General features: G+C 38.4%; 2 protein-coding genes across 4 annotated transcripts; one reads left to right on the top strand and one right to left on the bottom strand.

Annotated features, from left to right (window-relative positions):
• Positions 1-33,771: 33,771 nt before the first annotated feature.
• Positions 33,772-38,601, bottom strand: LOC140526339 (uncharacterized). Of its 2 annotated transcripts, XR_011974322.1 has the most exons (3): positions 36,461-36,549; positions 35,108-35,161; positions 33,772-34,059 (listed from the first exon to the last, which is right to left on the bottom strand). XR_011974322.1 is itself a non-coding variant. In XM_072642475.1 (2 exons), the coding sequence occupies exons 1-2, from the start codon at positions 37,030-37,032 to the stop codon at positions 33,885-33,887; spliced, it is 747 nt and encodes a 248-aa protein (XP_072498576.1). In that variant the 5' UTR covers positions 37,033-38,601; the 3' UTR covers positions 33,772-33,884. The 2 variants fall into 2 exon arrangements, 1 of the variants encoding a protein (XP_072498576.1); XM_072642475.1 differs by lacking the exon at positions 35,108-35,161 and having other exon boundaries at positions 36,461-38,601.
• GCLC (glutamate-cysteine ligase catalytic subunit) lies at positions 35,557-108,813 on the top strand. Of its 2 annotated transcripts, none has more exons than XM_072642474.1 (16): positions 35,557-36,066; positions 72,418-72,530; positions 73,841-74,023; positions 79,598-79,711; positions 83,777-83,835; positions 84,014-84,147; positions 94,291-94,365; positions 94,945-95,061; positions 96,542-96,680; positions 99,233-99,345; positions 100,416-100,508; positions 101,222-101,326; positions 103,908-104,007; positions 104,086-104,189; positions 104,279-104,399; positions 106,983-108,813. In XM_072642474.1, the coding sequence occupies exons 1-16, from the start codon at positions 35,917-35,919 to the stop codon at positions 107,192-107,194; spliced, it is 1,932 nt and encodes a 643-aa protein (XP_072498575.1). In that variant the 5' UTR covers positions 35,557-35,916; the 3' UTR covers positions 107,195-108,813. The 2 variants fall into 2 exon arrangements, with proteins under 2 accessions (XP_072498575.1, XP_072498574.1); XM_072642473.1 differs by having other exon boundaries at positions 35,812-36,066; positions 103,908-103,989.
• Positions 108,814-144,179: the final 35,366 nt, after the last annotated feature.

The raw sequence follows: 144,179 nt of genomic DNA, 5'->3' as shown, positions 1-144,179 counted from the left end.
AGCTGAAAGTCTTATGGCATCTTCTAAATGGGCCTGCAAAAGATACATTTTTCAGCCCTACATTTTTTTAAAAATTGACCATTTATTAGGGCACAGATATTTTGAAAACAAATGAAAAAAGGCAGAAATAGTAAATACATCCTTTCAGAACACAATGCAATAAAAAATAGTCATTGGTTCAAAGATCACAAGCAAAAGACATATAGACAAATGGACACTTAACAATGAAATTCCAAATAATGAGCATACCAAAGAACAAATTATAAAAACATCTAATAGTTATGTGAAAGAAAATTATAATGATGATACAACATAAGATGAGATGCAACTAATGCAGTTTTCAGGGGGAAAATCATATCCTACAAACATACATTAATAAAACAGAAAAAGAGAAGATTAATGAACTGAATATTCACTTAAAAAAACTAGAAAGTCAGCAAATAAACAAACTTAAGATTCAGGGATAAAGTACCCACACCTCCTAGAACCCCATGCTCCTGGGGCCCTTCCCTCTCTTTGATTGGAGAGTGTGGAAGTTGGCTTTGTATCAAGTTTCTCTGATAAGAGGTTGATATCCAAACAATTAACAAATAGTTATTAAACTAATAGTCATTCCCCAATAACTAAGCAGTAAAAGGAAATAAGCACAGTTCTCAAAAGAGTTGAGAAGAATTGAGAACCATGTGAAAGAATGCTCCAAATAACTAATAATAAAAGAAATGCAAATCAAAACAACCTTGAGACTTCACCTCACCCTGCAAATCGGCAAAGATGACAAAATGGCAATAGTCAATAATGAAGGGATTGTGAACTAGTAGGTATTGTTAGTAGAGATGTGCATTAGTACATTTTGGAACGCTATTTGGAATTATACAAACAATACAAAAACAATTATGACTATAGTATACATATCCTATGACTTAGAGATTCCATGACTGGGCTCATACTTCAAAGAATACTTTGATTAGAAAAAACAAGTCCCCATCTATACCAAAATATTTGTAGCAGCACTTTTCTGTGATGACAAAGAATTGGAAACAAAGTAGATGCTCATCAACTGGGGAATGGCTACCCAAATTGTGATACATGAATATAATTGAATCTTATTGTGGTGTAAGAAATGATGGATGTGATGACTATAGAGAAGCATAGAAAGATCTACATGAACTGATGCAAAATGAAGCAAGCAGATCCAAAAAACAATATATAAAATTAATTCTCTACGTTGAATGTGATTATCAGGTTTTCCTTGGGTCTTCTTTAGCCTAAGCAAACCCAATACTTTCAAGCTTTCTTCATAAGAGCTATTTTCCATCATATGGGTGACTCCTTTTTTCATCTGCAGTTTTTCCATCTCCATTTTAAAGTATGCTAGGAGTCTAATGAAATTACAGATTTAAAAGACCCTGATTTTATCTAGCACAACCGGCATCTGAAAAAGAATCCCTCCAAAACATCCCTGAGAAGTGATCATCAGCCACTACAGGAAGAGTTCCATTGTCGGGGAACCCACGATCTGAGAAAACAACCCATTAGACTTTTAAAGAACTCTAATTGTTAAGAAATTCTTAAGAGACTGGAACTTACATTTATCTGCCTCTCAACAGGTTTGCGAATGTTAATTAATTAGAAGTAACTGCTCTTTTTCATGTATCACTATTCAATTGTCAGGATTTCTAAGTAATAATCAGACTTTCTTCTCTGTTCTTTGAAATGCAAATGAGGTGATTAGCCTCTGATCACAAATCTTCAATTCCTCTTTATCAGGAAAACTTTAGCAACACAATTCTGAATGGAATAACCACTGTGGTAATCAAAAGTAGAAGAATTACTTTCTTTCTTCTAGGCGACATACTCCATTAAATACAACCCAGCACTCAATCTGAATCGACAATCCTCACATTTAACTTTTACTAAGCTATAACTCCCAATTCTTTTTCCCTGTAATTAAAACTTGCTAGTTATTTTAACAAACATTCCCATCCAATAAGTATTTCTTAATCTGGTTTTGTTCAAGGCACTGGGAACACAAAGACAAAGCAAAACAAAATAATAATAATATTGATAGTTTCAATCTCTCCTAGAAAGGAGGTTGTGCTAGGGGAATACAAGATGTAAATAAATACAAGCTAATATGTAGGGAGATCAGGAAAAGCCTTCTGCAGAAGGTAACCCCTGAGTTGAACACTGAAGAAAATTAAGGATTCTCAGAGGGGAAGATGCAAAAGGAGAGCATTCTAAGAATGTAGGATGGTCAATGTCTATACACTAAAGGAGAAAATGGAATACTGAATTACTAATAGACAGTAATAACACTAAGAGAGAGAAGGTCATCCAAGCTAGAATGTAGAGTGCATAAAGGAAAGTAATATGAATTAAACCTGGGAAGGCATGTTACAAGAAGATTGTAAGTGACTTTAAATGTCAAGCCAATTGTATATTTGTTGTTGTTCAGTCATTTCAATCATGTCTAACTTTTCTTGACCCCATCTGGAATTTTCGTGGCAAAGATCCTTGGCAAGGTTTGCCATTTCCTTCTCTAGTTCATTTTACAGTTGAGGAAACTAAGGCAAATAGGGTTAAGTGACTTGCCCAGGAGTCAAACAGCTAGTAAGTGTCTGAGACTGGATTCGAACTCACAAAAATATCTTTTTGACTCCAAGAGCTACTGAATACCTTGAGCAGAAGTGACATGATTGGACTCATACTTTCAGGAAGATTGGCACCTATATAGGAGATAAATTAGAAAGAAGACAAGCTGGAATCTGATAATTCAGCTAGAAGGCTATTGTAATAATCCAGACAAGGGATGATGAGTACCTGGGGTCTACATTTTTTTTCTCTTTGCATGTGTGTGTGTGTGTGTGTGTGTGTGTGTGTGTGTGTGTGTGTGTGCCTTGTTAGTTATTACCCAATTTGGACTTGCAATAACAACTAACTGGAAAACAATTCTGTTGAAATATTTCAATGTAAGAGAGATATCCATTCATACACAAGCAAGGAAACGTCAGTCAATAAGTATGTATTAAAAACCTACTACAGCCAGATACTGTGCTAAGTGTGGGGAATATAAAAAGAAGTAAAAAAGACAGTCCTTGCCTTCAAGAAGCTCACAATCTAATGGGGGAGCCAAAAAAAAAAGCAAATAAATATGTATAAATAAAAAAATAACCAAGGAAACCAAGGAAAGATAGAGGGAAATGTGAAAGCAAAGCACCCCAACATACATAGGAGGGTCTGCTATCACAGGTTCTTAGACCTGCATTTCTAAAAGTAAAGCAACTTGAGGGGTCAACAATCACTTTAATCAAGCACATGTATCATTCACTTGGTTCAGGGGAAAAAGTCATCACCCTGAACTTCAGAAAAAGTACAGAGTGTTGACCTGAAAACTTGGTTAGAGAAAAGGCAACATGGCTAAATGCATACATTTTATGATTTAATTAATTAATCAATTCCCCATAAAGAAAACAGTTACATAGCGCTATGAAGTCAGAGGTGACTCTGACTATCTAGTACAGAAATCATCTGTCTTAAGTACATTTTGCCATGAGAAAGAAACTCTCCTAATTAAGCAAATCATAAATTCAGTAAGACAGGACAATTAACAAAGCAATGTTAGTCAGGCCTTGAGATTCCAAGCTGGGTAAGCATATGTCTCGGTGATAAAGAAAGAAACCCCACCACTAGTAAGTGGCAGGCTTCCTCCCTTAAACAGATAATTGACATAGGAAAGGGTAAACAATGTTCAATAGAAATTATGATCTAAGATGTCTATATTTTCTTTATCATTAATACGCCATAACATAGTATATGTCTATAGATCAAAGGAAAGTCCCATTATTCATAACATAATATGTGTCTATAGATAATAAGATTCATCAAAGGAAAGTCTTATTATTCAAGATATAGTGTCTTAGGTTAAAGGTCTCCTTAAGGAGCGTAGAGTCAGCCTTGGCTGGCTTTTGCTGACATAGGAAGAGGAACTCTCTGAGTTTACTTCAGAGAGAACAAAGAGATTATTCCAAAATTTTATATTAAACATTATCAAGAGAAATCAAAGTCAACAGACAGGGCTTCCAGTTGCCTGACCATAAACAATACATACATCACACATCAACAGACTGATGCAACTGATACATACATACATACATAGTTACCAGAGAGAAAAGCAGCAACATCTGGGTTTTCAAAGTGGGAGAGGGGGAGCTCTTTAGCCACTACCCAGAGTCTCCTCTGGCTACACAAACACTTCCAATGAGTACTTTCCAAAGTAAAACCTCACTTCAGAGTATTTATACATTTTTCAGAGTCAGAGGGCATAACAACCCTTGAGAATCAGTGCCTCATTAGAAAATTAACAAAAAGTGTGGGCTTCCCCTAATCAAGCTTCCCTTAATGGGCAGGCCTATCAATGGATGGGGAAGATCTTTAATTCTGAAAATTACCATTGCAGTAAAGAACTATAATTGAGCATTTGAGAAAGACTTCCTTTAGAAAGTGGAATTTGAGGTAGAACTTGAAGGAAGTCAGAGAGGTAGAAAGCATAGCATTCTAGGTATGGGGGACAGTCAGACAGAACACCCAGAACAGAGAGATAGAGTGTCTTGTTTGTGGAACAACAAGAAGGCCAGCATGACTGGCTGAAAGAGTATGTGCTGGGAAGTAAAACTTAAGAAAACTGGAAAGGTAAAGAGAGTGGAGGGCTTTGATCACCAAATAGAAGATTTTGTATTTGATACTGGAGGTGATAGAGAGCCTCTGGAGTTGCAAACCTGGGGGACTGAAAGGATGGTGGTGAGCTTGATAGTAAATAGTGAAATTTGGGAGGGTTTAAGGACAAAGGCAATGAGTTTGGTTTGGGATTTGTTGAGTTTAAGATGTCTACTGCCAAGACCATTAGTTCTGATATATTCTGCCCTACCTCAGCCAATAGAATATAAGCTCGTTGATAATAGAGGCATCTCTAGTTGTGATCTCACCAGGGTTAAACCTAGAGGGCAAATAAATCTTAGATTTCCTACATGGTGCACTATTGTCATATCTCAGTATCACAAGTACTTGAACTTTCAACATGACCGTTCCATTCTTAGTTCATGCTCAAGTTGGTTTAAACCAATACCCCAATGCTGCTTCTTACTTATAATTGAATGTACTTGTGGGTTTTGTTCCATGCACACCAAAAATTATATATCAAGTGTAGGGCGGAAAGGGGTGAATTCTTTATTAGTAGCATGTTAATTAATTGAAATTATGCCATATTTAGTATAACATTAACATGTCTCACAAATCAATAAATTAAGGTAAATAATTAAGATAAAATAATTAAGGTAATAGTATTGTCATCCTACACTTAAATTTTCCATAATGAAAAGGCTGAATATAAAATGTGATGAAAAATATCCTTTCTGAGCACAAAGATAACTTTAGTAAATAATATTCAAATAGGTTGGGTTATTTGGTAGGGTTTGGAGTTTTGCTTTTCAAAAAAAGGCTATTCATTTCTAAACATAAGTTGCAAATAGCTTAGAGAATAATTTTCATTAGTAATAAGATAATATTTCACAGCCAAGGGGGAAAGAGAATAGTTTCATTTTTCTGTTAAAGAGTTTACTAGGTATTAAATGAGGTCATCCTTTCATACTGCCAAGCTTCATTTTATTCTCCACAAAAAAATTCTGTCGAGTCTTGTAGCAAATGCAAATGACCTATTGTACTTGTCACAAAATATTTTTGAGTTGTGCAAGCATGCTTTGGAAATGAGAACACATTCTTCAAACCAAAGAAACTTCATTTTAAAAAAACTGACTCAGTTGTTAAGTCTTGAGACGTCTTGTTAGCATATATTTAGCATTAGTTCATTAAATATCACTTATTTTGTAGGTCTGGGGAAGAAAATAATCCCACACAAACCAAGAATAATCTCATCTAAAATCTAGGAAATCATTCCAATTAAATCTAGATAGTGTTAGACAATGATTCATTATTAAACTTGAGGTAAAGCATATATGAGTTAGTTGTATGGCTATAAGTCAAGGAAACACCACAGTGTCCTAGGAATTAAAATTGGTCATCATCCAAATGGCAATGGGGAGACCAGTGATAAGTATAAACATACTTCTGGTAAAATTATGACTTATGGAAGAACCATAGCAAATTCATGCACATACAACAATAATAAATGCAGTATCTTCTCACTATATAAGACACACATATATGCATGCGCACATGTATGTGGAGCAAATCAGTTAACTCTTTTTAACATCAATTTGCAAATATATCAATAGTCAAACAAATTATATATCTTCGTCAAATTTTGACAGAAGACATTTTTGTCTCCTAAAGTCTATGGAAAACAATATTGTAGTTCCTAGAGGTTTAAATTACTCAGAATTACAGTACTGTGATGAGGAAATTGAGGAAATAATACATTAGTTAAAATTCTGGGCAGCTACATGGCACAGTGGATAGAGGACTGGGCTTAGAATTAGGAAGACTAATCTTCAAGAATTCAAATCTGACCTCAAACACTTACTAGCTAGGTGGTGCAATGGATAGAGCACCAGTACAGAAGTCAGGAAGACCTGAGTTTAAATCTCACCTCAGACATTTGACACTCACTAACTGTGTGACCTTGGGCAACTCACTTAACCTTTAGTTCCTCATCTATAAAATAAGCTGGAGAAATAAATAGCAAACCACTCCAGTATCTTTGCCAAGAAAACTCTAAATGGAGTCACAAAGAGTCAGACATAAAGGACTCGACAGCAACATAAGATTCTAGAATCGGAACCGATCAATCATTCAGTCAACAAGAGTTTCACATGAATACCATGTACTGGACATTGTGCTAAGCACTAATATATAAATCCAAAAATGAGACAGTTCTATTTTCAAGGACCTTACATTCTACTGTGATATAGAGAATGCAAACTAATGACCTAGTCCTAATAAAGACACGTGGTTTGGTCTGATCGCTTATTCCTGTCAGTTCATTTCAACAAATATTTATTAATCAAATGAGACAACATAGGTGAAGGACTTTGCAAACCATAAAGCATTATATAAATGTTGATGATGATGATGATGATGATGATGATGATGATGATGATGATGATGATGACGGTGGTGGTGGTGGTAATGATCTTGAAGATGTGGTGGACAGGGCTTTGGGGTCATAAAGACCAAAAACTACAATGGTGTTGGTCCTAAATGAGCTACATTACTGGAAGAAACTATAGGAATCAAGATCAGTAAATACAAAATATATGCAAAGTTAAATACAAATTAATTTTGGGGAGGGGAAAACACTAAAAACAGGCGGAAATAGGAAATCATCTGCCTCCAGGGAAGTATGAGAAATTGCAGATGGATGGAAAGAAAGAGACCAGGAGTGTGCTAGAAGAATTAGCAGAGCCACTCTAGTTCTATATCACTGCCATAGCTACCTTTATTGTTCTATTGGGTAGCTGTTAAATTTCAAATAGCATCTTGTCCAGATCCAGTAGCAAGTTCTGCAGATCAGTAATAAATTATCTAGAACAGAAGCATTTTCCCACCATGTATTTCCTTCACTCATGTCCTCATCCATTGCTTCACTGTGGTACAGATGTGACACTTTGGTACCAACAGAGTACAAATTCTGGGAGGAGCCTGATCAAGCTGAAAAGACTTTTAAAATATTAATTTAATTTATTTGCTTTACCAATCTATTTAATTTTTTATCAACTGACAAAAATCTATTATCTTTTCCTCCCAATTTCATTCCACATTGGAAAACAAAAATAAAAGTTGCAACAAATATGCATCAAGATAAATGAATTCACATATTGGTCATGTCCCATTCTTCACCCTGAGTCTATCCCGTTTTTGTCACAAAGTGAGTCATGCACTTCATCATTAGTTCTCTGGAATTATGTGATTTATCATCACAGTTCATGAGCACTTAAGTCTTTCAAAGTTATTTGTCTTTATAATATTGTTATTGTAGAAATTATTTTCCTGGTTCTATCTACTTCGCTCTGTATCAGTTCATGTAAGTCTTTCCATGTTTCTCTGAAATAATCCCTTTCATCATTTCTTACAACACAATAGTATTACATTATAGTGACATTATAATATGTTCAACCATTCCTCAACTGAGAGATACTCCCTTAGCTTCCTGTTCTTTGCCACCATAAAAAAGGTTGCCATAAATATTTTTTTATGCTTATAGATCCTTTTTCCCTTAGAAAGACATTTAGTACAGATCTGGTGGCAGTTTAAAGAGGTTATCCCCACCATAAGGTTACCTGTGAGGTAACAAGCATTTTTATTTTTTCTTGTAATTTATTTTTAATTAGCAAGTATTTGTTTTTATCTCCCTCCCACCTTCTTCCAATTTAAAAGAAAAAAAAAAGAAACCTTTTAACAAATAGACAAAACAAATCCCCACACTGTGCAAATCCAAAAATGTGTCTCATTCTGCACCCTGAGTCCATCATCTGTAGGGAGGTGGGTAGCACCTTCTTCGTCAATCCTCTAAAATCATGGTTGAGAATGACATTGATCAGAGACCTTAAGGTTCTCAAAGTGTAACAAGTTTTTTTCCAAATACAGCAGTTGATGAAAATAGCGAATGAGAAATGAAGATGCTACATCCATCAAAAAGCGCTTACTAAGCACCTACTATGTGTCAGAACCTATGCTAGGGAGGTTGTTAAACCAATTTGTCCATAGAAGTTCCAAATCCTTTATATGTTGATAAAGAAAGGTTTCCTATGGAGAAGGAAATTTTCTTTAACAATGTGTTCTGTAAATGTTTTTTAGATTTGTTAAGCTTATTCACATAGATCCTTTTTTTTCCCCAAATGGCCTTATCTTTCTTTGATCTTGGCTTTTCATCTCCCCCAATCTTGTCAAATTCAATACCTGTACTCAAGCCTCATACCTCATTCCTTTTGAGAAGTCACCTTGAATTTCCTCTATGCCCCAGCTCTTCATTCTGAAGCCTCACTCCAGTCTTGAAATTCACACAGTGGCAGAACCCTCCACTTCCATGCCACCAGCTCCCTCTGAATGTACAGCTCCTTCTGCACCCTCCATGCCACATTCTTCTCTAGGCTGTCCTCCAGACTTTCTCTGCCATTGTCCCCTCTGCTTTTTCAGCTTCCATTATTGCCTTCCCCATAGAAAGCAAGCTCCTTGAGGTCAGAGACTATCTTTCCATTTGCATTCAGTTTGTATTCTCAGACCTTAGCACAGTGCCTGGCACACAGGAGGGGCTTGATAAACACATGTTGACTGACTGACATTTCTTACCTTCCCCACATTAACCCTTGCAAAGCAGGAGTTTACTAAGCTTGTCTGGCTTCCAGACTAATTCAGTTCTCTGCAGCTGTTCCTGGCATCAGGAGAGCAACGCTAGAGAGCATCAGTCAGAAAACAACGTGACCAGCTGTGCCAAATGTTATTCTTGGATTCTGTTGCAACTACCAAGAACAGGATGAAGTAAGAGATGATGGTGGACATGCCCTGCAGCAAGCATTTGTGGTTGAACCAAATTATTTGAAGCTGCCCTGGTATAGTATTGTTCTTGTCACTCAGGCACTTTGCTCTATTCTGGGGGAAGAGTGAGGGGGTAGTGAGTGGGGAAAGAAGACAAAAAAGTTTGACCCTAGCTGTGGAGGCAGAAGGCTGCATGCTTACTTCTCACCTGCAGTTCTGTGAAGCCTCCATAACCCAAAACTGTATACCACCCAAAATAGTTTCACAGCAGTCATACATAAGCTACTAGTCCTGATACCAGATAAACCAGTGGTTTTTACCTTGCTGACCCCTTCAACTTAGTATCTCCAGTGGTAATGAACTATCTGAGATATGCCAACTTTTATATTATGCTTTATGATATATATACAATTCCTCTACTCCTACTATGGCATGTTCCTCTCCTATGAAAGATTGGGGCATTAGAATAATCCATAAATTAACCCACAGGAAGAAGTATTTGCTTTTCAGTTTGCCCTATCTCAATGGAGTTGATCCTCACATGTTGTATTTTTTTTTCATAAAGCTGGTTCTCTGATGAATTTGCAACCTCTCTCTTTTTGATTGCAACTTATCTGTACTTGCCCCATCCTGTGTGACTCTTGCCCATGCCCTCCCATAAGTTTTGACACAGGGAGTCCACCCAACATGCTGGATGTTTTCCTCATTTTATCTTGATATTGAGAGAATACCAATAGATCATTCAGGCTATGTATATATTATCCCTAGTTCTAGTTATGTGACAGTCTAGTGTAGTGGAGAGAGCCCTGTCTCTGCCATGGGATGACAAATGCTACCTTTGATGCTTACTACCACGAGACCTTAGGCATGTCAGTTAACTTCCCTGAGACTCAGTTTTCTCATCTGTGAAATGAAGCAGTTTGCCTGCATGGCCTCTGAGTTCCTTTCTAGATCTTTGATCCTTTGACTAGTCTATCTTCTTTTTTTTTGATCATACACATGTAGGGAAGTTAACCAACCTTAACCAACCACCCCACCACCACCTTCATCCAGAAGACCCAGAATATAATCATTGAAAGTAAAGAGCAGATAATGAGATTTTAAACTAACTGTGAAAAGGAAGCCACTCCTAGTGATCTTTTTATAAAGTATGAACAAGGTCCTTGCCCTATTTAAAATGGGAGGCTGGCTAATGGCAGGTGATAATGAATGGAGAGGTTCCTGGATCACTTTTAAAAGATATTTAAACATATCATGGAATTCAAAGTTGGACAGAATCTCATTGCTTATCTAGTCCAACCCATACATGAAAGGAATCTTCACTATGCCATATTGGTCACTGTTTAAGAGTAAAATCCAATTAGACAAGGCTGGGAGCAGTCTGTGATCTTTGCACTTATACCAAAGTGCATTGGAAGAAAATATTTCTTCACCTCTCCCTTGACATCTAGGAGCAGAGCTACATATCTACTTGGATATGCCCTATCTAGCAGTTGAGATTTCACCATCTCAAGAGTTTGGGTTCCAATGGAGGAAACAGAGAAGCATCCTTCAGACAGACACAGACATAGAGAGGCAGTGAATTGAGGGAGGAAACAGTTTCAGGGAGATCTCTCACAACAAAGATAAGAAAGGATCTTGGATTCAGGGAAGAACTAGACCTGGCAATTTAGAGTCTTACTGAGGAGAGGAGCAGAGCCTGGGATCCCAGCTAAACAAGAGACCTCTAAGAAATTCTGTATTCAGGAGGGAACTACTGATGATTCCACAAAGAAAGGATACCAGTTACTATTCTACTCAACTTAGGCCCCCTCTCTCTATGGATTCTGTATTTGTGGAAGAGTGCAGCTCAGGTTTATGCAAATAATTTTTTTGTAGCTACAGTTATTATTATGCAACAGCTAATTGTGTCTACTGGTTGACTGAAAAGATGAAGCTGTCCAATGGGAATTCATGAGCTAACCTACCAGGTACACTGGAACTTGTGGGAATAGCTATTGTCATCTCGGGACCCAAACCATGAATGTGAGTAGGCAAGTAGATTGCATAGTAGAGAAGACTCTGAACCTAAAAGTCAGGAAGACCTGATGTTAAATTTGACCCCCAATACTTACTTGCCTTGGGCAAGTCACCTAAATCTGTCTTCCTCAGTTTCCTCAATTGTAAAATGTGGATAATAATGACACCTCCCTCCCAGGGTACTCTGAGGAGTAAATGAATACTTGTAAAGCACTTAGTATAGTGCTGACGTATAGTAGGTACTATATAAATGCTAGCTACTATAATTTTATTATAAGGAGTATCCTAGGAGGGGGTGCTGCACACTCCCTTAATGATATCCTTTTAACCCTCTTCTCTTTATATCCTCTAGTGTTTTATATGTAGTACAGAAGTCCAATATTTTATGGTTTTTTCTCTTATCCTTCAAATCTTTTCAAATTTAATTCTGTAGAGAATGCAGCATTCTATGATTCCCTGAAAAACATCATAAAAGTACTGACATTTTTATCTGTTCCATATAGATTCAGAGTGCTGCTTTATTGATGATATTATTAACAATAAACATAAAAACAATTTGAGATTCAATTAGTATTACCACACTACTTCACACTTATATTGCATTCTGTGCTTTTCAAAGTTCTTTCACATCCATTATTTCATTTTTATTGTTAGAGAAACTGATTTTCATGGAGGTTAAATGACTTGCCCAGAATCATGGGGCTAAAATTAGTCTTCTGACATTAAGTTCAATATGAGTTATATATTTGTATAATTGAATTATTAATAACTCACACATATAATGCTTTAAGGTTTGCAAAATGCTTTATTCATAACTCTGAAAAATAATATTGTACAAGAGTACTGGAGTCAGAAGATCCACTTACAAATTCAATTTACCACTCCTGTGATCCTACAATCATTTGATTAATCTCTTGGGTTCTCTATCTCCTCATTTATAAAATGAAAGGATCAGACTAATTCTCTTTAAGATCCATTCAGATTCAAATCATATGAATTACTTAGCATGAGTATTATTATTCTCTTTTTACTGATGAGAAAATTGAGGTTGGAGAGATTTTTTTTATTGACTCACCCAAGGTCACAGAACTATTAAATGTTAGGGACCTACATCTTTTTACTAGATCACAGTGCTTTCAGGAATTCAATAAATACAAATTAATTTTGTTTTATTTTTGCTCTTTCCTCATATTCTAAATGTTTCACTTCTATTTGGTCTAATAATTGTCATTCTTACTGAACATTAAATCTTAAAAAAAAAAAAAAACGTTTAGAGATAAGCCTAACACCAGAGCCCTGTCAGTTCATGTTCAATACTGGGATGAAATGAAGGATTTGAAAGTCATTGCACAGTTTTAAAAAGGGCATTTACTTTGCCCTAAAATAGCAAGGATATACAAATGTATACAGTGACACTTAGCCCCTTCCAATCTCCATATAGAAATATGTCTCGTCAGCAGGGCAGGATATAGTGACTAGAGTGGTCTTCAGAAATCTAGGAAGCTATGAGCAGAGATCAATTAAGTCTCACAGACAGTTTTGTTGGCCTTTAGGGAAAATTAGTCCCTATTTCAGGAAAAATGGGAAACCCTAGTCTTACCATAGTACCCATTATTTTATGCAATAACAATTTCTTTTGCTTTGTTTTTAGTTTCCGTGCACTAAGCTTTCTTTGATACATGAGCTCATGAGTGCCAGTATTTCATCCACTGGTGAAGCTTACAACTCACTTAAACTCTTCTTACATGGTTTCTGTTGTCTAGCCATAAGCTCTCCACAGGAGGTTCACCCAACGTACTTGAGACCTTTTTCTGGTTCTTTCATTATCTTGGGTATACCAGTGAAGTACTATGATTATCTAACTATTGTTTCCCATTGTTGCTATAAGATCTGCTCACTTTCCTTCCTGTTGCTACATATTTTTCATTATATATACATTTATCTTTTACATCACCTCTCATCCACAAATCATTGTTTGTATCATGCCACATTCCACCAAATCTTGCCATTGTCCTCTGGGTTGGTGGTAATTTTCATTTCCCTGGCCTCTTGGTGTTCCATAAAGTATACGGTCACACAGCATTAAAAAGATGTGCTTTTGCGGAAACAAGCATAACCTAATAATTATTAAAAGACCCGTGCTTTCATTACTCATGTAACCACATGTTAACTAAATTTAGCAGTGAAACAATTTTTAACAGCTATGTTCAATGAAGTCAAATTTTTGTAGAATTACATTAGCTGTCTTTTTTCCCATTAAATAAACTTCCTTATAATTATCTGGATATAAAAAAATGCCAAAACTGTAGGTATTTAAACTCAACATGACCAGAACAGAAGTTTTCATTACTCATAAATTCCTTTCTCTTTTGAACTTCTCTATTTCCGTTGAAAGCATCACTATTTTTCTAGTCTCTCAAGTTTATAACCTAAAAAACCAATCTTATTGGGTCATAGATCTCGTCTAACCACTTTATTTTGCAGATGAGTAAACTGAGGCCCAAGGAGGTTAAATGATTTTTTCCAAAGCTCCACAGGCAGCCTTAGAGGCAGTATTTAAACCCAGGTACTCTGACTCTAGAACTAGTGCTCTTTCCTGCGTGTCATACTGTCTCTCTGGAAACTATTCTTAACTCTTTGCTCTCCCTCACTATTAAAATCAATAGTCAGGTCTTGGTGATTCTACCTTCACAACATGGCATCATCTTCTCTGAACTCACATGAGTCAGTGCTCTAGGTCAGTACCTCATTACCTCTTGCCTGAACTGCGACAATAGTATTCTAATTGGTTTTTCTTCGCAAACTTCTCCCTTCTCTAATCCATCTTCCATTCAAATGTCAAACTGAGATTTCTAAAGGAGAGTGCACACCATGAGATTCTCCTGCTTCAAAAATTCTAGTGGTTCATTATAGTCTCCAGGATAAAATGCAAACTCCTCTGTTTGCCATTTAAAGCCCTTGAAATTGTGACTCCAGCCTGTTGTTGTTCATTTTTTTTCATTTGTGACCCTATTTAGGGTTTTCTTGGCAAAGATACTGGAATGAATTGCCAGTTCCTTCTCCACTCATTTTATAGGCAAGGAAACTGAGGCAAACAGAATGAAGTGACTTGTCCAGGGTCACATAACTATTAGTAAATTCTGAGGCCAGATTTGAACTCAGAAAGATGTCTTCCATCCAAAGTACCACCTAGCTACTAAGACTATAGCATTATTATAATCTCCTTCATGCATTCTGAGGTTCAGCCAAAAAAGCCTATCTGCTGTTTTTCCATATCACTTACCATCTCCCATCTCCATGCCCTTATACAAGCGATTCCCCAAGACTGGAAGGTGGCCAAAAGAGCCTCTGAAAAAGTTGTTATGAAACACTTTCTCAATGCTTACTTTAGGAGCACATATACAAAAACTGGAATGATATCGAGAAGATTATAAGGATAACACTCAAATTTTTAAATGTTCCATATTTTCTTTAAAATGCTCAAGAACTATGTTCACCACAAAGACCAATCACGAGTCCAGAGGACCAATGATGCAGTATGCTATTTGCCTAACCTTAATTAAGAATAAGACATATATCTGGGGTATATAGACAATATGGGAACTTGTTTTGTTTGACTAGGCACATTTATTATAAAGGTTTTAGCAGGGGGTAAGAATGGGGAGAGAAAGAGGAGATAGATTTTTTGTTCATTGAAAAAATAAAATTAAATCTATGGACAAAAAAGAAACATTCACTCTTCTCCTCCTCAGATGATTTCCAGTACTAAATTCTGTTAATTTAATTATATCTAAATAGAGAGGACCTCAAAGGAGAGGTTGTTGAGTGATAGTTGTATTGGGAGGGGCTGGAAGTGGCAATGGGTAGTAAGAAGTATGTTGACTCTCCCTGGATGTGGGTGGAGGAGAGGCAAGAAATGAAACTACAACTGATATTAAAAAGGATGGCCAGTAATACGGTTCTTTTCTGAGGGATGCTAAGTCTCTGACAGTGCTAAGAGTTAGAAGAATAATGAAAGAAAGAGGTCTAAGATGAAGGAAAATTTAAGATAGAATGGTAATTTCAGAGAGCAAAGGGAAAGGGAAGGGAAAATTAAATTGAGACATGAGGACAAGGTAAAGGAAGGGAGGAAGTTGATGGGAATGAGACAATGAGGAGTGGTGGTACAGAAGGGAGGGACTCATACTCTACAGGAGTCCTGTGAATAGCAGCTAGGTGGTATAGTGGATAGAGTACCAGGCCTGAGTTTAAATCATGCCTCAGATACTTATTAGCTGTGTGACCCTGGTCAAGACACAATCTCTGCCTCAGTTTCCTCATTTATAAAAAAGGGGATTAAACTACCTTCCAAGGATACTATGAGAATCAAATGAGATAATAATTATGAAGTGTTCATCACAGTGCCTGGCACATAGTGTTATATAAACGTTATCTATTATTACTATCATTATCATTTTTAAAAAATTAATGATATGGTTGTAAATCATGGAATATTACATTATCCAAAGAAGCAAAATCATGAGTTACCTAAAGAATAAGGGAGAGAAGTGTGGTAGGCATAAGTAGGCTATAGCACATTACGAATATGATAAGAGTCATTCCAGACTCACAGTTACTATACTGGTTCCGGCTAACCACATGGAAGTTTTGTGGGTCCTCAGATTTTAAAGTTACACATGCACAGTTTTTGATAAAGCAGACTGGAAAGAAGGAGTGGGGGACTACATCAGCTGAGTAGCAAAAGCAGTGAGTTACATGGAGCAAATACCAACTTAAAAAGAGGTACCATATTTGACCCAGATCCAGGGTTATTTCCTAATGTTCCTTCTAGATACAAATCAATGATCTTAAGATCATCAACTGGTATCATCATACCAGTTGAGGTCTACTAAATGAAAATATGCCAGAGTTTTACAATTTTCTATAGCAGGTCAGATCTTCAAAAAACTGACTGAAAGGCACAGCAAATACAAGCTTCAACAATGTTTACATTTCCTTGATTACAAAATGTTATTTGACTCAGTGGATCAAAATGAAACCTTATAGATGGTTTCCAACATGGCATCTCCCATGCATATTTTTAAATCATACTATAGGGACTTCTAGATCATGTGAGCAACAAAATGAAGTACTAGATATTTTCTCTGATTGCCACAATCTATTAAACCTCTCCAAAACAGAAATTATGCACCAAAGATAAAGCAACTTCCATTGTTTAGTTGTTTCTAAATTCTGGGACACTTAGAATCCAAAAAAAAAAAATTTTTAAAAATGCAAACCCATGACTGACTCTGAGCTCACTCAGCATCCCCTCCCCATCTCCCATGCTACCAGCATCAATATTGTGTCAGTAAACCCAAGAACAAAATACAGACTTACAATAAAATCTACTCTCATACCCTGGTCCCTGCTCTCTCCTTCCAGTGCCATGGAGATCCTGACTCCAGTCTACAGAAATTTCCCCTGGCTTCTAGACTCTAGTTCTTGATTTCCCAAAACTTGAAAGTAGTTTGGTATCCAGTGTTAACTATATTTCCAAAGGCTTAGAAGAAAAGTTCATAAAAATTCTCTTTAATGGAGTTTTGATGATACCCATTCTCATGTCACTCACATCATGACTAAACAGGAAAGCCTGCTAAGGTCTACAACCCCATAGCACCAGCATTACAAAATTATGAATGGCCAGTGCCAGGCTAGAGACCTAAGGAATAGAGGGAGTGGAACAGGACACTAGAATAGGACACAATATGTAGGGAGGGGAAGAATGGGGAAGAATGAATCATGAATTGGCCAGGAGAGGGGAGGAGGCAGAAATCCAGCCCTGAGGAAAACTACAACTGGAGGGAGGGAGTCAGAAAGTGAGCAATGGGGGAAAATAAGGGAGTAGAAAAAAAAGTGAAATTACCAAAGATTTTAAGAAGAAGAAAACCTGAAGGTCTTATAAGGCAGATGAGTAAACACGGAAAACAGTAACAGTAGTAGGAAATATGACCTCCTTTATCAGGTATGAACAAGTACCGGAAAACTAAGGAAAACTATCCAACATTTGATGAGATAGAGGACCCTGTGGAATTTAAGGAAAACATGAAACCATGAAATCATATTATAAGAGCTCAGGCTTAGATAAAGCTTTAAAGTTTTCAACCAGCTTTACATAGATAATCTCCTTGTATTTTTAAAAGCACAACTTTCTTTGTACCTTTAATAGTAAAAAAACAAACAAACAAACAAAAAACAATAAAGCAATTAACAAGGCAAAATTAAAAGCAGAGAGATTAAAGGTGGACCTCAGGAAAAAGAAGAGATATTTAGAAGAGAGTAAGCTTGTAGTGACAGGAAGTAAGCAAAAAAATCATGACATGCTTTTTCATTATAGTATGATTATTCAAACGGGGAAAAAACGTCAAACATGAATATTAAACATTTTGGATTTTCCTCCAGCCTGCTCCAAATCAAACATGCTCAGTCTAGAACACATGAAAAGCTTTATATTCAAATAATCATACCCTGGATTTAGTAGTCTCAGACTTCAAGTACTGGTTTATGTCCTTAGCACTGGCAGAAAAAAAAAGCACACATAAGAGAATAATTGTCATGGAGAGGATCAGCCAAAATATCTCCTTTTATTTTTTTGAGGGTAAAGGAAACTTTAGATGTATAATTTTGACAAATGAACTGCATGTTGTTCTTTGAGCCTGCAAAAGTAATAATTTGTAGAAACGCAGGTGCCTAAGAGTTATATCTGCAGGGGAAAAGTACTCCCCTCCCACACACCAACTTGCAGGGGCCCAGCTAACCCTATCCTGTGGCAGACAACCAAGAGTCATGGTTCCAGTCTAGCACTAGCAATAATAATTATCATTCCCATTTATACGATGCTTTAAGTTTTACAAAGCATTTTCCACAACAAGTCTGTGAGACAGATAATATAATCTTTCCATTTTACAGATGAGGAAACTGAGACTGAGCAGACAGTTAGGTAAGTATTAGAGCTGAACTTATCATCTAACTCCATATCCCTGGGCCTAAAGTTGGAAAAACCTGCTGTGTTCAGATCTGGCCTCAGACTAGCTGTGTGATCCTAAGAAAGTCATTTCACTTCTGTTTGCCTCAGTTTATTCAACTGTAAAATGAAGATAATAAAAAAGTACCTGCACCATAGGGTTATTGTGAGGATCAAATGAGATTAAATTTTTTAAAGTGCTTAGTACAATTTCTGGCACATGGTAGATACTTTATAAATGCTAGCAATTATTACTAGAAGTATAATTTCTAATTAACAAAGTGGACACTGATCTGGAGATAGCTGGCTGTAGTGAAGATTTCAAATACATGGCAACATGGAATCAAAAAGTTTTTTTCTCTCCATCATTGGAAGGGTTTAGGTACATAAAATTGTGAGTCCAACCCAGTACATTTTCTATGATAGTGTCATGGAGGGACATTTTCCTAAAAAGCATGCCCTCTAAGCTAAGCTCAGAGCACTATCAGTCAAGGCAAAACAAAATAAAACAAAAACAGGAAAAACTAGATTGTTCCTAGAGTCATAAATCTAGAACTGAAAGGGATTTCAGAGATTAGTGCCACCCCCTTATTACACAGATAGGGAAACTGAGGCCTAAAGGGGTGATTTATCTTGCCTAAAGTCAATAGGAAACATTCTCTTTCAGCCTGGTACAACAGGACAAACATTCAACTGGGGTCAGTAGACCTGGGTTTTAATCAGAACTCTACCAGTCACTAACTGTGTGATCTTGGGTAAATCACTTTGGGACCACAGTTTCCTAACTGAAAACTGAGCGGATGGGATTAAACTGTCACTAAGGTCCTTTATAAATAATATTTGGTATAGATACCACAATGAAGAAGGCAAGAAAGGGTGTGATTTCATTTTAACAGAATCCCATCAAAATAGATTTTTTAAAAAATGTTCTAGTAATAAAAGGATTTATTTTACTTATCTGTAAAATTGAATTATGTAAATTAGATATTTTTCCTTTACCTGCTAATGACAGAAAAATGTAATGTTAATGGGGGCAAAATTTTAGAAGCTGTACTTGTGATATGAATTTTACACAGATACTTAGAAACACCAGATTTTTTTTCAAAGGCATACTTTAGATAAGGTAGATTATAGTCACTTCTTTTTCCTTCTTTTTCTATTTATATTCTTTAAAACTTTTAAAGTTTGTTATCTGACCCTTAAAAATTACTTCCCTTTCTAAGTTTGGTTATTACTTTATCAAACTAATCTCAGTTGGTTCTAGTTATATATGCATGGCTTACTACAGTATTTTAATCAAGTTGGTCCAAAATGTAAAGCCATCAGCAAGGAATTTTCCTATTGTTTATTATATATAATGAAAATAAAAACAGATTACTTGTCCATAATTTGGATAATTTTTAGTTTTAATTACAAATCCCTCACTTTCAAAATCCTTCACATTTTTAAGTACAATCTCTTTAAATCCTGAATTTTTCCTAATTACATACACAGTGCAATGTCACTGACCTTTCCCATGACAATGTAAGCAATGAAATATCTCATGATCATGGAAACATCTCGTATTCACTTGCTAAATTTTCCCTTTATTTTCCTGGAATGAGGGAAAGGACCTTTGTTGTGTACTGAGTCTGAGCCATCGCTGTACAAAGAATTTTTTTTCCCTGTTTTTTTTATTTTTCAACTCTAATACATTCAAATATTTGATTCTTTAAGCAGTGAAAGGCAAATCACAGCTGCAATAATTTAGAGGGTGATAATACTGAACAGAGAGCACTAAAAATAATAATACTTTATTCAAAGTGGTTTGACTTTTTTGTTATGGTTTTTCTCTTAAAATGCATCTTGATAAGGAATCCCTTTTAAAAGACATATTTTATCAGGTGTCTTGGAGCTAGAGTAGCTCTTAGGGTCATCTCCTCTCTCAAAGTTGCCAACAGTGATGGTGATGATATCTAACTTATGTGGCGTGACTTAAGCTTTGCAAGGCACTTGTCATGTCTTATTTGACTGTCTCAACAATTCTGCACTAAAGGTGCTGTTATTATTCCCATTTAAAGATGAAAATAAGGCAGCTAAGTGGTGCAGTAGATAGAGTGCCTGGCCTGGAATCAAGATACTCTCTCTTTTCCAGCCTCAGACACTTACTATCTGTGTGCCTCTGGACAAGTCACTTAACTGTGCTTGCCTCAATATCTTCACCTGCAAAATGAGGTGGAAAAGGAAATGGCAAACCACTCCAGTATCTTTGTCAAGAAAACCCCAAATAGGGTCACGAAGAGTAAGACACAATTGAACAAAAAAAGACAAGCATACTGAGGCAGAGAAAGGCTAAGTGATTTGCCCTGGGTCACGCAACTAGGAAATACTTGAGGTAGGAGCCAACCTTAGGTTATCCTGATTTCAAATAATTCCAACTCTCATAGTTACTTCTAGGTCTATCTTTTTGTTTTTGTAAAAGAATCATCCTCCACTTCTGTATTATCTTCATTTTACTGTGCTCAACGTTCATCATTCTGTAATAAATAAAAATGTTATTTCATATCGTATAAATGTCTAAAACAGATAACATCAATATGGACAAAAAATGTTCCCAAATTTAATTCATTAAGCAATTATTAAGCACCTACCAGGCACTGGGCAAAGATAAAAAGGAAAACAGTCCCTGTCCTTAATGGCACTCACCTTCTACTAGAGAGAAACAAATATGTACAGATAGAATTATTGCAAACCAACAATTCCAAAGATATCGCTGATAAAGAGACTCTGGAATTGTGGATAATCCAGTCCCAATGTCTCTTGTACAGAGGGCTATCTATTTTAAGTCTCCACCAAGAGAAATTTTACAACCTCCCTTAGTAGCCTATTTCAGTATTTGATAACCTTTAGTTAGAATAATCAATCAATTAGTAAACATTAAGGATCCACTATGTGTGAGGCACTGTAGTTAGTAAATTCATTTTTAGATGATATAACTTAGCTGGGCATGGCAGCACCTGGACATATAATCCCTGCTCCTGGTGGGGGCTAAGGCGGGTAGATCACTTGATTTGGGGAGTTCTAGACTATTAAAGGTTATTTGGGGCGTTCCGGGTTATAAAAGGGCTAAAGCCAATCAGTATCTGAACCAATATCATGATTTCCCTAGAAGCAGAGTTGCCTAAGTAGGGGTGAACTGACCCATGTCTGAAAAAAAGAACAGGTTAAATTTTCTGTGCTTATCTATATTGGACTTGGGAGTGGCCATTGTATTTCTGGGGAGATCCAGCCTGAAACATCCAAACAAACAAAAACTTTACATTTGTCTAACATTTCAGGCATTCCAAAAGCATATGAATATATGTTATTTCCATGGAAACTCACAAAATTCTTCGAAGTAGGTAGGGAAGTTATTATTTATTTCCATTTTACAGAGACACCGAAATAGAGTTGAAGCTGCAAGAGTCATACAACTACTTAAGGACAGATGAAGTGACAGAATCCTAGTCTGCTATCAGTTAGAACAATGCTTCCTCCAGGCTCATCATAATCCTTCTCACTTAAATAATGGTAATGATAATTAATAATCACTAACATTTATACAGTACTTAAAGGCTTACAAAGCACTTTATGTATATTACTGAATTTGGTAACCATTCTCTCAACGCATGAAAAAATCCAGAGCTGGAAGGGATTTTAAGCATTATCTGATCCAAATCCTCGGTTTTACAGGTGAGAAAACTAAAAACCAGAAAAGTTTGGTGATTTGGCCAAGGTCAAATAGGTAGAAATTTGAACCCATGTCTCCACTCTTTTCTCTAGATTCTACAAATGCAGCTTTGAATTTTTTTTATTACAGAATCCATTTTTCTTCTTTTGTCCTTGGGTAAAGAATACTGACAGTATAGCTGAGGATAAGATGTTAGAATCTCCCCCTCTTCCCCTCTATTAGGGGGTCTCTACCTGCCCTGGTTCCAGGCACTCAGACTTAGTTAAGCTCAGGGTGAAGCTTGACCTATGAAGAGAGAAGCATCCCTTGATGCTCTAGGGTTTTCCCTAAAAAAAGGCAGGGGGTCGGGGAAGAAAGGTACTCAAAGTACAATACAAATCAGGTATAGGACAGCTATTTATTTCCTCCTCACAAAAGAAAGATTTGTGTTGGACTGAGTCAACACCATCATCCTGATGAAATGAAACTTTGTTTTGCTGCCCTAAAATCAGATCAATTTTCCTCCTGTACTAGTCTTTTAAGACCAAGTAACTCATGTGTAATTAATGCTAAGAAAGTTACTAAACTCTCTGTACTCTTTCACTCAGAGATTCTAGGGTTAGGGAAATATCCTTGAGAGGTTAAATGTAGAAAGAAAGGTCCCATATCTATCAAAATATTGTATAGCAATACTTTATAGCAAACAATTAGAAACAAAATAGATGCCCACAGATCAGGAAATAGTTTTAAAAAAAGTTGATGTATGAAAGCAATGGAATATTGAATGAATATGAGGAATTCAGAGAAGCATGGGAAGACTTATGTGAATTGATGCACACTCAGGAAAACACTATATACAATGACTATAGGAAAATACGTGTAAAGATCAAACCAAACCAAACCACAACAAAAAACAAACCCTGTACATTTTAACTGTCATGATCAACCTTGACCCTGAAGAAAAGAGAAGTAAATACATTATCCTTTATTTCTTTTCAGAGTCGGGGGGTGGGAGAGGTGGAGGGGAACATTGGGTGTGGACCATTGCAGATACTGTCAGATTTAAGGTGATGTGCTAGTTAATTTGGCCAAATGGTTTTTATTGGTTTTCTGTTTCTCTTATTTTTTATTACTATAAATGACTCTCTGGGTACAGAAAGGGAAAGGGACATATTTGGAAATGAAGATGATGTGAATTTTTTTTACAAAAGCGATAAAACTTTTCCAAAATAGTGTAAGACATTTTTAGAAGAAATTATTTAAGTTGAAATTACTTTTTTAAAACACTGGGCCTGCAATGAAACATTTAAGCACTCCCATATCACTTAGGGGGCATTATGATGTTATGGATAGAGCACTGGACTTGTAGTGAGGAAGAGCTAAATTTAAACCCTACCTCAGACATTTACTTTGGACCTTGGGACAAGTTACTTAACCTTATATTCTCTCTGTCTCAGACCCTTCATATATAAATTAATTGGGTGGGATTCATGGTCTTTAGGTACCTTGCAACTCTAAATCTACAATCCTGTAGAGTACAATTTAATTTATTTGAGTACAATTTACTTTATTGTTTTAACTGAGTGCAATTTAATTGAGTACAATTCCCACTTTGAGAGCCATAGTGGATGTAGAAGAAAGGGAAGGAAAAAAAATTGACTCAAGTCATCAAATATTTGCTAGGAGATACCAAGACTATTCCCCTGGAGGCTTATGCATAAAATTAAAAAAAAAAAAGGTTCTCCACTTCAAGCCTAGAGAAGGAAGTTTAGCTAGTGCTGTAGTATGAGCCTTAAAGTCCCTGAAGGTGTAATAGTTGGACTGCCTTCATGACTGAGCTACTAGCAAAGTAGAAATTACACATTTTAAGATCACAGATTAAGGATTGGAACGGATGCTAGAGGCCATCTGGTCCAACTCTCTCATTTGGAATGAAGTTAAATAACTTAAATAAACAACTTATTTAACTTTTAAAAAGGTCACACAGGTATTCAGTGACAGCCAGAAATGGAACTTAAGTCCTCTAACTACACACCAGCTTGTTTTTTCCATTTCATCATCCTATAAGGGAACAGACTACTAGTGCACTGTTATTAAAACTTTGTTAAGAAAAGGTACTATGATATAATGGAGAAAAAATTGACTGGCTTCCCCTCTGGCAGACGTAGGTTCAAATCCCAGGTCTGACACTTACTTTTGAACCTTAGGCAAATCAATTCATTTCTCTTCCTTTCAGTTTCCTCATCTGTCAAATAAAAGTAATAATTCCTTCACTATCTACCATGTTGTGAAAAAAGAGCTCTGTAACCCTTCTGTATGATGTAGATGTAAATTGTTTGATGTTTTGCTGTTGAGTTGTTTTAGTCCTGTTCAACTCTTCACAACTCCATTTTAGGGTTTTCTTGGCAGATAGTAGAGGGGTTTGCCACTTCCTTCTCCAGCTTATTTTACAGATGACAAGCTGAGGCAAACAAGGTTTAGTGAGTTGCCCAGGGTCACACAGCTAGAGGCCACATTTGAACTCAAAACTTCTTGACTCCAGGCCTGACTCTCTAGTCACTTTGACACCAAACTGCAAATTCTTTGACTACTGTCCCTTAAATAAAAAGGATAACTAACCTGCTGCTGAACTCAGAAGAACTGAAATCTTGATCTCAGAAAATATGAGATACTTCTCCCTTCCAGGTGGCATAATGGATAGAGTACTGGTCCTGTAATCAACATCTGAGTTCAAATCATATCTCAGACATTTCCTAGCTGTTTGAATATGGACAAGTCACTTTAATTTGTTTGCCTCAGTTTCCTCGCTGTAAAGTGGGGATAATCACAATACCTGTCTCCCAGGGCTGTTATGGGGACCAAAAGAGATAATAATTGTATTATGGCACAAAGTAAGCAGCATATAAATATTAGCTAGCATAACTGTTTAGTAATTGCCTATTCCCTTTCATGTCCATTGTGGCTTAGATTCAAGGAGATTTTTAATGATTTAAAATTTACAACACATTTTAAAACCTAAGAGGTAAAACAGAGAGATCGTGTGTGTGTTCATCCTTCATTTCCGAAGAAGACCACACCATCAGAGAAATAATGACATCACTTGCACTTGACTTTGTTTTTTGAGTGAGGGAGGGCTGTGCAGGTCACCAGCCTCACTTGTCCTCCAGAGTCATCTGAATCCAGATATTCATCAGGATAACTGGAGATGACCCAGGATGAGGCAATTGGGATTAAGTGACTCGCCCAAGGTCACACAGCTAGCGAGTGTCAAGTGTCTGAGATGACATTTGAATTCAGGTCCTCCTGACTCCTGCACCTGTGCTCTATCCACTGCAGCATTTAGCTGCCCTGAAAACAGAGAGATTAAGATAATGATTAACTATGCACGTTTAAAAAATCTTTAGAAACCAAGATACTGACTTCGCTTTTCACGTTTTTAGAACCTGGACTTCCCCAAGCAAGACCACCCAACACAGTACAAACACCTTTAACTTTTAGAGGTAATTGTGATTAGCACTTTCTCACATTTCAGCATCTAAGAATGATTTAAGGCTGAGTCAATAGTCCACGGGTGGAGTACTATCTTATCTAGAATGCTATTAACATACCAAAGAAACCTAACTGAGATGAGGAGGAAGGAGAGGAAGTAGATTTTAGGAAAGGATGGAGAAATAGATGTGCAACTTTGAAAAGGTAAACAGTTTCCTAAAGAACTAGGTCCCTAGGATCACAGTTTACAGATCAGTACTTGGATTTCACATTATTAGGACCTAATTGCCAAGGTTGTTGTGAGACTCAAATGAGACAATGTATGTAAAGTGCTTTGTAAACTTAAACCATTTTATGAATGTTGGTTATTATTATTGTTGTTACACACAATGTGTGATATTTTTTAAAAAATCAGAACAACTAGATAACACTTATCTTCTCCAGGTTTCAGACTATTGGGTATTAGGGCAATCTTAACTTCCTATATCAGTTGTTCTCAATTTTCCCTTCTAAGGGAATAATTCCTCCTTCACAGTTCTCTCAAGTCACAGTCTCAAAGATCTGAAGCATTCTTTAGGACATAGGGGCATCTAGATAGTGCAGTGGATGATAACAGTACCTATCTCCTAGGATTTATTAGCAAAAGCATTTTATGCTTGAGGAAAATGAGAGAAAGAGAGGTTGACTATACAGTTGGTAAGCGTCTGAGGCTGGATTGTGACTCCAAGTATTATTTTATCTACTGCACCACCTAGTTGCCCCCAGGTGCTAAAGAAGGTGGAATGCTTCAGATCTTTCTCTCAGTCCGTGACTTGAGCAGGAAATAGATTAGCCTCTCAGAAAGCAAGGTTTGGAAAAAGTGATATAGGAAATGCTAATAATAGCACCTATATGCCAGGATAGGGGCAGCTAGGTAGCCCAGTGGATAAAGTAGCAGAGCTAGAGTCCAGAAAAACTCATCTTCCTGAGTTCCAATCTAGCTTCAGACACTTACTACCTGTGTGATCCTGGCTAAGTCACTTAACTCTGTTTGCCTCAGTTTCCTCATCTGTCAAAAGAGCTGGAGAGGGAAAAGGGAAAGAACTCTAGTCTCTTTGCCAAGAAAACACCACTCAACAATAACAAAAACCTCCCAGGATGGCCATGAGGATCAAATAATTGTAAAGGCCTTAGCACAGTGCCTGGCACGCAGCAGGCTATGAACATGGTATTACATGTGTACTGATAAGCCCAAGCCTTCCCCAACCCCTCTCCATCCTAGTGCCTTCTCTCTGTTCTTTCCTATTGGTCTCGTATGAGGTATGTTGACCTGCACGCTGTCTCCACAGTCAGACCTTGGGACTGTCCTTCGTTCTCAGAGGACCATGACATCATGATGATGACGTGACTCGGGGCTGACTCGGATTGGAGGGGGGAGGGCTGTGCAAGGGCACCAACCTCACCTTCTTCTCCCGAGCCCTCTGGGTCCAGGGGCAGCATGCTGTAGGACCACTAGACCATGAGCTCCTGGAAGCAGCGCCTGGCACATAGTAGGCACTTAAACACTGATGGAATGGAGCTGATCGATACGCCCAGCTCCTTTACCTGAACGTTACCTGCCTATCTCGGGGAGGCATGCACCCTTCAACGACTTCTTCAGCCTTGGTGCCAAGGGACTGGCACCCTTTAATCTGAGGAAGGTGACCCCTCTCCACGACATGCACTGAGCTCGGACCCCCCAGACTTCCAGAAAATACAGCTATCCCACATTCTGCAAATGCACCTTTTAAGGGGGGGGAGGAGGTGTATTTATTGAAGTCCCGCCTTCGAGGGGGTCGGCTGCCCACCCCAGCTTCGGGGGAAGGCTGGGGGAGGGGGAGGAGGGGAAAGAGGAGAGGAGGGGGAGGAGGAGAGGAGGGGGAGGAGGAGAGGAGGGGGAGGAGGGGGAGGAGGAGAGGAGGGGGAGGAGGAGATGACCGACAGCGCTGGGGGGCCTGGGAGCCTGGTGCCACCTCGGGGTAGGGGAGGTGGCGGCGGCGGACTTCGCTCCCGGGGCAGGAACCTCCAGCGCCGCACTCGCACCCCCGGCTGCCAGGAGAAAGTGCTGAGTCACTGGGAGAGGGGGAGAAGGGGGAGCGGCCTGGGAAGGAGGCGGAGCTTCGGGACAGTCACATGCTACTCTCTGGATAACAACAACCGGCAGAGCATGGAGCGCCGGCTTCCGACTTGCGACCAAAACCTGTTCCCTGAGCATGCTCAGCTCGGCTGCCGGAGGCTCCTGGCGGAGCTCAGCGCCGCGTTCCAGTGAGCCGGGTTTTAGCGGTGGCCAAAGAGGGAGGAAGACTGGGCGGGAGGAGCGGGGCGGGGCTCGGGGCCCGGCTCCCTTGCAGTCTTCTCCCAGGTTCGGAGGTGGTGGCTCGGGCTTGGGCTGTGTAGTCCTGGTTCATTCCATTCAAGGAAAGGATGGTGCTTGGACCCAGAGGGTTTTTAGATGGAGAGAGGAATAGGAAACTTGGAAAACCATCCTTGATGGAGGAGAATAGAAGAGCACAGGCTGTAATGATTTTTAATTTTTTAAAAATACTTCCCATGTGACTTTTGAGCCAGTCTGCCTCATTTTCCTTACCTGTTAACTGGAGACAATCAATCAATAAGCATCTATCGAGCTCCTAGTCTCTGCTAGGAAACTCGCTAGGCACTGAGAATGATATCACCTTCATAAGGACAAAATGTGCGTAAAGTCCTTTGTAAGCCTTAGTATTTAGGTGTTCCAAAATTCTGAGTGAGTTTTGGAACATCCATTAAGAAACTGAAGCTACTTTAATAGTTTTGTGCAATAAAACTGCTCAAAGACTTTTGGAACACCGAAATAGTAAGATTGGCAAAAGGGAAAGCGCTAGAAATGAGGGAGATGAGAAAAGTCTTCATGTGGAAGGTAAAATTTTAGCTGAGATTTCAAGAAAGTTTTGAGCTTATTAAATAATTTAAGCTTCTGAAGTTTAAAACTGCGCCAGGAATTTTAGAACACTCCGTATGAATGAATGTAGGACTATTATTATTGTATCTTTTTAGAAATTATTAAAAATATTCTGCAGTCTGTAGAGTTCTCTGGATCTCAGTTTCCTGGTCTGTAAAATGAAAGGGTTGAATTAGATCCAATACTTTTCATCAATCTCCCTTTAAATTCTTCTGCCTTTCCAAAAACAATAAGGTAGGTTGGATTAACAAGTGCTTCCACTACTTTCTCCATCACTTTGCAAAGTGGCAGGTGCCCCTGAGAGACACCTCCAGGCATAGACTCATATGGTTAAGATTTAGATTTAAAGCTGGAATGAAGTCTGGAATTGATCTAGCCCACCGGCTTCTTTTACAAAATATGAGGAGGCAGGCTGAAGGTAATACAGGTGGTAAAACCTACGGAATTTGGGGAATTTGCACCTCCTAGGGGCTTCATAAAGTGAGGCCAGAGTGCTGGTAAGCACTCTTTAAAAGTCCAGTAAGAGAAGTAGAAGGTATCACCATTCTCCTAGTCATCCAGGCAAGAAACCTTGGTGTCATCCTTAACTCTTCACTTGCTTATCCCCATATCTAACCAGCTGCCAAGTTCTGTTGCTTCCACCTTTGTAACCTCTCTCCTATCTGAAGCCTCCTCTCCCCTGACAGAGCCACCACCCTGCTGCATGCCCTCATCGCTTGCTAGTTGGTCATCCTGCCTCAAGTCTCTCCCTACTTCAGTCCATCTTCCACCCAGCCATCCAACTGATTTTCCTAAAGTGCAGGTCTGGCCCTGCCACTCCTCTCCCCCCCAACCCTCCCCTGTCAAAAACTCCAGTGGCTTCCCATTACCTTTCGGATGAAATGTAAAATCCTTTCTTAAGCCTTTCACAACATAGCCTTTCGTACCTTTCCAGTCTTCTTAACATCTTACTTTCCTATACATATTCTGCAATCCAGTGGCTGGCCTCATTGCTGTTCCAAACACAAGATCCTCCATCTCCTGACTGTAATTTTCACTAACTGGTTCCCCCCCACCTGTAATTATATTCTCATCATCTCTATCTCATGCCTTCCAGGTCTTTCAAATTCCAGCTGATATCCTATAGGAAGTCTTAATGCTGGCACCTTCCCTCTGTTGCATATCTCCAATTTATCATGATATAAGTATATGTGGCATAAGTATATATGATATAAACATTTGTGATTTAAATACATATGTGTGTATGTATGTATATATCTTGTTTGAAAACAGTTGTTTTCATATCTGTGAGTTCTTTCAGAACAAGGATAAGTTTTCACTTTTCACACAGTGCCACACACATAGTAGGCTTTTAATAAATGCCCACTGAATAGACTTGACTAGAAAAATAGTGGTGGGTGTTGTAGCCCAAAAAAGAAAATCAAAAAGAGGTGGAGAACCAACTGCAAAATTGATCAATGAAAAATCAATAGTGACAGTCAATGCTTCAGGGTTGCCTTTTTCTTCCCCCCATTGACTAACCAAGCTGCTGAAACCCAGAAAACCAAAGGAGGCATTAGAAGATACGCATGTAAAGGAAATGAACATAATGACTAATGTACATAATGCTTACAAGAATGCCAGTGAAAAGTAATTTTAATGCCCAGCCTTGGTCCTAGAGAACAAATAATGGAACATTCTTGCCTTCTTTCTACAGAGAAGTTGAGGACTAGGGGACATAGTATCATACACTATTAGATAGGTCATGGAATCAATTAATTTGTGCTTAATTGTTTTTCTCTGTTACAAGAGAGAACTCAGGCCATGGGATGGGGAAGTGTATCCAGAAATAAATGCTATACAAACAAAAAGACACAAATAAAATATTTTTAAATAAAAATTTTAAAATTTTCAGTTTCAAATTTTCTCCCTCCATCTCTCCCCCACTCATGGAGAAGGCAAAAAATACAGTTATATATATGAAGCCACCAAAACATACTTCCACATTAGCTGTGTTGCAGGGGATGGTGGGAAGAAAGCAAGAAAAAATAAAAGAAAATATGCTTCAATATGCACTCAGAGTTCATCAATTTTCCCTTTGGAGATAGATAGCATTTTTCATCATGAGTCCTTTGGGATTATCATGGATCATTATATTCATCAGAGTAGCTAGCTAGGTCTTTCACAGTTGATCATCATTACAATATTGCCATGCAATATCCTCCTGGTTCTGCTCACTTCATTTTACATCAGCTCTTTATATGTTTTCTCGGGTTTTTCTGAGGCTATCCCCCTCATCATTTCTTATAGCACAAAAGAATTCCATAACAATCATATACCATGACTTGTTCAGCCATTGCCCAATTGATGGGCATCCCGTAAGTTTCAATTTCTTTGCTATGGCAAACAAAAAGAAGGACTTTATTTTTGCATACCTGAGTCCTTTTCCTTTTTCTTTGATATCTGAGGTACAGACTGAGTAGTGGTATTATTGGATCACAAAATAAAAATAATTTTCTAAAAGACAAAACATATAATAAAGTTTCTGGCTGCTAGCTGGCTCAGTTTTAAGATTCTGTTTCTGAGTCTAACAGGGTATTGGTGGTGGTGGTGGTGGTGGTGAGCCTGTGCAAGTCATGTCTTGTCATATCATGTCATGGGGACTTAACTCTTCTTACCAAAGGAGGGGTTGGAGGAAGAAGGTCAACAGATGGAGGGAGGACCTATTCTTTGGGCTTGGATAGGGGCCTTATCATTCATTCCTTCACTGGATAAATATTTATTAAGCTCCTCCTTTGTCCAGAGTACTGGGTTGGCTCTGGGAGAAATAAAAAGTTTAGATAAGGTACAATTCAGTCCCTTCAATGACAGTCTGTAGATAACTACAATACACAACATTCCTGGGATGATTCATTAGAAAATTGCAAAATAAACGATATACAGGAATTGTGGGGGTTAGAATGTCATCTCTCCACTACATCTTGTTTACTTTGAGTTCTGGGTCCTATAAAAGCTTAAAATTAACCTCTTGAGCCCCATTTTCCTCATCTGTAAAAATATTTTTAACAATATTAAAAAAACAATTTCCATACTTCATAGGACTACTTTGAGGAGAAAATAGAGTTTATGTATTTGAGAGTATTTTGAAAAGCATAAAGTGCTAAATAAATGTAATGTATAATATAAAATATAAGTGATAATATAAATATAATACATAAAATACAGAAATATATGGAGAACTTTCTCCACCAATCCAACGTACTTAATAGTTTCCTAAGGTATAAATAGATTAAGGGATTTTTTCCTGTATTGAAATTCAGTGTCAGAGGTAGAATTTGAATCCATTTTTTTCTTAGGTTAAGTGTACTTTACCAACCACTATACCACACCACCTCTCCAGTGGCAAAGAACAAAAATTAAAATCATCACTGTCATAGTTGCCCCACCCCTTTTCTTCCATCACCAGATACTCTCTAGGGGAGTAATATTATGCATGCCTACTGGCATGCATGAATGAAAAATAAAGCAAAATTTGGACTTTAGACATTCTGGTCATGAGTAGAATTGGAAATTGAGGGAGTGGTTATCAATCTGGGAATAGGTAAACAAGTTATGGTATATGAATTTGATGTAATATTATTGTGCTATAAAAACTAAAGGGGATGGTTTCAGAAAAACCTGGGAAGATTAGTATGAATTGGAGTGAGGTGGGTGAAACCAAGAGAACAATTGATACAATAGCGATATTCCAAAGACAAACAACTGGGAAAAACTTAAGAACTCTGATCAACACAGGGGTCAGTCATGATTCTAGCGGACTCATGATGAACCATGCTACCCACTTCTAGACAGAGAAATGATGGATTCAAATTGTAGATTGAGATATATTTTGGGGGAGGCATAGTCAATGTGGGAATTTGTTTTGCTTTACATATTTGCCATAGGGATTTTGTTTTTATTGGTTTCTCAATGGGGAGGAGAGAAGGCAGATTTTCATTGATTGAAAAAAACAAATTTAATTTTTTTTAAAGAAAATGTCTCTTATTAATTCATTCAACAAATATTTATGGATTGCCCAGTATGTGGCTAGAATTGTACAAGATGTTCTAGGGGATACAAAAATATATATATCAGTTACTATTCACTCTATATTCTCCTTGACCCTAAACAAGAGAAGGCAAGGTGGGATAATTGTGCTCCCACCATGTGTTTTATATTGTGGTTATTGTGTGTATTATTTTCTTGCTTCATCTACCTGAGGCTTTGACCATTTACAATAACACATGCAATTTGAGTTATCACAAAATAAACGCTTGTCCTCCAAGGAGAGTGAAGTTTTCTGGTGCTAAAAATATGAACTCTCCTGAAAATTTAAAAAAAAAAAAAGCAAACAAACATATCCTTGTTGCAACTTTTTCCCTATGTAAGTAAGTTTTATATAGATAATAATAGTTTAAACTCTAGAGGGTCCACAGGGTCTAGGGGCTACATAATTTTATATAGAACTAGACAGAGAGAACTGACCCTCTTTATAAATGCACCAAACTAGAATAAGCTGATAACATAAACAGGAATTGGTAGCATTCTTTTGGAACAAAGGACTGCACGTATAGTCATCAATCACTCTACAGAATTCCCTCCCAATTTTCCCCATCCTCCAACCCTCCTTGGTGAAGGGGTTGATCTAAGCAGCCTTGCCCTAAAGTAGCCACAACACTCACCAGTTAGGGAACAATTTAAAATTCTCACCATGAGTTACTCTAAACATTTATCATCTTTGGATGAATGATTGATTACCTTTCAAGGAACCTAAGTATGAGTATAGCACCCTGGTCAGGGAGAGAAAAAGAACTGAGTTCAAATCCTACCTCAAATATTTACTAGCTAGGTAACCTTGGGCAAGTCACTTTATTTCCATCAGTTTATGTAAATATTGGGGCAGAGTCTTTGCCCTCTATGATGCTACCAGTGATGGTAGCAGTGGAATCTCTTCATGGTGGAGAGGATGCTGGTGTGATGCAAAAAAGGAGATATCAAATTTAGTCCATGTCACCAAAAGGTTGTAATATGAAGAATGTTTTAAAATAAGGGGGCACAGGTGAATATTACTGGGCCACAAAGAAATGATAAAGATGGAAAATTCAGAGAAGCATGGGAAGACTTATTTGAATTTATTTGCACAGTGAAGCAAGAAAACAATATATACGATAATATAAAAGAATACCAACAAAAAAAAGAAACTGAGCTCTAAGTAATTTTAATTATTAACTTTGGCTCTGGAGAAGAGGAGATAAGGTACCGCTTTCCCTTCTTTGCAGAGGTGGGGGAATGTAGATGTGAAACATTATATAATATAGTCGGACTTGGTTGATGTGTTGGTTAGGTTTGCCAGTCCTTTTTTTCCTTTCTTTTTTATTCTTTGTTACAAGAGGTGAGTCTCTGGGGAGGGAAGAGGAAAACATACTAGAAAATAAAGACAATATAAAATGACCATATTAAAATTCATATGAGGTGTAGTAATACTTCTTTCTTCAATGGGTTTATGATTTTAATTGGACAGATTCCCCCAGTGTGAAGATGGCAACTCACCCTTACCTTTTCATCCTGTGTAATTTTTGTCCATGTCCTCCTGGAAATATTCCATAGAGGGTACTTATATCTTTATAACACTATAAGCTTTACAAAGAACACTGGCTCTGAAGGTAAAGGAGCTGAGCTCAAATCTAGCTTTGCTCTGCACTTTCTTTGTATTCCTTAACAAGTCTCAACCTCCCTGTACATGTGTTCTCATTTGTAAAATTAAATGGTTGGTCTAGAGGGCTTCTGAGGTCTCTTCCACACCCAGATCTATGATCCTACAAACTTCTTGCATAAAATAATCTTCTGGCAATTTTTTTTTTTTTAGCAACTTAACTAATCTTTTCCTCTAGCCCTCCGTGTCTGATGGAAAGATAAGGAGACTACAATAAGGAGCATGGGTTCTAGGCTCAAGTTCTGCCACTCACTAGCACTCTAACTTTGGACAAGTTGCTTAAGTGCTCTTGGGGGAATGCCTTTCTCCCCCCCCCCATTTTGACATAGATAATATTGATTCGCATAGCACCCACTTCCCAGGGTTGTTATGAAGACAAAATAAGTTAATATTTGTAAACAGTTTTGCAAACCTTAAAGTAAATGTCTGTTATTATTATTGCAGTACACATGTTCACAACCATCTACAGTGTGGTAGAAAGACTGCTGAAGTCTAAGTTAGGTAGTGTCATATCCTGGTTCTTCCACCACCTACGCAACCTTAGCTACCTATGTGAATTCAGCTCCCTGGGCTTCAGTTTTCTCATTTGTAAAAATGTTGAGAAAAGATGAATTAGATGGTGGAACTGAGAAATAATTTGGGGCAGCTAGATGGCCCAATAGCACCCCAAAGTGCAGAGTTCAAATCCAGCCTCCAACATTTATTAGCTGGGTAACCCTGGGCAAGCCACTTAACTGTTGTTTGCCTCAGTTTCCTTTTCTGCAAAATGAGGGTAGCTCCCAGGATTATCTGGAAGATAAAATGAGATAATATTTGTAAAGAGCCTGGCCCATAGTACATGTTATATAAATGTTGGCTAGGATTATTACATCACAAAGCTGTGATCTGAACTCAGGTCTCCCAACTCCAGGTTGAGTGCAATTCTCACTATACTTCAAACCTTCTGGGTTTGTTTTTTGTTTCCTTTCCAGTAAATAAGGATGTTCCTAAATTGGGTTTATTTAGAGAGATGGCATATCATTGTTCCCTGGGAGAACCCCTCCCACTCCCATCCATTCCCTAACCAAACCTCAGGTCCTCTTTTTGAAGTCAGTTTCAGGCCCCGCCCCCTCATAAGCCCCACCCCTTCTCCTCCTCCCGCCCCCACCCTCCCGCCGCCTTTAAAACCCGGAGCCTCGGATTCCGCACCGGGGCTTTCATTCCTGCTGGGCTGGGGTACTGGGCATGCTCCGCGGCGCCGCAGGTTTGGGTCACAAGTAGGAAGCGGCTTGTGCACGACAACCGGCAAAGGGGAGAGGCTGCTGTTCGCAGCCGCCGACGTCGGGGCGCGGGACGGCTCGGAGCGACCGTGGCGGGAGGAGGACGCGGGCGAGGCGCACGGAAGCCGGCGGGGAAAGAGAAGGAAGGAGGGCGGCATCGTGCGCCGGAGCCTCCCGCGTCCCTCCCGCGGGCGGCCGGACGCCGGGGGCCGGAGCCGCGGAGCCCCGGAGCGCGGAGCGGAGCAGCAGCCCCAGCGTCCGGGCGGCCGCAGCCCGGGAGCGGCCATGGGGCTGCTGTCCCAGGGCTCGCCGCTGAGCTGGGAAGAGACCAAGCGCCACGCGGACCATGTGCGGCGGCACGGCATCCTGCAGTTCCTGCACATCTACCACGCCGTCAAGGAGCGGCACAAAGACGTGCTCAAGTGGGGCGACGAGGTGAGAGGGGGGGGGGGGGCACTCACCTTCGGCCCGCCCCGCGGCACCCGGCCTAAGACCCCCTCCCTGTGCCGGCCCGCGCCCCGAGCATTGATTAAGTGCCTACTGTATGCCTAGCCCCGCGCTGGACGCTGGGGGGGAGGGACGCACCGGCCGGCCCTGAAGGGCACTCAGGGAGGGTGGAGAAGCCTCTGCCCCCCTGCCCTTTCCTCCTTTGTGCCGTGGGAGGGCATCCCCGAGGGTGTCCCCGTGGGGCCGGGCATCCTCCGCAGGGTGCTCGCGTGGCCTGTGGCACTTCAGCCTCCTTCGTGCGTGGTGAGCTGGGTGCGGTGGTGTGGGGGGAGACACACAGACAGACACACAGACAGACAGAGAGGGGACGTGGGGGGCGTACCTCCACACCCTGCGCTGCTCCCCCTGGGCAGAGGTCAGGTGGGCCAGGTGATGAACTTGTGAGTGCGCCCCTCTCGTGACGTGTGCCTCCAGGAGCTGGCTGTCCTCCCTGCCCCCCCAGAGACCAGTGCGACACGTGGGGCCTGACAGGGACAAGGTGTGGAGCCCAGGAAAGGGCCCCCAAGGTTCCTCGGCGCCCTGACTTGTGACCCCGAGGCTGTCTCTGGGCCACCGAGCGAACCCGGCGCTCCTTCCCCTTGCCTGGAGCGTGCGCAAGGCTAGCTGCCCTGGAGGGCATTTGGGGATGAAAGAAAAGGCTGGGCGCCTAGGACGGTGCTGCTGGAGGGGGGCTGTGGGGCAGGGGCGGGCAGACTGCGCTGACCCTGAGAAAAGCCGGGCTCCGGTCCTCCCACCTCTGACGCCGAATTTCAGTCCGGGGAAAAGCTCCCTGTTTGTTGGTTTACCGTGTTTGTCTGCTAATGGAAACCCGGGTAACGCCAGCTTCAGCTTTGTGGGAAGGGAGGAGGAAGAAACCCTAAGAAAGGCTCCTCTTTTAAGATAGATATGACGCATGACTTGGTTTTTCTGGAAAAGGGGGGCATTTCTGTTACCTACCTTCAACTTTTAAGGCTCATGTATAGTGAGTTGAGTGCACTTTCTGAGCAGAAATAATATTTCTCTGTTAATATCAAGGGTTCTACCAGTTCATATTATAATGCCACTTATAATAGGAATGGACATTCATATATATGTATATATACATAATGTATAATGGGACATTTGGGAACTAACTTGGCCGTTCTTAGAAACTTGTTTGAGTTCATCAGTCACTTAACTATCAGAAGGGAATCACTTTCCTAACACTGGGAACTTGTTTGCCTTTCTCCTTGAATTGTAAAATGTTCAAATTCGGGTTTGGAATTGAAGCTATGACTTGGAGCTGCACCACTTGAAGTAAACTCTTTAGTTTTTTGCTTTTTAACAACCAAATGATGAAACCTGATTTTATTAGTCTATTTGAAATGAAGCCTAGAGTCTCCAAAAAAAAAAAAAAGCCTCTTTTGGTTTACCCTTTGGGGATTTTTTTTTTAATGCTAATGTTGCCTAGCTCATATTGAAAAGATGATTTGGAATTCCTCCTGCATCAATAATCTCTTGTAACTACTGTTTCTGACTAAACCAAAAGATGGCCACTTGTAAGCATTTGATGCCCCCACCTACCCCAACTGTGTAAAATTGGCCATTGTTGGTCAATTTGCTGTAAATCTATAGCAGTTTTATTCTTGAGAAATTTGATGTTTTTATCTCTTCTTTCTGCTGTGAAGCTGAAGATAAAATATACTAAAGTAAACAACATAGTTGTTTGCTCCCTCTTATGTGATGCTCCTGAACTGGAGTCTTTGAGAGATTACTGTGGAAAAACTAATCTCATTTTTTTTTGCATTGGGGGTGGGGGAGAGATTCAGTGTTGGAGTCATTTGAAGTACTTATAGGAGCTTTAAAAAATGAGAAATGTCAGCTGTTGATAAATATTAGAATATAGACAATACATACAAGCCAAACCTACACTAAATTATAAATTTCTAGACTTTTTCAAAAATACCCGACTCCTTTTCCCCAGTGATACCAGTTTTGGAAAAAAAAAATAAGGGTACTGCAGATGGACTTGCAAATTGTTAATTTCAAATAGTCTCTGTAGTGTTTAGTCATCAAAGAAAAAAACCATTAGATTTATGATCTTTTACAAGAAATATCTACTCTGGCCATTTGACATTATCATTTCCCTTCCTTCCCTTTACCGTCCCACCCCACCCCAGTACTTTTTCCATTAACAAACCAATTTCCTTAGAGTGGTATGCTTAGAAAAGAATGTAAATAACTTCTTGGGGGGTTGGGGGGAGTCTTTGTTTTAATTTAATGGACTTCTTTACTCTTTGCCAAAAATGTAGCATTGTTTCAGTCTGTTTCAAAATGGTATATTTGACTGTGGACTTTCAGAATTGGAAATATAATCCAACTCCCACCCTACATCTTCTATAAGTTTTCCCTCAAACAAGGAGGGAAACTCTCTGAAGACCTTCAGTTATAAGGAGCACATCTCCAAGTTAGGAAACTTATTTGAGATGAAATAAACCTTCTGTCATTTCTTTACCCATTGGTCCTAGTTTTTCTTGGGAGTCGAACAGAATTAGTCTAGTCTGCTTTCTTCCTTCCTTCCTCCTTCCCTCCCTTCCTTCCTTTTTTCCTTCCTTCCTTCCTTCCTTTCTTCCTTCCTTCCTTCCTTCCTTCCTTCCTTCCTCCCTTCCTCCCTTCCTCCCTCCCTTCCTCCCTTCCTCCCTCCCTTCCTTCCTTCCCTCCGACACAACCCTTCAAGCCTTGATCTTGCTCTCTGCATCTTTTGCTTTCCCTTCCCTAATTTTAACGTCTCAGTTTATTCAGCCATTCCTCATATGACCTGGTTTTCAGACCCTCTTATCTTCTCGGTTGCCCTCTTCTGGCTGTACTTCTTCCAGTTTGTCAATATTTATAGAGTGCAGTGCCTGGAATTGTATGCACCGTTTCAGATGTTTTCATCAATTCTGCTCTGCTCATGGGACTCTACTCCCCTTCTGGGCATTTTATTACGGAGTATACCCAAAGTCCATGTGCAGTTAAAAATATTCTATAAATTTTTTAAAATCTCTCAAATGCAGTTAAGGTCATTGATTTAAGTTTTTTAGATGAATAAATAAGTGGATTTTTTCTTTTAAAAAAATTTTTTCCTGAAAATGTTACTTTATGAAGCTAAATAACTTTAATGATAGAAGAAAAAGTGTATTTTAGTTAACTGAGTTAGTCTATAACAGTGTTACAACTGTTTAACAGCCTGTTAAAAACTAAAATATACTTATCAAAACCTTGCTCTTTGAATGAACTTTGTACAAGAATTTTTGGTGTGATCAGTGCCAAGCAGAGGATGACTTCAGAATATGTTCAATATAATTTAATATTTTCAGCTGCACATGGATTTTATGCAACCTCATACTGTATCTGTTAATTCACATTGCTCTTAGTCAACTCCCAAGTCCTTCTCTGCTACAACCCAGTTAGGGCATAGTCCTTCGTTTTCCTACCCTTTGTTCTACTTGTACAGTTGAATTTTTGAAGCTCAGTGATTGAGGCCTTGAGGGTGCAGCAGTTGGGGGGGTGGGGAGAGCGAGTGCATGAGCAGGTGCTGGACCTGGAGTTCAGAGGACTGAAGTTCAAATCCTATCTCAGACACTTATCTGTTTGATCCTGGGCAAGTCACTTACCTCTGTCAGCCTCAGTTTTCTCATGATAATAGCACCCATCTCCCATGCTTACTTTGAGGATCCAGTGAGATAAACTTATTAAGAATTTTTCAAACCTTAAAGTTCAATATATACTAGCTATTATTATCCTTCTTAAATTTTATTATGTTAAAATGAATTTATGTCCAATATGCAACACTGTCAAGACCTTATTAGATTCTTAGTCTCTCATTCTGTATACTGGTAATCAGTCCCAGTCTGTGCCGTTTGCCAATTTGATAAGCATACCAGGAAGATACATCTTCTTCCCCCTTTTTCCTTTTAAATCTAGATGGGAAATACTCCATTTTCACAGTAGCTAATGATTACTCTTCCTTTCAACTCTGTTACATGCTGCCCTTGATCTGTATAATGGAAACACTTCACTGTCTATTCATGGAATACTTTAATCATATCTGTTCTTCTTTGATTATAAATTGTAGGGAAAGTGTCATAAGGTGAATATAATTCTCTCTGGCAGTAGCAACAAGCAAGAAGGCATCACTTAGACAGTTTCTGATGGAGGTAAACATTGTTAAATTATCAGGAAGCATCCTACCTTGGAAAGAACACTCAATTTGGAGTCAGGTAATCTGAACTTGAACCCAGCCTCTGCGTCTCACTTCCTTGACCCTTGGTGTTTTTATCTGTAAAATGGAAAAATTATGTTATCAGAGGTTTTTAGCCTGGAGCCCATGAACATGTGGCACAGGATAGAGCACGAGCTTTGAATCAGGAAGTCCTATCTTCATGAGATCAGATCAAGCCCCAGGTATACTTACTAGGTGTGTGACCCGGGGCTAGTCACTTAACCTGGTTTGCCTTAGTTCCTCATCCATAAAATGAGCTGGAGAAGAAAATGGCAAACCACTCCAGTATTTTTGCCAAGAAAACCCCAAATAAGATGATGAAGAATTGGACACAACCGAACGTTTTGATAATTGTATTTCAATATAATTGACTTCCTTTGTGATCTTATGTATTTAATTTTATGCATTTTAAAGCATCATTCTAAGAAGTCCATGACACAAAGTTCTAAATCTTGTGATTATGTGCTTTGTCCATATTTATATTGCCAAGTTAAACAAGAAAGCTTTTTATTCCTAGATAAGGTGATTTTTGTAGAAAAAGAGAAATATTTCAAAGGTAGCATAGAAATTGAGGATTTGGGCAGTCATTCAGTTTTAAAAATTCGGAGTTCAGTCATATGCTTAATTGGGAGGAGCTACTGTTGGGAAGGAAGGAGAAATGAGGTTGGTGAGATAAATAGAAGGCTGGTGCAGTGTTGGGGGAGATAGAGGGAATCTTTGAAGGGCAGATGGGAAGTGTTCGGTGTTGATATGTTCAGCAGACTCTACGTGAAAAGACAATTTCTACTGCATTTTTTTCTTTAATTGTGTCTACAAGACCATAAAATCATAAGTAAAAATGAACATTAATATGATCAACCACTTAGGTAGAAGGGAGACCTGCATAGCTTCCACTTGTTGTATCATCAAGACAAAACACAGAATTTAATCTTCTGAACATATTATAGGTGATGATTATTGAATGTCTGATGTAACCAGAGTACATTGTTTTTAGAATCCACACTCAGTGATAATTGGTTATTAGCAATTGCGTATTTTAAAAGATGATATTCAGGCAGCCTCCAACTTAAAAATGGGTTTTATAAGTCAGGGGTTTTGCCACCTTTTCTTTTGGAACTGGGGATTTATTTTCCCATAGTATCCATATTATAAATAAGGGTCAGGTTCCCAGAGCAACATATAAAAGCCTTATTAACCGGAATATTCCCCTAAAAGTTGACAAATCTGGATATATTTGACTAGAACAATGTAAACTTCTTGAAGACTTACATTGTTCTAGTCAGATATATCCAGTCTGTATTTTTTTTGGTCTTTGTATGCCTATCACCCTACACATGGTAGCTGCTTTAAAAAATGTTTGTTCATTCAACCGCTTGGCCCTTTCATTTGCTAGCCAGAGGACTTTGGACAAGTTAACCTTTGACCTTTTCCCGAACCTCTACTTTGGAGGTGATAGTAGTAGTTAGGAATGATAATGATGATGATAAGTAATATTTATATAACACTTACCATATGCCGGTTGCTTTACAATTATTGTTTCATTTGAGCCTCACAACAATCCTGCAAGGTTGGTGCTGTTGTTATCCCTATTTTACAGGGAAACAGAAGCAAACAAAGGTTAAATTACTTGCCCAGGGTCACACATCTAGTAAGTGTCTGAGGCTAGATTTGAATTCAGGTCTTCCTGGCTTCAGGCCTGCCACTCTATCCAGTATCTACTTGCCTGCCTTTTCTTGAGGATAAGAAGAAATGATGTAAAGAAAAGAACTCTTAAAGTAATATCCAAATCTGAGGTATTATAGTTTGTTAACAAGTATGCTTTTGATAATTTAACATTAATTAATAATAATTATGTTATTGCTAATTGTCAACAAACCTCTGTGGAGGGTGCATTGGGCTTATATTTGGGAAGACCTGGATTTGAATCTTGTCTATGATACTTACAAAGCCATGTGACTCTGGGCAAGTCACTTAACTTTCCTGTCTCAGTTTCCTTATCTGTAAAATGGGGATGATAATACCTCAGGTGTGTGGTGTGACTCCTAATGAACACAAGTGCTTTGTTAAACTTTAAACTGAGATATAAATGCTTGGTATTATTATAACAAATAACAGTTTCTGTGAGGGAATATGTTTATTTTTGAAGCCAGGATGCCAGAACATCCCCTTTTTCCTCCATGTCACTTGGAAAGGATATGACTTATTTCCCAGCTGAGATTTTAAAACTATTTTAATGGAAACCTTTTAAAATACTTTGTCCATTGTCTTTTATTGATGTTCATAAAGATGACTCTGTTATATTTTTACTGTACATATATGTGTGTAGGGGGCATACATACATATGGGTGTATGTATTTATATAGAACATAATTCTGTGTTTTTCCTTTTGAGTTTTTCTGTCTCTGGTGCTGTCAAGATGACAAGATGCTGTTTTCACTGGTGTCATTATACTGATTTCTAAAGTCCCCCTATTTCTCCTCCCTTCTTTAAAAACCCATTTCTGAAATCACAGAATGACAGAATTTAAGTTGGAAGGGACCAGAGAGGCAAAGAATTCCATATTGCGACATGCCTGACAAGTGTTCTGGTCTCTGCTTGAGGACATCCAGTGAAAGGGGAGCCCACAGCTCTTAATTATCAGGAGGACTTTGGTGACATCAAGCCTGCATGCATCTTTACAGCATTCACTAATTGTTCCTGGTTTTGCCTTCTAGGGCCACATAGCCTGCTCAGTCCTTTTACATGAAAACCCTTCAAATATTAGAATTCTGTTTGTCCTATATATGGCTTACTTGGTATGTATCCATTATTCATTTGCATTTTATCTTCCCCGTTAGCTCCTTTAGGGCGAGGTCTGTCTTTTTCCTCTTTTTGTGCTCAGGACAGTACTTGGCATATGGTAGAAGTTCAATAAATGTTGCTTAATGTATTGATGAAGTTATCATGCTATTTCCTCCACTTTTCCTCTTCTGGATCTTTAATCCAGGCTTAATAAATACCCCTTCTTCCTCATTCTTGGGCTTAAGACCCTTTACCGTTCTGATTGCCCTCATCCAGACGGTCTCCTTGTCCATTTTAAATTCTGGCCCTTGCCCCGAGGCAAAACACTATAGAGCTGTGCCTCTGACAGTATAATTAAATATCACATTTATTGCTGTATCATAGCTTAGAGTTTACTAAAACCTGGAGCTCTTCAGACTAATTGCTTTCTAGCTATGTTTCCACCCTTTGTACTTAGGAAGATGACTTTTTTGATCTTAAGACCTCATTATTGTTAATCTTTTTTTCATTTTATTAGATTTAGCCTGGCATTATAACTTGTCAGTAATTTTTTGGATCTTGACTTGATCTTCCAGTGTGTTAGACAGTCCCTTCTAGCTTTGTTTTTTTTGCACTTTGATTAAAAAAACCTTTACCCAAATCACTGACAAAAGTGCCACACTTTGGGCCAAGCACAGATTCCATGGGGCATTCCACTAGAGATCTCCTTCCAAGCCAACATGGAACTACTGATAACTTTGCATTTGATCACCCAACAAATTCCACATTCATCTAATAGGAATTTTTATTTAGAGCAGTGGTATCAAACTCAAATAGAAATGGAGGCCGTTAAAACCTCCATAAAGATCTCTGTGGACTGTATATTGACTTAGAAAACCAGATATTAACATTGTCTGTGTTCTATTGTTTTTTTATTTAATTTGTTACATATTTTCCAATTATATTTTTATCTGGTTTGGGAGTGTTATCATGTTTGACACCTCTGATTTAGGCTGCATTTCTATGCTTTTTTTTTCTCTCATAAAAACAGAATGAGTTCCTTTGCCAAATTCTTAGTTAAAATTTGGTAAGCTATGCCTTATAGAGATAGATGTAGCAATGGACCTAGAGTCAGTGAGCCCTGAATTTAAATGTGACCTCAGATACTTACTAGGTTTGTGACTACCAGGGGTAATCGTTTAACCTTTTGTCTCACTTAGTTTCATGCATAAAAGCAAGGATAATGATAATACCTACTTTCCAGGACTGTTGAAAGGATCAGATGTGATAACCCCTTTGTAAAGTGCTTTGCAAACCTTAAAGCATTGACTATAATTATTATTAATCATTTTAAAAAAATTTCTTGCTCATTTCATCCATGGTCATAGTTTTTTTTTTTGGTAGAAAAAAACCTCCAGTATAAAAATAGAGCAGCTCTGCCTTCTCTTTGTTGTCCTTTTTGATCCTCCTCTTTCCACTAATATATCTTTTTTAAAAATCTTTTTTGCTGTACTTAGCTTTTCTCAGCAGCCTCAGCTGATTCTGAACTTTAGCACTTTGGACAGTTTTCTTAAAAAGGACTGTGCCGTGCTTTTATATTCACCCTCTGTTTGGAAGCCTTTGCTACACATACCTTTTTTTTTATTTAATCTCGAGTTGATTGGACAGTCTTTGGTTCCTGAGCATCTTCAGTCAATTCCAGTTTATATTCATCAGTGTTCTTTTATATCTCCAGCATTGCATTCTTGTGCTTTCTATTCTTCCTGTGCTGATTTTTTTGGGGGAGGGGAGGCAGAATTGTAGCCCTGTCTACCTTTTCTTCTGAACTCTTTGACAGATGTTTTTCCCAAATAAAAAGTACGTGTGAAATTCTGCTTAGGTTTCCTTTTCTTCTCTGTTACAGATTCTTAAGTGAGCTAATCACTTTTACCTTAGCAGCATGCTCATAGCTATAAGTGAGAATCAGATTCAGATTAGGATTTCTTTGTCATCCACATTTATTAAGTAACTGCTGTGTGCCTGGTGGGGTCATAAAGAGCCTGACCTGAGTGAATAATAGTATATGTGCCTGTTACTGTGCTGAGTCCTGGGAATACAGAAAACAAGGAAAAAGACAGTTCTTCAAGGAGTTTACTTTAAGGTACCCATATGGGACTGTGGTAAAGAAAGAATCCCTAAGGGTAGTAGTGATGTGCACAGAGAAATGCCAGAGTAAATATGACTGGCCTGGGTACTTCCTTTAAAATAGAGGCTATGGGAGGAACTGACCATTCAGACAAAAGGACCCCAAGAGCACAAAGATCTAACAAGGTGAGATGTGTGGTTTCTCCTTGTTCTTGAAGAGCACCATGACATTGCTTTTGATTTGAATGAGGGAGGGCTGTGCAAGGTGACCAGCCTCACCTCTCCAGAACCATCTGGGTCTAGTGGCCGGATACTCTTTTCATCGGAATGATTGGAGATGGCTCAGGATGTAGTAGGAGACTATGGCCCTTTTAAGCTAAGGTCTTTTCAGATTTTCATTTTGAGTGAAACAATGCCCGTTCGGTGGGGTAGACCTCTTTAAGAAGTGAGTCAAGGGATGGCCCCTTTAATATTGGTGCCAAATACCAAAGCAGTTTTCGTACACATGCACACACACACATACACACACACACACACACACACACACACACACACACACACATATCTTTTTGTCTTTTCTAGAAAGTCTAAAGACATTTTTGGATTGGCTTTTAATCAGTATGACTACACAGGGACACTTAACTTTTCTAAACTGCACTTTTCTCATTTGTATAATTGGAAGGATGGCATTTTTATTACCTGTGGCACCCAGTTGTTTTAGAGAAAGCCCTAAGGTAATGTGAGTTGGCTGTTACTTTCCCTAGGCAAAACATAAGGAGAATAGGTGCTTTGCTATGATGCCAAAATGTTCTACTCCCACATTGTGTTTTACTGAAAAGAAGCTAATATCCGGAAAGGAGAACTTGTAGAAATTTCATAACTTAAAGTGTCTGTTTATAGTTTTGTTATATGGAATAAGAGGTGACCTGTCCAGAAAGAGCTGGGTTTGAGTCCTGCCTGTGATATATACTGGCTATGTGAGCCTCTTAGTGCTGTAGACAACTCTAACTTTGTAAGGTAACAGAGAAATAGTAAAGAGGAGTTCCTTAAATGAGAATTCTTATGCCAGTGAAGTCACAGGTCCACTCTGTCCCTCTAGAGCAGTGGTTCCTAACTTTTTTGTTCCATAATCCCCTTTCAGCAATATCATTATGTTATAAACCCCCAGTGTAATTTAATATACTACTCATAATATCCTTTAGGTTTGTTGATTAAATGCTTACAATAAGTCCAGTAATGACTTTGCATAGGAAAGGTCCAAATTAAAATTTGTATAATTATAAAATATAAAATTATATTCTATCTATAATTACTGAAACTCCAAATATAAAATTATATAATAATTAGAAGTATTTTATGTGGGACATTCTATAAGAACTAAAAGTAATCCAACAAGACCTCCGTATGCTTATATTATCTGCAAGATTGCATATTAAATTTTTTTCTTTTGCAAATTTTGTTGAATATAAATAACATTTTAATGAAATAAGTTATATCTGGGAAGATGCTTAACAAAGACAATGGTCATATATACAAACTTAATTTCAGTGTTGAACATTTTTATTTGAACAGAGTTTTACAATATTTGGCTCAATACCAGAGAAACAGTCTTAAATCTGGTTCTGCATTGAGTTTATTTCTGTATCTTGATTTAAAGCAAGGATAAAGTGAAAATGCTTGCCCACACAAATATGTGTTGTAAAGTGGTAGGACAGTTTTACAAATTTTCTTCCAATGATATGAAAGAATCTCTAAAGATGTAATATTCTTCTCTTTATCAGCTAACATACCAGCTACACTCTTGTAGAAACTGCTGAACGAATGACTGATATTGCAGACTAGTTCATTTGAAAATCTACCAGGTAGAAGAATAGTAATATAAGCAGAGGGATGTTTAAAACAGACAATCCTGCAGTGAGAAGCAGTATAAGGTTTATTTCTCCAGAACATTTGTGATTGTCTTAGGGTGGCTTTTAATGTGCATGCCTAGTAATCATGTTTTGTCAAGTTGCCCGACATTGGTGTTGCTAGAATAAAAAGGTTCGTAGCAGCTTGATTATGTGATTACACAATTGATGAGGTATAATTAAAGGTAACAGGGGAGCGAGGGAACCACTCCGGTACAGCATACAGAACACAAATGTGGGTTTTGCCGGAATGTTCTAAGAAATAAGCGCTTTTTAAGCTTGTGATGTCATATTCCTTGAAACATAATTTCAATATGTGAAAATATTGACTGGGCCTCTATTATGGAGGACTTGATTATGATGGGCTTTAAATACATCTTTAGAAATTCAGACATATCATTGGTGACCGTTAGACATTAATGAAAGCGCTGAAAGATTTGTCTGATCTGGTTGAAATTGACAGAATTATTAGCAAGGTGCCAAAGACATTTCTATTTACTCTATGAAGGTTTGATCGCAAATGTTCTTTACTTCCAAAACCTGGATGATAAGGAAGTTAAGTATTTTGTATAATTCTGTGTACCTAAGTCAGGATTAGTGGAATTCATGAGCAGAAAGACTTGGGACTGTGAGAAGTTATGCAATATCATGGTTTGGCCTAATGGCAGGGAGACAGCTAGCAGAGGGCTCGCTGTTTATTAATAAATAGTTCAGAAGTTACAAAAGGTCTCCCAAAGAAAACTGAAGACAAAATGCCAGCTTACATTTTTGTAGCACTTTGTGGTTTACAAAGGTAGTTTTCTCAGAACAACATTTTGAGATTGGTGGAATATTACCCCATTTTACAATAGAGAGTAATAATCACAAAGATTGTTTACCTTGATAATAAGTGGCCAAGAGTGCCAGGATTTAAACCTGGATTTTCACATGTTCTTCCTGCTCTCTTAGAGGAATTTAATTTTTTTGGCACATTAATCTGTCCGCTGATGTATTAGAATGTCCAGTGGACAACCAGATCAAGTCAACAAGTATTTATTAATCGCTTGCTTTGTGCTAAGTGTTGGGGACAAAGAGAAAGGGGAAGGGAGACCCTAGTCCCAGCTGTCAAGGAGTGCATCTCCCCTCAAATGTTTATAAGTTGCCATCCTCATCTTTTTTAAAGGTGGAAGTCGTTGGATAAAATAGTATTCATTTGAGCAAAATTCGCATGAGCGCCAACTTGTCTATAATACATCCCTTGGTTTAAGGAATGGGTTTCTATTAAATTGACCAAATGCTACATATGGAATTTTCCAAATTGTTTAACACAAACATGCTGTATTATGGGTGCTGTGATCATGGAGATTATTTAGCCTTCCAGAGTGCTATTCAAAGAAAGAGAAGAAAGGGAGGAACCTGGTATGCCCCTTCTGAGTAAGGAAGAGAATAAGCCTAAAAATTACCTAATTGTGAAATTCTTTTTTTGAGAGGTACTTACTTAACCTAGCAATAATACCTCCATTAATCTGGCCACACAATTCAGAAACATAATAAAGGAAACAAAATGTGCTGAGCAAAGGAAGATGTCACAAAGTCCCTGCCCTGGAAGCTCATTTACTTTAGTCATAGGAGAGAATTCTGTTTAGTTTCATACCAGACCTGTTTACTTTTCTTTCCCACAGTTCTAATCAGCTTTATTGGTGGGTTTATTAAAACCTCAGCAAATTAGGGACGGGAGTACAGCACAACCCTATAGGGCTGGTACTAGAGTATGGCAGGCAGGAAGGAGCTGGGCTCTACAGAAGGCAGTTCTTAGCCTGAGGAAAGGCATCTGAGTTTTCACCTGCAGAGGAAGAAACAGAACTCTTAGGAGTCTTGGAAGGAACCGCAGAGTCCATCTGGTTTAATCTGTATCTACATTCCCCCAAATGGCCATCCAGACATCACTGGAAGACTCCGGGGATAAAAGGACCTCACTACTTTCTGAGGCAGTTCATTCTACTTTTAGGGGAAAATTGTAACCCACCAGAGGTTTTCTTCTTACTTTGAGCCCCGATATATCAAATTTCTGGCCTTTATCTTATGAAAGGCATTCCAGGACACTTCCTGATATATTTCACTTTCAAATTAGGTTATTTACAAAGACTAAATGAATACCCTATGAAGCAAAAGAGAAGTTTTGTGAGAGCAAACACTTTGGTTGTTCTGAGCCTTCAGCAGAGGACATTCTGAATAGGTCACACACACACGCACACACACACTTTTAAAAAAACATTCTATGTGCTATGGTTGGAAATATACATCTTCCACTCATTGTTACATCTGCCCTTCAGGAACTAAGCAGACCAAAGTTCATTAGTCCTTGTTTTCTACCTGTCAGCCCTCCAAATACTTGAAGACTATAACCTCTGTCTTATCAGTCAGTAAACCTGTAATAAGTGTCTATTATGTACTAGGCACTATGCTAAGCTCTACAGATACAAAAACAAGCAAAAGACAACCCCTGCCATCAATGATTTTGCAATCTAATGTGCAAATAAATGTGTACAGCTATGTACAGGATAAGTAAGAAATAATTAACAGAGGGAAGGCCCTAAAATTAAGAGGGATTGGAGACTACCTGTAAAGGTTAGGAGTTTGGTTTAAAGGAAAGCCAGGGAAGTGGATGGGAGAAGCTGAGGGAGGGAGAGCATTCTGTGCACGAGGGACAGCCAGTGAAAATGCCAAGAGATGAGTGCCTTGTTCCTGGAACAGCAAGGTCATTGGACCCCATGTCTTCTCTAAGCATATACTTCTTTCTTCAAGACCATCTTTGCATTGTCTTTTTCCCAGTTCTCTCACCAAAGCTGATACAGTTAGAAAGTGATAGTAGTTTAGAATCTTATATCATAAAGGATAAATAGCCCTACACATATCCAGAGCAGAACTTCAAAGGGCTTTATTACAGTATAATAGTATAATGACTGACGGCATAATTGTGACCTGAGTCTAAAAACTAAGTTTTTGTGTTTGGGAAAGTGTGAAATGTTTTTTAGAAAGATTTCCAACCATACCAGTTACAATTAAAAAAAACAAAACACCTCTAAAAAATTCAGTTAACCAGAATGTCCAGTGCTGAGGGCTTAGGCTACCCAAGGGTGTTTGCTACAACAAAAACCTCTCTTTTGGTTCACAGGCTTTCTATCTTTGCCAAATTTATTTGGCAGAATACAAAGTGAAACTTAACAAGGGTTGCCGTGGAACCTTCTTTCACGGAGTTGTAGGCCAAGAATAAGATGGATGAGGTTAGTGGTAATCTGTTTATATGAACATGATAACCATGTTTGCAGTACTAAAAGACTCAGCAAGCCATGCAAATTCTGTGTGTTGCATTGAGTTTATTATGGTGTAACATTTTAATACAGGAACTGAAGGCCTAGGAAAGCTGAACTTTGCACATAGAAGAGCTTATTGATTAATAGCTGTGACGTTAATAATAAAAAGCTTGATTTTTTCCCCTTCTTATTTATCTTTTAAAAAAACAAACTCCAGTAATCCTTGCCCATCATGTTCTTAGTCATTTCTATTGTTTGTAATTGTAAGATTAAACCATAAGATTAAAAGGGGTCTGAAGGAGTCATCTGAGTGCCTTTGTTTCCCATTCTTTGGATTCCAAACACTGGCTTTGTGAAAATAGATAGGACTGAGAGTCCTTCAAAATCTAATCAACTTCCAATGGATTCATTCACGCAGCTCCATATGTATATATTGCCTAGCAAACTTTTCTGACATGTCTAATCAGTCTTAACTCCTCTCTCCTTCCCTCATTAACACTATGACAGCACCTCCTTTATCCTTTTGACCTCCAGCAACTTCAGCCCATCTGAACACAGCTCAGCCAGCAAGAACTCCTGAAAGGTCTGAACAGACAAACTAGATGTTACAGAGCTCATGTAATTACACAGGAGAGAAGCACTCATTAGACTTGCCCGTAGTAATAGCATGTAGTCTCACTCAGGTTGAGGACCTGAGGGGTTATCTCTGATTTCTAAATCCATGACAAATTAGAAGGAGCAGTTAGGGAGTAGACAGAAGAAACTAAACTACAAGAAGAGGCACAAAACTTTAAAAAAGACACACAGACATCTAACAGATTGGAGTCATTTAATGTTGTTGTTCTTTCTTTCGGTTGTGTCTGACTCTTCATGCCCCTACTGGGGGTTTCCTTGGCAGAGATGTGGGGGTAGTTGGCCTTTTCTCCTCCAGCTCATTTTATAGATGAAGAACCGGGTTAAGTGACTTGCCCAGGGTTACACAGTAAGTGTCTGAGGCCAGATTTGAACTCAGGAAAATGAATCTTCCTGACTTGAGGCCTGGCACACTACCCACTACCCCACTCATTTAACCTAGGGGTAATCAACCATAGACCCTCAGTAAATCCTGAGGATATCACTATATTTCATATTTGTATCTGATGTTGGAAATGAATAATAAGTCATTAAAAAGAGATTACATTGCATTCTGAAAGTATTGCTTAAGGTGGAGAAACAACTTAACTCGTTTTTCTAAAACTTTATCTGAAGTAGAGTTTTTTTGTGTTGATTTATGTATTGAGGTTTAAGGAAGGGTTACATTTCAGTTACTTAGAAAATTGCCTTACCTACGTGACTCAGTAATCTCTGAGTCTGCTATTTCAGGGGAGGGAGAAAAAGGAAGACAAGTCAAGTATTGGTGTTTCTGGGATAGTTCAGCTCTGTAGTCATATGATGTTAAGGCAGATCTTGGAGACCATCGAGTCCCAGACTTCCTCCCCTCAGACAGGAGGGAAAATTGAGGCCAAAAGAAGTTGATTGACTTGATCCAGATAATGCTTCTACGGAGAAAGAGGAATGGAATGGAGCCCGTAAGTCTTACTGAGATCCCATCCCCACAGCGATGGGAATGACCCCAGGTTGTCCAAGATAAGATCGATGGAGTTCAATTGAGGTAGGCCCTACCAAGCCAGAAAGGCTTTCCAGTATGTTTGGACCCAAGGCTACTCTAAGTGAAAGGAGGGAAGACAGCAACAGACTAGCCACCAGGAGACTGTTTTTGCCAAAGGTAACTCTTGGAAACTCTTCACAAAAGCCTGGAAAGCTTTTGTTCTGTCTTGGTGGGTGGAGGAGAGTACCCACATTGAAATAATAGCTTTTTGAAAGTTTTGAAAAAAAATACTCATTAGGATATGGAGGGAGGAGAAGATGTCATTATAATTGAAATATCATCTGGACTTTGGACCGGAAGGAAAGAAGGAATTGAGCATTTGTTAAGCACTTCTGTGCAGGCTTTTGTAAGCCGATTAAAGCAAAAAGATAACCCCTGCCCTCAAGAAGTTTACATTTTAGGGAAGAAGGCTACACTTACAAGGGAACTGAAAAGGTAAATGGGGAAATGATGAAAGTGATAGTGATGAAGTCTGGGGAGTGTTTGAAGTCTACAGGTGGCCAGCCTGAGCCTCCACAGAATGGAAGTCCTAGTCAAGAACTTGCCAATGGGTAGAGGGGGTGGATGTGGCAGAGGAATGTTCCAGGAGGAGAAAACCTCAGAGCATAGTTAGATGTACCAGGACAAGGAGACCCCAGGTGCCAAGGAATTCTAGGATTAGGTAGCAGCTAAGGTAGAGTTTTGAAGTCTGGAAAGCTAAGAACAGAGCGTGGAAGGGGAAAATGCTGGATTTGGAGTCGAAGTACCTGGTTTCTGCCTCTAGCCAGGTGACCCTGGGAGATTTACATAACCTCAGCCTCTACTGTAAAATGGGGAGGGGAAAGGGTTGGGTTAGACTAGAATTACCTAGTCACTTATCTGCATTCCTATCTCATATTCCCTCTTTTCCTAGTGGCTCATTAAATCAATTATAGTGCTACAAAAAACAGGTGCCAGGAGAATCTGAATGGTAGGTAAGGGTTAACGTTTCCAAAGAGATTGTGAAGTATCCAAAGGGGATGAGTATAATTCTAGATATCCAGCTTTTATAATTGGAAAGTGCAATTTCTGGATCTTAAAAAATCAAACATAGAACTTGAAGTTTTATTACCTCATTGATGCCCCTTCTTTAACAGTCCTTTTCTGGCAAAATACTGGGGGATGTTAATCCCAACACTGAGCATGCTCCATAAACTTTTCTTGGTCAGCAGACCCACTTGAATAATCTGACTGACCTGCCTTGACATTATTAATCTGATGTTGGCAAGCAAGCCCTGGGGAAAGAGCCTTGCATTTTTTGCAAATGTGGATGAGGCTTTTAAATAAAAATCTAGTTGATATCACTTGATGGTTATGCAGTGTTTGTAAAAACTCATTCTCTGGTTGGGATTACAGCTTTTTCAGCCAGTAGTTTTCATTCATCCCTTTGAGCTTGGGATCCAGCAGGATGACGTTTACTTCAGATGGTGTAGGAAGGGGGCTTCAAATCATATCTCTTACTTTGGACAAAACTGAATTGCTCTAAAGAGGATTCTCTGTTAGTGCATTCATTTTAGTTGGATGTTTAACATTAATTCTGTTTTCTGTGTATTTTAAGTGAAATTGAGAGGTACTTTTAAAGATAGGTGGCAAAGTGGATAGAATGACTTCTATTCCTGTGTTCAAATGTGGCCTCAGACCACTTACTGGTTTTGTGACCCTGGGCAAGTCATTTAACCTTGTTTGCCTCAGTTCCTTTTCTGAAAAATGAGCTGTAAAAGGAAATGGCAAACCGCTTCATTATCTTTGCCCAAATGGAGTCAGAAAGAGTCAGACATGACTGAGATGACTTAACAACAACAAAAACAGTTGGCTTAAGGATGCTGTGCTTGGCGAATGCTAAATTCTTGGAGGTTCTATTTTACCTGATTCAAACCTGGTATAGCCTTTTTTCCAGGCAAATAGTTCTTCCTTATAACTTGGGTCATGCTATTTGTAGTAATCCATAATGATATAAAAGATAATACAAAATCCAATTAATCCAGGAGCTCAAGGTCAGCCTTGTATTGGAAAAAAACTTCCTATCAGCCGTCTAGTGCATACATTTTGTGATGCACTGTTTTTCAAAGAAGGCATCTCAGTGCATTCCTAGATGCACTACATATGCCCACACCTTGTACTGTTCCTACAGAAGATTAAATATCCATTCAGTGAATAAAAGAGCCAGATCATTAGTTCTGCTTTTTAAAATGATCAGTTTACATAATTAGGGTGCATTTTAATTTTTTGTTTGCTGCATTCAAATGCTAGGTATCTTTAGCTTTACAAACATTAAGAAATCATCTCATTTGTTTTGCGTAAATAGAAAAGTATTGCTAATTTATAGTATTTTATGACAAGAAATCAATAAATCTGTTTTATTAATAAAATAAAAATCACTTAGCAAACTGAAGTTTATGGAAGCTTTGTATAGTGTCCATTTCAAAGTTGACCCCTGGGATGCTTTAATTTCTGGGGCCACATTCTTTTTTGGAACTGAATGAATAGCAGCCACACCTGCTTATTATCAAACCAGAATCTTCTCTACAACTTTCATTCATTGATCTTATCTCTTAATGAGATTTCTTAATGTCCTAGCTCTATAACTGGAGGAAACCTTAGAGACTTTGTTCCTTAAAGCTAAAGCTGTGGAAGCAAAGGACTAGAGAGTCAGGTAAAGTGACTTGTAACATAAGGGATAGCCTGGATTCAAACTCTGGGGCTCTTGACTCCAAATCCAGTTTTCTTTTGGCCACCTAAAACAGGTAATTGATTTCAGTGTCCTTTATGACCTGTCTTCTCTAAAAAGGCACTGATTTCTTTGAATTTCAGTTTTCTCTCTCCATTTAAAGATCTAGTTCATGTTTTTCTACAGTGGAAAGCCCCTAGGGCCTTTCCTCTTTGGTAATATGTATTCATATTCTATTGGAAACTTAACTCATTTCTGAATGGTTATGGCTACAAAAACTGTCATCAACTGCCTCTCTTCATTTTCTACAAATGAGGTTGTTCCTCATTTTGCCCTCAGCGACCAAGAAAACCCAGTCTAATCCCCTTTACACATGTCAGCTTTCCCACTTCCTCTTCTCAGCAGATATAGGTGTCTGAGTGGGGATTTCTTTACACTCCTCTTTCACCCCTCCCCCCATTAGCCATATCCTGATTCACTACCCCTTTCTATACCTCCACTCCTCCCCCACCCCAGTCACCTGATACCGAGGCTACCATTTCAAATGTCTCCCATTTCTACCGTCTTGTTACTCATCACCTACTCTCTGAATAAGGATCCCCCTACCCATTCACCTTGGAAGCCTCAGTCCTCACATCCTTAAAGCCCATGTTCCACAGCCCCTAATATGCCTCTTTAAAGAGCCTATTGGTCTATAAGGAGGGAGAATAATTCCCTAGTACTGCATGTGATGGGAAAAAAGGAGGGGAGATGGGAAGAAGAATGGACATGTTTGTTACCCTTTCTGTAAGGACTCCCTTTTTAATGTCTGTTCTTAAGAATTTGTACCCCTTCTGGAAATGGATGACTTCAGTAAAGGTTCCCTTCAGACATAGCTACTTGATTTTTGATGCCAGAAATAAATAGACCAGGGATAAGGTACTTAAGACCAAATAATTGTGCCATCTCTTCCTCCTCTAAAATTTCTTCGAGTCCTGTGTACATCTCTTGCTTATTTTTTGTTTTTAGCTTGCCTTTCTCCTTGAACGTTTAATGGCCGCATCTTTAAAAAGATATGTGGAAAGACACATAACTCAAGTACTGATTAGCCTTAAGTACTGTATTTTTTGTCTAACCTTTGTGTTATTCCCATCATACAAACTTTGATATGAAGTTTAAATAAGGTGATGTCTGTAAAACACTTTTAAAATGATATATGAAAGTTATTGAGTTTTTAAATTTTTTTCTAGTATCTCCATTGGGTGGGTAGGGGGACCACTTCATAGATCTCCTTTACTGTTTCTGACAAATCTTACAGTTATTCGGTGAGTATATGTTAGGTCTCATTGAAGCAATGCAATAGAGTAGAAAGGGCTCTGGATTTTGAATAAAAAGACCTGGGTTTGAATCTTGATTATTGGGCAATAAGACCTTGGTTCCTTTTCCATAAAGTCAGGTGAGTTGGTTAGATGACTTCCTCTCCACTCTAATACCCTGTGATCCTATGTTTCTGCCATCTTGACTTTCCATTAAGGGTCATTTTTCTGTAGAAACAATGAGTAGCTAGATATTCAAGATGTGCTATGTGTTAAATAGACTCCTGAGAACCAGAGTGGAACCTGAGCACTATCAGTAACTAAGTTACTCTTAGTAACATTTCTCTGGAAAGATACTCTTCAGGGTACTAAAAAGCCGACCTACAGTCAACATTTTGGATTATAAATTGAGGTATACTACCTTGAATGCATCATAAAGTAGAAAGAACACTTGGATCTAGAGTCAAGAGGTTCCTGTCCCACCCACTTTACTTTCTTGGACATCCTTCATCTCTTGAAATGAGAGGATTGAATTAGATCACCTTAGATCTCTTCCAGATCTTTTATCTGTAATATAAAATTTATTGTTAGCTCAGTACTTCCCCAGCTGTTTCTCTACTATTAACAATTGTAAGCTGATCAGAGTATTCTTAAACTAAGTACATTCAGGACATACAGAGATTTATGAGTCCTGGTTAGCACAATTGTGAGATTCATCGCAGCACGTTAATACAGCATTCCTAGTAAGTGGCGGAAGTTTTAGAAAAAAAAAATGGACCCCCCCAGGAATGTAATTGTCTGATAATTACAACTTAAGGCTTAAAAGGTGCTTTCCTCATAACAGCCATGAAGTAATTCTAGTATATACTGAGAGATTAGTTGTCCTGCCTTGATGGTCAGTTACCTACTATACTATATTTTAGAGCCAAGATTTAGATTGAAATATCCTGACTTCGAGCTCAGCACTTGTCCTAGTAGGATATAATGTTTACATCTAGTGGTTCTAAAAAAAAATAGTTCGAGGAAAATAAATTCCATCAATCTACCTAGAAAAATTACATTTTCTTTTGTATCTGGGATTAGAGCCCCTGCTTTGAAAGAGCATTTGTAGCTAGTTTCTCCCCTACCAGAGCAGTACTGTCTTGATAATCTTAGCTACGCTGGACTTGGGTACATCAATGAAAGTGAGTTACTTTCTGATAAATTTAAATTGGTATGTAAAATATAACATCATTGACCATAGAGATTGTACTGTAATGAATATCCAGTTTCATTTCTAGATTAGGACTCCTTAGGGTTCTTGAAGCCACTTTAAGGTAAGTTGTGGCTGCCTTTTTTTCCTCTTGTTCAATTTTTTTCCTTCAGCATTTTTAGTTAGGCTTTTATTTTTCAATAATCTAGGCATCTAAAAATATTTTAACATTTTTCCCCTCAATATTTGAGCTCATATATTAAAACATTGTGTGTGTGTGTATGTGTGTGAGTGTGTGTGTGTGTGAGAGAGAGGATTTCAAATCATAAAACTTGTTGATCTAAATTTCACAGAATTTTTTTTAGAATTGTCAGGATTCAAGATCTCCTCTCTGCCTTTTCAGCATTAGGAAACTGAGACCTTGAAAGGTGAGGACTTACCCAAAGGCACTTGCTTACTTAGTAGCAGAGTTGGGACTTAGAAGCCTGTTCTCCCAGTATTCTTTCACTAAATAAACTGCTGAAAAATCTTAAAACAATTTTTTTTTGTTTTTATGTGTGTTATGGAATTAATAATCAACATACATTTCAGCGTGTGAAGAACAAAAGAGGAATTTATATGAAACTGAGAATTTCTATAATGTGCAGCTTGTTTTTTAATGTATTAAATTTAACAGTAGTCCCAAAGTGACCTTGTGCCTTCCATGCTTTATCGAGCCTCTTTTTTTTGCGTTTTTATCACATACCACTAATACACTCCCAAAATAGAAGGCCTCTCTTTATAATCGAGAAAAATCCATCAAAATATTGACCATGACCTGAAAATGAATGTTTCCTTCTGTACCTCTAGCCTGTCCCATCTCTCCCAGGAGGTGGGAGGCAGGCTTATCAGCAGTCTTCTGACATCATAGGATCATGCAGCAGGGAGAAATATAATTCATCAAAGCAAACATATATATCAATCCAGGCTGACTCCATATGCAGTGGTCCACACCTAAGTCCCCCACCTCTGCCACAGAGGGAGAGAGGTACTTTTTCTCATTTCTTTTTTGGGGCCAAGATGGATTATTTGTAATTATACATTGTTAAGAAGTAAAATACCACAGACCAATCTGTTCTGTCACCTAACTGTCTCAAACTAATTAGACTGGGGCACATATTTAGTTCTGAAACATTATTATGAATAATAATACCTCACATTTATATAGTGCTTTCAGATTTGCAGAACACTGCAAAAGTAGGTCAGGTTGGTCCTTACAACACCCATGCTGGAACTGAGGGAGGCAAAGGTTAAGTGACTTGCTCAGGGTTACACAGCTAGTCTGGTATCAGATTTATACTCAGGTATTCTTGACTCTGGGAATGAGCTCTCTATCCACTATACCACCTAGCTGGCAGCAGCTGATTTGAGGGAGGATGGGGTAGCATATCCTTATGATAAAGAGAGGTTGTAGAAGATGGGCTATGATATTGAAAATTAGTAATTTTGATATGTACATTCAGAACTTAGTTGGTGAAACATGATTGTAACTTGAAATATAAGGAAGAAATATTATTAAAAGACTAATACAATGGAGTCTAGGTTTTCACTTTCTGGACTTCCATTTCCTCACCCTTAAAATAAAAGAATTGGATTCTGTGATCTCCAAGACTCCTTTACAACTCTTAAATCTTACAAACATATATATTTTTAAAATCTTATATATAAATATGATTACCAGGCAAAACAATTCTAGGGTGAATCCATTGATATATTGGTTTGCTTTAAAAAATGTAAAAAAAAAATCCAAGTTCATATCACATCTCTAAACTTGGTACAGTGACTGGTAAGAGCCCTGAATTTGGAGTTTGGATTTTCTGCTCTGCCACTTATTACTGAAAAATGACTGAACAATTGCTACTTATTGCATGAGACTGATCATGTGGCTTTACTTTTCTGATCTATACAAGGAAGGGGATGGACTAGACCTTTTTAGCTCAAATTCTATGATCTAAAGACTCAATGTACAAGCTGTAATAGCTGCTCAAGAGAGGATTTTCTTTAAGGTTCTTTTGAAAGGCTGTGGAAAATTTTGGAGTCAGCATCTGGGATGGGTTTTTTCAATCTTATATTAGCTAATCATTGGGGAAAAATTAATTTGAGGTAGAGTTCTGTGACTAAACCACTCCATTTATGTCACTTTGTATATTCTCATTGTCTTGCATACATAAAGTATGCAAGACTTATTATGCAAGCCTTATTTTGTTCAGTCATGGCCAGCTCTTCACAATCCTGTAATGGAGTTTTCTTGGTAAGGATAATGAAACAGTTTGCCTTGTCCTTCACCAATAGGTTAGGCAAACAGGTTAAGTGACTTACCCAGGGTCACACTAGTGAGTATCTGAGGTTGGATTTAAACATGAGTCCTTTTGACTCCAGGCCCAGTGCTCCATCCACTTAGCTGCCTCCAAGCTGGCATATAGAAGTTGTTTATTTTTTTAAAATGCTTATTGATGTATTAAATCCTAAGATTGATTGAACTTATTTTTCTCTTTGAGGACAAAAAACCGTTTACTTTGGCTTATTTTAATTCACCAATTTGTTAAATCAAGGACATAACACTGTATTTCAAGTTCATCTGAATACCAATATTCCAAAAATAGCCCTTTGCTGTGAATCCTGCTCCAAGTGCCCTCCTGGTGAAGGTGGTGGGTGATGCCTATTATTTGAGTTGGCAGAACTAGGGGGGAGGGAGGTGGCAAAATGGCAGAGTACAAGCAGGGACCTGCTTGACCTCTCCCCTCCAAGCCCCTCAAAATACCTATAAAAATGACTCTAAACAAATTCTAGATCAGCAGAAGCCACAAAATGACAGAATGAAACATATTTCTTGCCCAAGATAATCTGAAATGCCGACAGGAAGGACCTATTGTGCTGGGTTTGAGCAGACCATAGCCAAGACTGGAACCAGCCTCAGGGTGCTGAATCGCTGACTGCTGTAGCGGGTTTCAGACTTCTCAACTCACAAACACCAAAGACAGCTTCAAAGGTCATTGGGAAAGCTCTCTCATCTGGGTAAGAGAGGACCATGATCTGGCTCCAGCCACAAAGTGTCTGCTGCTTCTGAAGTTCCTAGAGCTTTCAGTCAACAGATAGTAGGGGAATCAAGGGGCCAATTTGAGCCCCAGTCCTGGGGCTAGGAGGAGTGGGCTGATGTGTTGCAGCTGGTGACAGCTGTGGAGACGGAATCCTGCTTTTGCAGTTCCAGGGTAGAAAAGAGTACTTGTGACCAGAGCACAGGCCAGGACAGTAGTCCACACCTCTCCCTTGATTATACCCCTTTGGAGGAACTGAGAACTTACAGATCGCTAGAGATATCTCTGAAAACAACTGCACAAAACCCCTGAAACTTGGGGTAGTACACCCTCTACTTAACAAAGAGCTCAAAAATCAAGTAATTGTCTGGGAAAATGTCAAAACGGAGAAAAAAAAGACTGTAGAAGATACTTTTCTTGGTGAAAAGGTATTTTCTTACATCCTTGGGGATGAGGAAGATCAAAGCATGTATAACCAGAGGAAGACAGCAGGGCCCTATATTCAAAGCCTCCAAGAAAAGTATGAAATGGTCTCAGGCCTTGGAAGAGCTCAGAAACGATTGTGAAAATCAAGTAAGAGAAGTAGAGGAAAAAATTGGGAAGAGAAATGAGGGTGATGCAAGAAAATCATGAAAAACAAGTCAATAGCTTGCTAAAGGAAACCCCTCAAAAAATACTAAAGAAAATAGTACCTTTAAAAATAGCCGAATCCAGACGGCAGAAGAGATCCAAAAGGCCAATGAGAAGAATGCCTTAAAAAGCAAAATTGACCAGATGGAAAAGGAGGCCCAAAAGCTCACTGGAGAAAATAATTCCTTAAAAATTAGAATGGAGCAAGGGGAAGCTAATAACTTTATGAGAAATCAAGAAATTATAAAAGAAAAATCTAAAGAATGGAAAAAGGGAAAACAATGTGAAATATCTCACTGGAAAAACAACTGACCTGGAAAATAGATTCTGGAGAGATAATGTAAAAGTTGTTGGTGCACCTGAAAACCTGATCTAAAAAAGACCCTAGACATTATCTTTCAAGAAATTATCAAAGAAAACTGACCTGATATTCTAGAACCAGAGGGTAAAAGAGAAATGTAAAGAATCCACTGATCACCTCTTGAAAGAGATCCCAAAAGGAAAATTCCTAGGAATTTTGTAGCCAAATTCCAGAGTTTCCAGGTCAAGGAGAAAATATTCTAAGCAACCAGGAAGAAACAATTCAAGTATTGTGGAATCACAATCAAGATAACACAGGATTTAGCAGCTTCTTAAGCTAAGGGAGTATAATCCTTCAGGGGAAAAAATGGAATTTCAACGAAATAGAGGACGTCCAAACATTCTTGTTGAAAAGATCAGAACTAAATAGAAAATTTGACTTTAAAATACAAGAATCAAGAGAAACATGAAAAGATAAATAGGAAAGCAAAACCTTAAGGGACCCAGTAAAGTTGAACTGTTAACATTCCTACATGGAAAAATGATATTTGTAACTCATGAGACCTTTCTCAGTATTAGGGTAGTTGGAGGAAAGATTAGATAGATGGATGGATGGATGGTACAGAGTGAGTTGAATATGAAAGGATGATATCTAAAAAATAAGGGGTGAGAGGGGAATATATTGGGAGAAGGAAAAAGGGAGAGATAGAATGGGGTAAATTATCTCACATAAAAGGGGCAAGAAGAAGGTTTCACAGTGGAGGGGAAGAGGGGAGAAGGTAAGAGGGAATAAGTGAACTTTACTCTCATCGGATTTGGTTTAAGGAGGGAATAATATGCATACTCAATTGAGAATCTTACCCTAGCAGACAGTAAGAGGGAAGGGCACACTCTTTAGAAAAGGGTTAGGGTCAAAGGAGAAAATAGATAAGTGGGAGGCAGGATAGGTTGGAGGAAAATATAGTTAGTCTTTCACAACGTGAAGTGTTTTGTGTAACTACACACGTATAACCTATGTTGAATTGCTTGCCTTCCCAGTGAGGGTGGGTGGGAAGGGAAGAAAGAGAATTTAGAACTCAAAATCTTGTGGAAATGAATATTAAAAACTAAAAATAAATAAAACTATAAAAAAAAAGAACTGGTAGAATTTCAGTAAGCAAAGGAACTGGTGAGGGAAGAAACTTATTCCAGTAACTACTTAAAAATGCTCCCATACAAGATAATAAATTCCTTGAGGACAAGAATTAACTTGCTTTTCATATTTTTGGTTTCAGTGCCATGTATATGTATGTATGTATATGTGTGTGTATTGCATACATATACAAATGTGCACACACACAGTGTTCTATAAAGGGGAGCGGAAACAGTATGAACAAAGGTGCAGAGGTAGGAAATCAAGATACTTTTCAGGGAACAGGAAGTAGACCAGTGGCTAAAGTATAAGGGAGTAATGGGAGAAGTTTGGGAAAATACGTTTAAAAAAATTAATCTGGTCCCCTCAGAGATGAATGAGGATAAAGAGTCTATGAGCAGGAAAATAATGTTTGGGAATCGTCTTTGTTTTAAGGTGTTAAGGGCCTGACCTGAGGATAATAGGAATATCGGAGAAGACAAGGCTTATACTTCTGATTGCTTTTCAGCTTTATAGAGAAACTAAAGTCTTTACTCCCTATGGTATGTTTTCACCCTTGTGAAAATGATTTGAGATAAGGAAATCCTGTATTGTATGTTATGCCATTACTAGATCTTCCGTGAGCTCTAGACCCTCTGAAAGGGGGTTTCTCCTGTATTGGTCTGATAATGGAAAACAGTGTGTATTCAATTAATTTATAGTGTGCAATATTCCAGGCATCTTTGATTCCTTTGGTATAGGTATTCCTTCTCAATATGCAAATTACAGCTCCTCTGCAGGTTAATAAAAAGTATTTGGGATTTGTTGTAGCTTTAAAAAAAAACAAAACCAAAAAATGCCTTTATCACCCGGTAGCCACCTGACCTCTTGGAATTTAGGTAGGCTTATCCTTGGCAGGCAGACACATAAGGAAGGCAGACACATACAGTTTTCCCTTGGGCGCATGCTTGGGGCATTCTGCTTTGGTAGAACATGCCAAGGCATTACTAGCATAGCCCTCTTTTTTTCATGGCCCCCTTCATAACAAGTCTGTGAAATTGGATGGTGCAGCAAAAAAGAATTGGATTCATAGAGCCTGGATTAGAATCCTGGTTCTTCCTGGCATGTGTCACTTGGCTTTTCTGGGCCTCAGTTTTCTGATCTGCAAAACGAGGACATTGAACTAGCTGACCTCTGAGGACCCTTCAGCTTCAGATGTGTGAGGGTGAAATTTCAATCTTGAATAGTTGAATGATGAGCTGTCTTGAACTTCATCCTGAATTCAGCAAGCATATTTTTAGCGTCTGCTGAATCCCCAACACCCTTCTAGGCACTATGATCCTTAATTTAAAAGCATAGTTTAAACTTAATCATATTGGCTGGTTTTATAGTGAGGATGAAGTTCTCCATGCTTGTCCAGGCATGCATTTAATTACTTTAGCTGTACTGTATGTCCAGATTTCTGCTCCCAGCAACAGTATAATATGAGAAGCAAAGCAGGATATGAAACGGTTTTGTATTTGCTTAGTGTCTTTTAATCCTAACAGCATATCTCTGGGGTTTATTTAAACCCCTCCCTCATTAAAGCAAAAACCTAGTCAGGTTTTCTCGGGTTGCATATGATATTACATAGATAATGTATCAAATATGATGGTTCCACTTGAAGAAAAAAAGTGAAGTTGAGACTGAGCTCTTAAAATGTCTCAGGATGGCTGTAACATAACCTAAATACTAGGGATACTGTTTTGGAGAGGGATGAGGGATTAAGGTAATTTCTGCCCCACCCCTTTACAGGTGAACTGTGTGTTCCAGAAATTGTAATGTTTGTTTAACTTTTTTTCTGTTGTAAAGCAGGGTTCTGCGGGTTCCAGGAAGGGTTATTAGGAGATGAAAAAATGAGATTAAAAATATAAAGCATTTAATGAAAAAATTAAAGGGAGAACTTTTTTTTTGGTCCTTGAAAGAAAGGTAATGGGAAACTTAAATGTTTGTAGCAAGCTTGTGACTTTTTTGTGTCTGAAGTGGGCTGGACCCAGAATAACCTTTTGCCTTCAAGAGTTTACATCATAAAGGAGTAGAAGTGAAAAAAATATCCTCATCAGCCCTGGAGTTTTGAAGAATTTAATATTTATTTTGGTAGAAGAAATACATCATACTAATAGTACCTGTCCTGTACTCTCTGATCTAGTCTTGTTGTGCAGAAGCAGCAACTGAGGTTCAGAGTAGTGGGATGACTTGCCTAAAATCACATAGTTAGTAGGTGTCCTAGCTGAGCCTCAAACCCAGCTTTTTTAGACTCCTAAGACCAGTGTCCTTGAGAAGGCACGATGATCTGAGGAAGTCAAGTAAGAGATGCCTCTCAGACTGAAGAATCAGGGAAAGTACCACAAAAGGACATTACACTCCCAACTTGGTTGTTGGAAGCTAAAGATTTCAACACTCAAAAAATAGGAGGAATGGAGATAGTCTTGTCTGTTATGGAGATACATGTAAACAAGAAAGGGCACAGTGAGATTAGGGAACTGGGAGAATGGTCCAGTTTGGCAGGAGGACAGACAAGTATAATAAAATAATGATGGAATGTTTGATTAGAGCCAGGTTTTGGAGGATTTGGAACAACAAACTGAATTTGTGTTTTATTTGGTAGGGGATAGAAAGTTATTCATTGTTTTCTGAGCTGAGGAGTGATCAGATCTATGCATTAAGGAAATGACCTTTAACAGCAGTGTGAATGATAGATTGACAAAGAGAGACTGGATTCTAGAAGACGAACTTGGAGGTAAGGGATGCTAAACGAGGGTGGTAACAGTGAGAGAATCTTCCAAGCATTTATTATTTTTCAATTTATTAAGGACCTACTGTGCTCTAGGTGCCAAGAATATAAAAACACGTGAAACTTTTATTCTCCTCAAGAAACTAATTCAAGAGAAAACATACCTATATAGATCTATACAAGGTCACCTTGGAGGGCATTGTCCAAGGTACCAGGAAGAAGTCTTATGCTGAAGAAATTCTTGAGCTGTGTCTTGAAGGAAGCCAAGATTTCCAAGAGGCAGAGGTGGGGAGGGGAGAGGGGACAGGCATAGGGGATGACCAGTGTAAAGGCACCAAGATGGATGGAGGAGATGTCATGGAAGGAGCATCGAGTAAATCAGTATAGCAAAATGACAGAGTTCCTGAAAGGGAATAATGTGTAGGAAGCTGGAAAGTTAGGCTGTGGAAAGCTTTAAATGCCACACAAAGGAATTTATATGTCTGATCCTAAAGGAAATGAAAAGGAAGGAAAGAAAGATCTAAGAAGTAAGAAAAAGCAGGATTTGTGATTGGTTGAATGTGGTAGGTGAAATGGGGCTCAGTAGGAAGAATCAAGGGTGACTTAAAGTTTTAAATCTGGCTTATCAGGAAAGTGATTAGTGCCACATTGGTAGAGAATGAGGAAGTTAGGATGAGGAGCAGTTTTTGAAAGGCACCCAAGTTCTGTTTTGAACATGTTGAGTTTAAGGTATCGGTGGAAGCTCCAAGTGGAGTCCAGTTTACAGCTAGAAGTAAAAGCACAAAGTATCGAATGGGGAAAGGACAGAAGGTAGTAACTATCCCAAAGTATCTAAAAATTTGTCATGGAATAAAGGGTTTAGGATTACACTTCTTTTTGGTGCCAGAGGTCAGAACCAGGGGCAATGAGTAGAAATTGCTAAGAAGCAGACTTAGATGGTAGGAACCCTTCCTAACAATTAGAGTTGTCCAGAAGTAGAATGGACTGGTTCCTTATTAGAGGTCTTCAGGCAGGGGCTAGATGGCCACATATCAGAGTGTTGTACTGAGGATTCCTTTTACGAATAAGATGGATGCTCAGATCTTTTCCAACTCTGAAATTCTGCAGTGATGTGGTGTATAGATTTGAGTAACTTGAAGATTTAGAATCCACTCTAATCCACCAACCCCACAGTCAAGGCATGAGTGAAATCCGTTGTAAGCCAAGCTGAGCCCTTGCAGAGAAGCTTTGGAATAGCCACTTTGAACAATGTGATGAGAGGGAAGGAGGATAGTAAGAGGCCATCCAGTGATAACATAGTGGCAATTAATTCACTAGTGGGAAGTAATGAGTTAGGGAAAGGTGCTTCCATTGGGATGACTGGGATGGCTGACTAGTTCTGATAGATATATAGATGCTTCTGTCATTTGATTCCATTTCTGACTATAGAACACCTTTATAATTTTGATGTTTAGAGATAGGCCTGATGTCTACTTTGTAGGGCTACTAGACCTTAGTAGATTTAGTTGTTTAGGAGAATACCAGTACTCTCTTCTTCCCCAGCCCCGACCCCCAGATAACAAGCATTTGTTTTCTCTCCTGCCAAGCAAGACCTTTGTAGTAAATATGCCTAGTCAAGCAAAACAAATTCTCACATTGGCCATAACCAAAAATATTTGTCTCATTCTGTACCTTAAGTTTATCTCTTCACAGAGAAATGATGTGTAGCATGTATCACTAATTCCCTGGGATCATGGTAGTTCATTGAAGTTATCAAAGTCCTTAAGTCTTTCAGATTTGTTTGCTTTTACGGTATTGTTGTCATTGTATAAATTGTTCCTCCGGTTCTGCTCACTTTACTTTGTATCAGTTCATACAGGTCTTTCTCTGAAACCATCCCTTTCTTCATTTCAATGGTATTCTATTACATTCATAGGCCATGATTTGTTTAGCCATTACCCAGTTGATAGACACACCCATCTTTTCCAATTCTTTGTCACTACAAAAATAACTGCTATAAATATTTATACATGTGTGTTTTTCTTCTTTGCTCCCTTTGTGGTATTAGCAAATACCAATACCCTGCTGTTATAACATAGCCTTAAGTCATGAAAGGATACTGCAGTTTCCAAGTAATTAAAATTAAAAATCCTATCAAAGGCAATGGAGAAATCTTTGATGGGCATTGAGACAATGAAATATGGTATAGATAAAGTTACAAAGGAGTGGTGAAATAAAGGTTGACATCAAAGATTCATATGAATGAAAGAGGTGGACTGGCAAGAGTGAGGGACAAATCTTGGCAAAACTGTGTATTCTCCATTGATATCCTTACGTCAAGAGAAATCAGCTCCACCTTCCCTCCTTCTCCTCATCACACAGAATGGGCTGGAGAGAACCATCCCATCCATGAGGTCATTTGATTATTGGGGCTACTGATTTGGTTTTATTGAATTAACAAAGAGCCATCTTTTTAAAGGTCTTCTGCTGTGTGATTCCCTTTCATTGGTTGTTCCTTCTGTACTTCAGTTTCTCTTTGTCTACTCAGCTAATGCCAAGGTAAATTAAGTTTAGAAATCTAATGCCTTAGAGGAAGACTCTTAGTTACAAAGGACCTCTTTGTTTTAGAGGATCTTCTTTGGAGGAGAAATTGTTTTAGGTCTGCCTTTTACTGTTAATACTCGAATTTTTTGTGGGGATTTCTTTTTTTAATTGGTGGGGTAAGGAGGAAGAGCCATGGAAAGTGATAGCAGGAGGTATTTATAGTTTCATCAGTGAAGCTTGTGAGTCAAGCCCCTTTTTGCTTTGGCTTGGAGTCTTAGCTCTAAAATTGGGAGGAACCTCTGGGACATGTAGAACACTTTTTTTGTTTTATAGGTATGGAAACACAGGCCCAAGATGGGTGTGCCCATTGTCCCATAGTTAGCACATACCAGAAGTAGGAGTTGAATCTGGGCGCCTTGCTTTGAGAGTCAATATTTTTTTTCTCTTGAGTGCCTGTTGTACACAAAGTCATACAAAGCACAGATACCTAAACATTTAAATTACAGTTACAGTTGGATATTTAAAAAAAGATCCTTTTAGGTAAATATTACAGAATGTAATTCATTCTTAAAGAATTCTGTGCTTCCTTTTTTTCTTGTCTGTGAAATATTTTAGAATATCAAGTCGATTTTCAAAAATACTGCTAAGCTAGATTCATGCCTTTTTATCTGAAAGCAATTTTTTCTATTTTATTTCTATTCTGAAATACTGAGTTTTTCATATTAACTGTTCTGAAATTAAAACTGATTCTGGTCAGTGTCATAATTATTACTGATGTCTACCAAGTGCTTTCAAAGCTTGTAAGCACCTCTCATATGTGTGTTTGAGCTTTATGACCACCCTGTGAAGTATGTATTGCAGGTGTAATTCATCCCCCTTTTATAGGTGAGGAAACTGAAGCTCCTAAAAGATACATAATTTACCAAAAATTACACAACTAGTAAATGGTGGGATTTAAACCAAAATTTTTCCTAACTTCAAGGCCATAACTCTACATTAATACAACACTGACGTGAGGCCACAGTCAGACTTGGGTTTTTTATGTTGGGTTTGACTAATGCTCCAAGTTCAAGAAGGGTTTAAAAACAGATTAAGTTCTCAGCCCATCTGACTTTAAACTTTGGACCAGAATGATTTGGGAAAATAAAAAATATTTCATAGGAAACTAACCAACATTAAAACCAAAAAGAGTTCCTCCTAGGGATCACAATGAAACCACAAAATAATTTGCATGATAAATGAAAGCCTTGTGACCTACCATTCAGAGTAATTTTGGCTAGGTTACAGATTATTGAAATCCACCTTCCTTCTCTCCTCTTTTACTGCCTGACAATATGTACATGGATTTAGTTTATATTTTATTTGAGTGGGGGGTGAATGGGATTGGGCAGAAAGGAATGGTAGAAGTCTGTTTCTTTCCCCCAGAGTCATTTGACAAGTTAAAATTACCTGCCAGGGCAGTGGTTACATGCCTTTCTTAGGAGTGGTGTTTTCCTTAAGTGAATTATTCAACAATAAGGGATTTAACATGAAGGCTGGGTTTGGAACTAGACTGGCCTTAAGTAATTTCACTTGCAAGTTTCAGTAAAAAGCAGTATGGTATTGTAGGAAAACTACTAGATCGGAGTCTTCTGATGGGTTCAGATTTCCAGTCAACTCATCTTTCACTCAGGATACCTTCTCTGTGCCTCAGTTTTCTCCTCTGTAAAAAAAAAAAAGTGGGGGTAGATTGGACTAGGTAAACTCTAAACTCTCTTCTAATTCCCAAACTTCATCATCTGATAATATACAAGCTAACTTGACAAAATTGAGAATTATATCCTAATTTTGAAAACTCTTTCAGTCAGCACTAGTAGATGGTTAGCCAAATACCACACTTTTCAAGAATATCGTCTGTATCTCCTCTATAGGACCCCTACCCTGTTCTCTGTGCTGTACCTTTCCCAGTTAGGCAAATAAACAATTTCTTTGTGTTTTGGTTTTTTTTTTAATTTTTCCACTTACATAGCTACATTCACCCTCAGCTGGGTTCCACACATTTTCAGAGAAGGAATTATAATTCTTATGTAAATGGCTGTAAAGAGACACTTAAACCACCTTGGCTTAGCAAGCACTTAAAATACAGAGAACTAATAAATTTACCTATTTTACTAGTGATGTCTAAGTGGATTAGTATTTTGGAATTTCTATAAAGCTCAGCTATTGTTTTGAGTACGTTGGATAATTTTTCATATGGAAAATACATTTACATATTATTTGCATACATACACACAGCCTTACAACTCTATTAAATTAGACTAAACTATCAAACCTGTAGGGGCATCCAGGTGGCATAGTAGATAGACTACTCATCTTCTTCCTGAGTTCAAATCTGGCCTCAGGTACTTACTAGTTGTGTGACTCTAGGCAAGTCACTTAATTCTATTTGTCTCAGTTTCCTCATCTGTAAAATGAGTTGGAGAAGGAAATGGCAAACTCTTCCAATATCATTGCCAAGTAAACCCTAAATGTGATCTCAAAAGAGTTGGACATGACTGAAAAACAGCTAAACAACAGTAATCAAACCTATTTCTCCTTGGGGAGAGATATTTTTTAAAAAATTTTGCTATATTTATAATTTCATTTTGCCCAGGGTCATGCAGCCAGTATATCTGTCAGAAGTGGAACTTTTGTGGGGGGGGGGGGGGGGGGCGGAGAGGCAGTGGGGGTTGGGTGAGGTGGCCAGGGTCACATAGCTTATGGTCAAGTTACTGAGGTGGTTTTAAACTCAGGTCCTCTTGACTCCAGGGCTTGTGCTCTATCCCCTGTACCATCTGGCTGCCCCTAGAGGTGAAACTTGAACCCAAGTTGCCTTGACTTGAAGCCTGCCCTTTAGCCATTATGTCATGTCATTTTGGAAAATCTTTTTGGTCAATATTGCAGTGGCAATGCCTGTCTGAGAACCAGCTTAGGTAAATGAAAAGATCATTACCAGCAGATTGGCTGCTAGGGATGGATTCTTTGGCCATGACAACCCACGAGAGAGAGAAATACAAAATGGTCCACAAACTTGCATATCCCTTTTCTGCTTCTACCACGATGGTGCCTGAATAATAGAAACTGGGTTTGGGGATGTTATAAAGCTAACATTTAGACTGTCTATAAGCATTTACCTACTGCTCCTTTAAATGTCCGCCTTTGGCCTGGAAGCCTCCATGAAGATAGACTATTGGAGGAAATGAACCACATCAGTAATCATATCAGACATTCATGCTACAAATGCAACTGTAAGGCAAGAAAATATTAGGCAAATGGGAGGTATATCTTGGAGAGGCAAATAAAGTAGATTGCAGAGTAGGTTCCATCATGCACCCAAAGATGATCTTAAAAAAAAATTCATGGCTACTTTGGTTATCTCACCTTGGAAATCTCATGATTTACATAAATAGAAAGATTAGCATAAAGATTTAAACAATTTACCTGCTAAAAATCTTTTACAAAAGATGAAGTGGCAAAGGTCCAGAAAGAACTTGACAGAATTCTCTTAAATCAAGGCAACGTCTACCTTTATAGTCAGTGACGGGAGAGGACAGGAAAAAAAATATGTTACTAAATACAATTTGAGACTTAAAAAAATGAAAATATGCACAGCGGTTTACCTGATTATCTCAGGCTTTCCTGGATAAAATGTTTGGGAAACCAATAACATTTTGTTTTCTCAGTTCATTAGAGTCAATCTCCTCGTTACATGGAAACTTGCAGTGTTCTGTATAGTTATAAAATCACAGTAGCTATTAATTCATTATTCTATAGCTGCTAGGGTCCCCAACCTCAAAACTACAGTATAGTTAAAAGCACAGGGTGAGTTTGGTTTGAAGAAAATAATTGCATAACCAGATTTGCTACAGGTTAGTACTTTGAGGGCTTTATCTCAATACTCTTATGTTAACATTTTTATCTGTAGACTCCTAAAAGGTGATTCTGATAAGGATTATCAAGTTTGCCCTGACAGTCAGTTTCCTAACCTATTTAAAGCAATTCCAGAACATGTTATAAGATAGGAGATTATTCTTTGCTTGGCCAATTCCTGAAGCAGGCTAGTTTGGAACATATCTGCCAAAAACTGATATTCTGACTAAAAAGTGTAGTTGTTAATACTTACTGTTTTCACTATGTGATAGTATTAAGTAGAACAAGAACAATGTGTATTAGAGAATAAGACTTCACAGTATTATTCAGGGTTTTAGAAAGGGTGATTACCCAGGAAATAAATGAATGGGCATTACCTGACCTTAAGTGAGTACCTGAATAGATCTTGACCTAAAGGGGCCAAGGTCTCCCAGTGCATCCTGGGCCATCTCCAGTCATCCTGATGAATGTCTGGTCACTGGACTCAGAAGGCTCTGGAGGAGGAGTGAGGCTGGTGACCTGCACAGTCCTCCCTCACTCAAAACAAAGTCAAGTGCAAGTCATGTCATTATTTCTCTGATGGCATGGTCTTCTTTGGCAATGAAGGACAAATACAACAACAGTTTTAATCATAACATTTTACCTGGTCTTTTTTACATTTTCATAGTATAAAACTAATAGGCATTCTGTCGCAGTATATATAAATGGAGACTCCTGACTTTGAGCAAAGTAATCATGCATCTCAGACCACCATATTCCCCTGCTCTTTTCTTCAAGCAATTTATTGAAAGAGTAAAAATGGACAGAGACCAATTTGAAGGAATGTTAATTTATCTTTTTTTTTTCCAAATAGGTGGAATACATATTGGTAGCTTTTGATCACCAAAATAAAAAAGTACGCGTGGTCCTGAAAGGAGAGGAAGTCGTTGAAGCATTGCAAGAAAGGGGGGAAAGAAAAAACCCAAAGTAAGCAGCGTATGCAATTGACTTGTTCAGTGCTTACCCTTATAATCCTGCAGTTGCACTGAGTTAATTTGATTGCTCAACACATTTGACTAGTAAGTTACTTTAGGCCATGTTCTGTTCTTTTCTTTATATCGGATACTACTGTATAGGACAGAACTTGATTTCTGAGGATTGCGATAAAACACATCCTTGGATGCAATCAGGCAGTGGTGTGTAGGTGCTGAATGAGTCATGTTGTCGTACTTGATAAAAATGTGTTGGTTTATTATGTTTACTTTGTTAAAAGGGAGAGAGAGGGCGGCTTTGCAGAGAGAAATAGTCACTGAGGAGCAACAGTTGTGGGAAAAAGAACTCTTGATTTCATGTGGTAGGTTACAACTGCTGAATAAACCTATCGTAAAACAGAAATTATAAAGCTAAAAACTTAGGGTTTAATTATACATGAGCACAGGTTCAGGAGGTAGGAAAAAACAAACCCTGAGCCTAGAGTTTCTAGAAAACAAGCCTTTTTAAAGAAAATAACGCAAAGAGAGAAATAATTCTTTTGCATGTTACAATTTCTTCATTCTTTTAGCCTATAAAAGTTAAAAGACAAATTCATAATCCCATGCTTCATTCAGTGTCATTAAAGTTGAATAAACTAAGTTAGAACAAATTAGCAAACTCACAAAGTTACAGATTTAAATACTGAATTTGCAAAAAAGAAAAATACCTAAACAAATTGCATTTAAAGAACTACACAGCTACATTTTAAAGAAGTCACAATTGGGCTAATTGGAGGGGAATGAATTTACATGTCACAGAGATAACTAAAAATCTCAGAGTCAGGGAAATCTTGCCATAAATAACTTTGGGAAGCTCAAACTTCCTTTTGGCTTCTTATCTGAGGAATGTCAAAGTCTTTCCCTCATTGCTTTATTCTATGGGTCACATTTTATCCAGGTGAGGTTAATATTAACAAAAGACAGGCTTTAGTTTACAAACATTGCAGGGAGAATGGCATAATAAAAATTAATAAAAAGTAAATAAAAAATTATCACACAGTGATGTTAATCGTATTTGGTGTTGAAGGTCAGTTTGTGTAATCGGTGTTCTGGTGTTGTGCATTTTTAGAATTTTAGTGTTTCTAAATGAATAGTTTTGGACCTTTGCATAGCTAAAGATCTGTGGAAAATGATAAAGTCAGCAAAGTTTTTTATGTTCTTTTCCTCTTGTGGCATGTAATAATACACTAAAAATAATTCTGATACAATGAAGTAGGTTGTACCATCAGAATAAAAACTAAACAATAATTTTTCTCCTTTCATTAGCCATCCAACCCTTTGGAAACCAGAATATGGAAGCTACATGATTGAAGGGACACCAGGACAGCCATATGGAGGAACAATGTCAGAATTTAACACAGTTGAAGACAACATGAGAAAACGTAGGCAGGAGGCTTCATCTCTTTTAAAAGAAAATGAGGCTATATGCACTATAACGTCATTTCCCAGGTAAGTTAGTTGTAATAGCTTAAGAGATCCTAAATGGCCATAAGTTAAAAATCAAGCAGTAGAATCATTTTAGAAAATAGTTGCTTTTTTCATTGTGGGATCATAATACATTACAGTCATTCCTCACTTTCACCTGTAGTACATATCTATAAACTCATAAAACACGCTGTTATAAAGTGAATTGTATTTTCCCAAAGGAATAATATAATAATTGGGGCTTTTGTTCTTGACTGAGAAATCTGCATCCAATAAATTATAGGTGATATTCATAACATGTCATTAAAGTGAAGATAAAATGATATCTATAACATCCTATAGGATGTCAGCTTTTTGAGGGCAAGACATATTTTTTATTTTGTATGTACAGCACCTGGCACATAGTTGTCACTTAAGTGCTTTCTGAAGTGAATAATAATTTAAAGTAAGTTTTTGAATCAGACTTAGGATATCATGGGTGTAGCGAACTCTCAGTGAACAAATTCCCTCTAACAGATATTTATTCTGGTACTTGCTGTCTTAGCAAGTTGCTTGGGGAACTGAGAATTTAAGTGACTTCTTGCCCAGGGTCACATAACCCAGATGTCAACTTGATGATACCAAACTATAACATAGTGTATTGCATAAGATTGCGTAACATACATTTTGATTATCTGGTGGGTTTGGGGATAACGTATCCATATAATACACAAAAATACAACTCTGCTGCATTGAAATGAGCTTTTTGAACCCTGCTAAGGACAACCTGGGATTTGTCCAGATATTCAAGATGTAAAAGAGTAGTTAAGCAAGATTTTATTAAGTGCTTTTTGTGTACCACACACTACACGGAAGCCTAAAGGTTCAAAAATGAAAATTAGTCCTTGACTTAAGGCAGCTTTTAGCCTGACACAAAGATCAAATAGGTTGTTACCTGGAGAAGATCACAAAATGTTAATAGAGAAAAGCCTAACTACGTAACTCCAATCCTGATATTATTTTCTCATATTCAGGAGAATAGCCTATAGACTGAAAAGCAGAGAAGAAATATGGTTTAGAAGAACTGAATGAAGCCTAAGACAGGTGATAAGAAAGTTTAAGAGATTTATCTCTTCCAAATGTGCTCATTTTCTGACCCAGGCTAATTGCATCCTGGGCTACTGAAGGAGTTAATGAGTGTGATTGCTAAACTGCCACTGGTAATCCTTGAAGGATAGTGTAGAATGATGGAGGGATCAGAAGACAGGAGGCAAAACTGTAGCCTCACCTTAATTTCAAACCGAGATAATACAGGAAGAACTTATTCATCATTTTGTGAACTCTGAGAAACAAAGACAGTGATCATTAGCCAGACCTCATTTTTTTTTGTTAGAATTAATAGTTTGGTCCTCCACTAAAATCCTACCTCTTTGCCTTGTTGCGGTATGAGTCACCCTAAATTCTTGAAGGCTGTGCTGGTAGAACATAATTCCTGGTGGTTCTAGTCAAGGTGGAAAATCTTCAAATATATTAAGCCTGTTGTCTAAGGACCAGCCTAACTAAATTTTGAGAAAGTCACTAATAAAGTTTTAGCCATGGCAATCCATTAATACCATCTTTAGAGGACTTAGGAAAGTTTGCAATCTGCATTGATAAATAGCATCCGTACATACCATGAAAGCATGGATTTTTAAGCAATTAAATATAAAGTGCTTTTTCAGAAAGGTATTTAACAGTATCACTATTCTTGTGAATAAGAGAAATACAGGTAAATTTGAAGCTGATAGAATAACGAAATTCCCAGGTAGTGTTAATAAAGGGATAGATGACATTCTAAATATCAGGTGAATATATCAATCCTTGAGGAAGATATCTTGTGATCCATCAATAAACATTAATTAAATTCTTTAAAACTTAAGTAATTAAATAAATACATTGGAGCTGGACACTGAAGATAAAAGATAAAATCAACCCCTGTTCTCAAGGAGTTCGCTTTCTATTTGGAGACACAACATGTGCATTATATCTCTATTTATATATTTATATGCACAATGCGTGCATATAAAAGTACATACAAAATAATGTAAATACAAGGTAATTTTAGGGGAGAAGGCATTAGCATTTAGGGGTATGAGTAATTAAGACAATATCCTTTCACAATCTGGCCCTCGCAAGTTACCATTCCAGAGTGATTTAATGCCATTTCTCTTCATTTACTCTATGATCTAGTAATCTCCTGTCTCCATACTTTTCCTCCCAGTTCCTGGCATGAGCCAGTAAGACTCTGGCCACCTTGACAGTCAGCCTTGAGCATCCAGTTAAACAATTTGATCAGCAATTTCGATGAAAACATCGAAAATACTTTTTCCCCCCAAATTTGCAGATGACACAAATTTGAAGAGATAGTTAATAAGTTAGATGACAGAATCAGGATCCCCAAAGAGCTTGTTGGGCAGGAATTGTGATCTGAATTTAATAAAGATAATTTCCAAGACCTGTATTGAATTTTAGAAAACAAATAGACTTTATAGGTATAGAGTTAAACAGACTTGGTTTTATAGAAAAAGTCTGGATCTTTTTAATTGACCACGAGCACAGCACTGTTGTGTGCCTACCCAAAGAGTTAATTAAGTTTTTGACTAGTTTAAGAGATAGGATGTCCAAAACAATGAAGTAGACAGACAGCAATATTGCATTTGGAATATTATAATCAACTTTCTGCAAACTGGACTACAATTAAAGAGTATTTTAGTTCTTTGGGGGTAGGAACTTTTTCTATCTCCAGTCCCTTGCACAGAGCAAGTGCTTAATAAATGCCTAGTGACTTACCAGGGAAAGACAGGAAACAAGAATAGCTGGAGAAAATGGAAGTGTTTATCCTGGAGAACAGATGGCTTACTAGTGTACACCTGATAATTCATATCAGAGGGTAGAAATTAAGATTTTTGTTCCATGTAAGGAAAGGTTTTGTATTAGACATATTCAGCAATGGAGCAGGCTCCTTTGTGCAGTAGTGACTAGGGCTTAAGCATTTTAAAGTATTCAGCCCATCTTGTTGACCACATGTCAGGTAATATGTAGAGGAAATTCTGGTATTGGGAAAGAAATTAGATTAAGAGATCAAAATTTAGGACATTTTGCTGATGGTTTGATAAATGATCCACATGTTAATTTCTTTTCATCCCCCTCCTCTCATTCTTTGTTCGGCCTTGTTTACTAAAACAAAGCTGTTTAAGGAAGTTTCTGCAAGTAGTTATTTTTCCCTGTACAACTGCCCTGGAACAAGCTAGACTTTCAACCCTTTGCTTTAAGTCATTACCATTGAATTGAATAATAATGGTGATTGTCTCTCTAAAAAGACATTTTTGAAAGTCAAGGCCAACCCAACCTTTCACCTCCTTTAGCCTGTTCTTGTACTTTCCCTTTATCCATTGCACTATTATCAAACAATTAAGAAATTCTCTGAGATTGTTTTCACACTTAATTAGGAAGCTATGAAACAATTGCTATGGACTTTTTTTTTTAAAGGAGCTGGGAAGCATTTCTTAAGAATAGTCTAGTGAGAATGGAGTTTGATTGTTCACAGAGAAGTAACTTCTAATCCCTGAGAGGTTGAACTCCATCAAATTTGCATTATTAGGAGAGACCATTTCAATATTTTGTCATTTTTCCTGGTTATGCAAAGACACTTCCAGTGGGTAAAATGAGATAGGGAAGACTGTCAGCAAGTATTTAACTAAGCATTTGAGATGTATGTGCCCCACTGTGCTAGGCCTTGGGGATACAAGTAGAAAGAAGGGAAGAATTCCGACTTTCAAGGAGATTTCTTTCTCATGTTTCTGAGTAATGGGAAATGTGGCCCTGTAAATTTAGAGTAGAGTCTCTTTGATTCTTGATTTGGGGACATTTCACTAATAGAATTAGCGAATTCACCTGATAGAGGATTAAGATGCTTGTTGTCCCTAAATGTTATCAGAAAGTCACCATCTTGAAATGGAAAGTGTTGAAGTGGAAAGTTCCAGAGGGACCTAATTAAACTCTCAATATAATGCTCCCCTAAAGAGTGGGCCCCAAGCATAGTGTTAAATAGACAATAAAAATGGCACACAGGAAAAGTTGGTACCATTAGGTCTGTGGACAGTTAGGAGAAAGGTTGGGTTACCTTCCCATCCTTTCTAAGTCCCTCTCTTTTAATCATTTCCCCTTGTTCATCATTATAATTATGCTGCCCTCTAGCTGTGCGAAGTTCCATCTATACCACTTGAGGCTGTGCCCACTCTGGAATTGCCTGTGTTTCAAAATTCTGTCGTGGCTACTGCCCTCCCATATAATCAACTCTTAATTCTTCCAAAGTTTATTCCAGCTAAGCAGAAAGGAGTTTGCTTTAGTTTGTTCATACTAAGATGTGAATGATTCCATCAGTAGACATTTATCAAGCACCTACTATGTGCCAGGCACTGTGCTAAGTTCCAAGGATACAGAAAGGAGCAAAAGACAGCCCCTACCCTCAAGAAATTTGCAGAATAACTGGGGAGATGACTTGTAAATTAATGTAGACCAAGCAAGTTATACATAACTTGGATGAGTAGAAAATAAAGAAGAGGGGGAAGGCACTGGCATTCTGGAAGGCTTCCTGTAAAGTATGGGATTTAGTCCTTTCTCTGGTCTTCAGTTTCCTCATTTATAAGAAGTGGTGGAGGTGAACGGTTGGACTAAATAATCTCTAGGCCCTGCGCCAGTCACTTACCAATTGTGATCTCATCTGATCCTCCCAACAACTCTTCAAGGTAGATGTTTCTAAATCCTAAGACCTGCAGGCATCTTTTGTACCGCTAAACTCATTTCTTGCTTCAGATACTGATTCCTTGTTCCTTAAGGGAAGCCAGGAAGGTATAACTTGGGGATTATTTCATTTTAGAAGAGGATCTTAAATGAAAATGTAAATGAGGCATTTTTTTTAAGCTTCCTCCTCCATCCCCAGTTGTAAATGATACCTTTTCTTACTTTCTGTTATGATTATGGTATAATAAATGGTCAGTAAGCATTCATTAAGCACTTACTGTAAGAATGTACCAAGTGCTCTGTGGGATACCAAGGGGCAAGAATGAATAGTACCAGCCTTCTAGGAACTTACATTCTACTTAGGGAGACAGTCACAAGTATAGAGTATTTGCCCCTCCAGAATACACAGTGATTAGGAGGGCATTAAAATCGTGGTCAACAGCAAAGGCCCCTGGAAGGCATTGTCACTGAATTGGGACTTTGAGTGGAACTTGGGATTCTAACACATGTGGTTGACTGTACTTTCAGGTAAGAGGAAGGCCACAACCTGTGCTGTAAGCAGAGAGGTAGGGGATAGAATGCCATCCAAGGGTTAAGGAGCAGACCTCTTTGGCAGGTTTGCAGACTGTGTGAATAGATGCCATCTCTAATCAGCTTAGAAGGATAAGACTCAAGCTTTAAATGCCAGACAGAAATTTGTATTTTAACTTTAGATAATGAGGGAGCCACTGAGGTTTCATCCCTAAGTTAGCCAATTTTTTTTCTTGCATTTTTTTTCTTTTTAGTTTGTCCTGGAATTCAGATGCTCTATGCATGTAACTCTTGAATCTCTTGTAGATTAGGCTGTCCTGGGTTTACATTACCTGAGTACAAACCTACACCAGTTGAAGAAGGTGCTTCAAAGTCCCTGTTCTTTCCAGATGAGGCAATAAACAAACATCCCAGATTCAGGTTTGTATATCTTGATGTTTATATACAGTTGGATATTCTGGTACGTCTGTGATCCCTTTTACTTATTCACCCCTTCTTCTGTGTGTCCACCTTCACCCACAAATCCCCCTCTTTGGGCTCACCTTCCAGGTGTCTTCTAAATTAATATTAAGATGGAACTGGGGCAGCATACATCTGTTAACCTGCTCCTTCCCCTCATTCATTCTTACTGTGTAACCAGTCTGCTTCCTTTGAGGATATCTTTTGCATCATTCCTTTTGTAAAATTCATTATTGATAATATAGCTTGTTTAATGTTCACCATCTTTCCATTGCCTCTCAGTGACCTGTAATCTTGATTCTGTGATGGTTGGAATTCTTACATAGTCTTTAAAATTTCTACGTATTTCTGGGTAATTTTCTCACATAGTCATAATAGCAGCAGCTTGCATTTGTATGGTGCTTTAAGGTTTGCAGAGTGCTTTACAATGAAGCTGAGTTACATCTGACCTTTACCCAAGGTCACATAGTAGTATCTGAGGCAGAATTTGAACTTAAGTCTTCCCGACTCCCAAGCCCCAAAGCTGTATGCACTGCATGGCCCAACTGCCTTCTCTGAGTGTTAAAAATTTTATTTATCTTGGGGAAGCAGAGGAGAGTGTTTCATGTGATCATAGATGTAGAACTGTAAAGGACTTTAGAGGCCATCAAATCCACCCACCTCATTTCACAGAGGAGGAAAACTGAGGCTCAAGAGAAGTTAAATGATTTGCCCAGGATATATCAGTTGAGTCTTCCTGACTCCCAAGGCCAGGCCTCTTGTCACAGTGCCATCTAGCTGCCTTACTTCTTCTAAGAAGTCAATCAACACTCAAAATTTGAAATCATTTATTGAATTATGACCCTTCTTTAACTTTCTAATTTCTTGTTGTGCTACATAGAGGATAGTGAAAAAGAACATTTGATGTAGAATCAGAAGACTTGGGTTCTAATTCTAGCCCTGTTACTTACTGCTGTAGGAGTTAAGATGGGACTTCCCCACTCTTATGTTTTAGGCTCCTCATCTGTAAGAAGTGAGAGTGGGGGAGGTGGGCTAAATAAGCCTTAACTATGTGCCAGGCACTGTGTTAAGCACTGTACAATTATGATCTCATTGGATCCTCCCAACAGCTCTTTGAGGTAGATGCCTCTAAGTCCTAGCATCTGTATGCATCTTTTGTACTGCCAAACTTACTTAGCTCATCCCTTGTGTTTTTTCTGCCTCTTCTACCTTTTATTCAAAGCATCCTAAATACATACAATAAAGCCCAAAATGGGTACAGTCTTGGAAACCAAGGGGGAGAAACTTACAAGAACAAACAAACCTCTTTATAAGAGGTCGAGGAGCATGAGGCTTAAAAAGGCTGTTGGATCAGGGGGATTTAGGTGGTCACTCCTCTTTTGAAAGAACAGGAGTGGATGAGGGAGAAGAAGGTTTAAAAGAGCTGTCAAGGAAGGGAAAGAGGGTAATGGTGTGAGCATGGTAACTTGAGGATATAGCAGAATTGGAGAAAAGTGGGTTTGGCGACAGTGTTTGGGGTGTTCCTTTTAGGAAAGGATCCGAGCTAAAGGTGAAAAGTCAGTGGAAGGAGATGCACAAGTAGCGAAAGAGTAATAAGGGCAGAATAATGTTGGAGTAAGGCTTCAGATAATAGAGAAAACCAAGATAAAATAAGAGATCATGTTATTAAGACTCCTACCCTGAAAAAGGTGCCTTCTCCTTTGCACAACTCATACAGCAGAGAAGAATGAATGAGTGAAGGTACAGTAGAGAAATGAACATGTGAGCTGACTGGGTAACAATTGAGAATCCTCTTCTGAGAAATGAGGAAGGTAGAGGGGTTGGGAACTTGAAGTTATTGTGAAAAGTATGAGACTAATAATAAAAATAGCTCAAATTTACATAGAGCTTTGTTTTGCGAAGTATTTTACCTAGAATGTCTCATTTGATCCTGTGAAGTAAATGCTCATTTTACAGATGAGGAGACTGAGGACAAGACAAGTTAGGGACTTTTTCAGGGTCCTACAGATAATGTTTTGAGCTAGAATTTGAACCCAGGACTTCCTGACTCCAGAGTTCCATCTACTGGGCAGCACTACCCTCCTAAACAATTATCGTTGGCCCAGGTGAAGTTCAGTAGCACTGATTTGCTTCTCTAGTCTAAGAGCATGGTTTCTTAACTTGATGCAATAGTGCCCCATAAATAGCACCAGATTGGAATAAGCGTCTACCGTATAAACCCTACATAGAGATACCCTGGAATCTGAGAGTGGCCTGGCAACCCTGGAGTTGTTCCCATTGTCCCAGCAGGCAAAAGTACTTGGATACCCTTTAGAGGCTTTTTGCTTGGTTGGTTTTCATCGTGTCCTTTTATATTTTCAAGCCATGATGTTAAGCCTCAGTAAAAGGAACTTCTCTGATTTTATTTCCTTGATGTACAACTACATTCCAGATCCAGGGGAACATGTACAATAGAGTAAAATTGGAGTCATCGGTGTCACAAAACTTTGTGGGAGGAGAAAGGTTATTTCCTCTCCAGGAACCTCAACTTTTCCATCAGCAATTTCTATAAAAGTTTGGTTAGAGAACTCTGTAAGTGACAGAAACAGAATTGTAGGATTTCAGTATTGCTGTTAAAAAAAAAAAAAGGCAAGAGCTTTTAAAGGGGCATGTGCTTAGGATTCCTAATGTCTTCCTCATCTTCTTGGAATTCTTGTTCTTCACATTAGTGCTTGGAGCACCAGGGTGTTCGTTACTGACTAAAATGAGAGCAGAGAGAACACCTGAGTCAGTCAACAATATCTTGATAGAGTAAAGGAGCACATGTTGCTAGAGATGCTTCGAACCCTTGTCTTCTTCATGAGAAGATAGGGCAACTCTGAAGATTCTCATTTAAGTATCTTTGATACCATTTGCTCTCATCCATGTTCTTTTCTGTGGTAAACAGAATCTGTGTTGGAAGAGATCTCAAATCTGATCCAGTCTAACCCATACCCGACGAGGAACCCTTGCAGGTGGACATTTATCCTTTACTTTAAAATACCCAATGAAAGGAGCCTGCCTTTTGTCCAGTGAAGGGAACCACCTCCTGAGGCAGCTCTAGCCTGCTTTGCTCTCTGATTGTCAATGTTTTTCCTGACATGAAGCCTAAGTTTGCCTCTCTGTGACTTCTGCCGGTTGCTCTGGGTTCTGCCAAACAGAACAAGACAGCCCTTTAAATACTTGAAGACAGCTATCCTATCCTGAGTCCTCTCGTCAGTTTAAACATCCCTGATTCTTGTCCTCTGGACATTCCTCAGCTTATCTTTTTGTTTCCTAAAACATGACAACAGTTCAACACTGTTCAGCTATTTTGGAAAACTAATTTAGTTAGATTAAAAGCGGCCTTTTACCCCATTTTAAAACCCCATCATGGCTACCTGTGGAATATACTTCTTTCTCTCTCTTTACCTAATATTTGTTTTCTTGACTTTCTCTTAGAAAGTTGAAAATCAATTTCTATCCAACCATTAGCTCAGCCTAGCAGAGGGGAACCTGTGGCCTCGAGGACACATGTGGTGGCCCTGTAAGGTTCTCGGGGAGTGGCCTTTTGACTGAGTCCAAGTTTTACAGAACAAATCCTTTTATGAAGGGTTAGCCAAAAGCACAAATGAGTCAGGGAAAACAAACTAACTTGCTCTGTGTGCTGTGGGTCAGATTCTAGATTTATTAGTGCAAGGAGACACGTGTTATTGATTCATATTGCTTCCTACAAAAATGTCCCTATAGTGCTTCATGCCAAAACCTAGTCTATCTGAAGCATCCTTCTAAGATGTTAATGCCTCTAGGCAGAGTTTTAGGAGTTCAGCAAACCTAACCAATATCTCAACTTACCCTGACAGTACACTCACTGTTTAGGGTTAGGGCATTTAGGACACATGCTAGTGGTGGAAGGAAGTGCATTTTCTGTTCTTCTGGCATAGTGTAAGTACTAGTGGTTTTAAATTTGTCCTAATGTTTAATTTCATAGTGAATTTACCCAATTAAATATTTTTCTTTCCATTTTAGTACCTTAACAAGGAATATCCGACATAGGAGAGGAGAAAAAGTTGTTATCAATGTACCAAGTAAGTGATAAGGGTTGTATGTGTATGTCTGTGTCTGTGTGCCTGTCTGTCTGTGTGTCTGTCTGTCTGTCTTTGAGGCAGACTGGGGAGAGATGAGAATTAATTAAAGAGTTTTTTTAATAGGTTCACTTCTTTTTCTTAACTCATGATTCTCACTTGTCTTCCTTTTCAAATGCAGTCTTTAAGGACAAGAATACTCCGTTTCCATTTATAGAAACATTTCCTCAGGATGATGAAGCCGCACAAGCAGCTCAACCAAATCATATTTATATGGATGCTATGGGATTTGGGATGGGCAATTGCTGCCTTCAGGTATAGTTTTAAAAGTATCTGAAATATAAATGTACTACACATTCCTGTCTTAATCCTTTCGTATTTACTGACTTTCTGTTTTCTTACCTAATGCTTTTAACCTTGTTTTCTTCTAAAAGTTAAATTTTTGTCTGTGGATTAATCTGAAAAACTAGTGTTCCTTTCCATAAAGAAATTTCAAAATGTGTTTTTGTCATGAAAAGTAATTTTTTATTGTCTGAAATTTGTGTAGAAACTGAAGCCAACTCTTAGACTTAGCTAATGAATTCTTAACCAAAATAGCAAATAATCTAATTTCTCTTTGCTATAAAAAGCTGATTTTTTTTTCTTTCCTGAACTCCTAAACTTTGTCTTTTGTTGCTAAAGAGTTAGAAATTAGTTTCATACAGTGAAAAGAACTTCAGATTTGAAATCAGGGGCCATGAGTTCAAATTCTGGTTCTACCATTTATTACCTATATGACTTTGGTCAAGTCTCTTAACCTCTCAGGGCCTCAGTTTCTTCATTTGTAAAATGAGAGAATTGAACTAAAAAAGCTCTAATCTATCTTCTGGTCCTAAATTTATGATCCTGGAATCAGCCTGAACCAGCAGTAGCCTTTCTTAGATATAGTCACAGATATCTTAGTCCCTTCTTTGTCCATGCATTCCTTAAAGCCATGAAACTGCCTTGCTCAGCATGAATATGACTTCTGATGTATATTTTCTTCCTAGTGGAAAAAAAAAAAGCAATATCCTGAAAAACTCATTTTGAAAATGATTTTTTCCCTTATATTCTGGCTCTGCTATCAGCCCAAACTGTAAGTGCAGCAGTCACTCACAAGCCCAGTACCACTGTTGATTGACCCGACCTGCCCTGTTTCTGATCTGAGTTCATTCACCCCCTCCTTAGGTAGTCACCCTCTTCCTCCCCCACCCCCCAGCTCCTAGAGACTCACCATATTGAAATTGGAATTAGCCCCACTGCAGCTCAGAACTCCTGAGCTTAAGCAATCCTGCTGCCTCAGGCTCCCCAGCAGCAGGAGTAAGAGCTGCAAGCGTTGTCACCCACCCCAGACTTGAAAATGAATTCTTACCAAGAATGGTACCAGCAGTGGTCTGCTCTCACACTGCTCTGAGACAGGCAGGACTTCCTGAGATGAAGGGGAAAGGATTCTATATGGTTTGTGCCTAGAGATTGTGACCTCTAGAAATGTTAAGTTTTAAACCTCACAATTTAAAGACCAGTACTTTTAGGCATGTTTGTAAACATGTACTAAAACCTTAGTAGCACTCCACCTACTCCCTGCCCCTTTTTATACTCTGAGCCACAGTATGAATTATTACTAGACCTGAAGGGACTCATATATCTTGGTTTATTAGTGATCATACCCATGAACTTGATTTAGTGGTTAGAGTGGTTCCGCTTATCAGGAAGGTCTGGGGTTCAGATTCTACATCTGGCACACTAGTTGTGTGACCCCAGGAAAGTCACTTAACCTCAGCAGGGTATAGTTTCCCTAGCTGTAAAATGATGACTGTGGATTTGATCCCTTCCAAATCTGAATCTATGATGTTGTCTTAGCATTTAAGAAGTATCATAATATTTAGGTCAAAGAACACTGAAGACCTAAGTTCTAGACCTGGATCTACCATTGGTCATTTGTGTGACTTTGGGCAAGTCACTTAAACACTCTGGGTTTCAGTTTTCTCATCTATAAAACTAAACCCAATCTCTTTAGTCTCTTCTAGCTCTTAAATTTTATGATTGTGATTGTGAGTGGTGTTCATTTTGTATTACCAGAATTTCTTGTTCAACCCCTTAGTGGTCTGAATCATATCCAGAAGATTAAAGTGAGAGTAAATATTGTCCCAGTTTTATTTTTTTTCCTTTTGATCAAATATTGGTGGATGAATGGAATTGTTTAGGTGAATAAGAAATCATTCCTCAGGCTGATTTTGTCCAGTCATTGTAGCTGGGTAGAAATGTGTGTCTGGAAATATGGTGATACTGCCTCTTCATCACCCTCACTTCTTCCTCCCCCCCTCCCCATAAAAAGAATATTGCAGTCCTTCTAATCCCATCCTACCTATCTCTCCCCTGCCTAGATAGAGCTGCCAAACAGCCCACTGACAACACGTAAGCCTATACTTTATGCCCTTGGTTTTCTATTTAAAAACAGTTCTAATCTTCTAAATGTATAAGAATTGTCTTCACTATCAGGATTGTTCCCTCTGCCCAGGATTTTTCTTTTTAAAGAGATAGGTTGAGGATTTAGAGATAGTTTGAGAATCATACTGGACTTAATGACTGATCTGGGCAAATTATTTGTGAGGCTTCCCAAACACAGAACCGTGATGCGTAAATTACCTTGTTAAGTAAGAACTCACTTCAAAAAATGGGATCTTTTTAGGACAGAAGAATTGGAATTTGAATTGCATATCTAAATTTTTGTATTTTGGTTCCAAAGACTTAGAGAACAGTTAAGCCCTTAAGCTCATTGGTTTTAACATTAATTCCATGATATTGACAAAGATCTCATCACTGTTTCTCTGTTTACCATTAACTAGTCTAAGGCCTTTGGCCAGTGGCAACAGAGTTTGGCCCTCCAACAGGGAAAATAGAAGTCCAAAGAAAATGCAAATAAGCTTGCCCTAATTATAATGGAGAAACATTTTGCTATTTACAGGGAGACAATTTTTCCATTAAGCTTAAACTTTAACATGGGCTTACAACTAATTGTTTCTCCCATCCTTCCACTCTTCTGCAGAGATTCCCATGAAAAAATATTTGTTAGGCATAGTTAATGTGTAGACTGAAAGAAGAAAATAAAAATATAAACCTGTAGTCACATCTCAAGTCAAATATTTGCTGTTTCTTAGTAAAGCTTAAGGGGAGTGAAGTCACTGTCCTTCCTTAGATTGACTTAGTGAACCATTTTTGTGTCATACACCTTTCTGGTAATCACTAATGAAGTCTACAGACCCTTTCTCAGAAAGATGTCTTTAAATCATAAAATATATAGGATTACAAAGAGAACCAATTATCAAGTTTCTCAAAAGTCAAGCTTTAGTGGCTAAAAACAGAACTAAGGGTTTCTTTTTTTAAATCATCTTGTACATTGAAATAGTTATCAGAATACTTTAAAAAGAAAAAGTTCACAGACCCCCAAGTTAAGAACCCCTCCTTATTGAATGTATCACTGGAATCTGGCACATGATGGTGGGCATGTAATGCTTCTTGAATTGAATTATGCAAAAAGATATCTTGACTAATTCTGAACCTTTGAAGAAAATTCATTTGCCATGTATTATTAATCAGCAGTGCATTGCTGAGTTGTGGAAAGGTTTTTAACAACAGATTTTTTTCTAGGAAAATGGCCAAGTTCCTAAAATGTTACATAAATTTTCAGGTTTTTTTAAAAAAATTCAGTTTTGGAGCAAAAACACAAAGCTCCTGACTTTAATTTCCTCTTGCCTTTGGTTCCTCCATCTTTCCCATATCTCTCTTTCTTGGTGACCATGTTCGTTTCCTTGCCTATTTACTGTTCTTTTAAAAGCATTAGCAATGTGTCCAAAGCTGTTCTAACCTTTTTAAGGTGCAGAAACTTTTTTTTCTTCCCCCATCAATGACATGGTCAGCAGTGATACTTCAGCATGTGCTGGATTGGTGATGTCTACACTAGCCCTGGAGTAAGGAGTCCACTTATTATTGGGTAGAGGAAAGCTGAATATGCCACTTTTCAGTGTTGCCTCCCCCTCAACTTATTTTATATAACAAACACAAGAATTCAAAATGTCAAACAAAAGTGAGCTTATATTCAATAAGCCTTCTCCTCCGGTGTTGGTAGATGGCATGTAAATGAGTATCAACCTATAACAGTTGTCCAGCATATGCAGGCTTTTCTAAGAATATAGATTTTTAAGCCATAAAATGATTTGGTTAATAAAACACATGTAGGGAAATACTGACTATAGAAATTACTTTTATTCCAGAGATCATATTTTGCTCTTACCTTTTTGCAGAATTTTGTGTTATTTCTAAGGAGTTACTTGCCAATTAATATCCACTTTCCCTTTAATTTTATAGCCCTTTTAGATACCCCTCCTTTATTTTTATTCGTTATTATTTTGGGGATCCATGTGGCTTGTTTTTCCCTTTTCACATTATTATCTTTTTTTTTATTCAACCTTAAAAGGTATTTTATATCATGTTAAAAAAAAAAAATAACAGTAACTGTCAGCAAATCTTTGGTGTCCATAATTAAGAGTTGAGTTTTGTTTTCTAAGACTTGTTCACTTCTCCAAATATACATGCCTGCCGAGTGTGTATGTGTAAATTTGATTTGTGTACATTTTGTCATCATTTATCTTATGTTATAGGAACTGGAAATGGTAGAGGTGTGAGGGTCAGTAGAAGATCTGTAAGTGTGTGAGACCTAGTATCTTTTTCATTTTGTTTTCTCTTAAGATTATTATTATAACCATCCAGATAATTTATTTAAATTATCTTTTAACTTCTGGATACAGAATTGTAGTAAGGGAGGAGAAGACTTACTAACATTCTCTGTAGATCCCTTACAAAAACAAGTCTTACAAGGGAATAGGTAGGAAAATCTTTCTATTATTTAAGGTAAAAAGTTAAATGTAACTAGCCTAACTGGATGTCATGCTGAAGGTGAGAGAAGTATATAAGTGGGTAAAAGAGTAAAGTAGGTAGTACTTTTTGAAGTCTTATGAAAAAAGCAACCAATAATATTGACAACCAGAAAGAGGAGAATTAGTGACCTAATATTTGCTAATCACTAGGAAAGAAGCATAATCATGTAATTTTCACCATTGCCAGGTCTGTTGCAGACCTGGTAGTAAATGAAGGTTTGGGGAATTTGGGACAGTATATGTAACTGGTGGGAAGCATGGGGCAGGGGAGTCTTAGGTTATAATTATCTAAGCTTCCTTGCTGCCCAGATTCCATAGGATATTATCAGAGTTCTACCTTTTTATCTAAGAACCCACCCTCTCTTTTCCTCTCCTCTCCCTAATTCTCATTAAGAAAATTAACACCAACTGTGGGTATGATTTTGTGCTGGGGTGAGATGGCAGTGTTGGGAATGAGACAGCTAAAGCAGTGATAAAATTTAGGTGGTGCTAAAGAATAAAATATATTTAGTGGGCAGACATCTAAAGCCTGGATTGAGTGAACCACTGTTTAAGTAAAGTAGATGGCGAATAAACCAAATTTAGTACTGTAAAAGCTAGATCATCAGTAATAGTTCAGTTCATAAAGCAAAGCTTTTAAGCAATCCAACCTAATTTAAATAGAATCCAAGTAATTCTTGGTAGTTAAAGTTTAAGAAGGATGTCATTAGAATAATAAGACTGTTCTATTCTTAATTATTTTAAAGTGACAGGATGGTTTTCTGTTCCTCAGTTCCCTAATCCTGCCTACTAGCTCTGTTTCTTGAATAGAGACACTTATTATATTCAAGTTAAGGCTCAGGCTAATTAACACAGAAAAAGGACTGTGGAACAAGTCACACAATACATTCATTTTCACTTCAGTTAACATTCTGGTAAATGAGTTCTTTTGGAAAAAAAATGTCAGATGTGGATAGCTCCAGATAAACTTATCACCACATCAGGCAGAAGGAAAAATCAATTATCCAGATTTCCTATAGACAGTGGACCAGAAGCATAAATTTTTGTAGTCAGTGGTCTTTTTCTACACCTTAGGGAGGCCAATTTGATGACATCTTATACTTAATCTTGTCCTCGGAGGCAGTGATATCATCTCCTCAAAACCCAGGTCTTTATTTCCTTGTTAGACTTCAGGAGGTACTAACCCAAGTGGAATTTCTGAATTCAGTGTAAAGACCATACAACATTCCACTTGGGTTAGTATCTCCTGAAGTCTAAACTGGACTGGTAAAATTGTATATTAAGGATAATATCTTTTTGGTACTCAGGCTTCCTTTTTTTATATCCTTCCCCCCAATTCATTGGTCCATTTTCTTATTCCCCCAAGTATCCTATAACTTTGTATTTTGTCCTAAAACCTACTCTTATGAACAAACCCAGTAAATTCCATTTTAGTTATGGTATATATGATTTGGAAAGCCTAGAATGAAACCCATTCCAGGGAAATTTGCATTTTAACATTGTGATAGAGCCTAAAGCTTGAGATAGAAATGATAGAACTTCAAGCTGCATCAACCTTGGTGTGGGCTCTTTTTAATTTTTTAAATTGGACCAAACTAATCCCAACTGCCACTAAAAATAGTAAACTTGAGTGAACCATTCACTCTGATTTTTATCATCATGCCTGATGAGTGATCTTGTAGCCTTTGCTTAAAGACCTTTAGTAAGGGGGAGCCCACTACCTCTTTGCGCAGTCCCATCCCACTATTGGCAGACTCTTTAAGTATTAGCAAGTTGTTTTCTCAAACAGGAAAACCCAAATTTACTTCTTTGAAGTTTCCTCCTATTGTTCCCAGTTTTCCCTCTGAGCCAACCAGAACAAATATGTTCCCTCTTCTAAGTGATAGCACTTTAAATTCTTGACAATAATAGTCATCCACCTTAAGTCTTCTTTTATCGATGTTAAATGGCCCTAAATCCTGCAGCCGGTTCTCATGCAGAATGAAAATAAAGGCCCTTTGCCTTCCTGGTTGCCTTGCTTCAGATGCCTTTTAACTTACTCTTGTCTATTTAAAAATTAAAAATGTGGTGCCCACACTGTATACAACATTCCAGGTGTCATCAGATTTAGATAGAGGACAGCAAGACTTTCAGCTCCTCTGTCGTGGACCCTGTGCCTCACAATGGACTCTAAAATTGCATTAGCTCTCTTGGGTGCCATTTTGAATTATTGACTCCTATTGAGTTTGTAGTCCACCAAACGCCACCTCTTTCTCCCACCCCAACAAGTTTTTCTTCCCTATCTTGTACTTGTGAAGGTCACTTTTTGAGAGCCCAAGTTTAAGAATTTTACTTATCCTTATTAATATTTATCTTAACTTGGTCTAAAAATCTAGCCTACCAAGATCTTTTTAGTTGTAGCCTGTCAGTCATTTTTGAACTTAGGTATCCCATCTTCTCCATTGTATCAGCTGTCCTTCCCAGCTTTATGTCAAATGCTTATTTGATGAGCATGCGATCTATGCCTCTGTCCAAGTTACCACACAGGACCAAGAATAGATCCCTGATGCACCTCATTGTACTGTTAATGACTGCTCTTTGGAATCTAGTCACTCAACCAGTGGATCCCCCACCTACCCCTCCTGCCTCCAGTTGCACTGTCATCTAATTTATATCTCTCCATCTTTTCCACAGATGTAGGAATTGTATCAGAAGAAGCTTTTGCTATAACCTAAGGAAGCTATTTTCCCAGATCTACCTATCTAGTGACCCTGTCAAAAAAAAAAAAAAAAGTCAGTCTGGCATTAACCTCCTTCTTGCTCCTGAAGACATCTGCACCCTTTCTGTCTGCCATCTTCTTTTCTAGATATTCACTCTCTTTCCTAGTAAGTGCTAGAATTTTCTTGGGAACCAGTTAAGCTTCTTGGCTGCAGACCATTCCATTCTCTTTCCTTTAAAAAATGATATAATCAGGACCTTCAGCGTTCTTCATGTCTGCACTACCTCTCCCATTCTCAAAGACAACAAATGGTTGACTCTGCATTCACATCTGCCAGTTCTTTTAGTGCATTGGAATTTAGTTTTTCTGGACCTGATGGCTTGATTTCCTTCTTTTGGGGGTCAGCTCTTTATTAGCTTTTACTCTTCTGTCCCTTGCTATTCAAAGGTCATTTTTCTTGACAGAGAAAACAAGCAAAATAAGGGTGAAGTAGCTCAGCCTTCTCTGTAGTTGGTCATCAGCCTCAAGCCACAGTCTCTTCTTTGATCCTCTCCTTTTCCCTACTGTCACTTTTCTTCTTAAAGAAAAACAGTCCTTTTTGTTGTCCTTGACTTTTTTTTTAATCAACTTCAGATTGCTCTGAACTTTAACACTCTTGAGACTCTTAAAGCTATCTCATGTTCTTGTATTCATTCTCCTTTACTAAAGGACTTTGCTTCCATCTTTTGACTTTTTAAAATCTAAGTAGGGCAGTGAGTATTCTGTGCATCTACCTCATTCTCCTTAGACAACATGTTCTTTTCCTCTTAATGAGAATTGTTTTTCATTATGTCCTTAGAATTTTATCCTTGAGTTTCCCATCCCCCATGGGCTTGACTTTCTTTGTAAAATCTTGGTCTAGGGCTTCTATAGTCCTCATAGGAACCCTTTATAATGCTTTCTCTCTCCCACCTCTCTTTCCCCATCTAGGGTATGAGTCAGACCATGGCTAACTCTCCTTTCCATCTCAATGACAAATTCTAAGATAGTCATTTCCCTACAAGATTCCTGTTATTTCCTTCATACCAATCAAGTCTCCCTTCTTGGTAAGAATCATCTAGAAAAGAATATTCCTTTCTAGTTTGCCTACCTATCTAATGATTGTATTCTCCTTAAGGTAAATCAAGAAGTTACTTCCTGTTCTAATTTGGGGGGGAGAAGTAAATGTTCCTGCAAATGTCTGCCTAATTAAAGTCTACCATGACTGCTGTGTCATGTTTCTGTACCACACTTGAAATCTATAGCCCAGGCTTCTTCTAGATCTCCCCTCCTTGTTTGTGTTCAGGTATTAGTTATTATGTTATCATATAATCATATACATTTCATTTTTATATGTAAATGTATATTTATGTTATTACATAATACTGTTATATGATATTATTTGTCCAGATATTCTAAAGACAGTTCCTCTTTGATTTCTGCCTTGATCTTCACCGTGATCTTGTAGACCAGGCTTTTCCTCTGGTTCCTGGGTTTCTTCACAAGATTCTATCTATTTAATATACAATACCAATTTGTGCTGCCTTCTCCCATCTCTTTTTTATCTGGTTCCTTTTTAAAAGGGTATATTCTGTCAGTGCTATATTCTGATCATAGATCTTATCCTGTCAAGTCTCAGTGATAGTAATGAGATCAGATTTTCCTCCTTGCGTGAGAGGGAAATGCTTTTAGATTGTGGCATGTGTTAAATGATAAGGAGAAGATTAAGAATGCAGATATTCCAAGTATAATGACTCACTAGAGTCAGCTTGGGAGACTGGAAAAAAGCCAAAAGACCTAGGTTTTTTAATCCTTGCTGTATCATTTGCTAGAACCTCTCCTGGCCTCAGTTTCTTCATCTGTAAAATGACAAGAACAGTACATTACCTTCCTCACCAAAGTGGAATGGGGAGGAACATCAGCACCTACCTCTTAGGATTAGATGAGATAATAATTGTGAAGTGCTCGGTGTGGTGCCTGACACATTGTAAGCACTATATGAATGCTCACTGTTACTGTTATTACCACTATCATCATTATGAAAAGAGTTGTAAGGACCATGGATAGCTATAGAACCTGTGATTTCATTGGTATAAGAGAACTTTCAGGTGAAGGCACTCTCTCTGGTTGGAGGATCCTTGGGTTCTCAGTCCTTTTATTGAAGAAATTTGTTCTGTGAATTTGGATTCAGTCAGAGGGCCTCCCTTGAGGACTTAGAGGGCCACATTGGTCTTGAGGTTGCAGGTCCTCAGGATAACCAGTTTGACTTTGACTCAGTGAACTGAGTCTACTGCCAAATGGCCAGTGGTTTCCATTAAGTTTAGGGTAGGGGGCTGAGGTGGAAGTAGAAGAAGGTATGTGGTGTGTGTGTGTGTGTGTTTAAAAGTGAAATTTAACTGCCTTTTTTTTCACAGGACCTATACCATCTAAATATCTCCAAACCCTTGCAAAACAGAATTTTTCATTGCCAAGTAACTGGGAAGAGGGTCAGACTGTTGCTAATATATTTGTTGGCAGAAGAGACTTTTCCTTTGCAACCTAACTTAATAGTTGTATTTCTGAAGATTTTCTGGACTTTTGGTTCTGCTTAGGTGAAATGACAGGTTGTTGCTTAGGACATGGGCATATCTGGTTTTCTATCCAGTCTTCTAAGCCAGCTTTTAAAATCCTAATTAGTCTCTATGACTTTGCTCAGCCCTATGACATGACACCAGTCCCTGGCTGCTCTTTTGCTTCATCACAATACCTTTTGGTTTTGAAGGTGATAGTAATTTTCTGCTTTCCTAACAGGTGACATTCCAGGCTTGCAGTATATCTGAAGCCAGATACCTCTATGATCAGCTGGCTACTATTTGTCCAATTGTAGTAAGTAGAAAATAGATTTTCCTGAAATGCATTTCTTTGAGCGTACTGAACAGACTTTTCATGGACAAAACCACTGTCAGTGTGTTCTTTGTCTACTCATGGCCTCAGTCAAAAACTGGACTTGCATAAATCATGTAAGGCTATTAGATCTTTAGAGTTAATGGACTTTGGATAAGATAAGTTAAAATGGATTAGTGACACAAAGACATTTGTTGATGATGCCACCACTTTGCTTTGGAATTGTAACTTACTCCATTCTGACATTATCTTGCTCACTTCACTCCATCAGTTATAATAAATATTTCCTTTACAGGAAAGTGAATTCATTTGAATGAAAACAAAATTATAAGCTATGTCAGTCTGTCTTCTCTTTCAAGAATCTGAGAGACTTCGGGTCATTTGCAGGGATGGGGTACAAAGAATGAATTGAGAAGTCAGTCGATTTCAAGGGGGTTAGATAAGCACTAATATTGTCTTTTATCCTTGTTGACGAAAGAGCCGATTGCATGAGGCTTCTTAGGACTTAAGAAAAAGCCTATGAAACATTATCTGCAAAAGCTAATTTTTGTTTCTTTTTAGATGGCTTTGAGTGCTTCATCTCCTTTCTACCGAGGCTATATATCAGATATTGATTGTCGCTGGGGAGTAATATCTGCCTCTGTAGATGATAGAACTCGGGAGGAAAGAGGATTGGAGGTGTGAATGCTTTTTTTAATAGTCTATTTAAATTAAGCAGGTAAAATGGGGATATTGTTTCAAACAATATTCAAAACTTGTTTGACTTTTTCTATCTTGGGTAGCCAATGACAAGTGTCATGTCTTTTTACAGGTTAGAACCTTCTGTGCATCTTTGGGCTCTCTGATTTCAAAGTTGGCATTTGGCCCTAATGGGAGGGGAATGAAGGAATGTCACTAGTGTCCAAAGTTGGAGCATCCTTCCTTAGTGACAGCCACCAAAAAACACCCCAAATTGATTACGTTCTGATGGAAAGAAGGGAGGAGGGAGATGCTTTTCTAACCTCAATGACTTCATAAAACCTGTACTTGTCTTAGCTACCTGCTTAAGATACCAGTTTTTAACACATATTTATGCTCTTTATTCTACAATTCAGTGGTTGTGGGTTTTTTTTTTAACAAATGTCTTTATGATGACATACAGTCAGTGCTTTTGTGTGATGCTATTCACTTTAAGAAAAATGTAATTTCTTTTGAAGTCTTCACCATTATTATTTTTAAATACATTTTTATTTTGTTGAACATAGCTGATTACATTAAAAGAAACTTTTAATATTAATTTTTTTAAAATTGTGAGTTCTAAATTCTTTCCCACCCTCCCACGCCTCCCCGATCCCTTGAGAAGGCATGCACTATGACATTGATTACACGTCTCCACCGTTATTACTGATGAATGCTAGCACATAAAAGATTGTGAACTTTATGGCATGTTTATTAGCCTATAACATCATATGTTTAAATTAAGTATCCATCCAACTGAGTAGTGAGTTATTGTTTGTGCTAAATTCAGAAGTGTGTATGATTGTGGGCTTTTTTTGTTTTGAATTATGATTTGCATTGGAAGGTTGTCCTTGCTTCCAAAGTAGATGTTTTTTCCCTCCTGTGGTTTCATAAAAACAAAAGGGGTTTTGGAAGGTACTTTATGGTAAGCACTGCACTCACAGCACCCCAGAAAGCTATCATCTGCCATTATTTTTTTTCTTTAAAATTTCTGGAAGTTTTCATGACTTCCTTCAGAAATGTTTCTCAGCTTTTCATTTTGAGCTTTTCGTTTCTCTTAAGTTTTTTTAAAATTTAACTTAAATTTCCTTTTTACATTTTAAGTTCCAAACTCTTTCTCCCCTTCCCCCTGTCCAACCTCACAGTAGAGAAGCTAACATTTGACATAGATTAGATAGATAAGTCTGAATCTATATATACAAGGTAAATCCATACTAACTTCTGTTTATCATTTCTTTCTCTGGAGGTAGAGAGCATCTACCTTCATAGGTCCTTTGTTGTTGATTGGAGTATAATATGCATAATAACTTAATTGCTCACAATTGTTCTTCAAGCAATATTGCAGTGGTCCCTTAAATTTTAGCGTTGCCTTTTTCAGTGAGGGTATTTTAAAAGTTCTATTTATGTGGCATCATGTGTAATAAAACATATTCTGTTTTAGCCTCTGAAGAACAACAGCTATAGAATTAGCAAATCTCGATACGATTCGATAGACAGCTATCTCTCTAAATGTGGTGAAAAATACAATGATATTGATTTGACAAAAGATAAAGAAATCTATGAACGCCTCTTAAAGGAAGGTGAGTACCTGATCCTGGTATTCCAGTTTAATGCTCCATTTTTAGCTCTTCCAAACTCATTTTTGCCGTGTGTGCTGACTGGTTTTATTAGTAGTATGAAATCTACGGTAACCCTTTAAAGGTTCCTGGACTATGTCTCAAATACTGGGTATCTATGGAATCCTTTCAATATTTTTAGTAAGAATATTCTGAAATTTTTTTTACTCCGAATTTAATATTACTTCCCCTCAAGACAGAACTTTTTCATATATAAATTAGAGCAGAAAAAAGATCATATGTGAAACTATGAATTTCTGTTATGTATAGCTTGCTTTAAAAAAAAACACATATAATAAATTCAGTGTGGAACTCTCAAAGCTGTGCTTGTCTTGCGTTTCCCTAAAACATGTGTATTCTTTAGAGGTATATATCCAGATCTAGACCAGATGTACTCACAGGCTGAATGGATAATAGTCTGCCTGATATCATGTTAGATTTATAGAACAGGAAACAGAACTTAACCAATCTCAGCAAACAAAATTGAACGAGCTATAAATGAACTTCCAAAAGGGGGGGAAAGAACCAGAACCACATGAATTTCCAAGGAAATTCTATCAAACATTCAAAGAACAATTAACTACAATATTTCATAAACTTTTCAAAAATAGGAACAGAAAGGAACTTAGAAAATTCCTTCTGTGATACAAATATGATCTTGATACCTAAAGAGAATTGAAAACAGAAAGAAAACTATAAGCTAATATTCCTGATGAATATTCAACCTTCAAATAAAATGTCATCCAGAGTAGCACCATAGCAATTTCAAAAAAATTATGCACAATAACCAGGTTAGATTTATACCAGGAGTTCAGGGTTGGTCTAGTAATAAGAAGTATAAACATAATAGATCATATTAATAAAAAGAATTGGGAAAAAATCCTCATGATTATTTTAATAGATGCATAAAAACAATAAATTGTGTTTTCTTTTTGTAAACCAAAATGTAGAAGTTAAAAAAATAGAAGTAAATATACCTTTTCTTAATATGGCAAATAGTATCTCTCTAAAAAGAAGAGCTGGCACTCACTGTATGTCATGAGGATAACCTTAAGAGACCTTTCCAGTAGAACCAGGGCAAAATCAAGGGTGTCCATTATCACCACTATTATTTAATGTAATTCCGAAATGTTAGCTATGGCAGTAAAACATGCAAAAGAAAGTGAGGAAATAAGCGTAAGTAGAGAAGAAATAAAATTATTTATTGCAGATGATTTGATGGTTTATTTAGAGAACTAATTAAAAATTATTTAGAAACAATAACAGGCAGAGTTGCAGGATATGTCATTAATATTTCTGAATATTACCTATAAAACTCAGCAGGAAGAGGAATAAAGTCTACTCAAAATGACTATACACAGTGCATAAAATATTTGAGTCAGCCTACCAGGATATCCATGGAAATTATATGGATGTAACAATACCAAAGGGTACAGAGAGCACAAAATACTCTTGACAAAAATAGACCCAAATGTTTGGAAAAAGGTTAATTGCTCTTAGGTAAGATGAACCGATAGAATAAAAATAATAGCACTACCTAAATTAATTTACTTTTTCAAGGCCATACAAACGAAATTACCAAAGAATTACTTTAAAGAGCCAGAAAAAAAAATAGAATTCATCTGGAGGAACAAAAGGTCAAGAAGTTTAAATAAATATAATGGAAAATAAAGTGGGAAGGCAGGGAGCTAGCAGTACCAGTTCTCAAAACTATGTTATAAAGCAGTGAGCATCAAAAGAATAGTAGTTAATAGATAGTAGTTAAGAAATAGAGACTTCTCAGTGGAATAAAAACAGACAAACCTCGTTAGCCTCATTTTTGATAAGCCCAGAGAACCCCAGCTTCTAAAGTGAAAACTCACTCTTGGACTAAAACTGCTGAGAAAACTAGAAAACCCTTCGAAAGAAGGTAGATGCAGATGAGCATGTCACACTCTATACCGTGAACTTCAAATGGATACAGGACTTAGAGATGCAGAATCAGACAGACATTTTTGGCCATGGTCTGTGTGGGAAATGGTTTTGCTTGCTTACGTATATTGATTAAAAGGTATGTAAAGCTCCACCACCCTCCCTCACATCCTCCCCTGCTCCCCCCACCTCTACCTCCGACATGGGGTAGAATAAGGAGAAAGAATGAAGGGGTAGGACTCCCTTCAAAGAGGAGAAGAGAAGGAATCATAGACAAACAGAACAGCTTTGAAAGTTACAGGTCGAATTTATTCTGTAGAAATTCAGTTTTACATGCAGTCTCCATTTCTGCAATGTATATGGAAATGTTCATTTCCTTTGTTGCTTGTTCAGAAGATAAGGTCAAGAAAGCAAACCAACCCTGATATCAGAGGGAAAACCAGGACAAAGTAGAAACATGGAACAAAGTAGCTCTTTTCCAGATAGTTCGTCTACCAGAGTAGCTCTCCTCCACACTTGCAGAGTTGTCTCGTTCTCCAGCTAGGATGCTGGAACGTGCAAAGTCCTAACTCTGCCTGGAGTGAGCCGCATGTTCCCTTCTGCAGGTATTGACCCCCTCCTGGCCCAGCACATTGCCCACCTCTTTATCCGAGACCCGCTGACTTTGTTTGAGGAGAAGATCCACCTCGATGATGCCAATGAGTCTGACCACTTCGAGGTACCCTTCATTCTTCATGCGTTTTCTCAGTGCAGGCTTGTTTTCTCTGCGTGTGTTTGCTGTGAGATGGGAGATAGTAACAGCAGTCCACACTGCAGTGGCGACAGGCATTTGTAATTGGTTAACCAACGTAGAAGAGGCTAAGGAATGTGAAGTGTGAGATACCCTGATCAAGGTGCACCTGCACCACATTTACTAAATTCGTCATCTTACCACCCATCCAGTGTTTTCCATTATCCACACAACTCCTTAGCTAGTAACCAGTCATTCATACTTACCCTGACCGATCCAATCAGATACTCCACAGGGCAGTAATTTCAGGGATATAATGCAGCCTAACAGAACAGATTTTGTAATCAGTACTGATTAACATGCATATATGTGTAGTGGAGATACATACATACATACGCACATATAATATGTAGATATATACACATGATATATTGTGTATTAAGCTATTTTCACCTTGCATTTTAATCCAACCAGTATCAACCATTGACTGTGTATCAGGCACTAGAGACACAAAATGAAAAGCAATCTCTCCCCTCAAGGAGTTTATGTTCTACTGGGCAGGGTGGGGGGAGGGGGGGACAGTGCAGCATGTCAACAGGTAGACATAGACATGATTATTTAAGGAGAATGAGAACAATGATAACTATGGGCTCAGGAATTTATGTGAAGTGACCCTTGGAAAAAAACAAGGATTTAAAGAATGTTTGTAAAATGAATAACATCCAAATTTATCAACAGGGTTCCTTCCAATTCCTATCTTTTATATACCTATACATAGCTATACCTGGGGGGGGAGGGAGTGTGTAGATAGGTAGATAGTGTGTATGTGTGTGTGTATATACACACCTATATACACGTACGTACATACATAGAAACAAACGTGCTTGTTTTCAGTGCCTTTACATTGACCTGACAGTAGAAAATTTGTCATTGATCTGTTTGGATTAAAGTAGAGCTAAAAGGTCATTTTAGTGTACTTATCATGCAAAATGAATAATTGTGTTTCCTTCACAAATGGTTGACTGCATGTTCTGTTTGTCATGTGTTGATTCTTACAGAATATTCAGTCTACGAATTGGCAGACCATGAGATTTAAGCCTCCCCCTCCCAATTCAGATATTGGATGGAGAGTAGAATTCCGCCCCATGGAGGTAAGAATGTTACCAAGTTATGTCAGTGGGAGTTCAACACTTGAAAAATGTCCAGTAGTTAATTTTGGAGATGGAAGTAATTAAGTCAGTGAAAGATCAGAATAATTTTTTGACTCTAAAAGATCAGAGGTTCTTAACCTAAGGATTTTTAAAAAATAATGTTCATACCTATATTGCAACATAATTGATTTCCTTTGTAATCCTGTGGTTTTTGTATTTGCATTTAAAAGCATTATTCTGAGAAAGGCTCCAAGATGCTGTTTTAGATGGTCTTCAGATCACATGAGGTTTTTCAAGGAAATCTGATTGTAAATATTAACTCGGCCTCCCAGCCACAAAAGTACAGTGGTTTGCTAGAGCCCAGAATTAGGGGGTCAGACCTGAGATCCATCCTAACTCTGCTGCTTTCTCTGTGTGACTACAGGTTAGCCAGCTGTTCTCTGTGCCTCAGTTGTTGCTTTGTTTCTCATGTGGGGAGAATACAGTCTACCTCCTTATTAGGATAAAATGAAATGTCTTAGAGTGCTTTGAAAAAAATTAAAAGCACCATGCAAATGTGAGGTGGGATTGTGTGAGCTAGGATTATTTCAGAATGGCTATTAATCTGTATGCTTTTTTTTTAGACATTTATATTTGGATTTTATTAATTTAAGGTTTTAAATTAAATTAAATTAAAATAAGATTTTAAAACTTAGCAACATCTTATTGTCTAGGTTCAATTAACAGATTTTGAGAATTCTGCCTACGTGGTGTTTGTGGTCCTGCTCACCAGAGTAATCCTTTCATACAAGTTGGATTTTCTCATTCCTCTGTCCAAGGTAAGAGTAGATTTCTTGATACACTGATTGTAAACCTACATCCACCAAGTCTGAGGCTTCTTCAGTGCTTGGCAGTTTGCAAAATACATTATGAGAATTTATTAGAACTCCTTAGAAAGAAAGTGCTTTCCCTTCCTGAAAATATAATTCTCCTGACTGGTGCCTTCTCATCAGCATTTTGTGATCTGACACATCATTATCGAAAGATCTTTGAACAAGAAGTTTCTGACAAGTTTTTACATCAGCTTTTTGGAATGTCTTAGAGTCACATGAAACAAGCTACATTTGCTTTTTAAAAATATTCTTTATTATGCAGTATCTTTTATTCTTTTTTTAAACAAAATGTAAAACACTGAAATTCAGGAAATCTGATTGTTAATATTAATTAGGCCTGAGAGCCTAGATGGAAAGATGAGTGACATAGAGAGGGTATTAACCCTGTGAATTTTCCCTTTAAGAGGAATTTTATTTAGGGAGTTAGTTTATTTTTCAGTAGTTTATATTTAATAAACATGAAAAATATTTAGAAACACAAGACCACATGAATAAACACAAGTTAATGTTGCTCAAACTCTAGGTAAATGGAATCCTGACATCGGTGTCATATATATAGGAAATGTGACAATTTTCACAGTATATTAAATTGTATTCTAATATCTACAATGACTCTTGAAGGAAATTAATTTTATAGATGTAACACCTCTTTTTTAGGGTCAGAACTTTATTGAGGACTAGATACAGTTAAAAACTTCTGAGAGTAAATTTAAAAGTGGGAGGCATTAATGTGTGGTGAGTAGAAAGAACAGTGAGGGGTGGGAAGCAGCTGGTGGCACAGTGGATAGAGTACTGAGCCTGGAGTCAGGAAGACCTGAGTTCAAATCCAGACTCAGGCACTTACTGGCCCTCTGAACCTGGGCAAGTCACTTAAGCTCTCTTTGCCTCAGTTTGCTCAACTATAAAAGAAAAGTTGAAGATTATTTTAGCATCCACCTCCCAGGGTTGTTGTAAGCATCAAATCTGAAAATATTGCATAAGCACTTAGCACGTAGTAGGCACTTAATAAATGCTGTTTTCTTTCCACCCTTATGACTAACTCACTGTGTGTCCTCAATCAGGTCATTTCATCTCTTTATACTTTGGTTTCTTATAAAGTGAGACGGTTGAACTAGATGACCGCCACAGTACATACTAGCCCTGATGTTTTATGGATCTCTCCATTTAGAAGCAGGGCACATCATGACAGATTGAGGTGGGGATGATCAAGAAAACTTAGGTTCGCATCCCTCCTCTGACACACATTCAGGCTGTGTGTGATCCTGAGCAAGTCCTTCTAAGGAAACTCAAAGAGCTTAGGTTTCAGTGAAGGAGTTCCTTTTATATCTGATATCTCAGGTCCAGTCCCCATTCTGTACTGTGAGGTTAAAATTTCCTCCATTTGAGATTTGTGGGTCTGGGGTTTTCCCAGCTTTATTCATCATCCTTCTCAGATGAACAAATAATTTGTCAGCTCTGTCTCAACTTTGTGAGACAGTGAGCTGGTGGCAACCTTGTATTGAACTTTACCTGAGAGGGTTTATTATTGGTTCCATATGAGAAGGACTCTGACAATATATGTTTTTGTAGCATGGATCTCCAGAGGACCTTGTATGGCTGTAGTGTGTTTTTTCTCTTTTCAGAAGAATTTGGGGTAACAGGCATGTGCAAATCACCTAATGTATATTGGACACTAAAACTATATGTGTCATCTGTTGGATAAGCCAGAAAGCAAGAATAAAGGCAAAATGTCTTTCTTTTTGCATGCTTTTAAAATTTTATTTATTTTTAACATCCTTTTAAAAAAATTTTTGAATTTCAATTTCTCTCCCTCCAGCCCTTCCCCACCCATTTAGAAGGCAAGTAATATGATATCAATTTTGCATGTGAAATCATGCAAAACATTGCTGTATTAAAACCAAGTTGCCCCCCAAAAGACAAGAAAATACAGTGAAAAAATTTACATTTCAATTTGCACTCAGAGTTTATCAGTTCCCTTCCTGGAGGTCGATCGCATTTTTCATCATGAGTACCTTTGCTCATGACGTTGAGCAGAGTAGCCAAGCCTTTCATTCCAGTATCACTGTTCCTGTGCACAATGATCTCCTGTTTCTGCTCGCTTCACTTCGCATCAGTTCATGTAAGCTACATCAGGTTTTTCCTGAAACCATTCTGCTTCTCATTTGTTCTACCACAGCAGTATTCCATCACAATTACATATCACAGTTTGTTCAGCCATTCCTCAATTCCCAGTTCTTTGCTACCACAAAAAGAGCTACTATAAATATTTTTGTACATATAGGTCTTTCTCCTTTTTTTTTTTTTAATCTCTTTGGGGTACCCTTTGAGTCTAGTTCCAAATTGTTCTCCAGAATGGTGAGACCAGTTCACAGCTCCACCAATAGTGCATTAGTGTCCATACTTTTTCATATCCACCCCAGCACAAATGCAGATTTCCTAAGGAAGTCTTTAACTCTCAGCACCTAAGAAATAATGACTTTGCCTAATTTGATGACATTTTTAAAACTTACTATTCCTTTTCTCTTAGGTTGATGAAAACATGAAAGTGGCTCAGAAACGAGATGCTGTCTTACATGGGCTATTTTATTTCAGGAAAGATATTTGCAAAGGTTCAAAACCTCTTTCCAGTAAGTTTAGAGTTTTTTAGAGCCAGATTACAATAAAGATGAATTACTTAATTTTCTCCTCTCTATCCCTTTTCTTAGGTGGCACTGCTGTGGTCGATGGTTGTAGTACACCCCAGAATGGTACAGAGACAGACACCGAAGAATTCACACTGATGAGCATAGATACAATCATCAACGGGAAGGTAGAGTTGTTTGACTTGGTCACAAATTCTGTGTTGATCTAAGTTATTGAGAAGAAAAATAAAAGCCATGTGGTAACTTTTTTTCATAGGAAGGTGTTTTTCCTGGATTGATACCAATTCTGAACTCTTACCTGGAGAACATGGAAGTAGATGTGGACACAAGGTGCAGCATACTGAACTACTTGAAGCTAATAAAGAAGAGAGCCTCAGGTGCGCAGGATTTTCTTTTTCTTTCTTCTTTTTTCAGCTGTCATACTGCAGAAGGTCTTAGTAACAGTGTTGGGGGCTTTTTGTATTATCCATCTTATAAAATTAGTCTTGCCTGGAAATCTCAGACCCATTGCTATCTTTAAATAGGTTACTAACGTGTAGTATTAAATAACCTAAGCAGTCCCAACATATATTGTGTGAATTCAGTTGATTTTTTTTTCCTGTGAACATGCAGTGAACATGTAAATAAGAAATATGCTTTGGACTAACAAGCCAAGTAAGAAATGTTCCTCTTTTAGGATATATGATTATAAATTTTCCCACGTATTTTTCATGTTGTTAAATGGTAAGTCATGAAAGGTCATGTAGTAAACATCAGGGTTCTATTTGGGAAGAAAGTGTCCGCTTTTTTCTCTTCTCTTTCTTGGGTTAGGCCTACCTTCTCATTAAATCAGTCAGTAAGTATTTACTGAGCACTTACTGTGTGCCAGGCCAAGTGCTGGGAATATTAAAAAAATCCAAAGGCAGGCCTGTGTTCTCAGGGAGCTTGGGAAGACAACATGCAAACAGTTGTGTAGAAAGTAAGCTGTGTGCAGGATAAATAGGGAAAATTCACAGAGCAACGCCACTGAAATTAAGAGGGGTTGGGGAAGGCTTCCTGGAGAAGGTACGATTTTAATGGAGACTCAATGTGAGCCAGGAAAATCAATAGAGCAGGGGAGGGAGAGCATTCCCGGCATGGCCAAGAGATTGTCCTCACCGGGAGGCCAGCGTCACTAGGTGGAAAGGTAAATATTGGGGAGGGAGGTGAGGGGGCTAGCTTACAAAGGGCTTTGTATTTGCTCTTGGAGGCCTTAGGGAGCCCCTGGAATGTATTGAGTGAGGGGTACTGCCATGATTGGACCTGTTAGAGTCATATTCTCTTAGGCACAATTGGAGGAAATTCTCCCTCCTCCCCAGGACCTGATTTTAGAACTTGAGTGATGCTTCAGTCTATGCTAGGACCCAACCCCAGGCAATTTTCTTTTGCTCCCCAGCAGGGAATTAAGAACTGGACACACTGTAGTACGGGGTCAGATGAGTGTGAGTTCCAAGTGATCTGAACTTTGGGGTTACTGTCACTTATACTCTTGTTGATAGGTTTTTCCAAAGGGAAAAGATTTTGTGTTTTATGCCATATTAGCCTTTGAATTAAAAACAGACAAGTTGGATTACCCATGGAATGAGGCAAGCTCCCAGCCTCCAAATTCCCTAATTAAATGTGCATCTGATATTTAGTTCATCCTGCATTCCTCATATACATCTTCCTTGCCTTAGCACTTAAGAGTTGAACTCTGTTACCCATGCTGTAATAATAAGAGGGCATCATAGTGATGAGGGCCAGGTGAGAGTACGTCACTGTGCTGAGTTTCAGCCTCACCTGGAAAAATGCTGAGTACAGTAGCTCCTCATCCTTTCTGTAGCTACTAAAATTGTACATGAAGCTTCTGCCCCCGTTCATCTAACAACCCCCTGCCCTAACTCTTTGAAAAGTATAAATATCAATAGGTGTAGCTATCCTTACACCAGCTGTCCTCTTTCTCCTAGCTTCATCATGGTTACAACACTTTATGTTCTCCACCTACCTCCCTTGGTCAAAAATCAGCCATTTGAAAAAAAAAAAAAACCCAGACATTTCATTACAGCTATACACACCAAAGGATATCCTCAAGAGAAATATCCTAGCACACATAGAAGCAGACCTTTCATTTTTCTTTTGAAGAAAACTTTTCTCGTTTGCCTGGAGGTATGCTTTTCCCATGACAGCAGTAAAGGAAAAGAAGTTTTTATTGATCCTTTACTACATGCTAAGCACTGGAGATTGAGGCAGCGATCTCAAGGAGCTCACGTTCTACCTTGGGGAGGCAATACGTAAAGGAGAGTTTATGTTAATTCATGGCAGATGAAAATACCAGGTTGTATTAGTTCTGCAGGGAAAATAACAGAAGATATGGTAAGGCCTCAAGGACATTGGGGAGCAAAGGCTTCCCTACCAAGATGCTTGTCTCCCAAGAGGATAAAGGGCCCGAGGGTTAGAGCAGAGTGTCTGAGACACCTTTGGCAAAGGAAGGGTTGAACGGGTGTCAGCATCCAACTTAGTACTCCCTTTTTTAATAAAAGTAGTATCGATGCTTTTTGGTTTCATGACACATTTTGTCCTCAAGTGCCTTTTTCCCACTTCTTGGTCATACATTTAGAGCCAGAAGGAACCTTGGAGGTCACCCAGCTTATTTTATATACAAGGAGACTAAGACCCAGGGAGGTTAAGTAATAATTTGCCCAAGATCCCACAAATAGTAACCAGTCCCATGTGTGTTCTTAGGCCAAGATTAGTTTTATAGTATATCCAAATTTAGCTCTTCTTTAACGTTTTCCTTTGCCTTATAGTTATTGTGTATCTTTTTTTCTGCTTAGTTTGTTTGTCTGCATCAAATTCATATGTGTTCTATTACTTTAAAGTAAGTGTTGATACTTGGATCTAATTGGATCTAAAAGATCCCTTTCTGTGTAATTCCTCTTCTTTGTTTTCTGATCTTTTTCCAGGAGAACTGATGACAGCTGCTCGGTGGATGAGGGAGTTTGTGGCAAAGCACCCTGGTTACAAGCAGGACAGCGTCATCACTGATGAAATTAATTACAGCCTTCTTTGGGAATGTAACAAGATTGCAAATGAACTACGTGAGTGCCCAGAGTTGCTTGGCTCAGGGTTTAAGAAAGCAAAATACAGTGGAAGTAAGACTGGCACTTCCAGTTAGGGGTTTAGCTGCCTGTCCCCACCCCCCAAGAAAGCAGAACATCCGAGTTATGTCATTGAAAATTAGCTGCAGGACCGTGACCATTGGCATGGCGTGAAGACCAAAATGATGGCATTGTGCTCTCAGATGAGCCAGTGAGCCTGACATTCACTTAAAGGCTTCCCAAATGGATATAGAGTTTATATAGTATACGTGTACATAGTGAAATATTTTTATGATCAACAATGTATTTTAATAACATTATATCTAAAGTCTTTGTGAACTGGCTTGTACATTTTTTTTTTTTAAGAAAATCCTTACTCTGGGAGGAGCTGCTGTCCAAAACAGTTTTGTAAATGTAATGTACTGGTATCCATACAATATACATGCATTCCAGAGGTTGAGATGTTTACTGTATGTTTTGTTGTTCTAAAGAATCTACCTTGTTTAAAAAGAGAGCAAGAGAAAGAAATAAATTTCATCTTTAGGACCTGATTCACTGAAATTTCCCTTATGCCTCTGTAATGAAGTCCAGGCTTCCTCTTCTTAATTGGTTTTGAATCAGCTCTTTTGTTGGGCACATTAAATCATTTTTATAATTCCCAAAGGTTTTTACTTTGTAATCTTTGCTTTCCAGCACCTTACATACTACGCTTCTTTTTAAAGGGAATAGCCAAGCCAGGTGGCCACCATTGACCACCAAACTTTTGGGACTAAATAAAATCCCACTGTGGTCTAAATGGTATTTATAAAGGAACTCATCCACTTTTTTTTTAAGCTTGTCAATCATTAAAAGCTTCACAGATTGAAATTACATAGACAAAAGGGTATCAACTTGTTCTTTTCAGGTTAATAAGACTTCCTTTAAAAATTATCCTTAAGCTTTTTTCCCCCTTTTTCTGTAAATACTAAGAAGACTGGAATTTCAAGTTGGGGCTGCCAAATAATTCTGCACCTGAAAGGACTTGGATTTTTTTGTTCTGAGTGCCCATCGTCAGTTTTTCTTCCTAAAGATTTGCCAGTCAAATAAAGCATACAATACACCTGAAGAACTAGAATACGTCATTTTTCACAGGAGTTCTTGACTCTTGTCTCCTCCCTCTCCCATTCCAACCAGCCCCATTTTCCAGTAAGCATGTCAACAAAGCCTTGTCTTCTAAAAGCCATCTGCCCACATCTTAGCCAGGCAATCATACTGGGCGCTGCTTACTTTATAGAGGAAACTTCAAAGGGAATCATGGAATGAATGCACTAAGTTTGGGAATCAGGACCCTCCATGTGGAAGTGTAAATAACCCAGATTTTCAGGTGATTGTTAGTACTTACTAGTTTGTTGTGGGGATTTTTTAAAAAACATAGTTAAAATTCATAATGGCTTCTACAAATGACAGTGTATTGTAGAGGATGCAAATCTTAATACAAGCATAACTATTTAAGTCTGTAATGCTAATTTTAAAAGAAACTACCATGAAGCTACTCTGGTGAAGCTGTTTGTGTATAAATATTTGAATCTATGCTCTCTCCATAGGTGTCATGTAGAGGATTAACAAATCTCATTTTCTTTTGCAACTGACTTGTGCTAATCAGGTTGTAAATGACAAATAAGTTTGTGGTACAAAAAAAATAAAAGAATGGAATTTGCATCATGTCCTGTGGCTCTTTAAGTGACACTGAGAGTGACTCCTAGGACTTTGGATGAATCGTGCACTAGAAAAGGAAATGATCAGCGTTTTAAAAGCCGTTTCTCCAACAATGAGGAGAGGACTTCCATTTTACCTACTTTGTAAAAGGAAAATGTAGATGAAATGTTTAATGAAAATGGGAATTATTTGGGAAATTTTGGGACTAAATAAAAGCCCACTGTGGTCTAAATGGTATTTATAAAGGAACTCATCCACTTTTTTTTTTGCTATGTAAACTTTCACATGGAAATCTGTCAAATGTACAGAAATACAAAATGGAAGCAAAAAGTTATTATAGGCCTATGAGTTTTCATGATGTACATAAGCAGTCAACAAGTGTTTATTAAATACTTACTAGGGACAATTGGGCGGTAGAGTGTTGGGCTGGGAGTGGAAGTCTTAAATTCAAATCCAGCCTCAGATACTTACAAGGTATGTGACCCTGGACAAAACACCTAACTGCTAACCGCCTCAGTTTCCTCAGCTGTAAACTGGGGGTAATAAAGGACACCTACCTCCTTACATTGTAAGTGCTACGTAAATGTTTTGTGACTCAGTTGTTTCAGTCATGTCTGAGTCTTCATGACCCCATTTGGGGTTTTCTTGGCAAAGATAATGGAGTGCTTTGCCATTTCCTTCTCTAGCTCATTTTTCAAGGGGGAAACTGAGGCAAACAGGGTGAAGTGACTTGCCCAGGGTCACACAGCTAGCAAGTGTCTGAGGCCAGATTTGAACTCACTAAGATGAGTCTTTCTGCTTCCAAGCCCAGTATTCTATCCATTCAGTAGTGTACCACCTAACTCCCCCCCGTATAAATGTTAATCTCTCTTCTCCCCAGTTACACACACACACACACACACACACACACACACACACACACACACACGCACACGTGATGCTGAGCAGTCTTGAAGAGTGGTGTAGACCAGAAAAGGGAGTCAGCAGTGGTTGACTCATCTTTCTCAGTTGAGTAGGAGACAAGGGTGTCTATTTTTTGCAACAGGGGAGGAAGTGGTACGAGGGGAAGGGAGAGGGGACTGAGAGGAGGAGGTACAGGTTGTTGTACACAGCAGATGAGGGGAGTAACAGTCAACCAAGGATGATTTTTTTAAAATTCCCATATGGCTGTGGGGGCCCAAAAGAGATTAGGTGCATGGCTAGTGGATCTGGCCAGATGGGCCTCTTTCATGTGAGAGAGAGAGAGGGGAATAAAGGACTACTTAGCATGGCACTTCAGAATGGTTGCTAACCACATCCTACATCCTGTGTACTTACATACTGCTATAATAACTGTCAGGGCCTGCCTTTGTTGTGTGGGGATGGGGAGGAGTGGTCTGTTGTTACATACTGTGTTATCAGGAATTATTGATGTTCCACAAGGGTGAAACAGAAGGTGGAAGATGCCTCAGTCATCTGAGAGCAAGGGTAGGAGATGGAGTAGAGCTAGGTGGGGCAGTGAATGGAGACCTGAGTTCAAATGTGGATTTAGACATTTACGTGTGACCCCGGGCAGGTCACTTAACCTCCGTCTGCCTCAGTTTTCTCATCTGCAAAATAGAGATGATAGTAGCACTTACCTCCCAGGGTTGTTGTGAAAGTCAGATGAGATCATTGTACCTTTGCAAACATAAAGGGGCTAAGTATGATTGTTATAAGTGGAGCAAGGGGAAGGGCCAAGGAAAGGTTTACACTGGCATCCCACTCTCGATGTGGGAATGAGAATGACCAGGAACAAATCTGGGAGGATCACCAGTGAGTGTGGGATTTGAACTGTCTGGAAGGGAGAACATTGCAATGAGGAGGGTGTTACTGCAGCTCAGACCTTGGGATTTGGAGCTATGTGGCTTCCATAGAGGAGGTACTCCCAAGGCCAGTCTAGGGTAATAGGTCTAGGTTATAGAGAACAGGTCACTAACCATTCAAGTGACTAAAAAACTTGGATCTAGACTGTGGGTTTCATTTGTACTTCCGTTGGTAACTTTCTGTGTGACTTACAACAAGTCGCTTCATCTCCTCCAGCCTTCGTATTTCTCATCTGTAGAATGGGTTAGAGTGCAAAGATAGATGAGATTATTTATAATGTCCTTTCTAGCTCTAGAATTTTCAGTCTTCTATGAATCTGGTGGTGCAGTGGACAAAGTGCCAGGTCTGGAGTCAGGAAAACTCATCTTCCTGAGTTCAGATCTGACCTCAGACACCTTATAGCTACATGACCCTGGATAAGTCATTCAACTCTGTTTCCTCATCTGCAGAATGAACTGGAGAAGGAAATGGCAAACCATTCTAGTATCTTTGCCCCAAAATCCTCAAGTGGGGTTACACAGAGTCGGACACAATTGAGAAACGATTGAACAGAGAGGGAGTGAAGGGCTAGAAGCTGCTTCTAAGAGAGAGCATGAAAGTACCCAACAACCTGTACAATGATTTGTTTATATTCAGAGCAACGGAGCAAAATATTCCAGAGATGTGGGTTGAGAAGTAATGAAAATAGTTAACATTTACATAGCATTTGCTATATTCTAGGCACTATGCTAAGCACTTTATAATTACTATCTCATTTGATCCCCGCAGCCACCCTGGGAGGTAGGTACTATTTTTATCCCCATATTTTATTCCCATGGTGGGATTGAGGCATGCAGGGGTGAAGTGACTTGCCCAGGATCACATAAATGTCTCTGAGGCTGGTTTTGAACTCAGGGCTTCCTGATTCCTGGACCCACACTCTACCCACACTGTGCCACTTACTGACCCCAGTAAACAAGGGAAGCAAATTCTAGGAAAACTTGGGCACCTACAGCTTTGTCAAAATGGAGTTCGTTGGTTTAAAACAAAAACTTACCAGCTACTCGGACAGTAGTGGGGTATTGGATTTCCAGCACACAATCTTACTGAATCAGGATAATCAGCAGAAGCAGAAGGAAGTAAGAGCAGGACTTAGTTTTTTTGTGTGAACAAGTGACAGAGTTAACCAAAAAAACCTTGTAAGGATGTCTGTTAAAACAACAACAGTCATTTCTAAACATCACCTTTTGCGTACCAGGCACTGTGTAAAATGCTTTACAACTAGTATCTCATTTGTTCCACACCGCAGCAACCCTGGGAGGTAGGTGTTACTATTATCCCCATTTTACGGTTGAACTGAGGTGAACAGAGGTTGAGTGATTTGTCCAGGGTCATAAAGACAGGAGCTCAGGCCAGATTTTAATTCAATCTGCCTGACTTCGGGGCCTATCCACTTGGCCACTGAGGCCCTATCACCATTGCTATTTGATCTACTAGAGCTATGATTTTATTGCTATAGAGAACTTCCATAAGAGAGTTCCCTCTATTAATGTAGGTCAGTACCTTCTGTGCATTATATAGTCTTAGAGAGTTTCTAGAGCACTAAGAGTTGAAGTGACTTGTCTAAGGCCACACAGCCAGGATGTGTCAAAGGCAAGGCTTAAATTCGAATCTTCCTGGTTCTCTGTCAAATACACCAAGGTGCCTCTATTTATCTGATATAGTTCTAGAAATGCTTGATATACAGTAAGACAAGGAAAAGAAGTTGAGGGAATAAACACAGGCAAAAAAGAAAACAATTATCACTTACTGCAGCTATGATGATCTACTTAAGGAACCCTAAGAGATTCAACTAGAAATTAATTGAAAGGAAGTGAACAAGCGTTTATTAAGAGATTAGTACTACACAAAACTCTTTATAAATATCTCATTTGATCTTCACAATAATCTTACAAGACAGATGCTTCATTATACCCATCCTACAATCAAGAAAACTGAGGCAGACAGAAGTTGTGACTTGCCCGGAGTCACACAGTTGGAAAGTACTTGAGCCCTCATTTGAACTAAGGTCTTTCTAACTCAGAATGTAGCATTCTATCAACTGCACCACAAAATGCAAAGTAGCCGAATACAAGATAAAACCACATAACTAAAACTTCATTATGGGGATTAAATGAGGTCATGTATACAACACCTTTTGAAAACTATCTAAATGTCAGTAATGATGATAATAATAACTAGATCTCAGAGGCTAAGAAAGGCCAGACACTTTTTCCCTGTGATACTTCATTTATCAACTAAGACCTTACCCAATATTCAAAATTATTTTGTGTGTTAAGGAAAACATCATGTAATAGAATTCATAACAGGTGCTTTCACTTACTTCCTCCCTGACTCAGAAAAAGTAACTCATTTGGGTAAACAATTGAAACTTACTGTAAGTACTTCTGGAAAGACTCAAAAGTGAATCTTAGAGAAACCTAAGAATGTAAATGAAGCATAAGCCAAAACATGAACCAACACACACACACATCCCACAACCAAAACAAAATTAAACTAAACCACAAAATTTTCCAGAGACTCTGACTTTCCTTTGGTTTGCAGGATAAGTGTATTCACAACACATTTCAGATGTTTCATTACATTTCCTTTTAAGAAAAGCACAGATGCCTCCCAAAGGGCAAATTGTGTTCCCAAATTCCTCAGGGTGTAGAAGATTTGTTTTTATATGAGAAGGGGACTATCCTACGTTCTTTGGCATGATGAATCTTCTGCTTATTTGCTTAAGGAAGAGGAAAAGGAAATGAGAACCAGGGGAACCTCTAGGAGATGTCTCTGTTCCCTTGTCATAGAGATTCAGAGGAAATGCTGCTTTAAAAATGGCTGGAAGCCTCGTGTAGGTGTTGTAAGCCTGAGTCTGTGTTCTGTAGTTCAACTCTCAGAACTCTTCTTTCCCTAATTGACTTTCTGGAAGCAGTCATTTTGCCTTTTTCAGAAAGCATCATACTATTAAGAATGCCATCAAAATCATACTATTAAGAATGCTTTATTTTTTTTTTTAAATCTTGATGCATGAAAGTTTTAAAAGCTACACACCTCTACTGTCTTATGAAGCTTGTCACTGGAGTTCAAGCCCAAAGGGAGAATCTACCCAAAATTTTCAAAGTAAAATCTAAGTTTTCCCAATTAGAAGTCTAATGACATCACAAGGATGACATCTTGATTTATGGATGGATTGGGTTTAAGTGAGGCAGAGCTGGGCAAAGTTGTCAGCCTCACTGTCTTCTCCAGAGTCATCCAAGAGTCAAGAAGACTGATGGCCCGATATTACCTTTTCTTAGATACCAAGTCCGAGTATTAGATAATATTTCCCCCTAGTGACCTGTGTTGTAACTGCGTTGTAACATATTCCCTATATGGCTCTGATTGTTTTATTTTTATAGACCAGAGCTGGAAAGGGACCTTAGAAATTGTAATATTATGTCATGGTCATATATAATTGATCTAACCAAATTGAAAAGTGAAATGTTGTATTCTGAAAACCACTTGTCTTGGATTCCTGTTCTAAAAGGAGAATGTAAGTGAATCATTGTTTATCAAGCACCTACTATATGTAACAAATACTAAACAAAAATCAAATCATTCTTGTCTGCACTGACTTTACATTCAAATAGAGAAGAAAAATACATGTATAGCCAATGAATGCGATGTCACTAGCAGCTATGGAGATTAGGAAAGGCTGCATGTAGAAGATGGTGCCTGAGATTAGTTTTGAAGAACACTTAGAATTCTAAGAAGCTGAAGTAATGAGAAAGAGAATTCCTGACATGGGGGACAGCCCTTGCAAGGATGTGGTAATAGAAGACGGACTGAGGAGCCAATATGGCTAAGACTATATAAGTAAGGAAACTGAAAATTGGGAAAGGACCAGGTTGTGAAGAGCTTTAAATGCCAGAGGAGTTTATAGTTGATCCTCGATGTTTAAAGGGAGCCAGTGGAGTCAATTGAGGGAGGAGGAAGATATGGTCAGACTTGCACTTTGGGAAAATTACTTTGGTGTCTGTGTGGAGGGTGGATTGAAGTCAAATAGCACAGGTATTTTTTTTTTCTCAATTAACAAAAATCAGTTTTCACTCCTTTCACCTTCCTGTCCTCCATTACTGAAAAAAGAAACACAAAATCCTAGGGTTTTTTTAAACAAAATTTAAACTCTAATTACATATAAAAGCAATTTTGAACTTCCATTTTTTAAAAATTTGAGTTCTAAATTCTCTCATCTTTCCCTTCCCCCCTTCCTAATACAGTTAAACAAATTCATATAGGTTATACATGTGTAATCGTGCAAAAACATATTTCTACATTAATCTTAGATGTTGTGAAAGACATAAAAAAATAAGAAAAAAGTGAAAAATAGTATGCTTTTATGCATATTCTTACTGCTTCAGTTCTGTATCAGTAGGTGGATAGGCTTTTTCATCGTGAGTCCTTTGGGATTGTCTTGGATCATTGCTGAGAAGAGCTAAGTCATTTACAGTTGATCATTGTACAGTAGTGCTGTTACTCTGTATAGTGTTCTCCTGGTTCTGTTCACCTCACTTTCCATCAGTTTGTGTGTTTCCATTTTTAGGTTTTTCTGAAAGCATCTTGCTCATCATTTCTTATAACATGGTAATATTCCATTGCAATCATATGCCAGGACTTGTTCAGCCATTCTCCAATTGATGGACATCCCTTCAGTTTCCAATTCTTTGGCACCACAAAAAGATGCTATAAATATTTTTGTACAAATATAAAGGGGATGGTTTTTCTCCCCCTCCTTAAAAGCAACCTATTTGGGATACAGATCCATCAGTGGTATTGCCGAATCAAAAGATATGCACAGTTTTATAGCCTTGGGATAGTTTCAGATTGTTGCCCAGAATGGTTAGATAGGTTTATAACTCTACCAGCTGTGCATTAGCATCCCAATTTTCTCATATCTTCTCCATTTTCTGTCATATCAGCCAATCTGATAGGTGTGAGGTGGTACTTCATAGTAAAACAGAATCCTTGTAACAATAAGGCCTACTCAATCAAAAATTCCCATGTTGGCCATGCTCAAAAATTACATCTCATTCTGTACCCTAAGTCTTTCATCTATCTGTCTGGTGGTGGGTAGCATGCTTCATCATTGGTATTCTGGAATAATGGTTGGTCATTATATTGATCAGAGTTCTCAGGTCTTTCAAAGTTGTTTGTCAGCAAAGCTATTTCTTGATCACCTTAACCCACACTAAGTGATCATTATTGCTGTGTCCCTCCTCCCTGACAGTATCTCTGTATCTATTTCAGAAAGCAACATGAGGTACCTTAGAGTTGGATTCATGGAAGGCAATCTTTCTCTCTCACGTCTCATTCTTTCAGGCTTCTGGTGACAACATAGAGACAAGAGTTCTGACCCAGTGTATGTTTGCTCCATTTCTGTGAAAGTCCAAGTCCAGGTGTGTGCTGATAAATGTTTAACAATAGGCTCTCTGGAGAGCATGGAGGATGTATGCATGACACACTTTCAAGTTAGTATTATTGTTATTCTGCAGCAGTAAGCACCCTGGCATACACAGGAGGGCCTGGTGCATTGATTCATAGATCTGCTTTTTTAAAAGGAAAGCAACTTTTGAGGGGGTCAGTAATCTACTTTAATCAAGTACATATATCATTCCTTTAGTTCAGGGAAAAAGTCAGCACCCTGAACTTCAGAGAGAATACAAACAGAAATTACAAGCAGAAAGATCAACAGACAGGGCTTCCAACTGTCTGACCATAAGCAATACATACGTCACAGATCAACAGACAGATCCAACTGTCTGACCATACATACATAGTTGCCAGAGAAAGAAGCACCAACATCTGGATTTTCAAAGTGGGGCAGGGGTAGAGGGGAAGGGACTCCTTAACAGCTATACGCTAACCTTCTTACAAAATGTAAGCTCCAAAGCAAAACCTCACCTCAGAGTATATATACACTTTTCAGAGCCAGAGGTCATCACGACCCTCAAGACCCAGTGCCTCATTAATTGACGAAAGGTGAGGGCCTTCCTATAAAAAAGCTTTCCCTAATCAGCTTCCCTTAAAGGGCTTCACCTGAGACCTGTTCATGAGTGGGGGAAGATCTTTAACTCACATTACATTACATGAACATTACATATTCTCATTTCATAGATGAGAAATCTGGGACTGAGGGGGAGTTAAATCATTTGTCCAAGGTCACACAGCAAGTGTATGATTCAAACACAGGATTTGAATTCAGGCCTTTCCTGATTCCAGGTCCAGCACTCCAACTTTGCTCTATGACCCCTAACTACTTCTTTTATTTGAAAGTATTCTGTAAAGATAACGGAAGTATAACTGAGGGCCTGCCACACTGGGTCAGACCTATGGTCCATATGTTGCCCCCAAAGCTTGAACCTATGAGAGAATGCTACTGTCTTCTGTGGTGACAACTTTAAAGCACAACCACAGACATAGAAATATCCTCAGTAAGTGGGAATGCAACTGTGATTCTGTGGTATAAGATAGACACTGTCAAGAAAGAGCTATAGAGAAAATGGAGAATAAGGAATGCCTACTATAGTCTCTCCTTGGGCTAAACCACGAGGAACTTCCTTCTTCTTCCTGCTGACCTGGACTTGTTTTGTGAACACAAACCATTAGCAAAACTCAAAATCTTTTATTCATGGGGAGAGATAAATTTTCCAGAAGGGCAAAAACTTTTATTACCAGCAGGATTAGTTCCAGCTGCTAATTACCACAATGGTAATGCAAAAGGATTTCCGCTACCATGTCTAGGTTGGATAAAATGTACTGAAATCCAGCCAAGAGTAGAAGCATGCCTAAGGACTAGATTAGGAGTTCTTAACCTTTCTTTTGTCATGGACCACAGATTAGCAGTCAACGGATTCCTTAGAAAAATGCTTTTTAGTGCATAAAACAAGATACATAATATTATAGAGGACAGAAATTCCATTGAAATGTTGTTAATCAATTTTTTTTTTAACTCCAAATGCCTGGACCACAGGTTAAACATCCCTAGGATTGCTGTGGTTCCTTCTAGCTTTAGCAATCTATGCATAATTTATATGCTCAGGGATTCATTCCCCCAACCCATACTTGAACAAGTTGGGTCCCCAAAGCAAAGTCCCCTCTGAATTTTAAGGGTAACAATGAAAGGTTTAGAGGTGTCTTTTCTAGTACTATAGTTAAACTGTTTGGTGCTTTCTCCCCTTCATATTATCACCAATTAATATTTCCCCAGTATCATCTAACTGTTGATTATTGACCCACTATCAATTAATCAGTAACCATCTCCTCAATATTATCTAACCAATTAATATCAACTCGTTTTAACAAAGCAATATTTATTGAGAATTATAGCAAGGACAGAATTATAAAAAAATATTCTTCCCCTTTTCCTCCCCCAAAAAACAAAACCAAGGTATGCTCTTTCCTCCGCACACCTGCTCAGTCCCTAAAAAAGTGGGTTAAAACTGAGTTTTCTATAAAATTTTTCCTTCTTTCCTCTCCCTTTCTCTGTCTCCTGTCCAGTTGTAATTTTGGCATAATGGCTCAGTAGCTCCCTTGCTCATGGGGTACATTGTCCCAGATGCCAGGATGATTCATTGTTGGTCTGAGTCAAGCATGTCACTGCAGGATGGTTCTTTTCTTGACGTGGATCCTGTGGCTACTGGCTGACTTTTTTCCAACCTTTAGAAACTAACAGCTCTGGTTCATTATCTTTCTTTTTTTTAAATAGTATTTTATTTTTTTCCCATTGGGGAGATGTCATGACAGTTTTTAACATTCATATTTATAAGAGTTTGAGAAGAGATTTTTGCATTCATATTTATAAGAAATTGAGAGGGAAATCTCCCTCCCCTCTCCCTAAAATGGTAGGCAATTTGATATAGGTTATACAGGTGCTGTCATGTAAACATGTTTCCATATTAGTCCCTGTTGTGAAAGAAGAAACAGATCAAAAGGAAAAAATTCATGAAAAAATAATAAAGTAAGTGAAAAAGGTTTGCTTCAATTTGTATTCAGAGTCCATCAGTTCTTTATCTGGATGTGGATAGCATTTGCCTTCATGAGTCCTTTGTATTTGTCTTAGACCATTGTGTTTCTGAGAAAAGCTGAGTCATTCATAGTTGATCATCACACAATGTTGCTGATACAATGTTCTCCTGGTTCTGCTTACTTCACTTTGCATCAGTTCATACAAGTCTTTCCGGGATTTTCTGAAATCTGCCTGTTCATCATTTCTTATTGCATAATAGTATTCCATCACATTCCTATACCACAACTTGTTCAACCATTCTCCAGCTGATGGGCATCCCCTCAATTTTTTCCACATGCAGGTCTTTTTCCCTTTTTAATGATCTCTTTGGGATATAGACCTAGTAGTGGTATTGCTGGATCAAAGGGTATGCACAGTTTGGTTGGCCTTTGGGATCCTTTGGAGAGCAAAAAGAATACATTTAATATTTCTGCATTTCTACATTTGATTTTGAGGTTTTTACACCTTAATACATAGTCAGTATTTGTGTAGGTGCCATATACTCCTGAAAAAAGAATATTCCTTTATGTTTCCATTCCATTTCCTCCAAAGATCTGTCATGTATAACTTTTCTAATATTCCCTTCACCTCCTTAGTTTCTTTTTTGTTTATTTTTTGGTTGGATTTATTGAGTTCTAAGAAGGGACAGTTGAACTTCCCCACTAGAATCATTTTACTGTCTATTTTTTCCTGTAACTCACCTAACTTTTCCTTTAAGAATCTGTACGCTATACCACTTGGTGCATACATGTTTCTTATTGATATTACTTCTTTGTCTATGGTACCTTTTAGCAAGATTGTCCCTCCTTATCTCTTTCAATTAGGTCTAGTTTCACTTTTGCTTTGTCTGAGATCAGGATTGCTAGCCCTGGTTTGTTTGTTTTTTACTTCAGCTGAAGCATAATATATTCTCCTCCAGTCCCTTACTTTTACTCTGTGTGTGTCTTCCTACATCAGGTGTGTTTCTTATAAACAACGTACTGTAGGATTCTGGGTTTTGATCCACTCTGCTATCCACTTCCATTTTATGGGAGAGTTCATCCTATTTACATTCACAGATATGATTACTAACTGTATATTTTCCTACATCATACTTTTCTTCTTGTCTGTCCTCCCTCCTTTCACCTTTTTGCTCCTCACCAGTGTTTTGCTTCTGTCTAAAACCTGTAATTTTAAACTCCTTTTTGACGTCTTCCATGAGTTCTTTCTGAGCTTGAGATCACTTCCCATTTTTCTATGGAGTTTTGCTCATAATATATTCTGCTCCTCTTCTGTTTGTGCCTTGAGCTTCCCTGTCACCATGATAACTTTCTATGGTCAGATTCTTTTTTGTTGTTTTTGCTTATCTCTTTTGCCCTTTTTCTTTTCTTTTAAATTTGATCTCTGCTCCCAAGGTGGATCAGAGCATCCAGAGATAAAGAGGAACCTGGGAAGAGTTGAAGTCACAGAAAGGAGCAGAGGCAGGGGTGATAGAGTGGGAGTAAGGGGGCTGGAAGGGTGATACATTGCAACTACGAGAGTTAAGAAACAATCAGCTAATCAGACTTGAACTTAATAATTCCTGGGGCGGGAGGGGGGGGGAGAGAGAGACAGAGACAAAGAGAGGGAGAGGAGGGAGAGGGAGAGGGAGAGGGAGAGGGAGAGAACACCTGAGAAAGGTGAAACTTTTCTTAAGCGCTTGTTGCTCTCTGCTGCCACCTCTGGCCTGAGAAGGAAAAGCAGAAGGGGTTCTGAAGCAGAGAAAATCTCTGTGAGCTTGGTTTATAGAGTGAACCTGAGCTGGGTCACTGTGATTTCCATCCCTGGCAGCACCTGGCTTGGGTGGCCTGAATGACTCCAGAGGAGTCAGCCAGTTTGATAAACTTTGCAGTTCTCTAGTTTGAAGAGAACTTCTCCTTAGATTGAGTGTTAACACTTTTTAACACCCTTTTAAAGGTGATGGCTTATGGAAAGAGCTTTAAAAAGTTATTTTTGAGTAGAGAAGAGGAATCGCCCATCTAACCTCCAAAATACCTCAATATTCTCGATTTCCAAAGCCTGCTCCTTCATTCCACTTTAGTTACACACAAGGATGGTCAGAACCTTGATCTATTAATTACCCATAAGCATTCTACTTTGATGATTTAAAATTCCAAAATTCCTTTATTGGATCATGACTTTCTATTAATCCATCTTTCCCTATGTCTTACTCCTATAAACCTATTCTTCTTCCTCCCCCCATCCCTAGATACTCTCCCAAGCATTCATTCCTACTCTAACATCACTCTCCTCTCTTTCCAACCCTCTAATTAACCAGTTCAACTCTGCACTCCTTTCTATTCTTGAATCCCCTGCCCAATTGTTCCATAGCTGCTCATACCTTGCCAAAATTCAACCCTGAACTGTCCCTATCCTCTACCTTCTCCACTCCTACTTACATACTGATGATCAGAAATGGAAGAAATTATACAACCAATTTGAAATGGTCCACTACAAATTAATGTTATCTCACCTCAAAATGGGCCCTCACCCCTAACAAGGTAATCTTTTTACTCCATTCAATTTGTTTCTCCATCACACTCTTCAAGACTCCCACATCACCCTCTCTACCTTCTCAGCTAAGGATGTTACCCTGTGCTTTACTGAAAAAAAGAGAGTCCATTTGTCACAAACTCACTCTTCTCCTCTACATCTCAGAAACTCCTGACATCATCCCTCAATCAATAGTCCTTTACTGTAATTATAACTCATACATATTGAGCTGGAAGCGACCTTAGAGATCAAGTCCCAACCCCCTTCTTTTAGACATTTCAATAATTGTGAAATATTACTCAAGAAAGTTCAATTGTTTCTAATCCCTCATTCTTCATGGAGAGAGAGAGAGAGAGAGAGAGAGAGAGAGAGAGAGAGAGAGAGAGAGAGAGAGAGAGAGAGAGAGAGAGAGAAAGAAAGAAAGAAAGAAAGAGAGAGAAAGAATTGTGTGTATGTAGATTATTCTCATATAGACTTCATATAGATGGGAAAATAAGGATACGGGTCAGTAGTATTTGATGTTCACAAAGTTGTCTCTTTTTTTGGTGGTAATAAGATCTGTGATATTTAGTAGTTAGGAAATAAGATAGCATACAGAAAATGTTTTGGAAACTTTTAAGTACAATAGCTATCACTATTATTACCATTATTTTATTAGCTATGAGTTTAGATTTTTTTCATGCTTTAACTGTAATTGTTTTTGTTTGTTGTTCAGTCATTTCCAGTCATGTCTGACTCTTCGTGATTCCACTTGGGGTTTTCTTGGCAAAAATATTGGAGTAGTTTGCCATTTCCTTCTCCCAGATCATTTTATAGATAAGAAAACTGAGGCAAACAGAGTTAAGTGACTTGCCCAGGGTAACACAGCTGGTAAGTGTCTGAGGCCAGATTTGAACTCAGGAACTCCTGATTCTAGGCCTAGTACTGTATCCACTATGCCAACTCACTGCCCACACTACCTAACTGCTATCTTAGCAAATGCTTTTTTGCTAAGAGCTAATTGTGTCTTCCTGATTACAATTAATAGGAAGCACACCTGTGAAGTTCATGAGCTATAATAGTAACAGTCCCACCAGATTATCCTTAGAATCTGTGGCTATTCTCTGGGGCCCCAAACCACAAATGTGAGCACCAAATTGGGAGAGTCGTTCAGAGCTGAGGTCCAGATAGTTTTATCAAAGAAAAGGACAATGGTAAGACAATATGCCAAAACTTTTGGGATACAACCAAAGTAGTTATTAGGGAGAAACTTGTATTTCTCAAACATTTTAATCCACAAAAAGAGAAAAAGAATAGGTAGGTGAATTGAGCATGTAATTAATAACCAAAAAAAGATAGAAAAACAACAAAATTTAAAATCTCCTACTAAAGACAAAACTAGAAATTTTATAAGTAGAAAGGAGATAATATCGAAAATACAAACATTTAATGGAGAAATGAAACTAGGAACTGATTTTTAAAAAAAAAAATAGAAAACTGAAAACAAATAAATTAATAAAAAAGAAAAAACTAATAAAAAGATAAACCATTAACTAATTTGACTTTTTCAAAGAGGAAAACCAAATTGCTCCAAAATTTAAAAAAAGAGAATTCAACAATATTTGAAGAGGAAATGAAAGAAGCTACCAGAAATAATTTTGCCTAATTATATGCCAACAAAACAAGTAACAAACTAAGTGGATAAATATTTACAAAAATTTAAAATACTCAGATTAATAAAACAAAAAATGGAAATTTAAAATAAACTAAGAAAAAAGCTATTTAAAAGATGCTTTCAAAGAAATGTTTGATTGTAAAAAAGGTAGGGCTGGTCACATGTCAGGAGCAAAGGACAAGAAATGAAAAAAATCTATATACTCTATTGCTAAACTTGGGATAGGAAGAGAATTTGAGGAAGGTTTCCAACATGTTTGGATCCCTTGTTGCAAACTTACGAGAGGACTTTGATAAGAGTTATCCAAGACGGGGAGACATGGAAGGCTAAGATCTACATTGTAGAAGGAAATCCCCACAATCATGGGATCTTAGGTTAATTTAAGTATTTCAGGAATTCAACGACAGAGCGCTACGGAAGGCTAGGCTTAGGGAACAGCACGAACAATGGTAGAAGAAAACATTATGGGACATTTATAGGGCTCACCAAGTAGTCCATAGTGTACGTGGAGGAGAGGAGTAATAGTTGAGGAAGAAAAAAGCAGCTTAAAAAATATAATAATCCCCAATTTAGGAGAGCCTTGAATGCTAAACTAAGGGATTTTAACTTTACTTGGTAGACAAAGAAAAGTCTTTACAGAAGCACCTTGATCCAGATCTATGCATAAACAATTATCCTAGTCCAGGTTGACAACAGGAAATTCCCAGCCTTTGGACAAACTCTCTTGTCAAAGAAGTCAGCATTCTTTTCTCCACCTCTTTCCTCTATTTGAGTCAGTCAGTTCTGGTGACAGCCCTTTCTCTCAAGGCCTCCTCCCTTCCTTCTCAAGTCATTAGAGGCCCTATCTCTCTCCTGAAGGTACCTTCTCTATCGCAGCTGTGCTGATCTACTTCATCCCGTAGTGTCAGGACAAGAAGGGTGGTACCCAGGGATTAAAATAGTGGAGGGAAAAAAAGGGACCGAGGATCTAGGCTCAAGGACTCTAAGGAGAATCATGGTTCAGGGTGACTCTTGGGACTGTTTCAGATACATCATGGGTTACATAGTTTCTGTGGACTAGTCTTGTAAACTATTCAACATTTACATGACATTGTTTCTTTGGAAAGAAATGTTCAAAATTCCAAGTAACTGAGCTTTGACTGACCTTTTGGGACAGGATTGTTGCCAAGGTTAAGATTAATCGTATTTATCATACTGTTTTTTTTTCCAGTTTAGTAAAGAGGTATTGTGTTGAAAGATGCTCTGGAGGAGCTATTCTCAAAGTGTGGTCCAAGGACCCCTGAGGACCTTGAAACCCCTTCAGTGGATCCCCAGGATCCTCTGCATATCTGGATGAGGACAAATTTTCTGTATATATGCCAACCAAAATAACCTATCACAACAGAATGAATGCAGAAGCTGATAGATCTTGCTCTCTTCTAACCTTAATCTGTTATAGAATATTTTTTATTTTATTAAGCCATATATTAAAAGAGATTAGCAAAAATAGTTTTAAAAATGCCACCTTCTTGCTTTCTCAATTGGCAAGTGGAGGGGAAAAATTTGGAATGGAAAACAAAGAGAAGAAAATTTTAAAGAAAAAAAATCCAATATCACTCTTCTTTCCAATTTTTTGTTTTGGAAAACAGTCATTTTTCATAAAATATTTTATATATGATGAGTTTCGTATCGTAATTTTAAATTAATTGAGTCTAATACGGTAAATATCAATAGCTGAAGCCCACAGAAACAAAAGTTCTTGGTGGTGATGTTCCATAATTTTTAAGGATGTGGAAGACATCTTGATAATTGCTTCTCTAAAAGAGAGCTTTAAAAAAACACAACTTAAAGCTTTTCCATTTCTCTGCTCAAGAAAGGACAGCCCCACACTTTGGTTACAATTTCCAAAACTTCCATGAGGTGGCAGTATGAGATCACCAGTATGAGGGAGAGACCCTTCCAACTTCTCAAGGGAAGACTTTTCATCAAAATACAAAAATGGAAAATTCCCTTGGTGTAAGGGAGTGTTTGGAATAGCTTCTTGATCAGAGCTTACAGAGAGATAGGATCACCAAATCACAAATAATAGAACTGCCTTCTTCTTGTTTTCCTTTGGTTAGCATTAGCACCTGAATATATTCCCAACAAAGACTCTAGTCCTCTCCACAGATGCTTTTCTATCAGCAAATCATAGGAAAGTAAAGTATTCGTCCCAGTTTTTTTCTCTATTATTCAGTAGAGCTACATGCACGTTTTGTTCAGTTGTTGGACAGTCATGTCCAATTCTTTGTGACCTCATTTGGGGTTTTCTTGAAAGAGATAGTGGAGTGGTTTGCCATTTCCCTCTCCAGCTCATTTTACAGATAAGGAAACTGAGGTAAACAGGGTTAAGTGACTTGCCCAGGGTCACACAATTAATCATTGTCTGAGGCTAGATTTGAACTCAGTAAGATGAGTTCTGACTCAATGCAGGGCACTATACACTGCGCCATCTAACTGCCTACCTGTATACATGCTGCTTGCTAACAAAAGTCATCACGCCAAGTACAAGGAGATGGGACAACTAGGTGGAGCAGTGGATAGAACAACTAACTTGGAGTTAGAAGGACCTGAGTTCAAATGTGACAGTTAGACACTTACTAGCTGTGTGACCCTGGTCAAGTCACTTAACCGTGATTGCCTCCAAAAGAAAAAGTCCAAGGACACTAAATTGTATATAAATAATGAAATCAACAAACAATCCAAGAGTTTTCAGGAGAATGAAGTATGTTGATATCATGGGATAGTGGAGAGAGAGTCTTGTCCTAGTTTTGAACCCAAGGACTTGAGTCTGAAGTCTGTTTTTGCCGTCTGGGTAACTGTGTCATCAAAAGTCATCAAAACCCTCTGGACTTAAATTCAGGATGAATTTCCTCATCTGTTAAATAGAAGGATGGATCTGATGATCTCTAAAGTGCCCTCAGCTTCTGTGTCTGATAAAAAAACTGATCTAGGCAGTACATAAAATTATAAATCTCTCTCCAGCAAGTATTTCAGATGCAGCAGCTAGAAGTGCAGTGGGTGGAACACCAGAATTGGAAGCAGGAGGATCTGAGTTCAAATCTTGCCATTTACAGACATTTACTCAGAGTTGCTTTAATTTACTTTTCTCCAATTGCTAGTAAGTTAAAGAATTTTTTCCATGTGACTATGGGTAACTTCAATTTCTTCTTCTGAAAAAATTCCTATTCATGTTCTTTGACCATTTATCAATTGGAGAATGGCTTTTATTTTTATAAATTTGTCTCAGTTCCATAGAAAAATGAGAAATGAGTTCATGAGAGAAACTTACTGTAAAATTTCCACCCAGTTTTCTGCTATCCTTTTAACTTTGACTCTATTGGTTTTGTTTGTACAAAACCTTTTTAGTTTAATGTAAACAAAATTATCCATTTTACTCTCCGTGATCTTCTCTATCTCGTTTGTCATAAACTCTTTCCTTATTCATAGATTTGACAGATATTTTTTCCATGTTCTCTTAAGTCACTTGTAATATCATTCTTTATGTCTAAATCACATACACATTTTAAACTTGTCTTGGTAAATGGTGTGAGATGTTGATCTATGCCTGGTTTCTGCTAGATTGTTTTTCCAGTTTTCCAAGCAATTTTTGTCAAATAATGAGTTTTTGTCCCGATTGCTGGGATTTTTTAGTTTATTAAAACATTATATTACTATGGTCATTTACTTCTACACATTGTGTCCCTAATCTATTCCATTGCTCAACCTCCTCTTTTCTTATTCAGTACTAGATTGTTTTGATGATTTTTCACTTTGCAGTATAGTTTGTGAGCCAGTATTCCCAGGCCGTGTTCCTTCACATTTTTTTCACTGATTCTCTTGATATTCTTGACCATTTGTTTCTCCAGATGTATTTTGTTATTATTTTCTCTAGCTTTATAATAGACTAGCCCAAATGGCAAAAGAGGACCAAAAAATAAATGAGGAGAAGAATGCCTTAAAAAGCAGAATTGCCCAAATGGAAAAAGAGGTCCAAAAACTCAATGAAGAAAATGGTTCTTTAAAAATTAGAGTGGAGCAGATGGAGGCTAATGACTTTATGAGAAATCAAGAAATTATAAAACAAAACCAAAAGAATGAAAAAATAAGATAATGTGAAATATCTCATTGGAAAAGCAACTGACCTGGAAAATAGATCCAGAAGAGATAATTTAAAAATTATTAGTTTACCTGAAAACCATGATCAAAAAAAAAAGCATAGGCAATATCTACAAGAAATTATCAAGGAAAACAGCCCTGATATTCTAGAACCAGAGGGTAAAATAGAAATGGAAAAAATTCACCAGTCACTTACTGAAAGAGAACCCAAAAGGCAAACTCCTAGGAATATTGTAGCCAAGTTCTAGAGTGTGTGATTAAGGAAATTTATGGTTCAGATTTGCCAGGCCTAGAGCCTGAGGGCTACCCGAGTCTTACCTTACCTGTCCCAGGTCTTCGGTTGGCCAAACCGGATAAACGTATGAGAGAAGAGACTTTCCAGAGTCGAACAAGGGTTAGGCTTTATTCAGGGTCCTGGTTACATGTGCAGGGGGAAGTCTTCCTTAGGAGGGAGAGAGAAGTCTCCCAAGGAGGCAAAGATCTTACAGTAAGAGATTGGAAGCAGAAGTGTAAGTGGGGAGAGAGGGGGAATGGAGAGCGAAGAGAGGAAAAAGGGAAGAGGCGCCTTCTGTCCTGTAAGGGCCCCTCCCGCGCTAAGAGCGCCTTCAGGCTTTCCTGACCCTAATTAAGCTCTCCAGCCACGTAGTTTGCACCTGAATACCGTGCCTGTTAGATAACAATAGGTGTGCCCAGATCCGGGTCAGTCTCGAGGGCGGGGATGCTCCTCCCATCACGTTTCTCACGGGAAGAGGTGGAAATACACGAGATAGCTCGGTCTCACTCCTCGATTCCCTGCTGTTTTCTGGGGGGCCTCATGAGAACTCTAACATTTAGAAGTTCCCACCTTTACCCGCCCGAGACTGTCCACATGGAATTGAGCTTCCACCCCCAACACAGATTCGCACCTACAATAAGACACATTTGAGAAGAAGAAGCTGGATATTTTATTGATTTACAGAAAAGGCAAACACATGAACAGTTTAAAGCTGTAACAGAAATAATTAATATAGCCTAGTACTAATATAATTATAGCAATATTAATATAGATATAAGAGGAAATAGAAAAACATTACCAATTCAGGGAAGCACCAACACCTGAATTTTCTCAGCTGGGGAATCCCGGAATACAACTTTCAGGGTCTGAATTGGGAGCAAGTAGTCCCAGGCAGAGCGTCCTCTCCATGGGTGAGATTCCAAGGACTTACACTAAGCAGGGGGACTTTATAGGGACCTAGACAAAGAAGGCTTTTTGCTAACGGCACCTCACACTGTTCCAAGCTGGTCAGGCACATGGCCATGGGAGTGCAAGTGTTTGTTCGTCAAGGACATATCATATGGGGGCCACAAGATATAAGTTAATTAATCATATACTGGGAGGATTAGCCAAATCTTCCAAGTATTATCTATGTGTTCCGGGAGTGGCTAGTTCCCGGAACATTAATACATGGCCAACTCACATATATTATATTCCTTGAGAGGTCACCAAAAGGACAGAGTGAACTTACTTTATTCAAGGGATATGAAATATTCCTTCATAGAGTTCCCAGGTCAAGAAGAAAATATTACAAGCAGCCAGAAAGAAACAATTCAAGTATTGTGGAAATACAATCAGGATAACACAGGATTTAGCATGCTCTACACTAAGGGATTGAAGGGCTTGGAATATGCTATTCCAGAGGTCAAAGGAACTAGGATTAAAACCAAGAATCACCTACCCAGCAAAACTGAGAAGAATACTTCAGGGGAAAAAAATGGAATTTCAATGAAATAGAACACTTCCAAGCATTCTTGTTGAAAAGAGCAGAGCTGAAAAGAAAATTTGACTTTTAAATACAAGAATCAAGAGAAACATGAAAAGGTAAACAAGAAAGAGAAGCCATAAGGGACTTATTAAAGTTGAATTGTTTACATTCCTACATGGAAAGATGATGTTTGTAACTCATGAAAGCTTTTTCAGTATTAGGGTTGCTAGAGGGAATATATATATATGTAAAAAAATATATTTATATTTACATATATACATACATACATAGACAGAGGGCACAGGGTGAGCTGAAAATGAAGGAAGAATACCTAAAAATAAAATTTACTGTTGAGTGGAATGTACTAAGAGTAAGAGAAAGGGAGAGGTAGAATGTAGCATATCATCTCACATAAAAGAGGCAAGAAAGAGATTTTACAATGGAAGGGAAGACATGGGAGATGAGAGGGAATAATTGAGCCTTGCTTTCATGGGATTTGGCTTAAGGAGGGAATAACACACACTCAATTGGATATGGAAATCTATTCTATCCTGCAGGAAGGCAGGGGGGAAGGGGATAGGAGAGGGAAGATAATAGAAGGGACAGCATATTGAGGGAAGGGATAATCAGAAGCCAACACTGTTGCGGGAGAACATATCAAGGGAGAGAATGGAATAAATGGAGGGCAAGACAGGACAGAGGGAAATATAGTTAGTCTTTTACAACATGACTGTTATGGAAGTGTTTTGCATGGCTACACATGTATGACCTATATTGAATTCCTTGCTTTCTCAAGGAGGGTGAATGAGGAGGGAGGAAGAGAGAGAATATGGAACTCAAAGCTTTATTAATGAATGTTAAAAAAAAATTTTTTTGCATGCAACTGGGAAATAAGATGTGCAGGCAATGGGTATAGAAATCTATTTTGCCCTACAGGAAAATAGAGGGGAAGGGAATATACGAAGAGGGAATAATAGAAGGGAGGACAGATTGGAGGAAGAGATGCATGGGGTGCATGGTGTCCTGGAGTGAGGAGTGGGAAGAGATGGGGAGGAAATTTTGAATTCAAATTCTTGTGGAGTGAATGCTGAAAACTGAAAAAAAAAAATTATATATTAAAAAAAAAAAAGAAATGATGAAGAGGATGCTCTCAGAAAAACCTGGGAAGATTCATATGAACATAATGCAAAATGAAGTGAGTAGAAATAGGAGAACATCATACACAATAACAACAATATTGTGTGATGATTGATTTGTGAAAGATTTAGCTATCTTCAGCAATACAGTGATCCAAGACAATTCTAAAAGACTTATGATGAAAAATGTTATCCCCTCCAGAGAAAGAACTGATGGTGTCTGAATGCAGATCAAAGCATACTTTTACATTTCTCTTTATGGTTAGTTTCTTTTTTTGTTGTTTGCTTATTTTTCCAGCCTATTCCTTAACTTTGGACTCTGTGCCAAAGATGACTTCTTTTCATTTCTGGGAGTGAGGAGCGGGGAAGGTCAGCCTGAACTTCTCTAATTTAATCTGGCGAGTGATAAGTTTTCAGGGAGTTTCTAGGGAGAGGTCTGGTCACTGCTCTCCTGCTCTGTGCTCTGGTCCTTACCCAGGTAAGGTCCTTGCTCCCTCACCACTATGATAGTCCCTCTTTGCCCTGGAATTGCAACCCAGAATTGGGCAATAGAGACAGCACTGTCAAATGGCACCAGATCCTATGCATACCAGATCCTCTTTCTAACCAGGTGTTCATATAATTATCATATAATCCCTTTGTGCTAGGCACACCCAGTACCTCTTTTGCCAGTGCTGCAGCTTCTATCTCCAAGACCCACAGCCAACATGTACCTTGCTCCTTGCCAGCCCCCCACCCTGGTGTCTGCAGATTTTTTCCATCTTCCTAAGCTGTTCTGGGTTGGAAATATGATTCGCTCTGACTTTGTTGACTTTTTTGTTCAGAATTAGATTCAGAATTCTCTGTGATCATTTTCTATGAGAGGTTTTGGGAAAAATTTGGCAGTTATAACCTTTCACTTCACCATCTTGACTCTACCCTTGATTCTCACATCTACTTACCCAGCCTCAACTTCTCCCCTGACCTACAGTTTCTTATCACCTCTTAATTCTTAAAACATTTCTAACTGTATGTCCCATAGACATTTCAAACTTATCATGTCTAAAACAGAACTCAGTATCTTTCCCTGAAAATTCTTCTCTCTTCCCAACTATCCTATTGTGATAGAGAGCGCCATCTTTCCCCTAGCCACCTAGGCTTGCTTTTATCCTTGACTCTTCCACATGACCAATCTGTTGTGGTTTTTGTCTTACTATCTGTACAATATCTCTCCTCTATATCTTTTCTTCATTTGCGTAGACACCATGTTAGGGGTCATCCTCTCACGCCTGGACTATTGCAATATCATTTTGGTTGGCCTTTTTGCTTCAAGTCTCTCCCATTTCAAGCCCATTTTCCATTTAGCTGCCAAAGTGATTTTTCTAAGGGAGATATTTACTCAGTAATAGTCAAGGACTCCTTTTTGCCTCTTGGATTATACACAAATTCTGCTTAGCTTTTAAAGCCCTTCCACCTAGTCCCTTCCTACCATTAGACTTTGCTTCTCTCCATATTACAATCTACAGTACAGGGATACTGGTGTACTTTCTGTTCCTTGAACACTATGTTCCACCTCCCATCTCTGTTCCTTTGTAATAGCTGTTACTCATACCTGGAATTCCTTTCCTGCTTGCCTTTACCTTTTGAAATTCTTGCCTAAGTTCTCTTCTGTAGGAGAACTTCCTGGTTCACCTACCCAGCCACTTGAATCTTCTCTACAATTACCTTCTTTAAACGTGATATATATCTTATATGTATTTATGTACATATTCTGAAGTCAGAGACTGTTTTTATATTTGTTTATCTTTGTATCTGTCATGCAAAGCAATGTCTGGTATATAGTAAATACTTAGTAAATGTTTTTTGATTCATTACTGATGAGGAAATCAAGGTCCAAAGGGATGAAATAATTTGCCTTTAGTCACAGAGTCAATTTTGTTCATGTCAATGTGTCTTCCTTCTAGAATTTTCTCTGTATATATCTTGTACGTTATTGCTGTTTCTCTGTTATCTTCCCCATTAGACTGTGAACTCAATGAGTGAATGGGTTTCATTTTCTTCTGTTTTGTTTTTATAATTTTAATATTCCCAACATTTAGTTTAGTGCCTGGCATATAGGAGGTTCTTAATAAAGGTTTGTAATGATAGTAGGTTCTCTAACTTCAAAGCCACTCTTCTTTTCAGAGAGTGTATACGTCAAAGTAGCCCTAGAGACCAAGTCTACACGGTTCCTTCCAGTATGGTCTAAAACATGTCATACAAACTATGATGGGCAGAGAAATAGAGAGACGTTCTTTTCTTTAAATCAATTTTTAAAAACTCAGAGTTTGACCTAAGAGTCGCTGTTTGCTCAGCAAAAAATCCATAGTTCACTGGTGTGTGATATGAAGAGTAAAATTCTAGGAGGCAGAATCTGGAGTGCAAGTGGTCCCAGAGAAGCAATATGTGAAATCCAAAGTTTGAGAACAATTGATAGAAAGGAAAGATGAGACCAGGACAGTTGGAGAAGGGCAAATGATAGCCTGAACTCTCTAGATCTGAAGTCTCTAGATTGGAGGAGGGCAACTCTACACTAAATAAACGAAATCCCTGAGTAATGGAATTTAATTGGGGTAAGGGGGGGATGTAATCTTCAAAGGGTAAGGGGCCTCTGGGCATACCTTAAATCACCCCATGTTGTCAATTGCCTAGACTCTAGCCCAAGGGTGGGGAACCTTTGGCCTCTAGGTTCTCAAGTTTGGCCTTTCAGCTGATTCAAGGACTGTACTTTAGGACCTAGAGGGCCACAGGACCACACTTAAGGACCTAGAGGGCCACATGTGGTCTCGAGGCCAAAGGTTCCCCACCCCTGCAGTCTAGCCGGAACTGTTCTCTAGAACTAACCATCCATCGTTACTGGGTTTAAGGAGATAAATCCTATAAATAAATCATGCACTTTAAACTTCCTCTTAAGTTCACACCATGGTGAAATACAGTGATAGCAATGATATTGGGGCTAGATTGGAGACAGCTCTTACTGGCTCAGGGGAGCTGACTGATAAATTTTCAGTATGAGCAGAAATCAGCAACTGTGACAAATCAGGGCTTAATTTATTGTTTTGTTGATTGTCTAGACTTAAGAAAGTGTTGGAAAAATATTAGTAATGCAGATTATACTTAAAAATGGAACACGGTTACAATTTTTCCAGAGTTGGTTGTTTAACATTTACCAGCACACCCCTAAATATGGATTACTTTTCATAGGTCTATCACAATAGTCTAACATGCGAGACAGAGGACCTTCCATGTCTATCACCAATTGCCTGTGTAACCTTGGGCAAGTCACTTAACATCTAGTCTCAGTTAGTTCCTCATCTATGAAATGAGAGAACTGGACTAAATGGTTTCTAAGGTACCTACATTTATTCTCCTCCATATTTCCCTGCTTTGGTCTATCCTATGCACTCCTACTAGTATATTTCCAACAAGCCAGGTAAACAACTATTTATTAAGTGCCTACTATATTCTAAGCACTGGAAATACGTCCCCCTAATCCCCCCCCAAAATAAGGCAAAAAACAGTTCCCTCTATCAAGGAACTCAGTCAAGTGAGGAAGACAATGTAGAAACAACTATATTGCAAACAAGATATATACAAAAATAAATCTAGAAGGAAAGCACTAAGTTTAAGGAGTTGTGGGAAAATATGCTTTATAGGAGGGATTTTAGCTGGGATTTGGTGGAAGTAGTCAGGGATGAAATTTAAGGTGCAAACCTATGTGACTAGGAGGATGTAATACCCTCAGCAGTAATAGGGAAATTAGGAAGAAGGGAAAGGAAAGGGAAAGATAATGAGTTCCATTTTGGAAACATTGCATTTAAGAGGTCTATGGGACTTTAGTTTGGGATGTCCACTAGGCAACTGGAGATGCGAGAACAGAGGTTAGGAGAGAGGTTTGGGTTAAATAAATAGATCTGAGAATCATTTACATAAATATGATAATTGAAATTATGGTAGTTGATGAGATTACCAAGCAAAATAGTACAGTAGGAGAAGAGAAATCATAGGACCAAGCCTTTGGGAATACCCATAGTTAGTAGGTGTGACTTGAATAAAGATCCAGGAAAAGAAACTGGTAAATAATGGTCAGGTAGGAGGAGATCCAGGAGGGAGTAATATCACAAGAATCTAGAGAGAAGAGAATATCAAGATAACATTGTCAAAGACTGAACATAAGTCAAGAAGGATGGGGATTGAGAAAAAGCCATTCGATTTGACAATAAAGAGATTATTGATTACTTTGGAGGGAGAAGTTTCCGTTGAATGATAGTTTCAGAAGTGAGAGTGCATGAAATTAAGAAATCTCTTTAGGTACACTAGCCTCTGTTCAAAAACTTCAGTGGTTGCCCATTATCTACAAAACAAGGTTCAAATTCCTTAGATTGTCTTCTAGAACGTTTGACTCCCACATTTTTCTCCAGCCTTCTATTTTATTACTTCTTCCTAGAGACAGTCAGCTGTGCCTCGGGTACTCACTGAAGGTCTTCATAGCAAAGGCAGTCATATCAGCTGACAGGCCCTGTCTATCTTCATGCAGGGGCAGCTAGGTGGTGCAGTGGCTAGAGCACCAGTGCAGGAGGCAGAAGGACCTGAGTTCAAATCTCACCTCACACACCTGACACTCACTAGCTGTGTGACCTTGGGCAAGTCAACCTCAATTGCCTCATTCTGGGTCATCTCCAGTCATCCTGATGAATATCTGGTCACTGAGTTCAGATGGCTCTGGAGGAGAAGTGAGGCTGGTGACCTGCACAGCCCTCCTTCACTCAAAACAAAGTCAAGGGCAAGTCATGTCATTATTTCCCTGATGGCATGGTCTTCTTCGGCAATGAAGGAGGAACACAGTCAGATGGTGAAGTAACTAGAGCACTTGATCTGGAATCCAGCCCTAGACGCTATGAGCTGCATGACACTAGGCAAGTCATTTAAGTTCTATTTACTTCAATTAAAATAAAGATAATACTAACACCTACCTCCCAGGGTTGCTGTGAGGATCAGATTAAATTGTATTTTTAAAATGCTTTGCAAGCCTTAAAGTGCTATGCAAATGCTATAATTATTATTATTTCTGTATATAAAACTTCCAATCCAAAACAAACAAACAAAAGAAAGTCTACTTATTGTCTCCCAAACATGCCAAGCTCATTTATTCCCTATTTCAACCTGGTCTCTATTCCCCTTCTTGCTATAGTATTCCCAAGATTTAGCTCAAAAACAACATCTGAGAAACCTTCTTGATTCTTGACCTCTTCCGCTGAAGTCTTACAGCATTCAGATTTCACTAGATTGGGGCTATTCAAAGTTCTATCCTCAGTACCTCTTTCTTTCTTCTTCAAGTCCATTTTTTTGGAGATTCTCTGAAGTCTCTCCTCTTTCCCCTCTACTGCTAAAGCCAATGCTTCTCCCCATCCCTTTTATCCAATCTTCTCTTGAATCCTCCCAACTCTTATTCCATCAATCAGACCTCTGTGCCATGCATTTGTTCTCTCTCCCTCTCCACTGGCTTCTTCCCATATGCTTATAAACACACCCAAAAATCCTGTATTTTTTTAAAGCCTTCCCTTGAACTTTCAAGTCCATTTGGCCATCATCTCATCTCTTCTCTTTCACTAGGAGTGAAGAAAGTTATCTACAGCTGAGGCCACTACTTCCTCACCACCCACTCTCTTCCTAAGACTTCATTTGGCTTCAGTCCCAAGCACTCTACTAACACTGCTCTCTAAAAGGTCACCAGTGATCTCAGAACCACTAAATCCAAATGTCATTTTTTCAGTCTTCATTCTCCTTGATCTCTTTATAGCAGCTGACTCTGATGAACATTCCCTCATCACTATAAATATACTCTCCTCCCTTGTCTTCATAGGATCATAGATTAAGAGCTGGAGGGAGAGATAATGGGGGTTGAGACTTAAGAGTTCATCAAGTCCATTTCTCATCTTTATGGAGAAGGAAACTCAGGCACCGAGAGGTCAAGTGATTTGCTCAGAGTCACACAGCTAATGTCTTGGGGATTTGAACACAGATTTTCCTAATCAGGTTCACTCTGTCTCTTTAACTGCTCATCTTCTCATTTCCTTCATTGGTTCATCATTCTTTTTTGGAATCCTTAAAGTAAGACTTCCCCGATACTAACTTCTCCCCTCTCTTTATTCTCTCCCTTGGCAACCTCATTCATTCTCATGGTTTCAACTACTTCTTCTATGCAGATGACCTCCACATATGTATCTTCAGCCCTGATCTGTCTTCTGAGTTTTAAAATCTCACTTTTAAGTGCCCACAGTATAGTAAAATATATTTTCATGTATATGTATGGCATAACTTCATGTGGATTATCAAAGACAACATAGTGTGGTGTAATGGCTAGAACACTGGACTTGGAGTCAGGAAGACTTATCTTAGCAACCTGCTTCAGATATCTATCTCAGTCTCATTTTCCTCAACTACAAAATGGGAATAAGTATAATAGTGCCTACCTCAAAGGAATGCTATGAAGCTCAAATGGCGTAATATATGTAAGGCACTTTGCAAAACTTAAAGTGCTGTATAAATATGATATAGTATGTACTTCAAAGTCACCAGTACTTCCAACTCGATATGTTTGATCTCAAAGTCCTTCTCTGACTATGAAGTCACTGCTCCTGATGCTACCATTCCAACCCGAATCTCATATTCAAAACCTTGGTTTAAACTTTTCATTTTCTATTACCTCTCATATCCCATCAATTACTAGGATCTGTCGATTCAATCACTTGCAACACCTCTCCTATCTGTCCCATTTTATTCTCACAGCCACCATTCTCATGAAGACCTTGTGACTAATCTCCTAAAGAGCTGTAACAGCCTTTCACCAACACATCTCCTCTTTAATCTCTCCCTTCTGCAATTCATCCTTGTCTTCCTTAAGCACAGATCTAAGCATTTTACTCTTCTATTGAAAATTCTTCCATAAAAGACAAACCTCTATATTATTCCAGCCTTATCAACCAATCAATTCATCCATCCCTCAATAAGCCTTTATTTAGCACTTCTCATGTGGAAACACTGTAGAGGATAGTGAGGATTAAAAAAAAAAAAACTAAAGCAGTCCCTGTCATTAAGCAGCTTACATTTATCAACTTTATTTCATGTTTTTCCTTTCCACATACTTTTTGCTCCAACTCTACTAAATTACATTACGTCCTCTGGCGGTACCTGATGCTTTCATAGGATCACAGACTTAGAGCTGAATGGGACTTTAAAAACTATCTAATTTGCTCCTCTGATTTCTAGAGATTAAATGACTTGTCTAGGGTGATGTCATAGTGGGAGGTCATAGGCAAGATTCAAACCCAGGTCTTGTAGGTCCAAGCCCAATGGTCTATCCACTGTACCATTCTGCCTTCTCCCTGACTTTGGGCCTTTGCTTGTGACTGTAAGCATGCGTAGTATATACCAGTGATGTGCAAATGCCCACCTATTTTCTATGCTTATCTCTATGCTTAGAATTCTCTCTCTTTCCCTTCCTGTTAAATCCCTACTCCTCTCAGATTGCTCGTCATACTTTGTCCTGCACCTTCCTAATGCACTTGCTAATGTGTATAATTGTTATCTGTTTTTATGGGTTAGAGCTCTACTTTGCTACACTCTCTATGAGGGAAGAGGTTGTATCATATTTAAACTATATGTTGTCCACAACACTGAGTTCTTTTCATGAGTTACTTGGTCTTCAGCATAATTTGAATGTTCTTATTTTTTCATCTATGTGGCATCTATTCAACCAGATTGTAAGTTCATTGAGGTAAAGACTGTATTAGATATTTTTGTATACCTTGTACTTATAATAGCACCTTCCTACACATTCAGTGCCCAGTAAATGTCTGTGGTTGGTAGTACGTTTATTCATAATGTGTGCTTAATGTTTTGGTGTCAGTCAATAAACATTTATTAAATACTTACTATGTGCCAGCCTTGGAGATATAAAGAAAGGCAAAAGACAGTTTCTGCTGTCAAGGAACTCACAGTTGAATGGGGGGAAAGAATATGTAAATGATTATGTACAATTAGGTTAGGTACAGGATAAAATCAAAAGAATGCTCAGCTTGTGAATTTTTTAGTTCCAAATTACTGAATGGAGGGAAATACATTTTTTCAAATAGAAGTTACACTAAAACCAGACCATTTTTGAAAACAGAAAGGTTGGGAATCAGGGATAGATTTGTTATAGTAATATTATTAAGATGAAGGGTTTTTCAGTTTTAATGAAGGAACCCACCTCGACATACTATTCATCTCATTCTTATCTGGTACACCAGAAATATTACTTGACAGTCAGGCCAGGTTTAGAGGGGTCCAAAAAGTGGGTCAAGAGGCCTGATGTGGATCCTACCAGACAAAGGCATTTCAAGATTTCCCTCTTCAGGGGCAGAGCCAAGATGGCGGAGTAGAAAGACGCACATACACATAGCTCCGAACCCACAACACATAGAATGGCTACAAGGAAGTAACTCACGGCGAATTCTGCACCCAGAGGCCACGGAACATTGGAGCGACGGAGATTTCTGTTCCGGAGAGACCTGCAAACCTCTCGCGGGGGGTCCTTCGCGCTACGGACTGGGCGCCGGGACTGGGAGCTGAGTGCAGCCCTGCCGTGGCCGCGGCACCGAGAGGAAAAGATCTGAGCAGGCTTCAGGGACGGGATCTCCAGCAGCCACACGGGTCCCTCCACCCACAGAGGGACCTGCAAACCTCTCGCTAAAGGTCCGTCGCGCTGCAGACGCGGAGCCCAGCCCAGACCTGCCGCGGCCGCGGCACCGAGAGATACAGATTCGAGCAGGCTTCAGGGATGGGATCTCCAGAGGCCGCACAAGTCCCTCCACCCACAGGTGATGGGGGTCGGTGAGAGAGTCTCTTTGGTGGGTCGAGAGGGGAGTGGGGTGCCCCCATAATTCAGGCCCCCCCGGGAGGTAGAAGCTGAGAGGTGGCTACAGACCGGGGCTCCCCAAGCGGGCGGGAGCCTGAATCCATTGTGGAAGGTCTGTGCATAAACCCCCTGAGGGAACTGAGCCTGAGAGGAGGCCCTGCCCCGACCTGACCACCTGAACATAATCTCATACTGAATAGCAGCCCTGCCCCCGCCAAAAGCCCTAAGGCTGGAAGGAGCATTTGAATCCCAGACCCCAAATGCTGGCTGGGAGGATCAGGAGGTGAGGTGGGTGTGAGGAGAATATTCAGAGGTCAAGTCACTGGCTGGGAAAATGCCCAGAAAAGGGAAAAGAAATAAGACAATAGAAGGTTACTTTCTTGGAGAACAGACATTTCCTCCCTTCCTTTCTGATGAGGAAGAACAATGCTTACCATCAGGCAAAGACACAGAAATCAAGGCTTCTGTGTCCCAGCCCACCCAATGGGCTCAGGCCATGGAAGAGCTCAAAAAGAATTTTGAAAATCAAGTTAGAGAGGTGGAGGAAAAACTGGGAAGAGAAATGAGAGAGATGAAAGAAAAGCATGAAAAGCAGATCAGCTCCCTGCTAAAGGAGACCCAAAAAAATGTTGAAGAAAATAACACCTTGAAAACTAGCCTAACTCAATTGGCAAAAGAGGTTCAAAAAGCCAATGAGGAGAAGAATGCTTTCAAAAGCAGAATTAGCCAGATGGAAAAGGAAATTCAAAAGCTCACTGAAGAAAATAGTTCTTTCAAAATTAAAATGGCACAGATGGAGGCTAATGACTTTCTGAGAAAGCAAGATATCACAGAACAAAGAGAGAAGAATGGAAAAATGGAAGATAATGTGAAATATCTCATTGGAAAAACAACAGACCTGGAAAATAGATCCAGGAGAGACAATTTAAAAATTATGGGACTACCTGAAAGCCATGATCAAAAGAAGAGCCTAGACATCATCTTTCATGAAATTATCAAGGAAAACTGCCCTGAGATTCTAGAACCAGAGGGCAAAATAAATATTCAAGGAATCTGCAGAACACCGCCTGAAAGAGATCCAAAAAGAGAAACTCCTAGGAACATTGTGGCCAAATTCCAGAGTTCCCAGGTCAAGGAGAAAATATTGCAAGCAGCTAGAAAGAAACAATTCAAGTATTGTGGAAATACAATCAGGATAACACAAGATCTAGCAGCCTCTACATTAAGGGATTGAAGGGCATGGAATAGGACATTCCAGAAGTCAAAGGAACTAGGACTAAAACCAAGAATCACCTACCCAGCAAAACTGAGTATAATACTTCAGGGGGAAAATTGGTCTTTCAATGAAATAGAGGATTTTCAAATTTTCTTGATGAAAAGACCAGAGCTGAAAAGAAAATTTGACTTTCAAACACAAGAATGAAGAGAAGCATGAAAAGGTGAACAGCAAAGAGAAGTCATAAGGGACTTACTAAAGCTGAACTGTTTACATTCCTACATGGAAAGATAATATTTGCAACTCTTGAAACATTTCAGTATCTGGGTACAGGGTGGGAGTACATACACACACATGCACACACGCACACATACATAGAGACAGAGTGCACAGAGTGAATTGAAGAGGATGGGATCATATCTTAAAAAAAAATGAAATCAAGCAGTGAGAGAGAAATATATTGGGAGGAGAAAGGGAGAAATTGAATGGGGCAAATTATCTCTCATAAAAGAGGCAAGCAAAAGACTCATTAGTGGAGGGATAAAGAGGGGAGGTGAGAGAAAAACATGAAGTCTACTCTCATCACATTCCACTAAAGGAAAGAATAAAATGCACACTCATTTTGGTAGGAAAACCTATCTCACAATACAGGAAAGTGGGGGATAAGGGGACAAGCAGGGTGGGGGGGATGATAGAAGGGAGGGCATGGGGAGGAGAGTGCAATTCAAGGTCAACACTCATGGGGAGGGATAGGATTAAAAGAGAATAGAAGTAATGGGGGACAGGATAGGATGGAGGGAAATATAGTTAGTCCTATACAACACAACTATTATGGAAGTCATTTGCAAAACTACACAGATTTGGCCTATATTGAATTGCTTGTTTTCCAAAGGGAAGGGGTGGAGAGGAAGGGAGGTAAAGAAGGTGGAACTCAAAGTGTTAGGATCAACTGTTGAGTAATGTTCTTGCCACTAGGAAATAAGAAATACAGGTAAAGGGGTATAGAAAGCTATCTGGCCCTACAGGACAAAAGAGAAGATGGAGACAAGGGCAGAGAGGGATGATAGAAGAGAGAGCAGATTGGTTATAGGGGTAATTAGAATGCTTGGTGTTTGGGGGGGGGGGAGGGAATAAAAGGGGAGAAAATTTGTAAACCAAAATTTTGTGAAAATGAATGTTAAAAGTTAAATAAATAAATTTAAATAAAAAAGAAAAAGAAAAAAAAACCAAAATGAAACATAGGATTCTAAAAAAAAAAAAAAAGATTTCCCTCTTCACTTTTTTGGCTCCTGGTAATTAGTATTGTCATTAAATATTGATGTTATCAGTTCTGTACCACTAACATTAAGTGCAGCGTTTCTATGGCACTTCTGGGCCACACCCCCCATGAAATGTTACAGAGGATGGATAATGGAAATGGAGATAGGGCACATGAAGCCTTTTTAAAAACCTCTTTATTTCTGTAATGCATTTTCCCTTTCTGATAGGGTTCTTTCAAGAGAAAAGGGTCCCAACTCTGCTTCTACTGGGTTCCCATCTGCCCAGCCCAGTCTCACACACTCATCTCCCTTTCTTCCCTTCACTCCAAACTGACTCCTCCATTGCGATGATGAACAGCAATTAAAACAGTGATCAAAATACTAAGCTCCTCCAGAGTTCAGATTATTTCATTCTTTGTATTTGTATCTCTATCACCTAGCACAGTGCATGGCATAGAGCAGCATTTATTGATTGACTGCACATACAACATTATTAATTAAGTCCCCCACGTCTTTGCCATCAAGAGGGAGATATTTTTCATTATCTGGGTTTGATTACAGTTTCATTATCTGTTTGGTCATAGTGTATGATTTTTGTGATATATGGCTGCAATCTCCTTGCTAGTATTTTATTTAAAATTCATTATCTTTTTTGGAAAGAATATTTTTCAACTTTTCTCCAAGGTCAAGCTTGCTCATCATAATTACACAGCATTCAATTTTGTCTTAATGTGCATTTACATTCACAGAATTATAGATGTAGAGCTGAAAGGGGTCTTAGAAGTTAACTCTAATGTCTTCCTTTAACAGATAAGGAAAGTGAGGTGAGAGAAGTTAAGTGAAAGACTTAAAAATTCTGATTCCTCAACACAATGACCAACCACCACACCAGAACAATGAGGAAACATGCTACCCACTTTCTGACAAAGGGATGATGAACTCAAGATGTAGAATTAGACATGACACATGTATGGATTTGTTTTGCTTTATTTCTTACAAAAATTATATTTTTCTTTTCTCACTTAGGAGTTGAAGTTTTTTACAGGGGGGAGAGTGGATCTAGCAATAGAGTTGCCAAAGAAAAGAAAGAAAAGAGGGTCATCAAAGTATGTTTTAAATACACAAAAGATAAGTGAAGGAAGCACAGACAAACAGGACAGCTTTGAAAGTAACAAGTTGAATTTATCATTTATCATACAAGAAAGATTCACATTTTTCTGTTCTACTTTGGCTACAAAAATGTACTCTCCTTTGGTGCTAATTAAATTCAAAATTTAAAAAATGGGGAAAAAAAGAAAGGAAAGAAGACCTTAAAGACAAATATCTTCCACTTCATAACTATGCCAGGGATTCACTCTGATCAGAATATATAGATTATATGTCTAGTTTATCATCTCAGATGTTTATGGCACTCTGAATCAAGTGCCATTATCTGATATATTAGAGTTCTAATGGAAGAGGAGCCAACAGAGCCATTGTCAGAGATAAGTAACTTGCCTGGCCTGGGGAAACTGACTGCCTATTCCCAAAAGGGGAAAAGTATCATTTCACTAAGTTTTTAACCCAGTGACATTGTTGCTTCTTGTCTATAACTTTTTTGAGTTTTAGAGAGATTGTGGAATATTAGAAAGGACCCTAGACCTGAAATCAGAAAACCTAGGATTGACCCTTGGGTCTGAAACTTACAACAGGTGAGACTCTGGTCAAGTCCCTTTATCTCTCTGAGACTTAATTTCTTTGTCTATAAAATGGGAATAAAAGCACTTGCACTACCTACATCATGGAATTGTTGCAAGGAAAGTGCTTTAAAAAAACTCTGTGTTATAGAAGCATGATGAGTTTTTTCCTCTCATTCTCAAATTTCACCATTTCCCTTTTCCCTCTCTCCCTCCCCCTTTCTACAACTTTATCCATAATTCAGAGCATTCCATCCTCTGATCCTGAGGAATAGTTAATTCCTGGGCCATCTCCTTCCAAATTCAGGACTGATAGGATAGCACGGCAACATCAGAAATCATCTTGTTCCTACCCTACAATGACTCCTTTGTCTTGTGGGAATGGTACCCATCTGAAGTCTGACTGCATCAAAGATGGCTTTCACAGTGACTTTTTCCTAGTATTATTCCACACGAGCTAAAACTGCACAAGGCCACTGATATTGCTGTTGCCAACTCTGCCTGCTGACTTGATCTGTCTTTTCCACAGAAACAAGAAAATTATTTCATAATTTGTTCAGCCATTCCCCCAATTGATGGATACTTCCAGTCCTTTTGCCACTACAGAAAAAGGGAGAGAGGCGAAGGGAAGGAGGGAGGGAGGAAGGAAGGAAGGAAGGTAGGAAGGAAGGGACGAAGGAAGGGACGAAGGAAGAAAGGAAGGAAGGAAGGAAGGAAGGAAGGAAGGAAGGAAGGAAGGAAGGAAGGAAGGAAGGAAGGAAGGAAGGAAGGAAGGGAGGGAGGAAGAAGCTCTTGCCATTAGGCCTTACTCCCTGAGGTCCATTCTATGGTCAAACAAAAGAATGTGGATTACAGAGGGTCCTCTTGCCATATTTCAACATGCCTTATTATCTTCTCCTTCTGTGGGAATGCCCACCATCTCCTCTCCATCCATCAACAACTTGCCCATTCTTCAAGGCCCAGGCTGACTCCCGCCTTCTCCTCTGAGGAGCCCTCCCTTCCCGCCCTGTTCTTGCCTATCGTGACTTTTCTGCTGTTTGAAATCTTCCCACTCGTTTTCTGTATCACTCACTCGGCAGTGCTCATGGACTAGCTTACATGACATCTCTTGTACAGTTTTCTTTATCGTTTTTATTGGAAGTTTTTTTGTGCAACAATGCAAGGACCTACAAAATTCCCAGTGGACTTTTGAGGCAAAATGCCTTC

This window comes from Notamacropus eugenii, chromosome 2 (assembly GCF_028372415.1).
Source record: "Notamacropus eugenii isolate mMacEug1 chromosome 2, mMacEug1.pri_v2, whole genome shotgun sequence".
NCBI lineage: Eukaryota > Metazoa > Chordata > Mammalia > Diprotodontia > Macropodidae > Notamacropus > Notamacropus eugenii.
The sequence above is the reverse complement of the archived record's forward strand: the minus strand, read 5'-3'. Positions and strand labels throughout refer to the sequence as shown.

What these genes read in the sequence shown, in the direction of transcription:
- LOC140526339 (XM_072642475.1), bottom strand. Translation starts at nt 37,032, where the DNA reads ATGCGTCATATCTATCTTAAAAGAGGAGCCTTTCTTAGGGTTTCTTCC. An exon ending in GAGCAGCGCAGGGTGTGGAG is followed by an intron (nt 34,060 to 36,460) that starts GTACGCCCCCCA and finishes TTCCCTCCCCAG; the next exon opens with AGACTCACCTCTTGTAACAA.
- GCLC (XM_072642474.1), top strand. Translation starts at nt 35,917, where the DNA reads ATGGGGCTGCTGTCCCAGGGCTCGCCGCTGAGCTGGGAAGAGACCAAG. An exon ending in TAGAATTCCGCCCCATGGAG is followed by an intron (nt 100,509 to 101,221) that starts GTAAGAATGTTA and finishes CTTATTGTCTAG; the next exon opens with GTTCAATTAACAGATTTTGA. An exon ending in AGGTTCAAAACCTCTTTCCA is followed by an intron (nt 104,008 to 104,085) that starts GTAAGTTTAGAG and finishes CCCTTTTCTTAG; the next exon opens with GTGGCACTGCTGTGGTCGAT.